The 144,179-nt window shown below is 38.1% G+C and overlaps 1 long non-coding RNA gene and 1 pseudogene across 1 annotated transcript, besides 11 other annotated features; both read left to right on the top strand.

Moving 5' to 3' along the window:
* Positions 29,161-29,752: an enhancer, noted in NCBI's record as "H3K27ac-H3K4me1 hESC enhancer chr21:16299651-16300242 (GRCh37/hg19 assembly coordinates)". NCBI's record gives its function as "activates a minimal SCP1, AML or CMV promoter by ChIP-STARR-seq in naive H9 embryonic stem cells {active_cell/tissue: H9 hESC(naive)}" and the evidence as "EXISTENCE:reporter gene assay evidence [ECO:0000049][PMID:30033119]".
* Positions 29,753-30,346: an enhancer, noted in NCBI's record as "H3K27ac-H3K4me1 hESC enhancer chr21:16299057-16299650 (GRCh37/hg19 assembly coordinates)". NCBI's record gives its function as "activates a minimal SCP1, AML or CMV promoter by ChIP-STARR-seq in naive H9 embryonic stem cells {active_cell/tissue: H9 hESC(naive)}" and the evidence as "EXISTENCE:reporter gene assay evidence [ECO:0000049][PMID:30033119]".
* On the top strand, positions 38,414-140,244 carry ASMER1 (adipocyte associated metabolic related lncRNA 1). Its single transcript, NR_146322.1, has 4 exons — positions 38,414-38,911; positions 99,374-99,540; positions 131,458-131,559; positions 132,667-140,244. It is a non-coding gene; the product is annotated as an adipocyte associated metabolic related lncRNA 1 (long non-coding RNA).
* Positions 44,559-45,316: an enhancer, noted in NCBI's record as "H3K27ac hESC enhancer chr21:16284087-16284844 (GRCh37/hg19 assembly coordinates)". NCBI's record gives its function as "activates a minimal SCP1, AML or CMV promoter by ChIP-STARR-seq in naive H9 embryonic stem cells {active_cell/tissue: H9 hESC(naive)}" and the evidence as "EXISTENCE:reporter gene assay evidence [ECO:0000049][PMID:30033119]".
* Positions 45,317-46,076: an enhancer, noted in NCBI's record as "H3K27ac hESC enhancer chr21:16283327-16284086 (GRCh37/hg19 assembly coordinates)". NCBI's record gives its function as "activates a minimal SCP1, AML or CMV promoter by ChIP-STARR-seq in naive and primed H9 embryonic stem cells {active_cell/tissue: H9 hESC(naive and primed)}" and the evidence as "EXISTENCE:reporter gene assay evidence [ECO:0000049][PMID:30033119]".
* Positions 55,068-55,247: an enhancer, noted in NCBI's record as "active region_18287". NCBI's record gives its function as "activates an Ori minimal core promoter by ATAC-STARR-seq in GM12878 lymphoblastoid cells {active_cell/tissue: GM12878}" and the evidence as "EXISTENCE:reporter gene assay evidence [ECO:0000049][PMID:35858748]".
* Positions 60,754-61,953: an enhancer, noted in NCBI's record as "CDK7 strongly-dependent group 2 enhancer chr21:16267450-16268649 (GRCh37/hg19 assembly coordinates)". NCBI's record gives its function as "activates an origin of replication core promoter dependent on BRD2, BRD4, P300/CBP, MED14 and CDK7 cofactors, with strong dependence on CDK7, by STARR-seq in HCT116 cells {active_cell/tissue: HCT116}" and the evidence as "EXISTENCE:reporter gene assay evidence [ECO:0000049][PMID:35650434]".
* Positions 77,260-77,554: an enhancer, noted in NCBI's record as "tiled region #6418; HepG2 Activating non-DNase unmatched - State 5:Enh". NCBI's record gives its function as "activates a minimal TATA promoter and a strong SV40 promoter by Sharpr-MPRA in HepG2 cells {active_cell/tissue: HepG2}" and the evidence as "EXISTENCE:reporter gene assay evidence [ECO:0000049][PMID:27701403]".
* Positions 78,963-79,032: an enhancer, noted in NCBI's record as "active region_18286". NCBI's record gives its function as "activates an Ori minimal core promoter by ATAC-STARR-seq in GM12878 lymphoblastoid cells {active_cell/tissue: GM12878}" and the evidence as "EXISTENCE:reporter gene assay evidence [ECO:0000049][PMID:35858748]".
* Positions 86,220-86,269: an enhancer, noted in NCBI's record as "active region_18285". NCBI's record gives its function as "activates an Ori minimal core promoter by ATAC-STARR-seq in GM12878 lymphoblastoid cells {active_cell/tissue: GM12878}" and the evidence as "EXISTENCE:reporter gene assay evidence [ECO:0000049][PMID:35858748]".
* Positions 92,355-92,404: an enhancer, noted in NCBI's record as "active region_18284". NCBI's record gives its function as "activates an Ori minimal core promoter by ATAC-STARR-seq in GM12878 lymphoblastoid cells {active_cell/tissue: GM12878}" and the evidence as "EXISTENCE:reporter gene assay evidence [ECO:0000049][PMID:35858748]".
* RBMX2P1 (RBMX2 pseudogene 1) lies at positions 127,093-127,933 on the top strand (annotated as a pseudogene).
* Positions 131,435-131,584: an enhancer, noted in NCBI's record as "active region_18283". NCBI's record gives its function as "activates an Ori minimal core promoter by ATAC-STARR-seq in GM12878 lymphoblastoid cells {active_cell/tissue: GM12878}" and the evidence as "EXISTENCE:reporter gene assay evidence [ECO:0000049][PMID:35858748]".
* Positions 140,245-144,179: the final 3,935 nt, after the last annotated feature.

Below are 144,179 nucleotides of genomic sequence, written 5' to 3'. Positions count from 1 at the left end.
CTACCCTCTAACAGCATTCTGTGCATCATCACCAATCATTCCATATTCAAACATTCCCAAATAAGAACTCACTATTTCCTGAGTGCTCCTGCTTTCTTGGCATCAGTGCCTTCAGTCACGTAACATTCTCTGCCTAAAATACCTCCTTCCTTTGCTCATTCTGAACCTAGTAAACTATTCATCTTTAAAACTTTAACACATTTACTTCCTCAAAGAAGCCCTCCCTCCCTAATTCACTATTGTAGGACGGAGTGTGTTTCTCAGCCCTTTGCAATACCAAATGCTTATTGCACTTATTACAATGGTTAACAACATACTTTGTAACTTTGCATTCCTTTTAAAGACAATAAAGTGTATCTTCTTAATCTTACATTCAGTGAGTGCCCAGTATATATCTCTTTTTTTTTTTTTTTCTTTTTGAGAAAGAGACTTGCTCTGTCCCCTAGGCTGGAGTGCAGTGGTGCGATCTTGGCTCACTGCAACTTCCGCCTCCCGGGTTCAAGCCCGTCTCCTGCCTCAGCCCCTCCAGTAGCTGGGATTACAGGCGTGCACCACCATGCCCGTCTCTGACCTCAAGTGATCTGCCCACCTCAGCCTCCCAAAGTGCTAGAATTACAGGCATGAGCCACCTGGTTCATATCTTGATACATAGCAGTTACTCAACAAATGTATGCCAAATGAGAGAATGAATGAAAGGTGATCTCAAACAAAAAAATGAAAGGCTCCCCTCCCTGTCTGGAAGGAAACTAAGTAATGTATAATGTAGGGGCGCAACCACGTCCCTGAGGCAAGTCCCAGCCTCCCTAGTCACCTCTAGCCTAGGGCTCATGATCTATCTGGGCCAGGTCAGACATTCTCCCTTCTGCCTTCTCAAATCTCCTGCAGAAATATGATCTCTACTAGGAAAGTCCTGATAAGAGAAACTGGTTCTTAAAACGAGAATGGGAACTTTGCAGATTTTGCCAATAAAAACCTAATTACCTGCTGAACCATACCTTCCTCCAAACAATAGCAAGAGCATCTCAGAAGCTTTGCTTTTATCAGGGAAGCTGACGATAGTACTGCGGTGAGCCTGGGATCAGAATTCATGGTCTGTCCTGAAAATTAGCCAATGAATATATCATGTTTCATAGGATTGCATTCTTCTGAACTATCCAGAATCAATCATAGCAGAGAATATACTCTCCTGCTGAGTATGGTTCAACTAATTCCTTGCTGATAATACCCTCACCAGCATAGAAGCTGGAATTAGCATTAGGCTATTTCAGATCCCCAAGGAAATCCGGGTCCGTGGCGGTATGGAAATGCAAGAAACCAGTGTCACTTATGAACTTGGCACGTAGCATGAGTGCGCCTTCAGTAGAGGGCTTTGAGGGTGGCAACTTATCTATGAAGACCAAACCACCAGGTTTTTGGTGATTCGGTGGGTGCTTAATAAAAGTGTATTAAATTGATGTGAAAACAAAAGCTTATCTCTTATATCAACTTTGTATCACTATTTCCTGAGTGCTCCTGCTTTCTTGGCATCAGTGACTTCAGTCATGTAACATTCTCTGCCTAAAATACTTCCTTCCTTTGCTCATTGGGAACCTGGTAAACTCCTGTTCATCTTTCAAACCTAACACATTTACTTCCTCAAAGAAGCCCTCCCTCCCTAATTCACTATTGTCGGACAGAGTGTGTTTCTCAGCCCTTTGAAATACCAAATGCTTATTGCACTTATTACAATGGTTAACAACATACTTTGTAACTTTGTATTCCTTCTGAAGGCAAGAAAGTGCATCTTCTTAATCTTACATTCAGTGAGTGCCTAGTACATACATTTTTTGTTTTTGTTTTTGTTTTTGTTTTTTAGACAGAGTCTTGCTTTGTCCCCCAGTCTGGAGTGCAGTGGTGCCATCTCAGCTCCCTGCAACCTCCGCCTCCTGGGTTCAAGCACTTCTCCTACCTCAGCCTCCCGAGTAGCTGGGGAGCTGTGCTGATAGTTATGATTTCCTTTTATTCTGATGCCAGAAATTAATGTAATCAACATTTTATTTTTTAACTATTGCATTTTATTTGCCCTCCTCAAAAACCTCATTTCCTATCCCCACCCCACCCCAAAGAGAGAAAGTAAGGTCTGGGTTGATATCACTCTTGTTATATTCTAGATCATTCCAGATGGCTCTGAACAATGTAAATATAGAGCATATCCAGGATGAGGAGATCTGTTTACAGTGGGGATGGAATAGTCCCTCTTCCCTCACCAAGAAATACTGAGAAAGAGGACTCATTATGATCTCTGTCCAATATGAGGCCATGCTTCAAGACTGTATTTCTCAAATAAAGGGGGCATTTTCAGGTGGGTATCTATGGACTTACAAGGACCATGGAGACAGCTAGATGTATTTAGCAGGAGGACAGAGAAGTTCGAATTACAATGTCCCTAGCTTTGCTAAGGAAAGGGGGATCTTCCCTATGCTGTTCTCTTCCTATAAGCTCCTTTCTAGCTTGAGGAAACCAAGAAGACTTCTAACCTAACTATATAGAGGATAGTCGTACTTTTTTACTCTCATGGAAGACAGGAAGTTTCTTGTGAGTCTGCATATTTAAAATAAAATTTGTTTTTCTCAGCATCTTTCCCCCTTGGGTAAGGTTGTAAACTGGTAGAATTGGGATTTGAAACTGTGGACTACAGAGAGATAAGAGGCCTTATCAACCACGTTCTCCCCCCTCTAAACCAAACCAAATAGCAACCTAAGAAATATACCATCAAACATCATGCCTAGGTACCCAAATTGCCTTAGCAATTAGAAAAAAGAATATGCCCTTTTGTTCTTATGGCCTGCCACATCCCCTAGGCAAAATTTCTCAGCCACTGCTTGAGATCTGGGGACAGAGATAGTGGCCTACTTCTCGCAGAGTGACACCCCTGCTTTGGAAGCAGGGAGCTGGGTAGAGACAGTTGCCTCTGGTCTTTTCAGCTTGTTTTTCCAGTGGGGAACCTCTATCCTATGAGTGAGCAGAGGTGAAGGCAATGACACTCAAGTATTCTTGGCCTGGCACACCTAGAGTGGAGGCAAGAGAAGGCGGGGGTGGGTAGAGGAAGACAGCCCCTGATTTCCAAAGAAATTTGCCTGGAATTTAGCCCCTGTAACATGGAGCTTCACAGGGATGAGAAATTCCTGCCAATCCCAAAGAGATACCGTCATCCTTAACTAGAGGCTGAGGAGGGAGAACCTCATCTTCCTGGCCACACCCAACTTGAGTGGAGCTTCATCACATTAAACTGTGAGGGAGAGTAGGAGCAGGCCATGGCTCTAGTGCCATGGACTCTCATTTTTCTTATCTAGATTTAAGAAATTTTCTTTATTACTGTTTCTTCGTATGCCATATCACGTTAGCAAAACAGACGGTTTGGTTTTGTTTTGTTTCGTTTAATTTTTTTCAGACAGAGTCTAACTCTGTCGCCCAGGCTGGAGTGTAGTAGCAAGATCTTAGCTCACTGCAGCCTCTGCCTCCCAGGTTTAAGTGATTCTCATGCTTCAGCCTCCCAAGTAGCTGGGATTACAGGCGTGCGCCACCACACCTGGCTAATTTTTGAATTTTAATAGAGGTGGGGTTTCCCTATGTTGGCCAGGCTGGTCTTGAACTCCTGGCCTCAAGTGATCTGCCGGTTTTGGCCTCCCAAAGTGCTGGGATTACAGGCATGAGCCACCGTGCCTGGCCTGTTTTTTTGTTTTTGTCTTTTTAAATAATTTTTACCAGTTATATTGTTGCACTTGAGTGGGCGTTAGCAGGGTTCCTCACACACTGCAAACCTCCTTTCCACTGTGAGGCATTTTGGAAAGATCGGCTTTGCCATTACAAAAGTGAATCTCTCCTACTTATCTCTGATTACCAAATAAATGTATACTGGAATTAACATTCCTGCAGGGTAACTTGCTTAAGCAGTGTTTTGATGCAGTATTATTTCTGTCCATAGGATGGCATATTTCTGGTCATGAGGACAAAATCACTTACAATTACTTCTCAAGACTATTCTTTCTTACCACAGTTTACCTTAGTCTTTTATGCTCTTCTCTCCAAGAAGCTCATTCATTTTTTTTATGTCCTCTTCTGGATAATATCCAAATGTATGACCCTTTGTGTGCGTCGAAGTATTCCACAATTAAGCCCACCAGACCAACCCTCAATTCAACAACCTGCCACCACTTACCTCTTCACTTTGTAATCACGTAAATGGATCTTTGGTATTTTGTTAAGTTAAAATATCCTTTATTTGCTTTTCTAGCTGAATTTTTGAGCAGTTTTAGGTTTACAGAAAAGCTAAACAGAAAGTGCAAAGATTTTTCCAGATACCCCCTCTTCCAACTCCCCTGGTTTCCCTTAAATTAACATCTTGATTAATATGATATACCTATTACAACTGATGAACCAGTATTGATACCTTGTTATTAACTAATGTCCATAGTTTACATTGGGCTTCACTCTTTGTGTTATACGTTCTATGGGTTTTGGCAATAGAATAGTTTCACTGCCCTAAAACTCCCCTGTGATTCACCCATCCCTACCTTCATCTCTACGATAAGCCCTTGACAATGGCTGATTACTGCCACCAGTTTTGCCCTTTACAATACTGTCACGTAGTTGAAATCATACAGTGTGTCGCCTTTTCAGAGTGACGCATCCACTTAGTAATGTGCATTTAAGGTTTCTTCCTGTCTTTTTGTGGCTTAATATCTCACTTCTTTTTATTACCGAATAATATTCCATTGTATGGGATGTAACACAGTTTGATTATCCATTAGCTTATTAAAAGATGCCTCGGTTGCTTCCAAAATTTTACAATTATTTATGAAGCTGCTACTAGTGTTCAGGGTTTTGTGTGGAGATAAGTTTTCCTTCACTTGTTTTTGATACATGTTCAGAGGCTGGAAGCTTACCTTCTAGTAATTTAAATTTCCTGCCCCTCTGATGCTCAAGAAATGTTTAACCATCATTTCTAAGCCCACCAGTTTCACCGAATGTATGAATCCAGTGAAAGACTGTGTGGCAGTATCACACAAGTCTAAACTCTCCGTGACGGAGAACCAAAAAAGTTTATTTAATTTTTTTGATACCTGCCCATCCTGGGTTGGCAGGGGACACTGTTCCACCTCATCCTCTCTCTGGTGCCGAGGGTGATGAAGCCTCCACTATCTGTAAATGTCACTGGTTATCATGGCAGAGGGGAAAGAATGTGGTGAATGGAGCCCTAACTGTTAAAGGACCAAACACTTCTCCTTGCATTGCACTAATCAAAGTACTGGTCTCCTCAACCTAAAGGGGATGGAAATGTAATTACATAATAGGCCTAGGAGAAGAAGAATCAGAAACGTTGGTGAGCATTCATTAAATGTCTTCCTTTTATACTTGATTTTCTGGAGCATAGAACACTGATCTTTTGATCACAAAATTAAATTTGATTATATCTTAATGTTTGCTTTCCCTCTTCAGACTATGGACAATAGGCTAGATGCGAAAATTAAGGGCTTAAGGGCTCAAACAATATTTACCAATCTCAAGAAAAAGGCTTAGTTTGTAAAATAAGCTCTATCTGCATACTGGAAGGAAGATGATGAGGTCTAATAAGGGATTGATGGAGTTTGGTACTGCTGACTCCGTAGGACTCAAAATGAATGAGGATGAGTTCTTTCATCTAGGATCTGTATAGCAACAGAAGGATGCTTGCTTATAGTATCAGATAACTGTATACCCATACACATTTACTGATTTTATTATTTCAGTTTGTTTATATGACTAAGTTCTTCCTTTTAAAAAAATGAGATATTCCACTTAAACCTAAATATATTCTAAAGCAAAGTTCAACTCAAAAAAAAATTTGGGGTTGTTTCAATTCATTTAATTTCCATTGAATTCTTAAGCTAAATAGCCTTTTTTCCCCCCAGATTTAGTGGCAATTTCTGATTTACCAGCACTCACATTATGAAAATCCTTCATTTCTTTATGAACAGCTCCTAGAACTGGAAAATCACTCCTTTACTGCTCTATCCTATGAAACTTCTCCTCTTCCTTATAGAAACGACCATCCTTCTGAAAGTTGTCCCTGCTCTCTTTTTTCTCATCTATCTTATCTCAGCATCAGTGTAGTCAAGGATCAAGGCATGCTTCAATCCCTCCCTGTGCTATTTCAGCCCTCTTTCAACAGAAGCCAAAATTGCCCCTATACTCCTGCTTATGTTTCTCACTGCAAGAGAATTCTCCCAAGCCCTCATCTCAAACTTCTGCCTTTCCCCATTCTCTTTTTCCTGAACCTTTTCAGAAGCTTCTCCAAGGTTTTCATTCTCCCTTTCCCAAGACCTACCTCTAGGACAAAAAAGATGCTATGGAGAGGGAAGAGGGATCATTTATGACTATGGCAATGAAGAGCATGAAGATGGCAGAGAGATTCTCGCCTGGAGGATGACACACATTAGCTGCAATTTCCAATCCATTTAAAGGAGAAACCATGGAACGAGAATACACTAGGAAACAAGACTTTGGAGTCAAAAGCCTGGTATTCGAGGTCCAGATCCACCACAAACTAGCAGTAAGCTTGTCTGAGTCTCAGATTCTTGGCCTGAAAATGAGTTTTGTCTCCTTTGCCCACCAGATTATTGCCAGGATTACATAATATATTACATATAAGGGTGATGTATTAAGTGCTGTTCACATGCTCTCTGTTCTAATAAGTCAGTTTGTATTTTCACTCACAGCAAATATATTTGATGCTAAAATTTATAATGAATTCCAAAAAGCACATGGAGAATAAAAATGACCCATAGTTCTACCACCAAGATAGAAAGAAAATTAGTTATTTATATTTATATAAAATATTACTACTTCCTTCTAATGTGTTTATGTGTTTAGTTATGTGTTTAGTAATTACGATTTTGTGTTTAACATTATCAGAATTATGCTTTGTATATAGCTTGTGTCGTTGTGTGAGAGGCTCTATTTTCCAAAAATGACCAGACAATATTTCTAGTGTCAGAACCTTGCCTCTGTATAAGGGGTGGGGTCATATTTTACCTCCATCTAGAACTGGCCAGGCCTTGGGACTGCCTTGGTGAATGCAAGGTGACAAAAGTGGCATTACCTGGCTTTAATGGTCAGGTCATGAAAGGTGATACGGTTCTGTCTGGCTTTCATTCTTGGGACACGATTCTTGGAACCCAGCCACTGTGTTGTGAGGAAGGCAAGGTCACATTGAAAGCCTAGGTGTAGGTGTTCTGACAGCGGTATCCATTGCTGGACATATGAGTGAGTGAGCCTTCAGATGATTCCAGCCTCTGAGCTGCTGTAGTTGATGCCAAGTGGAGAAGAGAAAAGCTGTCCCTACTGAGCTCTGTCCAAATCACAGATTCACGAGCAAAAAATATTGTCAATATTTCACTTCAGTGTTGTATGCACATTTTCTCATGTCTTTAACAATTTTACCTCAACTTAATATGGTTGCATAACATTCCATCATGTGGATATTCTATAATTTGCATAAACCTTTCCATGTTGTTGCATATTTAAGTTCTCCCTTCTATCTTTTTTTATGCTATGGTACATAATGTGGCTAAAAACATCTTCACAACACATTTTGAGTTTTTGCATTCTGATTATTTCCATAGAATAGATTCTTAGAAGACAAAAGTAAACTATTTCTATACCTCAGTTATGTCTAATTAGCTTTAGTGGCTCACTAGAATCAAAATTGTCTTAAGTATTATTATTTCTATAGAAAAGTGATGTAAGATCCCAACTTTAAACAACCGACTCACAAAATTTTGAAACACAATCCTCTTCCAGAGTCAGGAGCTTATTTTTGCATTGATTTCTGAATTACAGGGTCAGCATGAAATTTTTATTGAGGGCAGTTCTTTCTATCACAGCTTGTACTTCTTATCTTCTGTTTCCCTTGGCTTGCTTGCACCCCAGAGGAAATTTGTTTTTATTAAGACAATGCCTTCACCACCTGTGGTAGGCTGAATATAGTCCTTAAATGGATGTCCATCTCTTAATACCTGGAACCTGTGACTGTTACCTTAGATGGTAAAATATTGTTTGTAGATATGATTAAGGTTAAGAGTTTCAGATGGGAAGATTACCATGGATTATTCAGACAGGTACCAAATGCAATTACAAGTCTTTATGAGAGAGAGGCAGCAGGGAGACTTGACACAGACAGCAGAGAAAAAAGCAATGTGACCACAGAGGCAGACATTGGAGTGATGGGGCCACAAGCCAAGACACGTTGGCAGCCACCAGAAGCTGGGAGAAGCTGGGAACAGGTTCTCTCTGAGAGCATCTGGAAGGAATGTGTCCCTGCAGACATCTTGATTTTGGCCCCGTGTAACTGATTTTGGACTTCTGGTCTCCAGAACAGTGAGAGAATAAATTTCTATTGTTTTAAGCCACCAAGTTTATGGTGATTTTTTACAGAAGCCCTAAGAATGTAATACATTACTTGCTACTACATGGGAAATAATGAAATACGAAAAAGTCCATTTTAATTCTCTAAATTCTGTTCCTCTAAATGTCTTCCTAGGGTAAGTGCAGGCTTCACTAAACATGCACAAAATATGTTACAGATCTTTGTCTTTTTTATGTGCATGTGAAAATTTTAGTATCAAGTATTTCCTGTGGAGAATAATAAAGCAAAGAGAAGATTCTTGTGCTTGAGGTGTGCATATTCTAAGTTGAGACACACACACACACACACACACACACACACACACACACACAACTGGAGCAGAATACAGTGGCCTGTGTTTTTTCAAAGTTTACCTTAAGGTATACACTTTGAAATACATAGGAATTCAGAGCACATAAACATGAAAGTGTGGTGTGAATCTTCCTCCTTTGAAGATGTAATTGCTGTCTTGGAAAGGAAAATAATGAGGAGTCAGAGAAAATAGGACCCCAAAGATCTCAAAGAAATAGGTTAATCTCACTGTGGATCCTAGCATGTCATAAAATATCAGTGTGCACGAGCTTCTCTTTCCCTTCCTTGGTTAAAACTGTCCCTTTATTGTCAAGGTCTAAAAAAAGGCAAGACATAACGAATGAATCTGCAGTGATGTTTGAAAAATATGCCCTGACACATTTGGAACATACCCACTGTTCAAAATCTGCCGGCTAAGAGAAGCTGATGAGAACCCCTGATGGCCCATGGGGAGCCCCGTCCAGGTGCCTGTTACCTGCTGTGGTCAGCTCTGCCTTGGGCCAGCATGGAGCCAGGGTATCCAGTTGACTCTCAGCTTTATGTAAACATCAGACCGGGAGGCACCACTGCTGTTGATGTAAACATGAAGGGAAGGTTGTGCTGGCTGAAGAATATGACAAGCCCTCTTTCTTTCTCATCCTCTGCATTAGACTTTAGTTGGGTCTCTTCAGCAATGAAAGCATCATACTTTTCTCTATGAAGTGCCTTGACTTTGGTAGTTTTCATGTATCTCTTCATTTTGAATCAGAAAAAATCCACTCTACACACTCTCCCCTGAAGCTCTCAACAAAGAGAGACTTAAAATTATCCCCTCTGTTGGTGTGTGGATTTAAAATTGAAAGGACAGTTTTAAGGTTGCCCAAAAGTCGTGCATTCCATCACCCCATGGTGAATTTTAAATGTATTTACACCTCCATTTCCTTCCTAATGGTGGGGAAAAAAAAAAACCTGCCAGATTTTATTTAGCATGCATCATTTTTTATATTACAGTATATTCTGAAATAAATCATTAATGTGATTATAAATAACAAAGCATAGGACAAATTTTCTAGGAATGAAATAAGTCAAAATGGAACAATTGATATTATAAGCCATAGACAAAGCATCCACGATCCATGGTATAGACAAATTCCAGTTAGAGCCAAAGCAATTCATACATACATTCATTCACTTAACAAAAATATTTATTAGCACCCACTCTACAGCAAGGTCCTAGGAATACAATGAGGACCAAGACAGATCTGATAGCTGCTTTTAGAATTTAAAGTCTAATTCGCTTAAAGACTAATAAGGGGGACAGACAAACTGCGATTACCATTTTGTGCTCTGACAGGGTGCAGTAGGAAAGCACCTAACAAATCTGAGAGGCAGTCGGGCTTTCTAGAGGAAATAATATTTTCCTTGGAACATCAGACATGGAAATAGCATTAGCAATGGTTTGGAGACAAGAGAGAACCTGAAACATTTTATTTATTTATTTATTTATTTATTTATTTATTTTTGAGACGGAGTCTTGCTCTGTTGCCCAGGCTGGAGTGCATGCAGTGGCGCGATCTCGGCTCACTGAAACTTCCGCCTCCCGGGTTCAAGCAATTCTTCTGTGTCAGCCTCCTGAGTAGCTTGGACTACAGGTGAGCACCACCACATCTGGCTAATTTTTGCATTTTTAGTAGAGACGGGGTTTTGCCATGTTGACCAGGCTGGTCTTGAACTCCTGACCTCAGGTAATCTGCCCGTCTCCATCTTCCAAAGTGCTGGGATTACAAGCGTGAGCCACTGCGCCTGGCCACCTGAAACATATTAAAAGAACTGAAGTAAGATTACAGTGGCTCAGAGATAAGGCTGTAAAGGTAAAAGGAGACCTCTTTACCTCTGTCTTGTAAATAAAGACTATGGAAGTTATTAAACAGTGCTAAGCAGGTTGGTGATGTGATCCAATTTACTCTTCAGAAAGAGCTCTGTCTACAATGTAGAAAATGACTATTGGAGCTATGCAGGAGAGTGGTGGTGTAGCCAGCGTAATGGTTGTGACAACAAAGAAGCAGATAAGGGATATTTAGGAGAGATATTTGTCAGCCTGGGTGATTGAGAGGCCAAGGGGTGAGGAAGGAAAAGGGTGAATCAAGGATGGTTCCTAGTTTACCAGACCGATCAAGGAGGAGGTGAAGTTAATGAACTCAGTTTCAGACAATTGGATTGGAGATGTCTAAGTTATGTTCAAAAGAAGATGCTCAGTAGAGAGTTAGGTAAACAGCTTATTTCGGGAGAGAGATTTGAGCTAAGGAATAGATTTGAGAGTCGTCAGCATACAGTTGGTTATTGAAGCCAGATCGTTCAGAAGCCTTGTAGGTTAAGAACAGATGACGACCTAGCTAGCACAGAACACTGAGAAATATGATGTTTTCAGGGATGAGGAGGTGTGAACACTGCTGGAGAGACCACTAGCTAGGAAAAAGTTGGGAGAGCATGTTTCATGAAAACCAAAGGAAAAGAGTGTTCAGAGAAGGATGGAGTGAGCACAAGGCTTGTATGCAGCCTTAATCTGTGGTGCACCTGGTGTGGTTGACACCCAGAGCAACTCTCTCCACCTTATGGTGAAACTGTTTTCAATTATCATCATGCAACCATCTTTGTTTTCTTGATTTGTTATTTAATTTTAAAATGAGTACAATTTAAAAAGAATGAATTTCAATTTTAAGGATATTATTCAGATTCAGTACATTATTTCACGTATGAATTAAAATCTGTGCTTAACAACCAACTCAATAATGAACATCTCACAGTTTGCACTCTTTCACTGTTTTCAATTTTAAATACAAATAAAAACTCCTAGTGGTAACACAATGACAGAATTAAAATAACTCAATTTTTGTTTCTTTGTCTTTACAGTCTCTGTGCTGTCATTGTTTATTTTGAATCTCCTGATTAAACATAGCATGTTTACAACAGGGTGTGTAGTACAGAGATGGAAACGTTAACTGCTCAAAGCAAGCTTGACTGACTCTGAATCATTATGAATTTACTTTTGAAATGAACACGCGTGCTAAGTCCATGTGTGTCTGGAGTAGACTATGTAACTGCAAACTCCTGAGAATAGCTTTCAGGTATATATGATGTTTATTAAAGGATAAGTAATACAAGTGTTCTTATTTGAAGTTGGCATACATACCCATACAACATGACATAATATATGCATATAATTATATTACTAAAATGTAACAGTAAGCATAGCAATTGATTAGAACTAAGATCAACCAAAGGGTTTCGAGAGGAGTTTTTTATACTAACATTGTTTGGAATTGCTGGTGCATTGTGATAATAGAAAGCCGATCAATTTTTGTCAGTTTTTATTACTGTCTTTAAATCGTTTGGGGACAATGTACTCCCTGTTGCCTGCACCTGACATGAACTCTCATCTCCCACCCTTTGGTACAATACTAGCCTAGATGATAAGTAAAATGAGGCCTGAAAATTACCCATGTATTCCGTTGTAATAAGGTTTATTGGTAATTTTGGCAAAAGCAGTTTCAGAGGAGTGATGGAGGTGAAAACATATCACCCTTAGACGGTGACTTATTTCACCAGTCTTAATTCTTTCAACCCCCTGGCCACTCCTTGTGCCTTTCCTTTCATCTCTGCCTACTCTCCAGGCATATGGAACTTTCCACCCTTCCCCAAGCATAGCAAGACCTTCAGTGCTTATTTGCCTTCATAGCTACCATTCCCTCTATGTGGAATGCCCCTTCCTCCTGATTAATTCCTGTCTTGTTCCTCTACCACTTCTCAAGGCCAGTGATCCAGTGGAGGCTTCCAGCTCTCCTAACCAAAGTTACAGATAGTCCAGTCTGCCCCCAGTCTCCTTCTCCATCTCTGGCAAGGCAAGTACCACCTAGCTGTGCAAAGCGTTTTATCTTTCTCATCTCCATTATAGCATCATGCCTGCCTTTTCTACTCATTAAGGCTTGTTGGCTGAATAAATGGGGATGCAAGAGTAAGAGATTCAGTGATTTAATAAATGAGTAAGTGAATACAGTTAAAGAAAACCTAGGACCTTCCATTCCATTTGTGTAACCACATGAAGGCCAAGTGGGTTGGTGGCAGTGTGGTGAAGAGCCACAGTCACAGGTAAAGTTGGTCATGGGCAGATGAAGAGCTAAACTAAACCTGAAAATTATCATACCATCAATAAAGCCAATCAATATGTGGTCCTAACTCAGACCTTTCAGCTCTAGGTATGTCACCTCTAGTAGGATTTCTCTAGCCCTTCCACTGGGTTTCTTTTGCTCCATAACCTACAGAGGCATTTCAGTTCTGTAAGTGAAAGGAGGCAAGACTAGATTTCTACAAGAATAGTTTTGTCAGCTCAATCTAGGAAATCAGTTGAGCAAAGCATCTGGTATTGTTGCTTTAATCTCTCCTGCTTGCGCAGGAAAAGGTCTGTTGGGTTTTCAAAATGAATGATTCAGATGCAGCTAAGTATTTACATTTGTTTGGAAAAGGCTGAGATTTCAGGATGCAATTTGATACAAACTTTATCCCCCAGTACCCAAGCCTCTCCTTTCCTGCGCTTTGTTACCTGTTCAACGACATGAAACTAGGTGGCCCTTGACACTCTAAATAGCTCTAAGCAGGTCATTGTGGGCTCTAAAGTCAATCATTTGCTTGAGGTCAGAAAGGAAAACTGGTTTGTTACTTTATTTCCTAATGCTTCAGATTTAGGAAGAATTAGGAGTTTATTATTTTCCTCTACACTCCTCTCACCACTTTCTTAGTACTTTTATTTGTTAAGTTTAAAATGGGACATCCGTATGTCTCAAGCACAGACAACGTGAACTTGGAAGGTGTTCTTGATAATAGAGCTGCTTGAGGCTGGCATCCTGGATGCAAAGTTGGGCTCTTTATTCGGAATATTTGTTCTCAGATTGAGCCAGTGCTGCTCCCAGCCTACTTAGGCTTATTCACTTTGTCTCCAACAAGAGCCATTTAAATATTTACAGTGCAGTGAGGTTCTCTTCACTGAGTTCAACTGAATGAATAGTTGAATAAATAGTGACAGATCAATTTCTGTGAAGCAATAGTAACATTCAATAACATCTTTTGAAGTGTGGTAACCTTTATGACTTTTAAATATTAGAAAGTCTTAGCAATGTACAGCTGGTGAATCAATGTGCCCTTTTGATAATTGAGTAATTTTCTGGGTTAAGAAGCTCTAGACGGAACAGCTGTCCAGTCAACAGTAAAAGCTATGCTCAATTGTGTAAACACTGACTTCTTCTTGTCCAATCCCTACCCCTACCCCCTGTGAGTTTGCTGATACATCTCTAAGCACTATTCTCTACTAGGGCCTATTCAAATCTGGAAACAACTTTTGTTATTTATTAGCAACTCAGGCAGACATGGACACAGTAAGGTCAGGATGAGAATAATGGGATCTTGTTATTTTATGATAAGTATGTGGCAAGGGAGAATATTCATGCTAAAATGAAACTCAGGAAATGCAGTGATGTAATAGAATGATCTAGATTCCAGTCCTGTCTTGGCCATTAAAGCTACCACGTGACCTTAGAGGAATCAGTTAACATCTTTGGGACTCAGTTTTCTCATGATTAAAATGAAAACATTGGATTAGATCAATGGTCTTCAACTGTGCCCCTAAAAGCTGTAAAGTGTTTTAGGACATATTAGGTGAAATATGATTTGTCTTCTCTGTATCTTTTCTGCAGCTTAGCTTCCTTAAGGGCTGGTATAAAACTTTGCCATAATTTTTCTTTACTATGTAACTGATGGACTTACATTTTATCACCATTTATGGTGGAATTGAGGTTCTGCCTTTCACCTACCCCAATACCACTCCCACTGTCAACCTTATGTCTTTCTTATTTGGCTTCTCCTATCCAAGGAAAAACTCAAGAACCACTTCTTTATACCTTTTTTTTTTAAACCTACCCAGCTCATTTAAATTATTTATTTTCCCTGTGCTTCAATGAAATGAGCACTGCATAACCACGTTTATCCTGTTCTACCTCTCTCTGTATTATTTCTGGCTCAAAGAGTAGATTGCAAGTTTCATGAGAGCATGACTATAGCAGCCTCTTAATTTTGCCTCTTCACTATCTTTTCCCCTTAGGTACAACTTAATGGAGCCCCTGGCCATTATCACCAAGTTATTAATAAACTCAAGTTAATAATTTCAGTTTCAAAATATCTGCCAAGGATGGCCACCCTGCAGGCTGCAACCCTTTATAGGAAATAAAGCTCTCCTTTCCAAACTAAAAAATAAAATGAAATAGAAAATTAAAAATTTGCTGGCCGGGCATGGTGGCTCACACCTGTAATCCCAGCACTTTGGGAGGCCGAGGCGGGTGGATCACGAGGTCAGGAGATCGAGACCACGGTGAAACCCCGTCTCTACTAAAAATACAAAAAAAAATTAGCTGGGCGCAGTGGCGGGCGCCTGTAGTCCCAGCTACTCGGGAGGCTGAGGCAGGAGAATGGCGTGAACCCTGGAGGCGGAGCTTGCAGTGAGCCGAGATCATGCCACTGCACTCCAGCCTGGGCGACAGAGCAAGACTCCGTTTTTAAAAAAAAAAAAAAAAAAAAAAAAAAAAAAAAAAAATTGCCAAAAAGTAGGTTGTAGTTGTTTAGATTTGATCTAGAAATTTTGCAGAACAACTTTCAAGATTCCATAGCATTCCATAATTGGTTATTTTGAATTCCCAAGATAAAGATACTATTAAATGTGAATATGTATGTGTGCCCAAGTTTAATGTTGGCATATCAAATTGGGTGACGTGCTACGAAGTACAGGTACCAGTGAGACAAAGGTGCTTCCTGACAAGATAATGCATAAGTCTAGATAGCATTTTAGTTTTCCATTATATTAGGTGAGGCTGGGCTATAGGAGTAAGGACAATGATGCTGTAATAGCACTTTTCTTATGTGCATTAGATACATTTATTGACAACTTTCAGCTTATAATGAATTACATTTAAAACTGCAGGAGGAGAAAATGTTTTTGCAAGCTTTGAAAAGTTAAATCTCTGAAAGAAGGGGCTCATTAGCAGGTCTTTCTCCAAAAATGTCTAAATTATACATTAAATATGTCTGGCTATTCCCCCATTTACTGATCCAAATGTAGGGCTTCTTTCTGAGACATTTAGTTTTTGTTTTTGTGTGTTTACATTTGTGGAATATTTTTACATTTCTGAATTTCAACAAATATTTAAAGGTCACATATTAAATGCTAAGTTTTGCATGTGCAATGGTGTTTAAGATGATTATGGTCCCTATTCTCATGAAGTTTTTCTTATTCTGTTAGAATATTCATGGAATTTATAGAAATGTCCACACAGAATGCAGTGAGCTAGAATATCAGAGTTTTCGATCTGGAAGAAGTCTATAATGTACAGATGATGAAGCTGAGGCACGGGATGGTTAAATGATTTGACCTAGGTCATGCAGTAGCAGACCTAGGGAAAGAATCCAGGATTTTTAACCTTCTGTGCTTCATACTTAACCACAGAGTTAGAGTTGGTTGAGAAGAGAAGAGGGGATGGGAGGAGTCTCTTAAGTTGATTAGCTAATTTTCCAGCAGGACAGATACAGTTTTAAGGATTAAATCAGATGAATATATAGAAATTTAAACGGATCTTGGCACTGATCTTCCTTGTTTTCAGAACCTGTTTCAATGGTGCAACCTAGCAAAAATAATACGCATCTCATGCAGACATGTCCCATTATTGCAGAAGTGTCCTCACCCTCTCTAAGAAGGAAGGTAGAAATCCACATCCTGGCTGTTACTGTGGCACTGAAATGGTGCCCATTACAGGAAAAGCCCAGTCTTAATTCTGGTCCACTACCAAGAGGAAAAAAGTATGAAGTATGTTTCTGTCACTTCACAATCTTGGTTAGAAGAAGTTTCTCATACTGAGAGATTTTTAGATTATAGTGGGCATGAGTATAGACCCTGGAGGCTGCCTTCTGAGTAGAAAGCTTGACTTTCTACTTATTGGTTGTATGAACTTGAATAAGTGACTTAACCACTTTGAGCCTTAGTTTTGTTGCCTAAAAAATGGGAATCATGGGCCAGGAGTGGTGGCTCAAGCCTGTAATTCTAGTACTTTGGTGCTAGAGGCAGGTGGATTACCTGAGCTCAGGAGTTCAAGATCAGCCTGGGCAACATGGTGAAACCCTGTCTTTACTAAAATACAAAAAAAATTAGCTGGGTGTGGCAGCGTGCACCTGTAGTTCCAGCTACTTGGGAGGCTGAAGCAGGAGAATTGCTTCAATCTGGGAGACAGAGGTTGCAGTGAGCCAACACCCCGCCACTGCACTCCACCCTGGGCAACAGAGTGACACTCCGTCTCCAAAAAAAAAAAAAAAAAAAAAATTGAGGGGGCAGTTCCAAGATGGCGGAATAGGAACAGATCCAGTCTACAGCTCCCAGTGTGAGCGCACAGAAGATGTGTGATTTCTGCATTTCCAACTGAGGTACCGGGTTCATCTCACTGGGGCTTGTCAGACACTGGAGGCAGGACAGTGGGTGCAGCCCACCGAGCAGCGCAAGGGGTCAGGGAATTCTCTTTCCTAGCCAAGGGAAGCTGTGACAGATGGCACCTGGAAAATCGGGTCACTCCCACCCTAATACTGTGCTTTTCCAACGGTCTTAGCAAACGGCACACCAGGAGATTATATCCCGCACGTGGTTCGGAGTGTCCCACGCCCACGGAGACTGCTTCATTGCTTGCATAGTAGTCTGAGATCAAACTGCAAGGCAGCAGCGAGGCTGGGGGAGTGGTGCCCGCCATTGCTGAGGCTTGAGTAGATAAACAAAGTGTCTGGGAAGTTCGAACTGGGTGGAGCCCATCGCAGCTCAAGGAGGCCTGCCTGCCTCTGTAGACTCCACCTTTGGGGGCAGGGCATAACCAAACAAAAGGCAGCAGAAACTTCTGCAGACTTAAATATCCCTGTCTGACAGCTTTGAAGAGAGTAGTGGTTCTCCCAGCATGGAGTCTGAGATCTGAGAACAGACAGACTGCCTCCTCAAATGGGTCTCTGACCCCCGAGTAGTCTAACTGGGAGGCACCCCCCAGTAGGGGCAGACTGACACCTCACATGACCGGGTACCCCTTTGAGACAAAACTTCCAGAGGAACGATCAGACAGCAACATTTGCTGTTCAAAAATATTCGCTGTTCTGCAGCCTCTGCTACTGATACCCAGGCAAACAGGGTCTGGAGTGGACCTCCAAGCAAACTCCAACAGACCTGCAGCTGAGGGTCCTGACTGTTAGAAGGAAAACTGACAAACAGAAAGGACATCCACACCAAAACTTCATCTGTATGTCATCATCATCAAAGAGCAAAGGTAGATAAAACCACAAAGATGGGGAAAAAACAGAGCAGAAAAGCTGAAAATTCCAAGAATCAGAGCACCTCTCCCCCTCCAAACGAACACACCTCCTTGCCAGCAGCAGAACAAAGCTGGATGGGGAATGACTGACGAGTTGAGAGAAGAAGGCTTCAGATGATTAAACTTCTCCGAGCTAAAGGAGGAAGTTCGAACCCATCGCAAAGAAGCTTAAAACCTTGAAAAAAGATTAGATGAATGACTAACTGGAATAACCAGTGTAGAGAAGTCCTTAAAGGACCTGATGGAGCTGAAAACCATGGCACGAGAACTACATGAAACATGCACAAGCTTCAGTAGCCGATTTGATCAACTGGAAGAAAGGGTATCAGTGATGGAAGATCAAATGAATGAAATGAAGTGAGAAGAGAAGTTTAGAGAAAACAGAGTAAAAAGAAACGAATAAAGCCTCCAAGAAATATGGGACTATGTGAAAAGACCAAATCTATGTCTGATTGGTGTACCTGAAAGTGACGGGGAGAATGGAACCAAGTTGGAAAACACTCTGCAGGACATTATCCAGGAGAACATCCCCAACCTAGCAAGGCAGGCCAACATTCAAATTCAGGAAATACAGAGAACACCACAAAGATACTCCTCGAGAAGAGCAACTCCAAAACACATAATTGTCAGATTCACCAAAGTTGAAATGAAGGAAAAAATTTTAAGGCAGCCAGAGAGAAAGGTCGGGTTACCCACAAAGGGAAGCCCATCAGACGAACCGTGGATCTCGGCAGAAACTCTATAAGCCAGAAGAGAGTGGGGGCCAATATTCAACATTCTTAAAGAAAAGAATTTTCAACCCAGAATTTCATATCCAGCCAAACTAAGCTTCATAAGTGAAGGAGAAATAAAATCCTTTACAGACAAGCAAATGCTGACAGATTTTGTCACCACCAGGCCTGCCCTACAAGAGCTCCTGAAGGAAGCACTAAACATGGAAAGGAACAACCGGTACCATCCACTGCAAAAACATGCCAAATTGTAAAGACCATCGATGCTAGGAAGAAACTGCATCAACTAACGAGCAAAATAACCAGCTAACATCATAATGACATGATCAAATTCACATGTAACAATATTAACCTTAAATGTAAATGGGCTAAATGCTCCAATTAAAAGACACAGACTGGCAAATTGGATAAAGAGTCAAGACCCATCAGTGTGCTGTATTCAGGAGACCCATCTCACGTGCAGAGACACACATAGGCTCAAAATAAAGGGATGGAGGAAGATCTACCAAGCAAATGGAAAACAAAAAAGGCAGGGGTTGCAATCCTAGTCTCTGATAAAACAGACTATAAACCAACAAAGATCAAAGGAGACAAAGAAGGCCATTACATAATGGTAAAGGGATCAATTCAACAAGAAGAGCTAACTATCCTAAATATGTATGCACCCAATACAGGAGCACCCAGATTCATAAAGCAAGTCCTTAGAGACCTACAAAGAGACTTAGACTCCCACACAATAATAATTGGAGACTTTAACACCCCACTGTCAACATTATACAGATCAATGAGACAGAAAGTTAACAAGGATGTCCAGGAATTGAAATCAGCTCTGCACAACGCGGACCTAATAGACATCTACGGAACTCTCCACCCCAAATCAACAGAATATACATTCTTGTCAGCACCACATCACACTTATTCCAAAACTGACCATATAGTTGGAAGTAAAACACTCTTCAGCGAATGTAAAAGAAGAGGAATTATAACAAACTGTCTCTCAGACCACAGTGCAATCAAACTAGAACTCAGGATTGAGAAACTCACTCAAAACCAATCAACTACATGGAAACTGAACAAACTGCTCCTGAATGAATACTGGGTACATAACGGAATGAAGGCAGAAATAAATATGTCCTTGGAAACCAATGAGAACAAAGACACAACATACCAGAATCTCTGGGACACATTTAAAGCAGTGTGTAGAGGGAAATTTATAGCACTAAATGCCCACAAGAGAAAGCAGGAAAGATCTAAAATTGACACCCTAACATCACAATTAAAAGAACTAGAGAAGCAAGAGCAAACACATTCAAAAGCTAGCAGAAGGCAAGAAATAAGTAAGATCAGAGCAGAACTGAAGGAAATAGAGACACAAAAAACCCTTCAAAAAATCAATGAACCCAGGAGCTGGTTTTTTGAAAAGATCAACAAAATTGTTAGACTGCTAGCAAGACTAATAAAGAAGAAAAGAGAGAAGAATCAAATAGACACAATAAAAAATGATAAAGGGGATATCACCACTGATCCCACAGAAATACAAACTACCATCAGAGAATACTATAAACACCTCTACGCAAATAAACTAGAAAATCTAGAAGAAATGGATAAGTTCCTGGACACATACACCCTCCAAATACTAAACCAGGAAGAAGTTGAATCCCCGAATAGACCAATAACAGGCTCTGAAATTGAGGCAATAATTAATAGCCTACCAACCAAAAAAAGTCCAGGACCGGATGGATTCATAGCCGAATTCTACCAGAGGTACAAGGAGGAACTGGTACCATTCCTTCTGAAACTATTCCAATCAATAGAGAAAGAGGGAACCCTCCCTAACTCATTTTATGAGGCTAGCATCATCGTGATACCAAAGCCTGGAAGAGACACAACAAAAAAAGAGAATTTTAGACCAATATCCCTGATGAACATTGATGCAAAAGTCCTCAATAAAATACTGGCAAACCGAATCCAGCAGCACATCAAAAAGCTTATCTGCCATGATCTAGTGGGCTTCATCCCTGGGATGCAAGGCTGGTTCAACATACGCAAATCATTAATGTAATCCAGCATATAAACAGAACCAAAGACAAAAACCACATGATTATCTCAATAGATGCAGAAAAGGCCTTTGACAAAATTCAACAACCCTTCATGCTAAAAACTCTCAATAAATTAGGTACTGATGGGACATGTCTCAAAATAATAATAGCTATTTATGACAAACTACAGCCAATATCATACTGAATGGGCAAAAACTGGAAGCATTCCCTTTGAAAACTGGCACAAGACAGGGATGCCCTCTCTCACCACTCCTATTCAACATAGTGTTGAAAGTTCTGGCCAGGGCAATCAGGGAACAGAAAGAAGTAAAGGGTATTCAATTAGGAAAAGAGGAAGTCAAATTGTCCCTGTTTCCAGATGACATTATTGTATAATTAGAAAGCCCCATCGTCTCAGCCCAAAATCTCCTTAAGCTGATAAGCAACTTCAGCAAAATCTCAGATAGAAAATCAGTGTGAAAAAATCACAAGCATTCCTATACACCAATAGCAGACAAACAGCCAAATCATGAGTGAACTCCTATTCACAATTGCTTCAAAGAGAGTAAAATACTTAGGAATCCAACTTACAAGGGATGTGAAGGACTTCTTCAAGGAGAACTACAAACCATTGCTCAAGAAAATAAAAGAGGACACAAAGAAATGGAAGAACATTCCATGCTCATGGGTAGGAAGAATCAATATCGTGAAAATGGCCATACTGCCCAAGGTAATTTATAGATTCAATGCCATCCCCATCAAGCTACCAATGACTTTCTTCACAGAATTGGAAAAAAACCACTTTAAAGTTCATATGGAACCAAAAAAGAGCCCACATTGCCAAGTCAATCCTAAGCCAAAAGAACAAAGCTGGAGGCATCACACTACCTGACTTCAAACTATACTACAAGGCCACAGTAACCAAAACAGCATGTAAAGACCACGGAAAAGAACAGAGTCCTCAGAAATAATACGACACATCTATAACCATCTGATCTTTGACAAATCTGACAAAACGAAGAAATGGGGAAAGGATTCCCTATTTAATAAATGGTGCTGGGAAAACTGGCTAGCCATATGTAGACAGCTGAAACTGGATCACTTCCTTACACCTTATACAAAAATTAATTCAAGATGGATTAAACACTTAAATATTAGACCTAAAACCATAAAAACCCTAGAAGAAAACCTAGGCAATACCACTCAGGACATAGGCATGGGCAAGGACTTCATGTCTAAAACACCAAAAGCAATGGCAACAAAAGCCAAAATTGACAAATGGGATCTAATTAAACTAAAGAGCTTCTGCACAGCAAAAGAAACTACAATCAGAGTGAACAGGCAACCTACAGAATGGGAGAAAATTTTTGCAATCTACTCATCTGACAAAGGGCTAGTATCTAGAATCTACAAAGAACTCAAACAAATTTACGAGGAAAAAGCAACCCCATCAAAAAGTGGGCGAAGGATATGAATAAACACTTCTCAAAAGAAGACGTTTATGCAGCCAACAGACACATGAAAAAATGCTCACCATCACTGGCCATCAGAGAAATGCAAATCAAAACCTCAACAAGATACCATCTCACACCAGTTAGAAGGGTGATCATTAAAAAGTCAGGAAACAACAGGTGCTGGAGAGGATGTGGAGAAATAGGAACACTTTTACACTGTTGGTGGGACTGTAAACTAGTTCAACCATTGTGGAAGACAGTGTGGTGATTCCTCAAGGATCTAGAACTGGAAATACCATTTGACCCAGCCATCCCATTACTGGGTATATACCCAAAGGATTATAAATCATGCTAGTATAAAGACACATGTACATGTATGTTTATTGCAGCACTATTCACAATAGCAAAGACTTGGAACCAGCCCAAATGTCCATCAATGATAGACTGGATTAAGAAAATATGGCACATATACACCATGGAATACTATGCAGCCATAAAAAAGGATGAGTTCATGTCCTTTGTAGGAACATGGATGAAGCTGGAAACCATCATTCTGAGCAAACTATCGCAAGGGCAAAAAACCAAACACCACATGTTCTCACTCATAGGTGGGAACTGAACAATGAGAACACTTGGATACAGGAAGGCGAACATCACACACCGGGGCCTGTCGTGGGGTGGGGGAAGTGGGGAGGGATAGCATTAGGAGATATACCTAATGTAAATGACGAGTGAATGGGTGCAGCACACCAACATGGCACATGTATACATATGTAACAAATCTGCATGTTGTGCACAGGTACCCTAGAACTTAAAGTATAATAAAAATAAAATAAAATAAATAAAAAATAATTGAGGATCATGATAAGGTTGTTGTAAAGATTGAGTTAATATACCTAAATCACTTAGAATGGTATCTGGCACATAGTGAAATCTGAGTAATTGCTATTTTTAAGTAATCACCAGGATTTGTACAATATAGATTTGCATGCAGGTAGATATTAATGAGGCATTCTTGTGTTTGTATGTGTGTGAGTATGCATGCGTGTGTCCCTGTGCACATGATAGATCCAGTGTCTGAGACAAAAGAAAATATAAATTCCCAAATGTATTCATTTATTTTTTCTCAAACATTCTCATCTTTCCATCATAGAGCTCTGATAAAGGATACATTTATTATGTACTATTGGCTTACACCACAAATTATTAGGCCTTACTATAGAGTTTCTGCTTTCCTTCTCTGTACAGCAAGGGATCTCAAAGTTTGCTGTTGTCTGAGATATAATGCTGAAACTCCTATTCCCTGGGCTTCTCTGACAGAAAGCACACACCCAAGTCCTCATGTCACCCCATTATATTAGGCAGCACTACTACCTATACGCTCTTGTTCTCTCGTTTGCTATTGTTAGTAGAGTAAATATTCGGGCACATTAAAAGGGTCTTGCTAGAAGTATCAGCAACTCAGTTTCCAACCTTACCTCCTTTTTCTCAAGGCCTGGATTCCACATATAAAGAACCTTCTATTACAGGAGGTTTCTCTTACTGTTGAATCAAACTGAGTATTTGCTTGTTCATGCAAGTTGTGTTTCTCTGTCTTTTTTTTTTTTATTATTATACTTTAAGTTTTAGGGTACATGTGCACATTGTGCAGGTTAGTTACATATGTATACATGTGCCATGCTGGTGCGCTGCACCCACTAACTCGTCATCTAGCATTAGGTATATCTCCCAATGCTACCCCTCCCCCCTCCCCCCACCCCACCACAGTCCCCAGAGTGTGATATTCCCCTTCCTGTGACCATGTGATCTCATTGTTCAATTCCCACCTATGAGTGAGAATATGCGGTGTTTGGTTTTTTGTTCTTGCGATAGTTTACTGAGAATGATGGTTTCCAATTTCATCCATGTCCCTACAAAGGACATGAACTCATCCTTTTTTATGGCTGCATAGTATTCCATGGTGTATATGTGCCACATTTTCTTAATCCAGTCTATCGTTGTTGGACATTTGGGTTGGTTCCAAGTGTTTGCTATTGTGAATAATGCCGCAATAAACATACGTGTGCATGTGTCTTTATAGCAGCATGATTTATAGTCATTTGGGTATATACCCAGTAATGGGATGGCTGGGTCAAATGGTATTTCTAGTTCTAGATCCCTGAGGAATTGCCACACTGACTTCCACAATGGTTGAACTAGTTTACAGTCCCACCAACAGTGTAAAAGTGTTCCTATTTCTCCACATCCTCTCCAGCACCTGTTGTTTCCTGACTTTTTAATGATTGCCATTCTAACTGGTGTGAGATGGTATCTCATTGTGGTTTTGATTTGCATTTCTCTGATGGCCAGTGATGATGAGCATTTTTTCATGTATTTTTTGGCTGCATAAATGTCTTCTTTTGAGAAGTGTCTGTTCATGTCCTTCGCCCACTTTTTGATGGGGTTGTTTGTTTTTTTCTTGTAAATTTGTTTGAGTTCATTGTAGATTCTGGATATTAGCCCTTTGTCAGATGAGTAGGTTGCGAAAATTTTCTCCCATGTTGTAGGTTGCCTGTTCACTCTGATGGTAGTTTCTTTTGCTGTGCAGAAGCTCTTTAGTTTAATTAGATCCCATTTGTCAATTTTGGCTTTTGTTGCCATTGCTTTTGGTGTTTTGGACATGAAGTCCTTGCCCACGCCTATGTCCTGAATGGTAATGCCTAGGTTTTCTTCTAGGATTTTTATGGTTTTAGGTCTAACGTTTAAATCTTTAATCCATCTTGAATTGATTTTTGTATAAGGTGTAAGGAAGGGATCCAGTTTCAGCTTTCTACATATGGCTAGCCAGTTTTCCCAGCACCATTTATTAAATAGGGAATCCTTTCCCCGTTGCTTGTTTTTCTCAGGTTTGTCAAAGATCAGATAATTGTAGGTATGCGGCGTTATTTCTGAGGGCTCTGTTCTGTTCCATTGATCTATATCTCTGTTTTGGTACCAGTACCATGCTGTTTTAGTTACTGTAGCCTTGTAGTATAGTTTGAAGTCAGGTAGTGTGATGCCTCCAGCTTTGTTCTTTTGGCTTAGGATTGACTTGGCGATGCGGGCTCTTTTTTGGTTCCATATGAAATTTAAAGTAGTTTTTTCCAATTCTGTGAAGAAAGTCATTGGTAGCTTGATGGGGATGGCATTGAATCTGTAAATTACCTTGGGCAGTATGGCCATTTTCACGATATTGATTCTTCCTACCCATGAGCATGGAATGTTCTTCCATTTGTTTGTATCCTCTTTTATTTCCTTGAGCAGTGGTTTGTAGTTCTCCTTGAAGAGGTCCTTCACATCCCTTGTAAATTGGATTCCTAGGTATTTTATTCTCTTTGAAGCAATTGTGAATGGGAGTTCACTCATGATTTGGCTCTCTGTTTGTCTGTTGTTGGTGTATAAGAATGCTTGTGATTTTTGTACATTGATTTTGTATCCTGAGACTTTGCTGAAGTTGCTTATCAGCTTAAGGAGATTTTGGGCTGAGACGATGGGGTTTTCTAGATAAACAATCATGTCGTCTGCAAAAAGGGACAATTTGACTTCCTCTTTTCCTAATTGAATACCCTTTATTTCCTTCTCCTGCCTGATTGCCCTGGCCAGAACTTCCAACACTGTGTTGAATAGGAGTGGTGAGAGAGGGCATCCCTGTCTTGTGCCAGTTTTCAAAGGAATGCTTCCAGTTTTTGCCCATTCAGTATGATATTGGCTGTGGGTTTGTCATAGATAGCTCTTATTATTTTGAAATACGTCCCATCAATACCTAATTTACTGAGAGTTTTTAGCATGAAGGGTTGTTGAATTTTGTCAAAGGCCTATTCTGCATCTATTGAGATAATCATGTGGTTTTTGTCTTTGGTTCTGTTTCTATGCTGGATTACATTTATTGATTTGCGTATATTGAACCAGCCTTGCATCCCAGGGATGAAGCCCACTTGATCATGGTGGATAAGCTTTTTGATGTGCTGCTGGATTCGGTTTGCCAGTATTTTATTGAGGATTTTTGCATCAATGTTCATCAAGGATATTGGTCTAAAATTCTCTTTTTTGGTTGTGTCTCTGCCCGGCTTTGGTATCAGAATGATGCTGGCCTCATAAAATGAGTTAGGGAGGATTCCCTCTTTTTCTATTGATTGGAATAGTTTCAGAAGGAATGGTACCAGTTCCTCCTTGTACCTCTGGTAGAATTCGGCTGTGAATCCATCTGGTCCTGGACTCTTTTTGGTTGGTAAACTATTGATTATTGCCACAATTTCAGCTCCTGTTATTGGTCTATTCAGAGATTCAACTTCTTCCTGCTTTAGTCTTGGGAGAGTGTATGTGTCGAGGAATTTATCCATTTCTTCTAGATTTTCTGGTTTATTTGCGTAGAGGTGTTTATAGTATTCTCTGATGGTAGTTTGTATTTCTGTGGGATCGGTGGTGATATCCCCTTTATCATTTTTTATTGTGTCTATTTGATTCTCCTCTCTTTTTTTCTTTATTAGTCTTGCTAGCGGTCTATCAATTTTGTTGATCCTTTCAAAAAACCAGCTCCTGGATTCATTGATTTTTTGAAGGGTTTTTTGTGTCTCTATTTCCTTCAGTTCTGCTCTGATTTTAGTTATTTCTTGCCTTCTGCTAGCTTTTGAATGTGTTTGCTCTTGCTTTTCTAGTTCTTTTAATTGTGATGTTAGGGTGTCAATTTTGGATCTTTCCTGCTTTCTCTTGTGGGCATTTAGTGCTATAAATTTCCCTCTACACACTGCTTTGAATGCGTCCCAGAGATTCTGGTATGTTGTGTCTTTGTTCTCGTTGGTTTCAAAGAACATCTTTATTTCTGCCTTCATTTCGTTATGTACCCAGTAGTCATTCAGGAGCAGGTTGTTCAGTTTCCATGTAGTTGAGCGGCTTTGAGTGAGATTCTTAATCCTGAGTTCTAGTTTGATTGCACTGTGGTCTGAGAGATAGTTTGTTATAATTTCTGTTCTTTTACATTTGCTGAGGAGAGCTTTACTTCCAACTATGTGGTCAATTTTGGAATAGGTGTGGTGTGGTGCTGAAAAAAATGTATATTCTATTGATTTGGGGTGGAGAGTTCTGTAGATGTCTATTAGGTCCGCTTGGTGCAGAGATGAGTTCAATTCCTGGGTATCCTTGTTGACTTTCTGTCTCATTGATCTGTCTAATGTTAACAGTGAGGTGTTAAAGTCTCCCATTATTAATGTGTGGGAGTCTAAGTCTCTTTGTAGGTCACTCAGAACTTGCTTTATGAATCTGGGTGCTCCTGTATTGGGTGCATATATATTTAGGATAGTTAGCTCTTCTTGTTGAATTGATCCCTTTACCATTATGTAATGGCCTTCTTTGTCTCTTTTGATCTTTGTTGGTTTAAAGTCTGTTTTATCAGAGACTAGGATTGCAACCCCTGCCTTTTTTTGTTTTCCATTTGCTTGGTAGATCTTCCTCCATCCTTTTATTTTCAGCCTATGTGTGTCTCTGCACGTGAGATGGGTTTCCTGAATACAGCACACTGATGGGTCTTGACTCTTTATCCAACTTGCCAGTCTGTGTCTTTTAATTGGAGAATTTAGTCCATTTACATTTAAAGTTAATATTGTTATGTGTGAATTTGATCCTGTCATTATGATGTTAGCTGGTGATTTTGCTCGTTAGTTGATGCAGTTTCTTCCTAGTCTCAATGGTCTTTACATTTTGGCATGATTTTGCAGTGGCTGGTACCGGTTGTTCCTTTCCATGTTTAGCGCTTCCTTCAGGAGCTCTTTTAGGGCAGGCCTGGTGGTGACAAAATCTCTCAGCATTTGCTTGTCTGTAAAGTATTTTATTTCTCCTTCACTTATGAAGCTTAGTTTGGCTGGAAATGAAATTCTGGGTTGAAAATTCTTTTCTTTAAGAATGTTGAATATTGGCCCCCACTCTCTTCTGGCTTGTAGGGTTTCTGCCGAGAGATCCGCTGTTAGTCTGATGGGCTTCCCTTTGAGGGTAAACCGACCTTTCTCTCTGGCTGCCCTTAACATTTTTTCCTTCATTTCAACTTTGGTGAATCTGACAATTATGTGTCTTGGAGTTGCTCTTCTCGAGGAGTATCTTTGTGGCGTTCTCTGTATTTCCTGAATCTGAACGTTGGCCTGCCTTGCTAGATTGGGGAAGTTCTCCTGGATAATATCCTGTAGAGTGTTTTCCAACTTGGTTCCATTCTCTGCATCATTTTCAGGTACACCAATCAGACGTAGATTTGGTCTTTTCACATAGTCCCATATTTCTTAGAGGCTTTGCTCATTTCTTTGTATTCTTTTTTCTCTAACCTTCCCTTCTTGCTTCATTTCATTCATTTCATCTTCCATTGCTGATACCCTTTCTTCCAGTTGATCGCATCGGCTCCTGAGGCTTCTGCATTCTTCACGTAGTTCTCGAGCCTTGGTTTTCAGCTCCATCAGCTCCTTTAAGCACTTCTCTGTATTGGTTATTCTAGTTATACATTCTTCTAAATTTTTTTCAAAGTTTTCAACTTCTTTGCCTTTGGTTTGAATGTCCTCCCGTAGCTCAGAGTAATTTGATCGTCTGAAACCTTCTTCTCTCAGCTCGTCAAAGTCATTCTCCATCCAGCTTTGATCCGTTGCTGGTGAGGAACTGCGTTCCTTTGGAGGAGGAGAGGCGCTCTGCATTTTAGAGTTTCCAGTTTTTCTGTTCTGTTTTTTCCCCATCTTTGTGGTTTTATCTACTTTTGGTCTTTGATGATGGTGATGTACAGATGGGTTTTTGGTGTGGATGTCCTTTCTGTTTGTTAGTTTTCCTTCTAACAGACAGGACCCTCAGCTGCAGGTCTGTTGGAATACCCTGCCGTGTGAGGTGTCAGTGTGCCCCTGCTGGGGGGTGCCTCCCAGTTAGGCTGCTCGGGGGTCAGGGGTCAGGGACCCACTTGAGGAGGTAGTCTGCCCATTCTCAGATCTCCAGCTGCGTGCTGGGAGAACCACTGCTCTCTTCAAAGCTGTCAGACAGGGACATTTAAGTCTGCAGAGGTTACTGCTGTCTTTTTGTTTGTCTGTGCCCTGCCCCCAGAGGTGGAGCCTACAGAGGCAGGCAGGCCTCCTTGAGCTGTGGTGGGCTCCACCCAGTTCGAGCTTCCCGGCTGCTTTGTTTACCTAAGCAAGCCTGGGCAATGGCGGGCTCCCCTCCCCCAGCCTAGCTGCTGCCTTGCAGTTTGATCTCAGACTGCTGTGCTAGCAATCAGCGAGATTCCGTGGGCGTAGGACCCTCCGAGCCAGGTGTGGGATATAGTCTCATGGTGCCCCGTTTTTTAAGCCGGTCTGAAAAGCGCAGTATTCGGGTGGGAGTGACCCGATTTTCCAGGTGCGTCCATCACCCCTTTCTTTGACTCGGAAAGGGAACTCCCTGACCCCTTGCGCTTCCCAGGTGAGGCAATGCCTCGCCCTGCTTCGGCTCGCGCACGGTGCGCACACCCACTGGCCTGCGCCCACTGTCTGGCACTCCCTAGTGAGATGAACCCGGTACCTCAGATGGAAATGCAGAAATCACCCGTCTTCTGCGTCGCTCACTCTGGGAGCTGTAGACCGGAGCTGTTCCTATTCGGCCATCTTGGCTCCTCCCCCTCTCTGTCTTATTAAGTAAAGTTAAGCTCTTCTCGGAGAGGAAATGCTAGAACTGAGTGTTGGGTCAATTTCATCAACACAGTCCCGGGAAGACACCACCTATTTCTTAGCTTTATTAAATTAAATCGATTGGGGAGCTTTTATTTTTCACTCCACATGGATTTGATGACAAATGAGGCAAGTTATAAAGAGACTGGAAAAACAAGTTTTGCCACCCATGTTGTATGTATTAATAATATCTGTGAATATTCAGTTAGCTAACAGTTAAATGTATTAAAATATCAATAATGGTGTGACGATAGCTTCAATAGCGTATGTGTGAAGTAGCCGAGAACTTTTAAAAATTAATTTGAATTATGTCAATGAGTTTAAAAAAAAAACTCCAGATACAATGTACTTAAATGAATAATATCTCTGGGTATCCCGAAGGGTTAGGTTTTTTTTTCAAGACCACTCTTGTCCCAGGATACTTCTTTGGACCAATGGAAGAGAGAGAAGCTAGTTTTGTAAATGGCTGTGTTTTATGATTTGATGCTAATGAAACTGCTTGTGATTTTCCTCTTCCGAGCTTGTTTTTGTGTCTAAATGGACTAGAAACTAGTTTCTGCACATTATGATACATTCCTCATCCAGTGGAATGTTTTTCATTCTGGAATTTATACCAGAATGCACAAGCTGGACATTTGGAAAATCTGGACAACTGTGCTGGAGCCCAAACCTCCAATTATGGCTTGAATTGGAGCTTTTTAGAGCTTTTTGTGCACTGCAGTGGAGCCAGCGATTGAACTTAGCTTGAAGAAGTTGAAGACATGTGACAGCCTGTAATGGATAGATCTAATAATCTTCTTTAACTTCAGAGAATTGTAGATTGTCGGAGAATTCTTGGCATTGTGGCAAGATATAGCATATATTGCAAAATAATATACTAATAGACAAATAGCTAGAAAACACTTTAGCAGAGGTAGTGCATTCTTGGCAGAAAATAAATGTATTTGGCAACCACCACAAAGGCACAAGAGAAAGCCTGGAAGCATGATCCTTTCAAATTTGGATGTTTTTCTAAGATCCATTTTTTAATACTATGATTTAGAAGATATAGATCTTACACTTCTAATACTTACTCTTACATTTTTAACACATTTTTAAAAATTTGTATTGTTCTATTGATATTTAAGATTAATGATTATCTGCTTCCATTTCCCAAAAAGTAAAAATCTTCTCTCACCTTTGATTTTTTCCTCTTCATTAATTCTACCATATTTCATACTGAGTTTATGTGGAATTTTTGTTCCAAGTGTTTATTATGTTTTGGTTTAGTGTTGCACATCAACAATTATTTAGGTTTTAGTATGAATTTGCTTATTACACTTTTGTATATTTAGGACCACGTGATGTCCTTTTCTGGATTCGTTACTTATTTTTTGCTGTGTATCCTCAAGTAATTCTTTCAGAGATTGCTTAGCTGGAGGCTTTTCTTGTCTGAATATGTATTTAGAATCTCTTTCACTCAAATGCTAGTTTGGCTAGGTATGGGATTGTAGGTTGAAAATCATCACCCCCTTTAATTTGGAAGATGTTAATGACTTCTAGTACTGAGTTGTCTTTATGAGGAGTTATGCTGATGGCAGGCTGACTTTTCAGAGTTTGATTTTTTTTTCAAGTTGTTTTTCTCTGAGTTTATCCTTGAAATTCTGAAATTTCACAATGATGCATGTAGCTTTGGCTCTTATAAAATCTGGCTTAGCACTTTTAATTTGAAGATTTATGCTTTCTCCAGACCTGAGGATTTTTTTGGGTTGATATTTATTTGATTATATACATCCTTGCATTTTCTCATTTCTTTCAGTCTGGAATTCCTATAATCTAGATTTGGGAATATCAAGATAATACTCTTCATGTCATTTAACTCTGCACTTATAATTTCCTTTCTTTTGTCCATCTGTTCTATTCCATGTGAAAATGTTTCAGCTCAATCTTTCAACTCACTAATTCACCATAAAGTATGTATTGCTGCTATTATTGCCTACCTATTGAAATTTTCTTATTTTTTTAATTCTGAGAAGATAGAATTTTTAAAATTAAATTTTGTAGCAGATACTTCTACATAAAGGAAATGTTCTTTCAAGTCTTTCAACTATTCATATTTATTCTAAGTCTTTTTGTTAACTTTATTAACTCTTTCTAAGAAGGGGGTGGTCATTCTTCTTTTTGTTAATGCCTAGTTTCTCTATTACTGACTTTTGTAAAATGTTTAGCACATCTTGGCTGCCTATAGCTTTGTATTTGAGAGTCACCGCTTACTTGTTCTTTGCATTACCAGAATCTATCCCCAACAAATGGGGGAAACATTTGGAATGGAAGCTTATCTTTCAAATGTGGAAGTTCTCATCACTCCTGGAAGTGAGTAGCTACCTAGCACTGTAAGTCTTCTCCAACTTCAATATTCTTCTCTAGCCAGTTGTTAAAGCCCACATAGTGCAAAAGACAGGAAAGAAAGAAATCAACTCGTCTGCTATTCCAAAAGGAGCCTTCCAACTAATTACTCTTTAAATGTTTGAGGGTTCTGTCTTAATTTTTAAAACTTCTAATACTGGACTTGGGGACTTTCAAACCTCCCCCTTCAACAACAGGCTTCTTCTAGGTGTATTCTAGCCTATAGTTTCATTCAGTTTTATTTTGCTAAAGGCATGATTGTATATGCTGTCTGTCTCTCTGAAATTCACAAAATTTGTGGTTCATTGCTTGTACTTTTAATAGGCATAAAATATTTTACTCTGTGTGATTTGGAGTGAGAGGGAAGATATAAATGTATGTTTAGTCTATGAAATTTCAAAAATCATCCTTATGAGAAGAACTTACAAACGTGAAATATATTTGTTCCAAGCTCAGGAGGAACATTTCAATTCATGAATTTATTTAGCCTTCAGTACAAGAATTTACAAATATGGTCAGAGTAAGGTATATATCACAAGCAATCTTGGACCACACATATTTTCTTAGGTCTTATTGTGAGACAATAAGGTAAAGGGAAAGTGCTTTCAATTCTTTTTTTGACCTTATACTCTTCTTAGTTGAGATATTTTTTCCTAGCAATGTTCTCATTATAAAAAGTTTCACCACAATAAAAGTAGAATCTCCTTCCAGCTTACTGTAATTGGTGGAGATATTAATTTTTAATGGAGTTCTCATGAGGACAAGGATACACCCTTTGGGATCAGGTGGTGGTTTTATCCTTAGAGAAGATGAAGTCGTTTTGAATATAGAGCATCACTTCACATGCTTAATGGGATCATTGACCAATAACTTTCTATCAGTGACCTGACTTGACTTCAGTGCTGAGTTGTCTGAAATATATGCAAGACTGTGACATTTAATTACAACACATTTTTTAGAAATAGCATCATTACATGTTAGCCACTGGATCATGTACTTTTGGCAGTGGATATGGGTTAATTTCAACAATGCAAACTTCTTTTTTTAAACCACAGTTACAGAGAGAGTACAGAAACTCTCTGTGCTACTCTGTTCAGCTACAATACTGGATTAATGAATGTTAATCCATTGCATGGCTGATAAAGTGATGCTGAATATTAACTCCCTGGTATTCTCTCTTCTTTTTCTTTCTTTTCTCATCTACCTTTCATGCAGTCTATAACACAGAGGTTGTGAATTTACATGCTGTCTGTCTTTCAGTATGTTTCTGCATTAAAATATCACATGTCATGAAGTTCTGGAGGTCACTAGAAAATTGCAAATAATAAAATTATTTCAGGAATCTATGTAATTTTTAATTTGATCATGTGCTCCCACTATCCTTTCTAATAACTCAGGCTGATTTAATACTGTCTTATTTTTAAAAAGATAGACCTATAGAAGAAAAATATAATTAGTTGCTGACTTGGCATTTGGTTCAACAGTACTGAATTCAAAATGTTAATGATAGAGACAGATTGAGCTGGAAAGAGTATTTTATTTTCTTAACAAATTTGACTTTCACGTGCAGTTCAACTAGAACACATATGCTTCTCCTATATGCATGTTAGCTGTTTGATGTTAGGTCACTCCTTAACACACATGGAAGTAGTGATTCTTATTCTATTTTAGTAATGAGATGAAAAAGTTCAGTGAGTTCATTCAAGTTAGACAATCGGTCATTAATAGGTCCAAGGTTAAAATTCAGAAAATCTGGCATGAAGGCAAAGAAAACTCCCCAGTGACCAAAAATCTAGTAGCGAGACTATAAATAAAAAATAAAGAGATGCCCCATGGTTCAGAAAACTGGAGGCTGGATGAAAAGAACAAATAAATCTCCAGAGTACCACTGGTGCTAGGATTCCAACACACTACTGAAGAGAAATTCCTGATCTCATTCTCACATAATGTAAAGCCAGTAGTAAACTGAATGTAACTAAACCTGTGAAAATGTCCAAACACAGCTTTACTCTAGGTTAGATTGATTCGGTTCAACAAACTTACAACCAGACAGAAGAAAGGACATAACTTTTCTGTGGGAAAATACTGTTTTTCTTTGGTCATTACTATTCCTTTATGCACTATACAATAAATAAATAATATAAAATACATAAATAAAATAAATAATATAAAATAAATAAATACATAAAATAAATAATATAAAATAAATAAAATATTTTATATTTATAAATAATATAAAATAAATAAAATATTTTATATTTATAAATAATATAAAATATTTTATATTTTATAAATAATATAAAATAATATAAATAAAAAGTTTGACAAGTAATGAAAGAAGAAAATATAATCCATGTTAAAGAGAGCACATAGTCAATAGAAACAAATGCAGAGATGTTCCAGGTGTTGGAATTAGCAGACAGGAATTTTAAAATAATTATGATCAGCTTGTGGAAAGGGTAGATAATGTATGTAAGTAGATTGGCAACTTTATCAATGAAATGCACATGTTTTAAAAGTTAGTTGGAAATGCTAGAAATGAAATACATAACATGGGAAAAGAAGAATTTGTTCAATGGGCTTATTGACAACTGAACTGAGTGAGAAAGAAACTGGTAAACTTAAAGACTGATCAGTGGAAAATATCCAAAATGAAACACAGAGAGAGATGTTTTAAAACAATGAAAATAATGGAAGAGCATTTCCAAGACCTGTGGGCCCAAATCAAATGATCTACCATATGTGTTGTTGGAGTCCTGTGAGAGGAGAGAAAGAATGAGGTAGAAGAAATATTTGAAGAGATAATAGAAGAGAATTTTCAAAATAAGTGAAAGACAGCAAAGAAGTGTAATCAACCCTAAGTGGAGTATATAAAAAATATCTTCACCTATGTACATCGTGGTCAAATTACTGTAAACCCAAAATAAAAAGCAGTATCTTATAATAGACAAATAAAAGCGATAACTATATGTAAGGGAACAATGACAAGAATAATGGCTGTCTCAGTATCAGAAACAGTGAAGGCTAGAAAATAATAGAACAATATCTTTAAAATGCTAAAAGAAAATATTGTCAGCCCACAATTCTATTTCCTATAAAGACATCCTACAAATATGAAGATAAAATTATTTCTAAAAGAAAAATGATTAAATTTGTCTGTGGCAGATTTATACTACAGCAAATACTAAAAGAAGCTCTTTGGACTAAGAAGGAGTTATACCATGTGGAAGCCAGGATCTACAGGAAAGGGAATAAAGCACCAGAAAGGGAAATATATGGATAAGGATAAATATTTGAATAGCTGTCATTGCTTGTATTCAACATTGTACTGTGACTTCTAGTTAGTGCAGTGAGGCCAGAAAAAGAAATGACACACTAAAATTAAAAAGAAGTGAAACTATCATTATTCACAAATGACGTGCTTGTGTGTAGAAAACTCCATGTGGGCCCTGCATGGTGGCTCACGCCTGTAATCCCAGCACTTTGGGAGGCCGAGGTGCGCAGATCATGAGGTCAGGAGATCGAGACCATCCTGGTTAACACGGTGAAACCCCGTCTCTACTAAAAATACAAAAAAAATTAGCCGGGTGTGGTGGCAGGCACCTGTAGTCCCAGCTACTCGGGAGGCTGAGGCAGGAGAATGGCATGAACCCGGGAGGCGGAGCTTGCAGTGAGCTGAGATCGCACCACTGCACTCCAGCCTGGGCAACAGAGCCAGACTCCGTCTCAAAAAAAGAAAAAAAAAGAAAACTTCATGTAATCCACACACAAACAAATAACTACTAGAACTAATAAGTGAATTTAGCAGTCTCTGGACACAGGGCTAATATTCAAATATCAATTGCATTTCTAATTACTAACAATAAACAACTATAAAATGCTATTTAAAATATTGTCCACAATAGCATCAAAAACCCAAAATACCTAGAAACAGGCTCTTTTGAAGTGAGTTAGAAAGTGCAAAGAATCTAGACTAACCAAAATAATATTGATAAAGAAGAACAAAGTTGATGGATTTACACTATTTGATTTCAGGACTTAATACAATGTCACTGTAATCAAGTGAATATGATGTTGGCGAAATAATAGATTGATGAAGCAGAATACAAAATCCAGAAATTGGCACATACAGATATATGTGATATATACACACGTATATGATACATACATACAAACATACATTGATATCTGACCAGAGTGGCAAATTAGATTAATAAAGAAAATATTTTCTTAAAACAAATGATGTGGCCGGGCACGGTGGCTCATGCCTATAATCCCAGCACTTTGGGAGCCTGAGGCAGGCAGATCACCTGAGGTCAGGAATTCAAGGCCAGCCTGGCCAACATGGTGAAACCCCATCTCTACTAAAAATACAAAAGTTAGCCGGACACTGTGGCGGACTCCTGTAGTCCCAGCTACCTCGGAGGCTGAGGCAGGAGAATCGCTGGAACCTGGGAGGCAGGGATTTTGCAGTGAGCAGAGATCTCGCCACTGCACTCCAGCCTGGGCGACAGAGTGAGCTTCCGTCTCAAAAAAACCAAAATAAACAATCAAACAAAAAAAAAACAAATGATGCAAGAAAGATTGGCTATCCATTAGAAAACAAAAAATGATCTCTGATCTTACCTCACCCAAAACACAAAAATTACGTAGAAATAGATCATAAACTTAAATATAAACATTATAATCAAAAAGCTTTTTGAAGAAAATAAATAATATCTTTGTAACCCTGGGGTATGCAAAAATGTATTAGAATTAAAAACATTTCACCTGTCAAAGAATATTTGATTTTCAATAAAATTTAATTTCTGCTCATTAAAAGAAAGTGAACAGGCAATCGACAGACTTTGAAAATTCTCATCACTTATTTTTCATGAATAGGTCATATCCAGAATATATAAATAACTTTTACGAGTCAACAATAAAAAGATAAACAGCTCAGTAAAAAATGGGCCAAAGTCTGGAAAGACACTTAGCAAAAGAAAATTTGGGAATAAGATGTCCTACATAGGATGAGGCTAATGAACACCTGAAAAGCTATTCAACATCATAAGTCGTCAGAGAGATGCAATTTAGAATCATAATGAGTTAGCATTTCACACTCACTGGAATGGCTAAGACTGACAGCACCAAATATTGATGAGGATATGGAGAAAGATAAATACTAACAAGTCAGTAGAGTAAAATATTACAACGATTGTGGGGAAAGGTTTGCCACATTCTTAAAAGTTAAACATATTGTGTCTCAGGAATTCCACTCCTAGGTATTTATCCAGGTGATATGATCACATACGTCTACACAAAGTCTTATATGAGACTGTTCCAAGAACATCTGGAAACACTTAAATATCCATTTCCTAGAAAATGAGTAAGCAAATTGTGGTATATTTATACAGTTAAATATTACTCTGTAATGAAAAGGAATGAGCTAGTGATAACATGCAACAGTAAGAATGAGTCTTAAAAATATATATTGGCAAAAAAAAGCCAGATGTAAAGAATATATACAGTATATTATGTTCAAAGACAGGCAAAATTGTCTATGGCAATGGAAATCAGTACAGTGTGGTTTGACTGAAAAGGAGAAGGAGGAAAACTTCTGGAGTGATTGAAACGTTTTGTATCTTGTTTTGGGTGGTGCTACATCGGTGTATACAACCATCAACACTCACGCAGGGAACACTTAAAATGTGTGCATTTTATTGTAATTTTAAAATTACCCGATTCTAAAAACTGAAAAAAAAAAAGAGAAAGAAAAAACCAATCACAGCAATTTTCAGCATTTTGACTCCATATAAACTGTTATTTTGGAACACTTGGTTTTCATCTGATAAGTGTGTTTGAAAGCAATGCTATGGTAACGAGTGTAGGATTTACCAAGAGAATCTGTGGTAGGAGGAAAGGGTTAGGTCAGCAACACCTGTTTCTGGCACTCTTCTGACGAGACACCAGATTGCCTACTGGCTTCTTCCAGCTTTCCCGAGCACAGGGAGAGTGGCAGCAATACCAGGGAGCCTTATGCTTACAAGATGGACACCATATGTTTTCACTATCGCTTCGTAGCTGTTCTCATCTGTCCCTTTTCTTTGTCCTTTTAGTATCTGAGGTCCAGTAACCCTGAGAAATTTAATTTGAGAAGACACCATGAATGAAATATTAATATTTTAAAATCAAGTACAAAGAGAAGATTGCCTGTGAGTGGTTATTCTCTTCAGTTGTCCAATAGCTGTTATTTATCAAATTAACACCAAAACGTTCAAACTCTCTAAAAATGAATAGCTTTGCTTTATAAGGAGAGTTGTGAAAACTTATTAAGAACTCCTGCACATATTATTTAAAGATACCATTTACACGTGAGAGTAATTATAAATGAAATATATTAAATGTCCGAAAGTAGCACCATGTGGCAGAATTTTCAGGAAAAGAAATCGAATTAGTACTGGAAGAAGACATTCAAATAAGAGAACCACATTTTCAAGGTAAGATTGTGGTGGATTATTGAGCTGGGTTTTTGGTTCTTTAAATTGATGAGATTAGGATTTAATCACAAAATAATTTACTTATAACCTGAGATTTCAGACTTTAGCTGCTGAATATAAAATGTACACTTCTGACTTCCGTTTTTTCCATTTGTGTGATTTCAGGAAAATTTATCAGCAAAACTTGGTGCTTTTGGCCGGAGGCATCTGTTTTGCAATTTCTAATCCTGCAGCTATTTAAAATGCCTGGAGAGGAGGGTGGAAAGATTTGTGTGTGAAGGGTGACTTTAGGAAGGATGAGCAAAAGGGGTACCAAATTTGAGTACTGGTTCTGCAGTTTTGAGTGAGTTCTGGAATTTAATTCTAAATAAAGCCCAGAGCAACATTGTCTTTTTGAGTACATTTGTTTTTTCAAAGTGCCCCTTGTTTGTGAAACTAGTTTCTTCTCAGCCACTAAAAATTATTGCTTGCCTTTTGGGCCACACAGCATAGTAATAAAACAATGTAATTTACTTATGAGGAATAAGATGCACATGTATCTTTAATGCAGCATTCAATGCCTACAGTTTCAGAACCTCAGTGAAGGAGTGAAGAGCAATCTATCGGTTTTTCAATCTACTCCACCTTTGGTGTGGGAAATTCATTTCCCCCAAAGCCCTAGGAAATAGCTTCTCTCTCCTACCTGATACATAGAAATTATTTCTTTTTCTCATTATTTTATCATTTTACCCAATCTCCTACTCTCTCTTTCTGACTCCTACTTATTTTTTAGCCCACTCTCACTTTGAACTTTTTGATGAATGTGATTATAACTATTTATAATATTCAGCTTTGGATCAGTGTGTGCTTAGGTGGTTACAAAATATGCTGCACCCAAGAATAATTAGTAAAAAAAGATTAATGCCACATGAAAATAAATATTATTTGGAAAAGAAGTATTAGGCCAGAAAGGTTTCCATGTTTCAGTTGAAAATAAGATGTGATGTGATTCAGAGGGAACAGAGTAAACAACTTAAGCAACTGGAGATGTGGATATCAAACCATCTTAATTTTTGCTGTGCTTATCCAGCTGATGGGACCAGCCTCTCCTACTGACTTTGGAAGCAGCTTTGGTATGTAAAAGCCTACATAAGTCACATAGCTTGCATTCACGCACTCTATATTCCTGTATTTCTAACCTTTGGTAAAGCAACCTTTTCCTTCTGCTGTCTTCTCAGGAGCATGGTTTGCCAGGGGTCACACACTGAGATGACTCTGGTGTTACTAAGCCAGTTTCCCACTCCCCAGGCCCAACAAACTTTCACCCAGTTCACTGTGGCTTTTAGTATATGTGTAAAGCTCTACTTGTTAAACGTCAGGAGTAGAATAACTGGTTTTAACTGGTTTTGTACTTGCAAAGCTGGAGTGTGTTTATCTGTACTTTGTCACTCTGCATGATAATCGTCTTTATTATTCAGGTATTTGTGAGCACCAAATATGTATATGGGAGTTTTAAAACTCATTGATTGCTTCTCTGGTTGCCAAGGATATTGGAAGGCAATTCCTTGAGTTCCTTTATTTATTTTCTATCAGAGTTTGTTTATTATTCATGGTTTTCTATGCTTCTGAATTACTTTTATATTCCATAAAGCCTAATACTTCTTGAAGTGAAATTTCAAGTTCATCTTCTTTTGCTGCTAGCCGACTAAAATCCTAGGCCTGAGCAAGGATAGATGTGAAACTTCTGTGAGCAAAAATACAGTGAAGCTTGTTCTCAGAGCATTTGAAGTCTTATTAGAGCACTAACTTGGTTATCTCAGACCTGTGTTTCTTGTGAATGCTGTTTGACTGGTGATACTTTAGCAGCCTGGAAGGAATGCCTCCCAAATCTAATTGAGCTGTTTTTTGCTTTGGCCTGGCCTATAATAGTCGGAAGATATTTTGGGTACTACTTCCCTGATGGTAATTCTGACCCACTTATTCTATAGCAGCTTTTGTTGCCATGAAATGCTGCAAATATTTGAGATATGCTTTACAATGTTAAATATATGCTATATTTGGCCACATTAAATTTTTTATTGTCTATACTCAGTACATTTTTCCTCTTGTGAATCTTTCAGGCAACAGTAGGAACATAGGTTCATAGATTAAAAGAAACATAAGAACTTAGGAACATAGTTGATTAAGAATACTATTAAATGAACTGGATATATTTCCTTGACCCTAGGCTACTTGTAGTAAACCACTAAACTAACATGAAATAATAAATGACAATGATGAAAATGGCCTTCTGTAACACCACTGTCAGAAACTTAAGCTAAATCTTGAAATGGTAATCTAGAGAAGTCATTCTCAACCACAGAGGAGGGAAAATGGTGAGGAACGAGGGTTTTGTTCCCCCAGTGGACATTTGGGTATGTCTAGAAACACTTTTGGTGGCCACAATTGGGAAGAAGGATGTCAACAGCATCTAATGGACAAAGACCACGGATGCAATGCTGCTAAACATCTCATAACGCACAGCACAGCAACCCTCCCACCCCCATCCACACACACAGCAAAGAATTATCCAGTCTCAAATAATAATGCTGAAGTAGAAAAACCCTCCTCTAAAGACCACTTCACAGAGAAATGACTTCCTTTTATGTGTTTTGGGAAACTAGCTACACTACATGCAAGTATGAAAGCAAGGAAACTTAGCCCATAAGTCCACTACCTTATTGCAGCCGTGTCTATTTCCATGCCAAACTTTGACTGCTTACTGAGTGTTTCCACCTTTTTACAGTTGTAGCACTCCCACCAGGTTTGACTTTGGTATGGTTTGACTTTCAAAACATATGTTCTACATTTTATAAAATAAGTTAAATAGGAAAGACATAAGAGTCAAGCATAAGCATAATAAAGTTGAGAGTCAGTGGAATAGACCTGCTAGACTTCTGGAATGGACTTCTCTAGACTTGAGAAATTTGTGACCACATTCTACAACCTAATATCATATTGAACAATTATTTTAAAAGCTACAAAACACCTGGGTCAGCAGTCCTTCTCAATGAGCACAGTGGTAGGGAGAAAACATTTGCATAAATAAGTCTGGCTGGCGTGATATAATTTAAATCCTAATAGAATGGTTTTATAACAACTTCAGTTTCTAAAACTTAAGGCAAAACATTATTTTACTGTGTTTGCTATCAAAGATTTCTCATACAGATAATCATAGAAAAAATTTATAAATATTAATTGTAATTAAAGAGCATGAGAACTTATAAAACAATATTTTGAAAAGGAGAAAAATATTTAACAAAAATAATATGGTTATTATATAAAGATTATTATAAAGATTAAAGAAAAAAATTTATAGATTATTAAAATTCTTGCCAAAGCATCTTTCAGAACAGATCTTTGCATAAAATATTGAAGACATAGCTTAAAGAAATCTCATATTTTGATGTGATATCTTTTAAGAAGTTTATGTGCAAGTTAATTGCAAGTATTTTGCTTAATTATTCAATGCTGAATTAAACAATATATGGAATATTTGTTTTTGCTAAATATAAAAGATTGAATTCTATAGAATTTTTGCTTCCATTTTGTTATGAAAATACACACATTCATGCATTCTCATATACACAGATAATATAAAACCTATGCTTTTTGTCAAGAGTAAAATTCAGGATATTATTAATAACATTACCTTTAATGGCAAAAACCACAATTACTTTTGCACCAACCTAATATAACTTCTGAAGGTAAAGACAACAAAACTGTCTCAAAGAAGACTTGACTGTATGAGGTATAGCAAAATTAATAACTCACAAAAGGTAAATACATCCAGATAAATCTTCTTCAGTACCCACCTTACCTGTTTATGGGATTTCCCAATTTAATTGTCTTTCTTGTTCTTAAAATTTACTTCTGACTTACTTTTGGTTATTTTGAAATCAAGTTTACACACAAAAGATAAAGATACTTTACCATATGGACAGTCAAAAATATGTGCCACAGACAATTAAGATCATTGTTGAAAAGAAACTCCAGATCATGTTTTGAACAATGCCAATCTCATTAGAATAAATGCACAACTTCCCAAATGGATACTGTAAAGGCAGCAACACACACTTGGATGTGTGAATTATATTTAAAAATATCATGCTTAGTTTATGCATTATAATATTGCTAGCAGTGGTTTTCTTTCTTGGGGTATTTACAGACCAAGGACTTCCTGGTTCTCTACCAGTAAGGGTGCTTGCATTCACACACACGTGTGAGATTTAGAGATGACACTTCTGTTCTAACTAGGCCAATATAATATTGTGATGCCTTGGAAACATCCTTAGATATTTGTTCTGAAAAAGAGGATGACACCAATTCAGATGCCATGGAAGCAACGGAACCAGATTATCTAGTTTGTGTTTAAGATACCAATCTAAACAATCTGCTGTATTTAACTGAGCAGAATTTGGCCTGTGTAAAAAATATGTAAGCCTCATATTTTTAGCATGACAAAAAACAGAATGGACTCAGAAGACTTTGGATTTCAGAGTAGAGATTTTCCTCTATTTAAAAATTATTCATCTAAATATTTTCAAATTGCTTAGCATAAAAATACTTTTCAGTGGGAGGTGGAGCAAGATGGCCAAATAGAAGCTTCCACTGTTTGTTCCCCCTGCAGGAGCTCCAAGTTGAACAACTATCCACACAGAAAACCACCCTCATAAGAACCAAAAATCAGGTGAGCAATTATAGTACCTGGTTTTCACATCCTACTAAGGAAGAGGCCCTGAAAAGGGTAGAAAAGGCAGTATTTTTTAAAATTATTATTATTATTTTACTTTAAGTTCTGGGGTACATGTGCAGAACGTGCAGGTTTGTTACATAGGTATACACGTGCCATGGTGGTTTGCTGCACCCATCAACCGGTCATCTACATTGGGTATTTCTCCTAATGCTATCCCTCCCCTAGCACCCCAACCCCCGACAGGCCCCAGTGTGTGGTATTCCCCTCCCTGTGTACATGTGTTCTCATTGTTCATCTCCCATGTATGAGTGAGAATATGCGGTGTTTGGTTTTCTGTTCTTGTGTTAGTTTGCTGAGAATGATGGTTTACAGCTTCATTCATGTCCGTGCAACGGATGTGACATTTATAGATTCAATGCTATCCCCATCAAGCTACCATTGACTTTCTTCAAAAAATTAGAAAAAAAAACTACTTTAAATTTCATATAGAACCAAAAAAGAGCCCATATAGCCAAGACAATCCTAAGCAAAAAGAACAAAGCTGGAGGCAAGCTTTGGAGGCAAGTCGGTATGAAGCCGACTTGATCGTAATGGATAAGCTTTTTGATGTGCCGCTGGATTCAGTTTGCCAGTATTTTATTGAGAATTTTCACATTAATGTTCATCAGGGATATTGGCCTGAAATTTTCTTTTTTTGTTGTGTCTTGAAAAGGCAGTCTTGAATTGCCAATGCCGCTCCTACCACATTGCCTGGTAGCAGCCATGTGGCTTGGAGAGAGAATCTGTGCACGTTGGGGAGGGAGAATGCATTGATTGTGGGACTTTGCACTGGAACTCAGTGCTACCCTGTTATAGCAGAAAGCAAAAGGGGGCAGAAATCAGCCAGTACCCACGAAACGGAGCATTTAGACCAGCCCTAGCCAGAGGCAAATCATCCATTCCAGTGGTCAGAACCTGAGTTCCTGCAAACCCCACCACTTTGTGTGCTATGGGGTCCTAAATAAACTTGAAAGGTAGCCTAGGCCACAAGGACTGCAATTCCTGGGCAAGTCCTGATGTTGTGCTGGGTTCAGAGCAGTGGACTTGGGATGCATACAATCTAGTGAGACACCAGCTGGGGAGGCCGAGGGAGTGCTTGAGCCACCCCTCCCCCAGACCCTGGTAATGCAGCTCACAGCTCCAGGAGAGACTCCACTTGAAGAGAGGAGAGGGGAGAGAAAATAGCACTATGTCTTGCAACTTGGGTACTAGCTGAACCACAGTAGAACAGGGGACCAGGCAGAGTCCTGAGGCCCCTCGTTCCAGGCCCTATCCCTGTTGACATTTGTAGACACACCTTTTGCCAGAAGGGAACCCATTGCCTTGACAGGAAGGACTCAGAATGGGCAGGATTTATCACCAGCTGACTAAAGAGCACTTGGGCCCTGAATAATCAACAGTGGAAGCCAGGCAGTACTCACTGCAGGCCTTGGGTTCGGCTCACAGCTATGCTGGCTTCAGGTGTGACCTAGCACATTTACAGCTGTATTGGCCACAAGGAGACTTTTTTTCTGTTTAAGAAAAGGAGAGGAATGAGTAAAGGGGACTATGTCTTGCAGCTTGGTTACCAGCTCAGCCACAGTGGGATAGAGCACCAAGCAGGCACCTGGGGTCCTTGATTCCAGGCCTTGGATTCTGGATGGCATTTCTGGACAAGTCCTGGGCCAGAGGGGAGTCAACTGCCCTGAAGAGAAAGACCCAGGCCTGGCAGCATTTACCACAAGCTGACTTCAGAGTCCTTGGGCCTTGAGTCAACATAGGAGGTAACCAGGAATTACTTACCACCAGCCTGGGGCAGTGGTGGCCACTGGGAGACACTCCTCTGCATGAGGAAAGGGGAGAAGAGTGGTAAGAGCTTTGTCTTGTGGCTTGGGTGCCAGCTCAGCTGCAGTAGAATACAGTACCAGGTAGATTCCTAAGATTCCTGACTCCAGGCCCTGGCTCCCAGACAGCATTTCAGGACCTGCCCAGGGCCCCAGGGAACTCCTTGCCCTGAAGGGAAGGACACAAACCTGGCTGAATTTGCCACCTGCTGATTGTAGAGTCCTTGGGCCTTGAGTGAACATAGGCGGTAGCCAGGCAGTGGTCACTGTGGGCCTTGAGTGAGACCGAGTGCTGTGTTGGCTTCAAGTCTGACCCAGTTCTGTATCAGTGGTGGTGGCCACAGGGGTGCTTGTGTCACCCCTCCTCCAGCTCTAGGCAGGTCAGCACAGAGAAAGAGAGAGAGACCCAGTTTGTCTGGGGGAAAGTAAGGGAAGAGAGAGAGACTCCATTTGTTTGGGGTAAAGTAAGGAAGAGAACAAGAGTCTCTCCCTGGTAATTCAAGGAATTCCTCCAGATCTTACCCAAGAGCACCAAAGTGGTACATCTATGAGACTGCAAGAGCCACAGTGCTACTGGCCTTGGGATGTCCTCTAAATGGAGACATGGCTACAGTGACCAAAGACTTAGATCATAACATTCAGGTCCCTTTGAATTATCGGAAAGCTTTCCAAGAAGGATGGGTAAAAACAAGCACAGACTGTAAAGACTTCAATAAATACCTAAATATTCAATGCCCAGATACCAATGAACATCCACAAGCATCAAGACCACCCAGAAAAACATGACCTAACCAAACTAAATGAGACACCAGTGCCCAGTCCAGAGAGACCGAAGTATGTGAACTCTCAGACAGATGATCCAAAATAGCTGTTTGTTTGGGTGCAGTGGCTCATGTCTGTAATTCCAGCACTTTGCGAGGGTGAGACGAGGACTACTTGAGCCCAGGAGTTTCAAACCAGTCTGGGCAACATAGTGGGACCCCATCTCTACAAAAAAAATTTTATTAATTAGCTGGGTATGGTGATATCATATGTCTGTGATCTCAATTACTTCGGAGGATCAGGCAGGAGGATTGCTTGAGCCTGGGAGGTAGAGGCTGCATTGAGCCATGATCACACCATTGCACTTCAGCCTGGAGGACTGAGTGAGCCCCTGTCTCAAAAAAAGAAAATAGACAAAAACAACAAAATAGCTGTTTTGAGGAAGCACAACAAAATTCAGGATGACACAGAGAAGGAATTTGGAATCCTATCAGATAAATTAAACAAATTAATTAAAATAATTAAAAAGAATCAAGCAGAAATTCTAGAACTGAAAATGCAATCGACATACTGAAGAGTACGACATACTGAAGAGTACATCAGACTTTTAACAGCAGAATTAATCAAGCCAAAGAAAGTATTAGTGAGCTTGAAGATAGGTTATTTAAAATACATAGTCAGAAGAGACAAAAGAAAAAAGAATAAAAAAGAATGAAGTATGCCTACAAGATCTAGAAGATTGCCTCAAAAGGGCAAATTTAAGAGTTATTGGCCTTAAAGAGAAGATAGAAAGAGAGATAGGGATAGAAAGTTTATTCAAAGGTATAAGAACAGAGAACCTCTGAAATCTAGAAAAAGATACTAATAATCAAGTACAAGAAGGCTATAGAACACCTTAATCAAAATAAGACTACCTCAAAACATTTAATAATCAAACTCCTAAAGGTCTAGGATAAAGAATGGATCTTAAAAACAGCAAGGGAAAAAAATAACATAAAAAGGAGCTTCAATATGCCTGGCAGAGAAGTTTCTCATTGGAAACTTCACAGGCTAGGAGACAGTGGCATGACATATTCACAGTGATGAAGAAAAAACTTTTATCCTAGAATAGTACATCCAGTGAAAATATCCTTCAAACATGAAGGAGAAATACTTTCCTAGACCAACAAAAGCTGAGGGATTTCAACACTGGACCTGTCTTAAAAGGAATGCTAAAAGGAGTTCTTCAATCTCAAATAAAAAGGATGTTAATGAGCAGTAAGAAATCATCTGAAGGTACAAAACTCACTGTTAATAGTAAGTACAGGCCAGGCATGGTGTAATCTCAGCATTGTGGGAGGCCAAGAAAGGAGGATCACTTGAGCTCAGGAGTTTGAGACAAGCCTGGGAGACATGAGGAAACCCATTTCTACAAAAAATATCTCTACATAAAACACAAAATCCATCTTACTAAAAATACAAAACCCATCTCTAAAAAAAAACACAAAAATTAGCCAGGTGTGGTGGTTCACGCTACTTGGGATGCTGAGGTGGGAGGATTGCTTGTGCCTGGGAGGCGGAGGTTGTAGTGAGCCAAAATTGAGCCACTCCACTCCAGCCTGGAAGAGTGAGACCCTATCTCAAAAAAAAAAAAAAAAAAAAAAAAGAAGGACAAGGACACAGTAAGACAAAATATCATCAATATCATCACACTGTAATTGTGGAGTGCAAACTACACATACGTTGAGTAGAAAGACCAAAAGATGAACCTGTCAAAAATAAGATGTACAACTTTTCAAGACATAGACATTATGATAAGAACTAAATAGAAACAACAAAAAGTTAAAAAGGAGGGATAAAGTTAAAATGTAGACTTTTTATTAAGGTTTTTTTTTTTTTTGCTTGTTAGTTTGTTTATATAATCAGTGGTAAGTTATCATCAGTTTAAAATAACAGGTTATAAGATATTCCTTGCAAGCCTCATGATAATGTCAAATAAAAAAACCTACAACAAACACACAAAAAATAAAAAGCAAGACATTAAAACATACCACCAGAGAAATGCACCTTCACTAAAGAAAGATAGGAAGGAAGGAATAAAGGAATAAAAGACCACAAAACAATCAGAAAACAACAAAACAGCAAGAGTAAATCCTTACTTATCAAGAGTAACATTGAATGCAAATGTACTAAACTCTCCATTCAAAAGACATAGAGTGACTAACTGGATTAAAAAGCAAGACCCAATAATCTGTTGCCTACAAAAAAGATACTTTAACTACAAAGATACATATAGACTGAAAATAAAGGGTTGGAAAAAGATATTCTATGCCAATGAAAACAAAACAAGAGCAGGACTAGCTACACTTATATAAAATAAAATAGATTTCAAGAAAAAAATCTATGAAGAGAGACAAAAAAGCTCATTAAGTAATGATAAAGAGGTCAATTCAGCAAGAAGATATAATAATTGTAAATATATATGCACCCAACACTGGAGCAATTAGATATTTAAAGCAAATATTATTAGAGCTAAAAAGAGAGATAGACCCCAATACAATAATAGCTGGAGACTTCAACAGCCCACTTTCAGCATTAGATGAGCATGTGGACAGAAAATAAAGTAAGAAACATTGGACTTAGTCTGCAGTTAGACCAAATGGACCTAATATTAACAGACACTTACGGAACAATTTTTTTTCCAGCTGCAGAATACACATTTGGTTTCTTAGCACATGGATCATTCTTAAGAATGGACTGTGTGTTAGGCCACAAAACAAGTCTTAAAAGATTTTTTTAAAAATGGAAATAATGTCAAGCACCTTCTCTGACCATAATAGAATAAAACTAGATATCAATAACAAGAGGAGTTTTGGAAACTATACAAACACATGGGAATTCAAAAATATGCTCCTGAATGACCAATGGGTCAATGAAGAAATAAAGAAGGAAATTAAAAACTTTTTTGAAATAAATCACAATGGAAACACAACATATCAAAAAGCATACCAGAAGCAGTACTGAGAAGGAAATATATGGTTATAAGTGTCTACATCAAAGAAGTAGAAAAACTTCAAACAGCCTAATAATACATCTTTAATAACTAGAAAAATAAGAGAAAAAACAAACCCAAAATTGCTAGAAAAAAGAAATAATAAAGCTCAGATATAAATAAAATTGAAACAAAAAATACAAAAGTTCAATGAAATTAAAAGTTGCTTTTTGAAAAGATAAACAAAATCAACAAACCATTAGCTAGACTAAGTAAAAAGAGAAAAGAGTCAAATAAATAAAATCAAAGATGAAAAAGGAGACATTAAAACTAATACTGCAGAAATTAAAAGGATCATTAGAGGCTACTATGAGCAACTATATGCCAATAAATTGGAAAGTCTAGAAGAAATGGATAAATTCCTAGACACATAAAGCCTACCAAGATTGAATCATGAGGAAATCCAAAATCTGAACAGATCAGCAACAAGTAATAAGATCAAAGCTGTAATAAAAAGTCTCCCAGCAAAGAAATGCCCAAGACCCAATGGCTTCACTGCTGAATTTTAGCAATCATTTAAAGGAAAACTAATACCAATCTGATTCAAGCTATTTCAAAAAGTAGAGGAGGAGGGAATACTTCCAAACTAAATCTACAAGGACAGTGTTATGCTAAAATCAATACAAGACAAAGATACATCAACAACAAAAAAAATGTATAGGCCAATATCCCTGATGAACATTGACGCAAAAATCCTCAACAAAATACTAGCAAATTGAATTCAACAACATATTAATAAAAATCATTTATCATGACCAGGTGGGATTTATCCCAGGGATACAAGGATGTTGATACACAAATCAACCTATGTGATACATCATATCAGCAGAATAAAGAACAAAAACCATCTGATCATTTTAATTGTTACTGAAAAGTCATCTGATCAAATTCAATATCTCTTCATGATATAAATTCTCAAAAAGCTGGATATAGGAGGAACATACCTCAACACAATAAAAGCCATATACAACTGACCCAAGCTAGTCTTCTCCCGAATGAGGAACAACCAAAAGGCTTTCCTCTAAGATCTGGAACAAAACAAGGATGCCCACTTTCACCACTGTTATTCAGCATTGTATTGGAAGCACTAGCTAGAGAAATTTGACAAATGAAATAAAGGGCATCTGGATTGAAAAGGAAGAAGTAAAGTTATCCTTATTTGCAGATAACATGATCTTATTTTGGGAAAAACCTAAAGACTCCATAAAAACTATTAGAATTGATAAGCAAATTTAGTAAAGTTGCAGGATACAAAACCGACATAAAAAATCAGTAGTATTTCTATTTGACAGCAGTGAATAATCTGAAAAAGAAATCAAGAAAGTAATCCCTTTAACAATAGCTACAAATAAGATAAAAAGAAAACTAGGAATGGCCGGGTGCGGTGGCTGACGCCTATAATCCCAGCACTTTGGGAGGCCCAGGCAGGCAGATCACGAGGTCAGGAGATGGAGACCATCCTGGCTAACATGGTGAAACCCCATCTGTACTAAAAATACAAAAAAGTAGCCAGATGTGGTGGCGGGCACCTGTAGTCCCAGCTACTCAGGAGGCTGAGGCAGGAGAATGGCCTGAACCCCAGAGGCGGAGCTTGCAGTGAGCCGAGATGGCACCACTGCACTCCAGCCTGGGCGACAGAGCGTGACTGCATCTCAAAAACAAAACAAAACAAAACAACAACAAAAACCTAGGAATAAACTTAAGCAAAGAAGTGAAACATCTCCACAATGTAAACTATAAAACATTGATGCAAAACATTGAAGAGGACACACTAAAATGGAAAGATTGTCTATGTTCATGGAATAGAAGAAACAATACTATTAAAATGTCCATACTACCCAGAGCACTCTATAGATTCAATGTAATCTCTATCAAGATACCAATGATATTTTTTTACAGAAATAGAAAAAATAATTCTAAAATTTATATGGAACCACAAAAGACCCAGAATAGCCAAAGCTATCCTAAGCAAAAAGAACAAAAATAAAAGACTCACATTACCTGACTTCAAATTATACTGCAGAACTGTAGTAACCAAACCAGCAAGGTACTGGCATAAAAATAGACATATAGACCAATGGAACAGAAGATAAAACCCAGAAATAAATCCATATATCTACAGTGAATTCATTTTTGACAAAGATGCCAAAAGCATACATTGGGGAAAGGACAGCCTCTTCAATAAATGGCATTGGGAAAACAAAATATTCATATGCAGAAGAATGAAGCTAGATCCCTACCTATCACTATGGAAAAATCAAATCAAAATGGATCAAAGGCTTAATTCTAAGGTCTCAAACTCTAAAACTACTAAAAGAAAACATTTGGTAAACTATCTGGTACATTGGTATGGGCAAAGATTTCTTGAGTAATACCCCACAACCACAGGCAACAAAAGCAAAAATGGACAAATGGGATCACATCAAGTTGAAAAGCTTCTGCACAATAAAAGAAACAACCAACAAAGTGAAGAGATAACCCACAGAAGGGAAGAAAATATTTGCAAACTACCCATCTGACAAGGGCTTAATGACCAGAACATACAAAGAGTTCAAACAACTCAATAGGATTAAATGTAATAATCTGATTTTAAAATATGCAAAGGATCTGAATAGACATTTTCTAAAGAAGAAACACAAATGACAAACAGGAATATGAAAAGATGCTTAATTAACATCATTGATCATCAGAGAAATAAAAGTCAAAACTACAATGAGATACCATCTCACTCCAGTTGTGATGACTTTTATCCAGAAGACAGGCAATAATGAATGCTGATGAGAATGGCTAGAAAAGGGATCTCTTGTACTCCTTTGGTTGGAATGTAAATTGGAACAACCACTGTGGAGAATGGTTTGGAGTTTCCTCAGAAAAACTAATAATAGAGCTACCATAGGATCCAGCAATCCCTCTGCTCTATACATACCTGAAGAAAGGAAATGAGTGTATCAAAGAGCTATCTGCACTCCTATGTTTTTGCAGCACTATTCACAATAGCCAAGATTTGGAAATATTCTAAGTGTCCATCAACAGACAAATGGACAAAGAAAATGTAGTGCATATACACAGTGGAGTAATATTCAGCCATAAAATATGAGATCCTGCCATTTGCAATGCCATAGATAGAACTGGGAGACATTATGTATAGTGAAATAAGCCAGGCACACAAAGATAAAATGTGCATGTTCTCACTTATTTGTGGGAGATAAAAATGAAAACAATTGAAATCATGGAAACAGAGTATAATGATGGCTATCAGAGGCTGGGAAGGGTGGTAGGGTAGAGAGGTCAGGGTGGGGGTGAGGGAAGGAAACGGGGATGGTTAATGGGTACAAAAATATAGTTATATAGAATGAATAAGATCTAGTGTTTGATCGCACAACAAAGTGTCTGTAGTCACCAATAATTCATTGTACATTTGAAAATAACGAAAAGAGTATAATTGGATTGTCTGTAACACAAAGAAAGGATAAATGCTTAGGTGATGGATACTCTATTTACCCTGATGTGATTATTATGCATTGTATGCCTATATCAAAATATCTCACGTACCCCATAAATATATACACCTACTATGTACCCACAAAAAAAATAAGAAAAAAAAGAACAGAGAAAACTTTCCTCTTTGCTGTGACAACTGAAGATTTACAGAGCACACAAATTGTCTTCTAAATTAATTTTCTCTTTCTGTCAATGGAGTCGTCATTTTTCAATAGATATTCTGCCTTTTCTTTTCTTTATGGCTGTTGTGACCTTCATTCAAGCATCCACTTTCCTGTCTTCTGTCTCAGCTCCCACTTTGCCAGTCTTCAAGTGGGTCACTCCTCGGCCTGAGTTGCTCCCGAGTCATCTCACTATTTTGTAGTGCATCCAGGCTCATGAGCCAACTCAATATTTCTATTGAAAACCTCAGTTTTCCCACTTGCAAATTTCTTGCACTCTATATGCCATGTATAATACCAGATGACGTAAAATTACACTAGTAAAATACATTACATTTTCTTATAAACCACTTTAGCCCATCTCTTTAATATATAAAACCTACCAGTTCTCTTAGCAGAGTTCACAACTGGTGTTTATTCTATCATTTTCCTCTCTTCTTTCTATCCAAGCCCATTCCATCTGCTTGACAAGATGGAAAATCTTTCTGTTTTCCATTATTTCCTGTGAACAATATCACATGTCATTTTACCTAGCCAGCACAAAGTTTTACTCCTAGTTCAGTACATTTTTATTCAATTTCTTTGGCAAGCTAGGAAGAACTGTGACATTCTTCTTACTGAAAAATACAAAAGCCTAAGGTGTAAAGGTTACTCTGTATCTCATCTTTATTAACTATTGTAATCTCATGTTCCAACAGAGCAAATGTAGATATAGACTGTGATCTCTGCTTAGCCTAAACTGAGAACAGCTTTATGGATTCGGCAATTCTCCCAGGCATATATTTGCATGCCTGATTTACATTTGGAGAAGGAAGAAGAGAGGAGAAAGGGAACATTTTATATCTGAAGGCCCGATAGGGCTCTGAGAGATGAGAATGTAGGAAATGCAGAGGATAATATGGTATTGACTTCCTGGAAGGGGTGAATGAATAGTTCTGAGTCCTGTGAATTCAGGAGCTAGACATATTTTTTCTGATTTCTGGATGGAATCCAGCATGTGCACAGCAAGGAAGATTGAAGGAAAGACAGTGCCATGATGGTGCCACATTGCTGTGTAGCACTGGGGACACCAGGAGCTGTCCTGGATAAGGTAATATTATTATTATTTTTTTTTTTTGAAACAGCGTCTTGCTCTGTCCCCAGGCTGGCGTGCAGTGGCACGATCTCGGCTCACTGCAAGCTCCGCCTCCCAAGCTCAAGTGATTCTCCAGCCTCGGCCTCCTGAGTAGCTGGGATTACAGGTATGCACCACCACGCCCAGCTAACTTTTTAATTTTTAGTAGAGACTGGGTTTCACCACGTTGGCCAGGATGGCCTCGATCTCCTGAACTCGTGATCCGCCCCACCTCGGCCTCTGAAAGTGCTGGGATTACAAGTGTGAGCCACCCCACCCGGCCGGTAATATTCTTCATGATCAGTGGACTTAGACCCCTTATGTCCCATGAACCATGGCAAAAAACCAGACGTATTCATACCAGCACAACCAGCTGTCTCTTCACCAGCAAAGTCATTCTCTGGAACGTGCCAGAATTTCTTGGGTGGTGGGAGAAACTCTTCCAATCCTAAGGTTTTCTAGAAGCAGGGAGCAGAAAGAAGTCTGTAACTTTGTGGGCATATATTAATGTGCCTTCATTCCAGTCACAAACTGAGGCTTGATGACATTGGAGTTTCATGAATAAAGAAGGAAAAAGATAGTGTTTCATCCATTACATGGAAAAAAATAACTAGAAAGAGAAATCATGTCAATCTGCAAATATTTACAACCGGGAACATAATTTTAAAAACCTCCTTTCTTTGTTTTCAGTGACACATGATTTGAAGCCAGAAACACGTGATACATCGAGTATTCTCAGTGTGGAATTACATTCGGTTTTCTGGATCCAATAATTTTAGTAGTTCTAAAACTTTACAAATTTCTTTTGTAACTTTCATAAGTTGACTTCTTTATTTATGGGCCAAATTTGATTTGTTGTATGGAAAATTATAGATGTAATTTGCGATCTCTCTATGCGTATATTAAGCAAGGCATAAGCAACCCTTTTGACTGTAGCATAAATACCTCAACATGTCTGACCTTAGGAGAGTTTGTTTGCAGTCTTATGGCTTAAGAACCAGCAAGAAACCTTAAAAATCTATTGGTCAAACTGTTTTGCTAAATCTTAACAGAACAAGTATTCCAAGAACAGAACTACTAGACTTTTCTTTCTTATAGGTGATGAGGTCACCGGAAGTCCCCTTCAAATTTCACTTCTTCTTACCCTGTGGCTCTCTTATGCATGACTTTTGATAGGTTCCACTCAGAGGTCTTTGGTTCTTACCCAGATACTCTGGTTGTAAGGAAGGACTCAAGAATCAATCTCCTCATCAAGCATGTAACTTGGCACCTTTGCTTAATGAGGCCTTCCAGAAGCAAAGTACAGTAAGACCCTGGCAGCATGGTTAGTGTGGCTTCACCACAAGTGACTCATCTTGTTTCATCTTGTTCCAAGTATTCCTGGGATGAAGGTTTGGGTGTCCTATAGCAAACCATTATGTGAGATTACCTAGATCATTCACATTACTGTGGTGTGGAAATTAAACACGGTACTCAAGGGCCGGTGAGTAAAACAAAAAACACTCAGCAGCCAATGCATACTGGGGGTTAACTTTCAGTCAGTGGAGCCCTTAAACCATTTCAACAAAGCACTATAAAAAAAAGAAAGAAAGAAAATCACTGGGCAGTTTGAGCAACTATATGGAGAAAAGTTCTGTTCAACCTTGCCCTTGCACTGTGGATATGAAATAACTACATAACTAATTCTTTTTAGAACTTTTCCGATGGTACTTGTGCCTTATATACATGCTAACTTTGCTAAATTCACACAAAAGCCCTATAAGACCGATAAAAATTTCTTTTCAATAAATGTTTCAGTTGTTAGTGCAAAACATTCTCTTTAAAATTATAGATAGCATTCTTATAATTCTTACTGTGGTTGATAACAACTTAAAATTTTTGAATTATAAAATTTGAATTGAATAGAAACTCACAGAAACAATACATTAATCCTTTGTCTTGGAATTTCTGTGAAACCCTATAAAAGTATGTGTACTCTCTTAGGGTCACCAAATGGCTGAAATGATTTTAAAAAATGACTTTTAAGCCAATGTTTATGTTATCCAAAGCTTTGGAAAGACAATACTAACAAATTCCAGTGGAAAAAAAGAATGTATTACTGAAAGAGAAGTGTTTGAATTGGGCTTTTTAAGTCATAAGGAAGAAGGCCAGCTCAAGGAGTTTAATTTAAGTGAGAGAACGAGGTCTCACAGGAATCCAGATCAAACTGAACACCAAACCTACAGAACTGAATCAGCCCTTCTCTCAAAACTGACTCATCTCTCAAGATGTCTCTTTCAAGGGCTATGTTTTTCTAATTTTTGCTTTGTTTTGTTTTGTTTTAAGACATGCTCTTGATCTTTTGCTCAGGCTGGAATACAGTTGTGGGATCACAGCTCACTGCAGCCTCAACTTCCCAGGCTCAGGTGATCCTTCTACTTTAGCCTCCTGAGTAGCTGGGACTACAGGCACTGGCTACCATGCCCAGCTAATTTTTTGGTATTTTTAGTGGAGATTGGGTTTTGCCATGTTGCCCAGGCTGGTCTCCAACTCCTGGGCTCAAATGGTCTGCCTGCTTTGGCCTCCCAAAGGTTTGGGATTACAGGTGTGAGCCACTGTGTCTGGTCTTGGATGTTTCCTCTTAATCTGCTTTTTTTCTAGTACTCTCTCTATCCTAACTGACTGCTTCTGCTGATTCATTCATTATTCACAGAGCCCAGATGGCTGCACCTATCCTGATTTTTTCATGGCTTCAGCCTCAAACTTTCCTTTCATGAAAGGAAAACAGTTCATTGGACATAGCCCTTTGAATCTCTTAGAACTGATTCCTAAGAGGGAGAATCTGATTGGCTAGGCCACAGGAGTCACAGATTGCTGTCTTATCTGTGGATGAGCCATTTGGTGGGTCATTGTTTTCCCCACATCCAGTCAGCTGTGGCCAGGAAATGGGATGGATCACCTTTCACACAACATGCTTCTTTAGACAGAAGTGGCTACAAGCACAGACACCTTAAATTTCTTACTATTACCAAGAAGGTTGTAGAAATGATTTCCTTAACAAAGGCTTTTCTGCATTTTGAGAAAGAAGGTAATCACATCTCACCCTTTAAATGCTTGATGCATGCTGGATAACACTCAATACTGAGAAACAATTTGAAATATAGGATCCAGGGTTTTTACATCCTGGAATTTAATAAGTTCCATCTTATTAAATTAGCCCTGTGTCTCCCTCATAAAACTATCTGTGTTGCTCTGGGATGCTCAATTTTTTATTAATTTTTATTATCATGATTGAAGCCCTAGAACTTTGGCAGCATGTGTTACTGGTACAGGGACACTGGTTACCAGAGGGCCCCAGTTGTTGGTTAGATAGTGCTGTCTGCTTGGTGACTTGGGTATTAGTGAAGCATGGCCAGAAGTGGGCAAGCATTTCGGAAAATGTACATAGCCCCATTAAAATGCTGACTTGAATGGATTACCAAAACCAGGTTTTGTAGATCAAATTCTTCTTTTGCTTGCTTCTGATGTTACATGTTAAGGCTATTTTCAAGATATAGATGTTGCTGAGACCTAATTCTTTTTCTCCCCTACTTTCAAAAGTATGAAGAACAATTTAAATTTTCTGCCAACGCTTCAGACAGGTTTCTTTTTGTTTTGGTTTTTGAGACAGAGTCTCACTCTGTCGCCCAGGGTGGAGTGCAGTGGCATGATTTCGGCTCACTGCAACCTCCACCTCCCAGGTTCAAGCAAATCTTGTGCCTCAGCCTCCCGAGTAGTTAGGATTACAGGTGTGCATCAACATGCCTAGATAATTTTTTTTTTTTTTTGTATTTTTAGTGGAGATGGGGTTTCACCATGTTGGCCAGGCTGGTCTCGAACTCCTGACCTCAGGTGATCTGCCCACTTCGGCCTCCCAAAGTGCTGAGATTACAGGCATAAGCCACCGCACTCAGCCCAAACAGGTTTTAATTTTTAGCCCATTATGGGTTTTGGAACTAAAATGTTGGGGATTTATAACCATAAAGGGATACAGACTTTGAAACCTGGGATCCCTTCAAAAGAATTAAAGGCAAAAAAGAGTTTGCACCAGGGATTTATAATGAGAATTCTAGCAAGTATTTAACTCTGATGGGCTTGTTACTGGTTGCATTATGATGTGGTATTCCCATTGTAAGTAGACTTAATTATAAACTATAGACCTATGGACAATCAGCCCTATTGAATAATCCTATACAAGGATACTTTGATTATTGGTGTTGCAGGCCTGCCAGCTGTAAACAAATTTAATAACTGGCTGAAGGATTTCTTGACATCCAATGATAAGACTTCATTCTCCCAGTCCTTTCTGAAAACTGAAAAAAGTTATAGATACATAATACTGCCAACTAACATTGAGTACTGATAGGTGCCATATTCTACGATGAGTGCTTCATGTGCTATATTTCATTTAATCATGATGAACTCTCATGGGATATGTATTGTTATCACTCCCTTTTTATAGATGAGGAAAACATTATGTAGAGAAATAAAGTATGTGCCTGGGACAAGACCTAGAAGAGAACTCAGATATGAGCAGAGGCATTTTAGTTCTAATTATAATTGCTTCTAATACCTAACTATGCTGTATTGACAACTGGCTCCCATCCTTAATTAAGGCTAGGAAAACCTATGGATTATCCATTCCAACACCCTAATTCAATAAATAAGGAAGGGGCCCAGAAAAGTGAAAGGGTCCTGTTGAAGTTTAACCAGTTAATTAGGAGTAGAAGTAAACCCAAGTTTCTTAATTCCAAGCCCAATATATTCCCTGGTATGCCAAGGACCCTTACTGGATACAGTTTCCTAGACACAGTGAATTGCTCTTATATGAGTTTATTTCATGGGGTTTTACAGATTCTGAAATAATTCAAAAGAACTGTAGAGACATGAGTTCTAGGGGGAAAACCTTGATATAGAGATTGAGATTTGCAAAGTTTCTTTCTTTTTTTTTTTTTTAGACGGATTCTCGCTCTGTCACCCAGGCTGGAGTGCAGTGGCGCGATCTCGGCTCACTGCAAGCTCCGCCTCCGGGGTTCACGCCATTCTCCTGCCTCAGCCTCCCGAGTAGCTGGGACTACAGGCACCAACCACTATGGCTAGCTTATTTTTTGTATTTTTAGTAGAGACGGGGTTTCATCGTGTTAGCCAGGATCGTCTCAATCTCCTGACCTCGTGATCCGCCCGCCTCGGCCTCCCACAGTGCTGGGGTTACAGGAGTGAGCCACCGCGCCTGGCCGAGATTTGCAAAGTTTCTTTGGATTGATTTTAAGAATTTTTAAAATTTGTTTTAGTCATTTTTCTTGAAAATTGTTCTCATTGTTTTCTTTGAAAATTCCTAAGAGCAGCACACATTATAGTTAGAAAATTTCTAGGATATATATATATCCCAAATGAGAACTTTATGATTATATTTAAAGAAAAAATAAAACTTCTACAACCTAATTGTGAATAATCGAAACCAGGGATTTATAATGATAATTCTAGCAAGTGTTTAACTCTGATGGGCTTGTTACTGGTTGCATTATGATGTAGTATTCCCATTGTAAACAGATTTAATTATAAACTACAGACCTATGGACAATCAGCCCTATTGAATAATTTTTTCGGGTCAAGTCTCCAAGACTACCAATATTATTAAGAAAACAGTTGGGTTTTCTCGGAGCTTGCAGTGAGCTGAGATCGCGCCACTGCACTCCAGGCTGGGCTACAGAGCGAGACTCCGTCTCAAAAAGAAAAAAAAAAAAAAAAGAAAACAATTGGATTTTCTTGCTTCTCTTTTGTTTTCTGCACAAGGTTGATACAGTTTCTATCATGTGGGAGAAGACAGAGAGGTAGGAAACATTGAAATGTCATTTGTGGAAGATACAAATCGAGTGCTTAGCATCATTCTCCAGGATTCTAAACAAGATTCACCTCTTCTAAAAGCACTTATTTATTCATTCTCTCATTCAAGCTTTCATTTACTTATCAAGTATTTATTGCATGTCTAATATGTGCTGGACACTGTGCTAGATGCTAGAATTACCTCTCATCTCTAGGCTGTGTAACATTTAGGAATTGTTCCACACAATTTAGTACATGAGTGAATATAAGGCAGTATATAGTTATGTGTCTTGTTTGCTAGCCTTGTACCTCTAACTGGATTATTTGTTTTCATGAGCAGAGGCTATGGTAATTTGTATTCCAGCACAAGCTGGGTGTAGATCTAAGAAATAAGAAATGTTCTAGTCCTGGTTGTGTTCCAATATTTTCCTTTGCTATCCTGCTGTCAAGATTAAAACTTTGGGAGTGATGAGGTTTAAACATTGCTGAAAACAAAGTCTGATTATAGCTACTTAGAGTGGTAGAACTCTACTTTCCCTTCTTTCTCATTACGCTGCTTTCTTCTTTCTAGAAAAAAATTCTCTTTTCCTTGTCTTGAAGTTTGAAATGAGTATGTTATTTAAGTAAAAATAATATAGTCATATCTAGAATCTGACTCTATAAATTATGTTAAATTTTGTCTTCAGAAGAATTTATTCTAGTATTGGAAAGATGATGGTAATTTTTTGTGCCATACTTTAGATAATGGAATTTGGGAAATTCTTTGCACATAATATTCATCCCAACCATTTATAATCTTTCATGGAGATTTTCTTTCTCTTCATTATAAGCAGACATCTGTGTGGAAGTCATGCTGAGTACAGGGGCTGAGTACAGGGAAGGTGTGAGGGGGCATGGATAAGGGGCCAACTGCAAGAAAAAGTCCTGAGGCCAATTGTTAAAACTAGAATCACAACAGATATATCCAGGTTAGAATTTCAGCCACTGTTGAAATTACTTATTCATTAAATACATATGGAGTATCTATTATGTCCTAAGCACTGTTCTGAGGATATAGTAGTGGTCAAGATGGGAAAAAGTTCCTTTCCTCATGAAGCTTACCTTCTAGAAGATGAAATTATAAAGCCTTTCAGAATATGACACATATTTTGACGACTATTCCAAAACCAGATTTAATCTTTAAAAACTGCAGAGTCATCCTCCTATGGGCATTTAATGTCTGATCGGTTTTTAAAAATTATGTGTGTGATTTTTATGCACATCTCACATTTATTATTATATTTACTAGGTACTATATATACTCCTTTAAGAAATGTAGCTTTAGTGTGATCCAAAGAATATCCAATCTAGTATCATCTAATAATTATACTAGAATTTTCTTCAAAGCTATTTTCGTTGGTTTTTAACTTCTAGTCACATTCTTAACTAACACTTGGGAAGTGGGAGTCGGGGGAGGACAGTAAGTTTCTTTAAAATTAGATGCCTATTTCTTTTAGATATATCTTTATTTTTTATTTTTTAGATCTTGGGTTTAGACTTATTTGCATGCCTGAAATAAATGAAATGAACTCAGAATCTATAGATGGAAATAGTGTCAGTGCTACTGGTACCCAATGTTCTCTGTAATCTAGATTTTTAAAAATTTACCTTTGCGTCATTGGGTGATGCTGGGTTTTCTCTTCAGTTCACTGTCTCCAGTGACCTTCTGTGGAATCTGTTCCTCCAAAGCTTTTGTGATGGGAACACACAGCATGCTGTGTTCCACGTCATGTCAGTCATTACTCTCTTTGACTTTACTTGTGTTCTCAAGTCAATATGTTCCAGATTAATGAGGCATTTGTTCTTAATCAAGAAACTATTTAAGAATACACTTTTAATTTGAATGACTTGTTTATGATTAATTGTTTCAACATGCCCTTCTTATTCTTGAGGATACTTCAAAGTTGCTGCCTTTTCCCTGAACAATTCCCCAATGTCTGAGTACTGGTAGTTGCTATGACCCAGTATCCTCAAGACTGATCAAACTGGTATCGATTTTTTTTGAGAAAATCATTCATAAGTCCCCTTATCTAAAAATCACTTTGAATAATAATAATATAAAGGCAGCTGTTAAGTGAAAATTGAAAGGTTACACATTATATATTTTTAATGTTTCCCTTAACTATATATCTAATGTGGTCATATTGTTTTATGAGGAACACTCTTAGAAATAATTTCTGAAGTAAACTCATTTCCCAACTGATCCATGTGCCATTAACTGATTTAATTAAAATTTACCTTTGATTTATGTTTCCTTATTTAAATCACCAGCAAGTTTGTGTCTGTGTGAGTGCTTTATTTGAAGCTGCAAAATTAAGGGATTCATGGCCTCTAAATAATAAGAGCTAACATTGTCGAGTGCTCATTATCTGCCAGGTTTTCTTCCAATTCCTTTACATCTATTAACTCATTTACTATTCTCAGCTACCACTTGTGGGGGCCCTGTTTTCATATTATTTTACAGACCAAGAAACTGAGGCACAGAGATGCTAAGTAATTCACTCAAGGTCCCACAGATAGTAAGTGGCAGACTGGAGATTGGAAACCCAGCAGTCTGCCTCCACAACCCAAAGTCAAAGTCTACAAAGAGAGAGTAGAAAGTTCAGGTGAGAAATGGAAACTAGGATTGATAGAAATCACTTTGGAATATCTTCTATGTCCCTATGATGGCTATGAGCATCTGAAATGATACTACCGGCCTAATGTTGGGCTTGCTTAAGTAACTCACCTCTTTTTGGGTTTCAGAACATATTTGCTCCATTTTAAAAGAATAAATATGGCTCACGTAGCTTTTAAAATGAAGATTCAATATAATTCTGTTCTTGACTCCACTTAGATTCCATGTTTAAGAATCATTTAAGGTTCATTATTGCTCCTAGTGTAAACTCTAATGGGAACGATGGGTTTAAACCTTCCTGCCACTGAAGACAACATCCTAGAAATGGAAAATTAGCCAGTCAGATTCATTGACAAGAAATTAATGTGTGATTTTTTTCTTTTCATAAGTTCATTTTTCTTTCATAAGTTACTTTCTACATGTTTCTGACAAGTGCACCGACCTTTTTGAGGCTTAACCTTGCATTTGATAAGTTTAGATGGTAGGAATTTTATTCATAAGAACCCACTGGCTTATATATAACAGAATCCAATTCAAACTAATTTGAGCAAGGTGGAAGATTTAGAAGACTCAAAGGTAGAAATGTAGCTGGACTTGAGGTACCATTAGAAACACAGACTCCAGCACCATTAAGAATCTACATGGCTCCCACTTCTGTTACTTGCACACACACACACACACACATACATACACACACACACTCACTTTTTTTTCTTTCTCTTACTTTTTCCCCTTTTCTGTTCTACATGACTGGAAATTCAGTTACTGATAGTTGACCTTTTAGTTTCATACATCACAGTTCAGAGACCCAATGTATACTTCTCACTTCTAGATGCAATATTCCCAAAGGTGAATTCCAGTTTTTTCCGTTTGAATCAGGTGCCCAGCCTGGACTTATATGCTTTAGCTAGGAAATGAAGTCTGGGGAAGGGACTGTGATGAGGTCATCTTAGGTCTAATGTCTACTGTTGAGCCAATTAACTGTGGCCATAGGACACCTTCTGTGATAACCGCACAAATGGAGTGAGGAACACAGGCACTTCCCAGATGAGGGTCCTGGACAGATAACTCCATATATGACTGCTATGGTTAACTCCTTTCTAAGCAGAATAATATGCCCTTTTCTCTCTTTGACCATAATATATAGGACAGTGATAGATAAGTCTACTGTTTTGTGTCTTAAAAAGATGAAAATTTACAAGAAAAAGAAGCTATTGAACGTATTTTATGTACATAGAATTACAATGAATGCAATCTGATAGGTATAAAAGAGAATAATATTTAGCCCCAAACCTATTGAACATATATAGATTCTTTTATAAAAATCGTTGTCTATATTTTGTATGTAAATGGATGTATGTGTCATTATTAATTGATTAAAATTGAGTTTGGGGTACATGATTGATAAAAGTGATACAGAATAAAGGAAGCGCAACTAAATTCTGGGTGATTGCCAGTGTAACTAAATAATACGTAAGAAAGACTTGGGGCCAGGGAAAATAATAATATTAGATAAGACATAATTTGGTATTAATTGGATATGGTGTATTAGTAGATAAGAAGTGAAATCACACGGAATCTTTTATGAAAGTTGAAAACCAGTATGAATATGTAGCTTGAGTCTTAGGAGAACCACGCTATGCTCTCTATATATATATATATATTTTTTTTTTTTTTTTTTTTTTTTTTTTTCTGAGACAGGGTCTCTCTCTGTCACTCAGGCTGGAGTGCAGTGACGCAGTCACAGCTCACTGCACCTCGACCTCCCACAGGCTCAAGCGATCCTTCCACCTTAGCCTCCCAAGTAGCTGGGACTACAGGTGCGTGCCACCATGCCCAGCTAATTTCATAAAATATTTTTGTAGAAATGGGGTTTTGCCATGTTGCCCAGGCTGGTCTCCAACTTCTTAGCTTAAGCGATCCTCCCATCTCAGCTTCCCGAAGTGGCTCCCCTCCCCACACCCCGCTCCCTGGAAGACCCATTCTCTCCTCTTCTCTGCCTTGCCATGCTCTATTCCTAGCCAACTCTGTTTGGGTTCTACCAATTGAATCCTGACTCACTGGACAAGAAATTGGAGAGTAGGAGGAGAGGGAGATCAGAGTCTTTCTTGCCCCCTCACTGCTTCAGTGCCGCCTGTCTGGAGATAGCTGTGTCCCTCTCTGACCACAGGTCCTGTGAGGAGGCTCCACCCAAGGTCCAGCTTTCAGCAAATTCTTTCTTCCTCTTACCCTTTCAGCTCTAGAGGGGTAATGCCTTCCCTCTGTTGCTAGTCTCTGGTGCCTAACCTGCCCTTTTTTGTTTCCTTAATCCTGCCAACTCTTCTATCCATTGTTCCTTCATTAAAGTCTATTCATTTGAAATCTGGAGGGTAAATTATTTTTGTTGCTGGAACCCTGACAATTTACAAGTGAGAAAATTGAAATATATATATAAATATATATAACATATATTTATTTTATTTATAAAAACATAAATATATAACACATATTTATTTTATTTATAAAAACATAAATATATAACACGTATTTATTTTATTTATAAAAACATAAATATATAACACGTATTTATTTATAAAAACATAAATATATAACACGTATTTATTTTATTTATAAAAACATAAATATATAACACGTATTTATTTTATTTATAAAAACATAAATATATAACACATATTAATTTTACTTATAAAAACATAAATATATAACACATATTTATTTTATAAAAACATAAATATATAACACATATTTATTTTATTTATAAAAACAAATATATAACACATTTATTTTATTTATAAAAACATGTATAACACATATTTATTTTATTTATAAAAACATGAATATATAACACATATTTATTTTATTTATAAAAACATGAATATATAACACATATTTATTTTATTTATAAAAACAAATATATAACACATATTTATTTTATAAAAACATAAATATATAACACATATTTATTTTATTTATAAAAACATAAATGTATATAACATTTATTTTATTTATAAAAACAAATGTATATAGCATATATTTATTTTATTTATAAAAACATAAATGTATATAACATATTTATTTTATTTATAAAAAAAGTATGTAACATATATTTATTTTATTTATAAAAACACAATGTATATAACATATATTTAATTTATAAAAACATAAATGTATATAACATATTTATTTTATAGAAACAAATGTATATAACATATATTTATTTTATTTATAAAAACATAAATGTATATAACATATATTTATTTTATGTATAAAAACATAAATGTATATAACATTTATCTATTTTAGGATAAATATATATAATATAATAATAAAAGTATAATTATTATATATTTTATGTGTAAAACATATAAAAATATATTTGTATTTCTCCACGTTCCCTCACTTGAAAATTGTCAGGGTTCCAGCAGCAACACTAATTTACCCCCAAGATAGTAAATGAATAGACTTTAATGTGCTGTATAAACATGTTTTTGGTCAGTGATGGCCCGCTTATATGACAGTAGTTGCATAAGTAAAAATGGAGCTAAAAAATTCCTATCGTCTAGTGACATCTTGATAATCCTGATCCTGTGTAGACCTAGGCTAATGTGTATGTTTTTGTCTTGGTTTTTAACAAAAAAGTTCAAAAATTTAAAAAAAAATTAAAAATAGAAAATGGCTCGTAGAATAAGGATATAAAGAAAGAATTTTTGTACAATTGCACAATGAGTTTATGTTTTAAGCTAAGTGTTCCTACAAAATAGCCAAAAAGTTAAAAACAAAGCTTATAAATAAAAAGGTTACAGTAAGTGAAGATTAATTTATTGTTGAAGAATTAAAAAAATAAATATAGTGTAGCTTGGTGTACAGTGTTGATAAAGTCTACAGTAGTATACAGTAACATCCTCGGCCTTCACATTCAGTCACTACTCACTCACTGAATCACCCAAAGTAACTTCTCATTCTGTAAGCTCCATTCATGGTAAATGCCCTTTACAGGAGTACAATTTTTTTTTGTCTTTTAATACCACATTTTTACTGTAGCTTTTCTAGGCTTAGATACACAGATTCTTACCATCATGTTACAATTGCCTACAGTATTCCATACAGTAACATGCTGTACCGGTCTGTAGCCTGAAAGCAATAAGCTATACCATATAGCCCAGGGGTGTAGCAGGCTATACCATTTATGTTTGTGTAAGTATACTGTATGATGTTCACAAAATGATGAAATTGCCTTAGGATGCATTTCTCAGAATGTGCCTCTGTTAAGCAAGGCATGCCTATGTATGGAGAGAGACTTCTTTCAGTATGCAATTGTGGAGGCTGGTAAGTCCAAAATCTATAGGATCGGGGCAGGCCAGCAGGCTGAAAATTCTTAGGCAGGAGCTGATATTGCAATCTTGAAGCAGAATTTCTTCCTCAGGGAAACTTATTTTTGCCCTTAAACCTTTCAACTGATTGAATGAGGCTCATCTACATTGTTGAGGATAATGTCCTTTACCTAAAGTCAACTGATTATAGATTTTTTAAAAGGTTAGTCCATGATTATAGATATTAAACTCACCTACAAAATATCTCTATGGCCATACCTAGATTCATATTTGAATAACTAGTTACTACAGGCTAGCCAATCTGACACATAAAATTAACCATCACACCACATAGTAAGGAGAGCTATTGCTTAAAGAAACCGAGAGGAAAAGTAAGCTCTTTGAGGAGCAAGAGGCAGATGTAGACTAGGAAGGAACCAGACTTGGGTGATGAGAGAGAGAGATCCTGTATAGCCAATGTTATAATACATAAAATGCAGAATGATTCTTTTCTAAATAACTATCTGTCCAGATATAATGTGGGTAGGACAAAACTTCATATTTTTCCCAATGTGGCTTTGTGGCATTCAAGGCTGTGGTCAGTGCTTTACCAGGGAGGAAAGCTAACAGGAAAGCTCCCTTCCTGCAAGTTCCCTGGTGGCAGGAGGAGTGATGGGGACTGTAGGCACCCTGCCGTTGAAGCTGTATTGTACCCTACTCTCAAAAGGCTTATAATTTTGCAAAGGTGACCCGTCATAGTTCACAAAAGATGAGAGAACAAGGTTACGGTGTGTGCACTCCATTTCTGTTCAGTACCTTTTGTTTCCTCTCTGGAGTTTTTCATGGGTCCAGCATCATCTGGCATCCCTCCAAGGCTGTGGTTTTATTTTTTTACTCGTTCTTGTCATAGAGGTTATATGTTGTAATTTGGACTTTGGTATGCAGTTCATAGTACAGCATGTGTTGTAAATACAGTCAACAAGCCTTTATTGAACAGAAAGTACTTTGAGCATTGTGCGAAGAGCCCTGAACTAAGTATTTTAGTTGGGAAAGATCATTGATTAATAGCATAGCTCTAATCTTCATGGGCTACAGATTGTCCTCCCTGTCAGCACCATGTTGGGTGGCAGGAGGTTGTGGACCAAAGCCTAGGAGAGTTTCAGACTAAACTTAAGCCAAAGCTTTAGACCCCCCACATGAGTCTAAAATCCCAGGTGGGTACCACAGATGAAGGCCCTAGGAACACAGATTGAGCCACAGGAATCAGGAAACAAACAAACAAAAAGCAGTTATAATTAGCAAGGCACAGAAGCAAGGTAAGGAAGCGGGTTTAAGGACCAGGAGATAGGAAAGAGTGAGAAGATCTCTGTAGTCTCAGAGCTGGTGATTCTGAGAGTCTGAAACCAATGTTAGCGTGACTATTTTTAGGTTTAGGAGAAAATAAGTATCCCTGGCTGGCTCAGGGATTGAGGGGCAGAGAATAGATTGCATCCTCGAGTTTCCTTTACAATTCTCTTGGCCCCCATTCGGTTTTAAATGGAAGCCACATTTTCATCAGAATATTTTAGATAAGCTTTCTTTGGAACTCATCTGAACTGTGACCCTGGCTGATAATCTGCCCTACACCTTAGAGCATTTTCTTTCTGAAACAGCAGATGTTTCTGAAGTAGTTTATACCATCACTCACAGACTGAGAATAATTGAGATAATGGATGTCAAACACTAAGCAGTGTGCCTGCCACGTAGTAACCATTCAATAAATGCTAGTGATGATTATCATAGGATCAGGTGCTCACCATTTCTTTTTCACTGCTTGCTCCCACAGAGTGTCAATCATGTGAGAGTCAATTGCTTGTGACTCACACATACTCCCTAATTATTTAAAAAATGCAGGTGAAATTACATTTCATTCCAACATCAGATTCCAGGAGTGCTATAGCTAATCTCTTCTCTTTGGCCTAAGCATACACTATACATGATTCTAATTTCTCTAGCTAGTTTCAGATCCAAGAAAGCATTTGTTTCTTCATTTTCAAACTTTTTAAAAGGGCAAGTGCATGGTGTATCTCTGTATTACTTATTATCAATTTTAAGCTTGGAGAGGTAAAAATCTCTATTCCTGCAGAGTTGATGGGGGCCTGTCAAGTTTCAATTCTCAGATTCTACTTGGCACAATCATCGGACTTTTTCCCCCAACCAGTATCCGAGCACCAAGACAAAGTTCATTTGTCTGAATTCTTGGGATTTCTCTTGGTTTCCTTTAAACAAAACAAAACAAAACAAAAACAAAAAAAACCATAGATACTGTGTTAAAAATTGGACAGTCTTCAGGAACAGCTGTTATTTTAATGGTCATAGTATATGTCCTCATCAGTCTCTGCTGTTTCACACCTTATTTTCTCCAGAATACTTAGATAAATTCCGTCTGGCCTGAGGGCTTTATTGCACTTTGCTTTCTTTGATTGCAGCAATATTTTCTTCACTGGAAGCTCTAATCTCTGTCATCCTTTTGAAAAACATTCTCAGAAATTAGAATTTCCCCATCACTTCCTAGAGTTAAGTGCTGCCAAAGAACCAAACAAAAACCCTCTCTGGGCTTTGGTTCCTCTAACCTTATCATTCCTTCCTGACCTCCTACATTAGCTTCCAGCAGTTTATATGCTAGTGAGTCTATTATCTGGCCAAGCTGGACTTCTACTTTAGAAGTCTGCATTTTGTGGCCAGGCGCGTGCTCACGCCTGTAATCCTAGCACTTTGGGAGGCTGAGGCGGGCGGATCACGAGGTCAGGAGTTTGAGACCAGCCTGACCAACATGGTGAAACCCCGTCTCTACTAAAAATACAAAAACTAGCCGGGCGTGGTGGGGGGCGCCTGTAATCCCAGCAGGAGAATCACTTGAACCCGGGAGGCGGAGTTGTAGTGAGCCAATATGGCGACTCCTTCTAAAGAAGTCTGCCTTTTATTCATAAATGCCTTAACGTTCTCTCTCCTCCTTCTAAAAGTGGCTCTGTTCAGAGCTTGTTTGTCCATTTGGACTATTTGTTTTGAAATATTCAGTTCTCCTTTTTCCTGGCTGTCTACTTTTAATAAGTAACCAGTTAATTTCTTGGATTGATATTTTGGGCAAGAAAAACTAGAGGATATTGAAGTTCGTTTTGGCCTTAGGAGTCTGTGATTCTGTAACTGTGTTCAGTTCATATCCTTTTATTACTTCTTTCCAAATGGTCTCTGTTAAGTGAGAATAGCGCCATTGGTATATTTTGCATCATAATGCTGGATCATCTCTGGATTTGGATGTTGGACCTGCTAGTGGCATGCTACTGGCGGAGTTGTTTAATTTCAGTTTCCTTGTTCATAGAATGGAAATAAAGAAATTATCTATTCCTTGATGTTATGAAAATTAACATATATTATACACTGAATTATAAAACAAAATAAGCTTAGAAGGTGCCTGGCACATTATAAGTGTATAATAACTGTTAGTATTGTATTATTACCCTTCGTACAGTAGATGTTAGGTTAGTCACAATATCAAATGCCACCTATCACAAAGCTGATGTCTTCAAAGAGGGTAGAACAATGTCATGCAGAGATAGGAAATGCACTTTATACAAATGTTAACAGGAGATTAGATGTATCTCACAATATTATCAAACATAAGCCATGATCTAAAGAAATGTGGGAGAAGCTTTTAGACTTAGAAGACATGAAAGCAAAAATAATGCATGGGAAAGCCATTAATAGGCAGCAAATTTTTCTAAGACAGCTCACCTCATACAACGTCTTAATAATTTCATCATTAAAACCCTCAGTGAAAATGTATAGACTTAAATAATTATTTGGATAATGTGAGAACAGTTCTCTCCTCCTGGGGTATATCACCTTACTGAGTAATTTTTTCTAATAAGACAAATAGAACATTTTGGCACCAAATCAAGAATTTTGTCCCTTGGAGGCCTGGAAGCTCATGGAAAGAAGTCATACATATCCACCTGTGTCTATTTTTGCCTACTGTCCCTTGGCATGGGATCTCTGGTTACATGGAGCCATGTGTCCTGAATCTTGAAGTTGGTCTTATTCCAGCATGGGTAGAGTGAAAGAATAGGGTGTTGAGCGTTTTTAGATGCCCCAAATGGATTAATCTGAATCTTAAAACTTATTCCCTGGAGGGACAATCATTATGGGGACAATCCATGGATTCTGATTTCATAAAATGTACATAGTCAAGTATACATAATTACGTTATATAATATAATAAAAAAATAATTATGTATATTTGACCGTCTATATCATCAAAAATATAAAATCGAGGCTATCAGTCTGGACTACAGGTCTAGGCTAATCCCAAAATTGGCTTGGATGTGTGACTAGGTTCTTAGCATACTGTGAGCTTTCTTAGGAAATCAGATTGGAGGTGACCTGAACTGAGGTGGGGCTGTCTAATCTTGCCCCAAAGCTGAGCTAATAATTTCTCTTGCCTGTGGTTGGGACTACGAGGCCAATAAGTTTTGGGGCACTTTCTCTACCTCTTTCCATATAGAGCTTCTTTATCTGATGTGAAGACCCATAATTTGCTCAGAGAATGAATTAGAATACATCCATTTGCAATTAAAATGTAACTTAAACAATTGCTCTTTAAAGTTGCCGTCTATATAAAGCATAAAGTTTCCCTGCCTTGAGTTGGTTTTTCTTTCTTCAGTTAATAGAAGGTTTAGATGCTAAGGATGACTATATTAGTCAGCTCACGCTGCTATAATAAAATACATAGACTGTTTGGCTTAAACAACAGACATTCATTTCTCATAGTTCTGGAGGCTATGAAGTGCTAGGTCAAGGTGCCAACAGATTTGGTTCTTGATGAGGGCCCTCTTCCTGGTTTGCAGAAGGCTGTCTTCTTGTTGCATTTTTACGTGGCAGAGAGAGCAAACTCTGATGTCTCCTCTTCTTATAAGGTCATTACTCCCATCATAGTAGCTCTGCCCTCACCTCCTAATGCCATAAAATTGGGAGTTAGGGTTTCAACATATGAATTTTGGAGGGATACAAGCATTCAGTTCATAACAGTGACCATGAATGTTTAATATTTGTCTGTGTTAGAAACTTTGAAATCTTTTCCAATACCAACTTTGAGGCTTCTTTTTTTTTTTTTTTTTTTTTTTTTTTTTTTTTTTTTTGAGACGGAGTCTCGCTCTGTCGCCCAGGTCGGACTGCGGACTGCAGTGGCGCAATCTCGGCTCACTGCAAGCTCCGCTTCCCGGGTTCACGCCATTCTCCTGCCTCAGCCTCCCGAGTAGCTGGGACTACAGGCGCCCGCCACCGCGCCCGGCTAATTTTTTGTATTTTTAGTAGAGACGGGGTTTCACCTTGTTAGCCAGGATGGTCTCGATCTCCTGACCTCATGATCCACCCGCCTCGGCCTCCCAAAGTGCTGGGATTACAGGCGTGAGCCACCGCGCCCGGCCTGAGGCTTCTATATTGGGAATGAAAGGGTGCTTGCTTTCCCAGCTACTTTGTGGGCATATGACCAGTATTAATATTTTAATTAAATATTGTCTTTGGGGGTTGCATTGATGTCTAAACAAAACTTTCTCTTTGCAGTGTTTAGAAACGACACCACCTGGTATTTAGGCTATAGGGTGAACACAGAGGTCTAAATATAGTTGTTGAAACAGTCCAGACCTATCAGAGTTACTGGATGGATAATTACAAAGTTATTTTGGCTTGGGGTTCTTTTCATCATCTTGCTCTGCTCAGTTTTGGGGTATTGCTCTCATCTGCATGGTTGAAGGTGGGAAGGATTGTCTTCGGCCAACCGTGTGTCTAGCTAGAACTCTATTACTGGAAAGGCAAGAGCTCCTTTGGGGGAAATCAAGCTACCAAAATGTGTATTTGTTGTTTTCCTGTAATGAAAAGTGGCAATTACATCTGCCATTATTTCAGAAGGACAGATGGACTTTACTAGTAAAGCAGCTGGGATGTCCTAGCTGACCCGCTAATGGAGTTAAAAATGGCTTTGTAAGGAACTCTTTGTACCAATTGGTTCCCAAACTGTCTTGTGAAGAAACGGAGAAAAAAAGAAGTTTTATATACAGGTATCTGGAAATGGGGGTAGGAAACAAAGAGGTTGGGGAGGCATTGATTTCTTCCAGCTGGCCTGAGTTACTCCCATTGAAAACAATTGAGAGCAGGGTTAGGAGCAGAAGCTGAAGGAGCTATGTCAATGAACAATTAAACTAGTAGTGATGAGAACAATGGAGACGAAAATAATAATATCCATATCATTTGTTGAGTGCTTACTAACTTCTGGCACTCTGCTCAGTCACTGGTATAACAATACAGTATTCCATTTAATGCTAACAATAATTTTATGAGGACAGAATTATCATTTCCATTATATTAAAGAAGGGAAAAAGTAAAAATTCAAGTTCAGAAAGGTTTTCTATGTTGCTAAAAATCAAAAAGATGCTAAGTAGCAGGGACAAATTTGAAATCTGGACCTAATTTTAGAGCCAAATTCGAAAACACCAAGTTATGTCTGACCCACCAGTAACAAAGTGCTGCTTGAAAGCTGGAGGAAGATTGCTTTCTTCCTATGCTTTTCAATACCTTTCTTTCTCCACCTCCCTTCCCTTCCTCCCACTCCCTTATCTCTTCCACCCCTGTAGGAGGACTAGTGTCCTCAGCCTTGGAGCTCTAGAGCTGACCACAGAGGATAGTGGTACTCAGGGTGGACTATTCTCAGAGAGGGACCCAGACCAGGGACTTGGTGAGGGGGTCTTTGAGGAAGAGGCCAGGGACAAAGAGGCCAGGGCTTATTTCTGAGTACACATGAGCTTTCCTCTTGAGACTTCCTGGAAGTACAGAAGACCTTAAGAAGGGCCCAATTCCTGGAAGATCTGGGTGCTAAGGTTGATGTGATTTCATTGGCCTTCCCATGCTGATGTGGCCCAGAACCATCTAGCTACACTGGTAACTGCCATAGACTATGCATTTGCCAAACTTTTCCCAAGTGCTTCTAGATCTGTAAGATGTAGGGACACGATGAGATGGTGCCTAAAATTCCTTTTAGCACGAACAAACCTATGAACCCATAATTTTTTTTTCAAATTCCAGCTGGAACTCAAATCGAGAGAGGAGGAGCAAATTGCAAATTCTTCTTCTTCTTTTTTCTTTTCTTTCTTTTTTTTTTTTTTTTTTTTTGAGATGGAGTTTTGATCTTGTTGCCGGTCTGGAGTACAATGGTCCGGTCTTGGCTTACTGGAACCTCCGCCTCCCAGGTTCACATGATTCTCCTGCCTCAGCCTCCCTAGTAGCTGGGATTACAGGCACCCACCACCATGCCCAGCTAATTTTTGTACTTTTTTTTAGTAGAGATGGGGTTTCACTATGTCAGTCAGGCTGGTCTTGAACTCCTGACCTCAGGCAATCCATCTGCCTCAGACTCCCAAAATGCTGGGATTACAAGCGTGAGCCACCGCGCCCAGCCGGAGCACATTCTTTTATGCTGATTATGATTCTCTGAAGAAGACCTCAAGGCCAATGTGACAAACGGGAGGGAAGAGCAAAAGGAGACTTGGCTCAGGGCTAAGCAATCATCTAGAAAGTTAGCATTTTGAGACACAACTTGACTAGAATGTTTTGCTTCTATTTATTTATCTAGAAAATCTTAACATGACCAAGGAAATCATGATTGTCACTGTTTTTCCTGGGCACCCTCCCTCCCCTGGCCTGGAGTCCCTAATTATGTGTAATTGGCTCAGGCTCCTGGGCCTCATAACTTCTTAAAGATGCATAAGAGGAAGTCATTCTCTTTCCTCAATGATGAGTATAGTGAGAATCCCCGTAAGTGATAAATAGATGAAGGAATTAATTTACATAATCCTCTTTCTATCTGTCCCTCTATCCATCCTTCCATCCATTTATTCAATAGTCGTTCATTTAGCACCTCCCATGAATCAAATACAGTATGCATACTGGAATTAGCATGTCCAGAAAAAGACATTTTCTGCCCTTGGGAATTTCAAAAAAATTCAAGAGAAGTGCTATGGCTTGAATATTTGTGTTTTCTCAAAATTTACTCATATGTTGAAATCCTAATACCCAAGGTGATGGTATTAGGAGGTAGGGCCTTTGGGATGTGATTAAGTCATGAGGGTGGAGTCTTCATGAATGGAACTAGTGCCCTTATAAAAGAGCCCTGAGAGAGATCCCTTGGCCCTTCCACCATGTGAGTATACAGAGAGAAGGTATGATCCATGGATCAGGAAACCAGCCTTCCCTAGACATGGAATCTGCTGGCACCTTGATTTTGAACTTCCCAGACTCCAGAACTGTGAGAAATAAATTTCTGTTGTTTATAAGCTACACAGTTTATGGTATTTTGTTACAGCAGCCTAAACAGAACAAGACAGTAAGTGGCAAAGAGATAGCAATGTGTTAACTGTTTTGATTGAAATTGAATGGTAAACCAAGTTGTATGCATCACAGAACAGGAGTAAAAAGACAAGCCTAAGAAGGGTCTTTGCTTTCTTCCTTTTTTTTTAGAGTCAGAGTCTTGCTCTGTTGCCCAGGTTGGAGTGCAGTAATACCGTCATGGCTGACTTGCACCTCAAACTTCTGAGCTCAAGCAATCTTCCTGCCTCAGCTTCCCAAGTAGCTGGAACTACAACTGCAAGCCACTATGCTCAGTTGTTTTTTATTTTTTATTTTTATATTTGTTTATTTATTTATTTATTTTTGAGACGGAGTTTTGCTCTGTTACGCAGGCTGGAGTGCAGTGGCACAATCTCGGCTCACTGCAAGCTCTGCCTCCCGGGTTCATGCCATTCTCCTGCCTCAGCCTCCCGAGTAGCTGGGACGACAGGCACCCACCACTATGCCCAGCTAATGTTTTTGTATTTTTAGTAGAGACGGGGTTGTTTTTGTTTTTTTAGAGACAGGATCTTGCTATGTTTATCAGGCTGGTCTCAAACTCCAAGCCTCAAGTGATCTTCCTGAGTCAGTGCCATTATAGGCATGAGCTACTATGTCTGGCTCCAGGTCTTAAAGTGTGAGTATGAATTCCTGGGGGATTAAGAGGAAAGGCATTCCTGGAAGCAGATATATAGGATGGTATGGGGAAAGGTTTGCATGACACACTTAGGCAATAGGAAGCAGTTTTACATGATTCAGCACACAAGATATTAATGAAGATAAAGAAAAAGATTGGTTGATTTTACAGAGACGTTGGTGTAATATGCTAAGAAAGCTCATATTATCATGAGGATAATAGAACTGCTGAAACAGTTCAGGTGGAAGAAAACTTATTCCTTAAGAGAATTATGAAAAATAAGGTATTCTTAAATTGGCAATCCATTTGTGACCCCTAGTGCCAATGGTGGCTTCTAACATCTATTCCCATTTCACAGTGTCTTGCTGTGCATTGATTCTCATCCTTAAGTTCTCATCATCCCCAGTATCACCTGGGAACAGTTAAAAACCTTAATGACCCAAATCTACTCCATTCCAGTGAATTCAAAATTTCTAGAACTGAGACCTAGACATCAAAAATATCTTAAAGCTTCCAGGTTATACCAACTACAGCCAAAGTTGAGAACTGCTAACCTAGTGGTGTGCTGGCAAGAAGAGCATGAGACCACTCTAGTGTATACCCTGCTAAGTCTCAGCTCTCCTATGCCATCCTTTAGGATATACACTGAATCCCTTTTCTGTCAGGTTTCAGTCTATATTTCTAAAAAAGGACTTCCTTGAGAATGGTATTGGAGTTCACTTCCTCAAATAGATCAGAATTTATTGTTGGAGGCAGAAAAATTAGCTAAGTGTTACAATACTGTAAGATAGTTACTCTGGTGTTAGTCTTTGCACAGATTGCTGTGGAAGAGACACTTACATTCAGAGAGGCAAGGGGAGGTGAAGTGTGTAGGAAGAGAAGCACTGAGGCAGAGTACAGGGTCCCAGGGATGAAGGACAAGAGGATTATTTTAGGTGGCGGGATCAGAATGTGTAAGGCACAAAGGCATCAAAGAACATGGCAAAGACTCAGGGTTCTCCCGGCACTTTGTTCATAGTATTTGTAGTATAGTCCCCACATTGTTGTGTCCAGTTCATTGTATACAGATTTAGTACTATTTCTATCCTATGAGGACTTTGAGGGTACATATGCCCAGAACACAGACAGCATGGCAGCATGGTCCTTGCTATATAATAGCCTCTCATGAATTAACCTGTTTTGCAGGGGGGAAACAAAGAAAGATTTAATACAGAATTCAGTCAGACAGAAGGTTGGAAATAACTAGCTTGAATATCATGAACTGACTTAAAGATTAAAAAAAAGGAACATAAATATTCATGGGAAAAAGATGAATTGAAACCAGAAGTTTCTCATGAATGTCATACCAGCTTAAATGTCTGAGTAGTGTCCAAATGAAATGCAGTGACTTCCTTTTGGTCAACATCCTAATCAATATGATCAGGTCTCTCAAATTGTATCCCATACTTCGAAGTCACACTTTGATTCATAGGGAATTTCCATTCTTCCTTACAGCTGTTGAGAGGGGAGTTCTAACAAGAGGAAGTAGCTCTGTGCACCTTCCTCACTTCCTTCCTGGCTGTGTCATTCCTGGGTCTGGGTCACCAGCTGCATCCAGGAGTCCCAGAGGGTGTCGTGAATGTTACTCACAGTGTAAATGGATCTAGAACACAACTTACTTAGAGCCATATCTTCTAGTTTTGATTTGTGTTAGAAGTGATCACAAAGTCGTTTAAACTTAAATGACACTGTCGAAACTGACATCAGTGAAAAGTATTTATTATAAACGTGTTCATTGTATATCTTAATTTCAAGGCTCTTACCGTTTTCTGTGCTTAAGTATTCTCTAATGAGAATCTTTACAAAAATTATTAAGGTGGGAAGCAAGTGGTATTATTCGCATTTAGATAGATAAACGGTGACAAAGATGCTTTCTTAAAAAGTTTTTAAACAAATATTGAGTCACAGGTAGGACTTGTTTAAACAAGTGAAAGCATTTCCAATAAGTACACATTGAAAAAAACGGACACATGGGTTGCATGAAATAACAGCTTCATGTGATCATCTCAGGGAGTTTTCCTAAGCATGCTGATTGGATTGGGTTAGTATTCGGTCAATGGCTTTTCCATACTTTTAAAGTTTGCCATCATTACTTCAAGAAAGTGAGTCTTGTCACTATCATTAAATACTTATTTGGAGCTCTGTAGCTATTTATTTCACTTCTTGTTTGAGCTTTAACACTGTGAAGATCTCAGATATTTTCCATTCATTATTCATATGAGGTTCATTGGATATATTCATCCATTTCTTTATTTTCTCTGCATCTGATATGGTTTGGTTTTGTCCCCACCCAAATCTCATATTAAATTCCCACGTGTTGTGGTGGGTCGGGGGGACCTGGTGGGAGGTCTTTCCCATGCTGTTCTCATGATAGTAAATAAGTCTCACGAGATCCGATGGTTTTATAAGAGGAAGTTTCCCTGCCCAAGCATTTTTTTTTTTTTGCCTGTGCCATCCATATGAGACATGCCTATCACCTTCCACCATGATTGTGAGGCTTCCCCAGCCAAGTGGAACTGTAAGTCCACTAAACCTCTTTCTTTTGTAAATTGCCCAGTCTCAGATATGTCTTTATCAGCAGCAAAACGGACTAATACAGCATCCTCTACCATTTTCAGCAAACTCCTTTTTATTCTGTAGTACTTTATATCTCTGATTTAAATCACATTTGCTGTTCTTGAATTCCTGTTTGAGCAAAACAAATAAACAAACATAAATGGCGTAGAATTAGTTGAAGAAATTGCCTTAAGGTAAGGCTCCAAATCTGACTATTTTAAAATATCTTAGGTTTATCTCTTTTAGATATGCCAATCTCAGGGCAGAGGTAGGTGAGGAAAGAGCTTATATGACTGCCCCTTCTCTGAGATTCAAAAAACGAGAAAATAAATTCTGTTGTTCAATTCTAAGACAAGTGGAAAAGATCAAAGACTTTATTACAGTTTTTTTATTTTTATTGAGCAGATTCACTTGGAACTTTGGCTTGCATGTGGAATGTTTACCTTTTAATAAGTGATCTGTTTAAATGTGGATCAGAGAACAAGGGTTTCTGTTTTACAGTTCAACTTTTGACCTTGGGGGATGAATGGGTGGAGGCTAAGAGGAAAAGTCCACTGTGTTTCTGCTGAACTTTTTACCCTTAAGAAAAAAATGAGCAAGTTTAAAGTTCACACAGTGCACAAGAGGTCTCCGCTGGGGATTTCTCGTATTATTAACTTCCTGACCTCAGATAATTAAAAAGGAAGAGCAGAGCCACCTCAGACTGTGACTCAACTTTGAACTTTTAACCTCCCAAGTAAAGTATTTAAATTGTAAATGGTAGACCCTGGAAGCTTTCTTATTGCTATTAAATTCCTTCATCCTTGGTCACAAAGTTATAATCTAGGCCAAAAGCATAGCCTGATCTTTCCTTTTTATTTACTTAACCTCTTTTAACAGAAAGGACTGAGAACACTATTTACCTAGAAATGACAGGTATTCTGGTGAAAGAAGTTAAGCTTAAAGGGTCACTGAATTTTGGAGCTGGAAGCAACCATAGATTATCTGTCCACTTCCCTCAGTGTGGAAAGAGAATACTGAGAACCAATTGGTTGAGTGACTTCCTTAAGGTCAGATAGTTAACAGGAGAACAAAAGAGCATCTCTAATTCATTAGCTGTATTTGTTTCAGTAGAAGAAGGATTAAAGCACGATTGGGGTTAAGGAATATTTCCCTATATTGCATAAGGGTCTAGAGGATCTGTGGCTTCTTTTTCTTTTTTTACATTAAAATTCATGAAGTAAAAAAAATCACTAGATAGGGATCAGGAGATCTGGGTCCTAAGTAGTGGCCCCTTCGCCCTTATTTATTGTGGAACCTTAGGAACTCATTTAACTTTTCCAAGCTGTGATTTGCTTTGTTGTAAAATGAAATACAGTTGGGAGGAGGTAATAAGCATCTGAGACCCCTTTCTGTTATAACGTATTTTGGTTCAATGGTATTCTTGCCTTAAGAATTCTCACTGCAATTTATGTTTAAACCTGAGCAGATATACAATTATAGGCAACATCTGTTTTTTTTTCTTTTTTTTTTTTTTAATACAAGATAAGGCTAGATGGCTGTGGTTTTAGGGTAATTGGTTATATCATGCTGAGCTTGACATCGATGGTAAGGTTCTCCTTATGTTAAAACAAAAATCCCAAAGGAAGCTGGGAATATAATGTAAGGAGGAGTGAGGGACAGAAAAAGGAAGAACAAAAGAAGCCAGACAAAGAAGAAGGAAGAAGAAGGGATGATCAGGAGAAAAGGCATCAGAAAGGAGGGTGACGGGGATGGTGGCCCCTCAGTTGGATAGGGACTCAGTCAAAGCTTGTCATACTGACAAAGCCAATGAGGACATTGTGAATCTGCCAGAGTCACATGCTGTTAATACCAAGGCTTGGATAGGCAGCTCCCACTGGCACTGGTACAACACACAGCATGCGGGACAGCCAGTGATCGGTGGGGCCCACTCTTCCCTCCTGCTGTTTGCTAACACCTTTATTGCCTCCAGTTAGTTACTCACACCACTCTCATTCCCATCTGTCGAGGAGCGTTCCCTTCCAACATTCTGTCCTCCTTCTCATATACGAGAAAAAGACCCTCCCAGTGTGACTGCAAACTGCAGAATGATACTGAGCTCTGAAATCAGGCAAGTTTGGAGTGGGGTTAGCAGTGATTTTCTTGTTTCCTAGTCCTAAGGAGTAAGCAGGTTGGAACTACAGGATGCTACTCGGGACCCTTCTGCAGACACAGCTGGAGGAAAAGGAGAGCGAGATGGCTGTCTGGCTGGAGGCCTGTTTGCACTGCCCTGGAGGCAGGACATCCCATTCATGGTCACTGCCTGTTGAAAGTGCCAAACAGCTGTATTCAGCTTCCAACACATTACAGATGTGAACCCACCCATGTCCTCAACCACTCTCAGTGGCTTTCAACTACTTTGCTTCTGCTTTACAATCTCCTCTGCCTGCTCTTCCTTGTCTGAGAGTCAGTCAAGACAAGGGATTACTGTTTGAGCAAGGGACTGCACTTATATGAATGTCTGATTAGGCAACCGAAGTTGCAGACCAGTGGGCTGTAAATAACTGGTAATTGGGGTTTTTGGTGGACAAAATTACCTAGTTATTTTCTCTGCCCGCTAAGTTCTATTCATTCACTAAATTCCTCCCACATTTTCTACTCTTGAGTACATTCTTTCCGGTGTGGATGTACAAAAATGTTAACCTCCAGAGCCCCTGAAGAGGGAGGTCAGAGGTCACCAAGCAGAGCGTGACTGTCATCATGAAACACGTCATACTGTCCCAATGCCACTTACCTGCATCAACATCTACAAAGGAAATAAAGCGCTGAGTTTTGTCTGCCAGTGAGCCCTGCAATGAAAAACATCACAATGCAAATATGTTGCACTTATGAAATTAAAAAAAGTCATAAGGTTTATGTTGCTCTTCTCAGTGATGAACTAAAACAAATTCCAGGTGGCTCAATTCAGGGCAATAATGATGAATCTATTTTTTTTATTTACTTATTTTTCTTTTTAAAAATAATTTGTACCTCAAGGCAATGAAAGAACAGAAAGTTAAGTACAACTCAGAGAGCCAGTGCCAAATAATTCAGTATGTGAATTGTCTGCAGTGAGGACTTTCATTAAGTCAGGGCCAATAATCCCCCATGAAGGTGGGAGGATCAGAGTGCTGGGAAGGGACAGCCTAGTACCTTGCCCTGTTTCTGAACTGGCCCAGCCCCACCCAAGATAAGTGGAGGAGCAGTGTGCAGTAAGTAGCCTTTGCTGACTCTAACTAACTATACCCCCAAACTGGGATAAGGCCATAACCCCAACTCCACTGTGAAGCCAAGACCTCGCCTCCAGAAGCAGCCAACACTGATGAATTCTCTGCAGTTGCCTGTTTTCCCTGGCAATATTACCTCTTTTGGCATGAACATTTGAATTGATGGTAAAACTGAAAAAAAAAATTAGCAAAAATTACACCAGCAAAAAGCCCGTTTTCTCTGTTTCCATCTTCTATATATTTATGAAGTAGATCTCTATATATTTGTCTGGTATTGTTCCTTTGGTTTGATGCACCCAGCTGGCAAGAATAAGTCATCTTTGGGGCTTAAATTTAGTGGAGTATCCCTGCAAATGCCAGGAGCTCCAGAGCTCTTAATGGAGCTTTGGCAGCCAAAATAGCAACAATTGTATAGCAGGTACAATGGGAGTGGGAGGCTGGTTGTGCAAGGAGCTGTAGTCTTCTCCCTTCCTTGTCCCCAGCAGTCCTGAAAGTGAACTAGTGTCTCAATGAGGTGTTATTTTAGGTTACAACTTGTCACACCTAATGGAAATGACACTAACAAGCAGGCAGATGCCAGTTGGAAATTTGTTGGTATCTAGGGATGGCAATTGTTGGCTCATTTATTCATTCAATCAGTCATTCAAATAACATGTATCATGCCCATCAAAAAGATGTGCCAGTCTCTGGAAACAGGAAACTCTTGGTGATCCCTGAGATATAAAAAGATGAGTTAGGATTTATTGCTGCTAAATACCTGTTTATCCAGTACTGCTAGGCAGAGGGCATGCCCTTAAAAAGCTCTAATAATTTGTGAAATATTGCTTCATACTCTGAAGCTTTCATTTGAAAACCAGACTTGATTCTTCTTTGGGAGGTCCAAAGAGACTGGCCCACCTTATTCCTAAGGGGAAAATTTGTATACCCTATAAATTTACAGTAGCTGTATGTATGGGCCTCCCTTTTGTTTCCCCTTGACCACATCAAGTTGAAGGGAGTACAGCTGGGCCCAAATTTTACTAACTTGTGTATGAATGTCTACTGAATGCAAGATATCATATAGAATAAACGATAAACACAGCCTTCCTTGACCTAAACAGAGAAAAACCTTTTCATCTATAATTGTAATATCAGGGTAATTCTGGTAAGGACTATAGGAGAAAACAGACAGTTTATGGTAAGTTATAAGACTCTGAGAAGGAAAGATTATTCATGTACAAAAAAGATAGATATAAACCTACACTGAAAATTACATAGATAAAAAAACACACATGTGCATTATAAATGCTGAAATCCAGCTGAAACAAGAATATTAAAAATTGAGCAAGGGAAATGGATTAAGCTAATGTGATGAATAATAATTCATTAGGCTCTTGGAAATGGTAGTGTTTGTATTTTTTTTTCATTAAAGATTCCAGGAAGCCAAAGACTTCTGGGTAATGTTCAAATCATTGGGAATTGATCTGACATTTAATGGCAAAAAGTTGAATGTCTAATGCCAAAACAAGGTCAATGGGTCAGGAGACCTCCATTACCTAACCTGGCTGACCTCTTTACATGACATATCAGAGTATTGATCAGGGTTGTGAGACAGGATTGGGCAGAGAGTTCCCTACCCCTCTTTCACTATTCTTAAAAAATTGGGTCTAGACAGCTTATTGTAGCCTGCTATGATCTGTATTTCTGTCTGATCTCAGTGAAAGGGTCTTGCTCTGTCTCTTGTCTTCCTACTTTTATTTGGCTGTACTCCTTAGACAAAAGTCTTCTTAGCATTCTGTATCAAGAGTTTAGTCATTGAAGGTCTAAACATACTCCAGGCTTTCCTCCTAGGTTTTGCCTTCAAACTTCATTGATCTTCAAACTTCAGTGATGCTACCAGAATGGTAGTCAGTTTTGATGTTTTTGAGCCATGGCTCTGAATGGTCAAATGAAATTTTCTGTCTATATTGCTAACTCTGCCTTTATTTTAGAGACCCATTATTAAAAAAGGGGTGCCAGCTTAACTAGGACATATGTTCTATTCTTACTTATGAATATTGTCTGTTTGCACTCTATCTGAGGGCTGATTGCCTTCTCAGTTTCCCTGTTAGTCATTATCTTTTATTTGATTATGGAAATGTTGGGCACTGGCTTCATAGGCCTAAACTAAATCCTTCTTATATTTAGCAGTGAAAGACTCCTTCAATTTGGTTTCTAACACTATGCAACTACATAATGATTTTAGCCTTTCCAAATGGTGTGTGTGTGTATAATATATATTTAATACATTTCTATATATAATATATATTTATATATAAAAACAAAAATTATATTTAATATATATTTCTTTTTTCTTGTTTTTTTTTTTTGAGATGGAGTCTAGCTCTGTCACCAGGCTGGAGTGCAGTGGCACAACCTTGGCTCACTGCAACCTCTGCCTCCCGGGTTCAAGCGATTCTCCTGCCTCAGCCTCCAAAGTAGCTGGGATTACAGGCGCCCATGATCACATCCAGCTAATTTTTGTATTTTTAGTAGAGACAGGGTTTCACCATTTTGGCCAAGAAGGTCTTGATCTCCTGACCTTGTGATCCTCCCACCTCAGCATCTCAAAGTGCTGGGATTACAGGCGTGAGCCACCGTGCTCGGCCTATTTAATGTATATTTCTATATCTATTATATATATCTACATCACAGATATATAATGTATGAAATTTCTATATCATAAACATAAAACATATATTAAATTATAGAAATATTAAATGTATTCTGATATATTATAGATATATTATGTAGAAACATATTGTTTATATATAAGAAATATATATTTAATATATTTTAAAATATTACATATAGAAATATAATTTATATAATATATAAATATATCTAAATATATAATAATTAGATATATTTAATATATATTTCTAGATACATTATAGATATATTATATCAAGAAATATATATTAAATATATATAATACATTTCTGATATATTTATATAATATATATCGTATATATTTCTTATCCTACCTCTGTGAAACAGAAATATATAATAGGTCATAGGAGTACCCTAATACTTCATTAGGCTTTTATAATGCGTTCCCATTGGAAATGGCTAATGTAAGCTCTTGGAATAGTTTGTTCTGCAAAGAACCCAGGACAACTGATTATTGGACCTATATTTTATCTTTATGTTCTTACTAAGACTATAACAGTGCTTAAAGGGTGTGGTAGTGATCTGTGCCCTACTTATTCCACAGTAAGGTAGAATCACAACTGGGACACAGCTGCCTAGCCACAGACTGTTTTCCTGCTCCCTCTGCAGTTAGGTGTGGCCATGAGACTAAATAAGCTCCAGTGAAATGTGAGCAAAAGTGATGTCCGTCATTCACACCTTTCTTTGAAAGTTCACATGCTCTCTCCTATAGCTCTTTTTTCCTTCCCATGGACTGAAATAGTGATGACGAGAGAGACCTTAGAAGCCACGTATTGAAGATGGCAGCACTAACCTCATTCTAGGTTGGGTTCCCAAGTAGAGCACAGCCTCCCCCAAATCCCAACTCCCCAGCATCCCAAAACACACACACACACACACACACACACACACACACACTGACCTGAACCTCCAGCTTAGACTGTTACTTTAGAGACAAATCTGCTTCTATTTTATCTGAGCCATTACATTTTGGGGAATATTTACTTTAGTAGTTTAGCCTACCTAATTAATATAAATGGCTACTTGATTTTACTAGAAAAAACTGCAAGAGCATTCAAGCCAGGGTTGGTGATGAGACTGAAAATTAGCCTTGTTCATGAGATATTTGAAGGGGAGAGGAATTGTTAGAATGGGAAAATAATGAAAGAGAAGTAGGTCAAGGGTGGAGAAAACAGTATGGAGATAGGAGTTGTACCACAGAGAGATGTTCACACTTCTCATACATAAAAGTGAAATGAAAGCATTAAAAAATAGAACCAGACATTTGCACCCACCTTTTTTCAAATGTAGAGACTTTATGGAGTATTCTGAACTGATAGGATATCGCCAGGTAATGAATTCTACATTCTTTGTGTTTGATTCAAGGTAAAGAACAGTTTTGTTCACTATAGTGAATCAAACACTAAATTAATAAGAGTTCAAAGATAAGCACTGGAGAACAGTTACCCTCTACACGTATTGCAGAAAGTAACCTCCGTATTTTCTTAAGCCTTTTCCAATCAAATTGTGTCTTTTCTCTTTAATGCTTGTCACTTAGATCTTTATCTCAGTAGGTCATCTCAAAAGTCTTGCATGCTAGAATCCAGAGAAATATAGAGATAAGCATCACCAACATTTATTGATGAAACAACTACTTAATAACCTCCAGAGGTGCTCACGCATACACAGCACATGAAAATAGTCCAGATAGAAAGTTTAAAGGGATTTCACAGTAGAAACCATGGAGATAGTGTGTGCAGTAACCCGTAGTCATTGCTGCCCTCATAGTATCTGATCTGAACCTGGCATAGCTTCAGAAAAAGCCAGGTGTTCAGGCTAAAATGAGAATGAGAAAAAAGGAGAAAGTTGCTTTCTTCTTATGTGAAAAATAGGGAATGAACATTTTATAGTTTGGTAGTAGAACCAGTTGTACGAGTTCTGCACTCGCCCATAGGGCTTAGCCTGAAGGGAGAAAAATATTTGTATTCAAAAATCACTTTAAGACTTATGGGAAGATATCTAAAGTTGGTGTATAGAATAAAGAACTGAGATTACAGTTGTATATCTGATTTGTTGGGACCACGTTTGAAACTTGAACTACTATATTTTAAAAGTTTTTTTTTTGAGTGACAATTTCCAGTTCTGTTTTTGGCATGAGGAAGTGATACAAGAAAGCTTCCTACTCTTGCACTTCTTTGTGTGTTCCCTTATTATTAAGTTTTGCTATTAAGTATTCATTTACAGTGTTCTGCCAGATAATTTATTTTAGATGTCGAGACAAGATCATTTGTTTATTGGATCCAGGTATTCTGCTATTCTTGGTTTGAAGAGGAAGTAGCTTTAAGTAAGAAATTCCCACACATTATTAATATGTATGCCCCTCTAGGTGAGTATGTATGTGTAGGAGAGAGACAGACCCACAGCTAGAGGCAGAGAATGGGACACAGAAAAAGGAGACAAAGAAACCATGGTGTCTCAGGTAATAAAATTACTTGCAAAGTTATTGAATAATGATATTGCATTTGCACATTGTACATTCCCTTTTCTTTCAAGTTTCAGTATCTCTCAACAGTCTAGGTGCTGTATGGCTGCTATTGCAGATGGAACTGGGGGAAACAGAGCAAGAGACAGATGAGGAAAAAAGAAATTATATGTATGTTTGCACGTAGAGTTCATCTCCTTTATTCCTCTCTCCTAGTTCAGTTAGTTGGAAGGATTCTGGTACTGTTTCTTTCATTTAACAACTTATCTGCTTTGACAAAGACAAATCAACTTCGACTTTTTGTGGCCCTTAGGGAAAATATTCTATATCTAGTGGTGAAATGGATTGATTTGATTAAAGCCACTGTGCAATCTCTGCTGAAGAAAGAAAATTATATTTTCCTTCACTGAAGATTGAAGAAGAGAAAACATCTGAATAAATATTTTGTTATATTTGATTTTAAAGAATGCATATGGAGAGGGTATAGAGATTGCCTTTAAACTTCAAGTTTGGAAATAAATACATATACATACATGTTACATATTTATGGTGGGAAATATGAGTAAAGTTAAAAGGACTTAATAACTGAGTGCTTTTATCAACAAATTAAAGTTTTCATTACACTTAATCAAATTTTTGTGAACTGCAGCAAAGTGTTTTTTTTCACCCCTACCCTCCCTCCCTCTCTGTCCCTCCCTCCCTTCCTTCATTTCTTCCTTTCTTTTCCTTCCTTCTTTTGAGGAGCTAAAATAAGTTTTTTTTTTCCTTAGCATTTTATCTTAAAAGTCTGGCTATGTAGTGACAGCTGGCTTAAAAAGATACCCTCACATCCTCTTCCACAAGAACCTCTCTGATATTTCAAGTCAATCCTGTGCAGAAGTTTTGAAGTTCTAAAACAATCACAAAGTTTTATTGTTTCTCAAGATTCTCCAGGACTATGAGAACTTAGGTATTCAAGAAAGGCATTTGAAAGGAACAAGAAGTACAAGTATTAGCTTTGTTCCATTCAAGTTAGGGTAGCTGCATTGCTACTATTTTCTTCCCGGTAAAACATGCTTCTCTACGTTTTTTCCTATCCCCTAGTCCCCAGCATTGTGGACTGCGAAATTATGTGACCATCCTATCCACAAGCAGTGCAGATTTTTGTTAAGAAAACAGAGGAACATGTCATTGACTTCTTATTAACGAAAGGAGGCCGTTGTCAAAATAAGAGACAATCTGAGAAAGAAGGGGAAATTCAGCCTGTTGCCACATCACTCAAGGCACGGCTGTACTTGGCATAAAAATTAAAGGGAAATGAGTTGAAAATGAAGACTTGTTACATTCTCTTTTGTAGTCAATTCTTCTTTCAGCCTCTCCCAGGAAGGAGAATGTGTTTTTTCCAAACAAGGAGCAGCAGGGGTTATCTTTTTTTGGACAAGCTAAAATCTGTCTCCTTGTCAAAGGAGACAGATCAGGTCAAAGAGGACTCTGCCTCCCAGAAACAGAGTGCAGAAGCTTAAATTCTGGTTCATGACAAGAACAAAGGGTTCTTGAGGAGGAAGCAAAATGCCGTCTCACTTGCTGGGCCACAAATTGCAGCACTGATTTAAAAATTATACACATGGCTTTTTTGAGCCATGCCAAAACCCTTTTCTCATTTTAGTGTCACTACTGGTTAGTTTGTTTGTTATGTGTGACATCTTTTTTTTTCCTCTAAGAACCATGAAACTATGCAAAGAATAGAAAGATCACAATATGGTCTTGTGGATGTCACTGCTTGAAAAGCAAAAATGCTAGTGAATTAACCATGGTTAGCAGGGATTAAGAAGAGTAAACAGTCTGAAGCAGAATGAATGTGATTGCAAGTGTTTTCAAAGGCCTTTCCTCCCCCAACTTTTTTTTTTTGAGAAGGAGTCTGGGTTTTGTCACCCAGGCTGGAGTGCAATGGCGTGATCTCAGCTCACTGCAACCTCTGCCTCCCGGATTCAAGTGATTCTCCTGCCTCAGCCTCCCGAGTAGCTGGGATTACAGGCACTTGCCACCACGCCTGGCTAATTTTTTTGGATTTTTAGTAGAGACGGGGTTTCACCATGTTGGCCAGGTTGGTCTCGAACTCCTGATCTCAGGTAATCAGCTCACCTCAGCCTCCAAAAGTGCTCGGATTACAGGCATAACCACCGTGCCTGGCCAACATTTTATTTAAAAAAAATCAAAGCTACAGAAATTGCAAGCATAGTAAAATAAGCAGTCATATGCCCTTCGTGTAGCTCTATGCTGATAGGATAGCCACTATCCACATGTGGTTAGCAGCCGCTTGAAAAGTGCTAGTCCAAATTGAAATGTGATATTCTACGTTTCTTTCTAAAATATAACCAATTCCTAATGTTTTCTGAAAAGTGAACATTTTATATGCTTCTAAACCAAGCATATAAAAATTGAATAAATATAAACCACATAAAATGATTCAAAAAATATACATATATAAAACATATATATTTGCATATAAAGACTAGACTCAGAGATATGTATCTGTGTTTAAAAGTTTAAAAGTTTAAAAGCCAACAGTCAGTAACTTTGAGACTTTACGGTTATGGATCTGTGGGTGTAGTCCTTATATGCAAATATGTGCTTTGTATATGTATCCATATATAAATCTTTGGTGCAGGTCTGATTATTTTCTTGGGATAATTCCTAAGGAGTAAAATTACTAGGTCAAAAGGAATTAACAATTCTTAAATACTTGATTCACATTGCTAAATAACTCTCCAGTAAAATTGTATCAAACCAAAGTCTCACATGATATTTGAGAGGGACAAGTTCATTTGCCAACACTAGTCATTATGCTTAAAAAACATCTTTCTCAATTTGTAAAGAAAGCTGCATCTGGTTTTATTTTGCAAGTGAGTATCAACTGTTTTGTATTCTTTTTCATTTGCTTTTTTGAGCACACTTTGGTGTGCTGCAGGAAAACACAGGAGGTTGACCCATGGAGACTTAGAGAGGTTCAAGATGTAGATATGAACTGGAGCAGCCCTCACATATTTGTGGTAGTTGATACTACAGGATGGCTTGAGGTATTTCAAGGAATATCAGGCTGGGCATGCTGGTGCATGCCTGTATCTCCAACACTTTGGTAGGCTGAGGCAGGATGATCCCTTGAGGCCAGGAGTTAGAGACAAGCCTGGGCAACAAAGCGAGACCTTATCTGTATGAAAAAATAAAAATTAGCTGGGTGTGGTGATGCACGCCTGTAGTTCTAGCTTCTTGGGCACCTGAGGGAAAATGATCACTTGAGCCCAGGAGATGGAGAGGCTGCAGTGAACCTATAACTGTGCCACTGCACTCCAGCCTGGGCAACACAGAGTTAAATCCTGTTGGAAAAAAAAAAGGAAATAGGAGATGAGAGGCAGTAAAGAATCCTGTGATCCTATGAAATCTGTAGCCAGGCTTCTGGAAAAATATGGTGTATGGAACCCTGTGGACAAGAGCATTTAAAAAATTGTGGTAAGTGCAGAATAAAGCCTTGGTCAGTAGTAACTATCAGTTTCCTAGGGCTGCCATAATGAAGCACCATAAACTGCCTAAAATCAAAGAAATTGATCACATCACAGTTCTGGAGGCTAGAAGTCTGAAATCAAGGCATCACCAGGGCCACAGTCTCTCTTACGTTTCTGAGAGATTCTTCCTTGCCCCCTTCTTAACCTCTGGTGGTTTCCTGGCAATCTGCGATGCTCCTTGGCTTGCAACTTCCTAATTCCAATCTCTGCCTTCATTGTCACAGTGTGTCCTCTCTGTGTATATGTTTTCAGATGGCCATCTTCTTAGAAGGATGCCAGTAATATTGGATCAGGGGCTAACTCTGCTCCAGTATGACCTCATTTCATCACTAATTACATCTGCCACAACTCTGTGTCCAAATAAGGTCACATTCTGAGATACTGAAGGTTAGGATTTCAACTTGTCTTTTTTGAGAGGGACTCAATTCAACTCATTACAATATCAAATGTTATACAAAGTATGATGGACACAGGGAAAAGGTCATTATATTTTGCATTTAGGAAATGATTGGTGACTTTTGGAAGAGCTGAGATCAAGGTAAAAGCCAAGTTCACAGCAGTTGATTAGTGGTGTGAAGTGGACAGTTAGCTGTGAAAGGCAGAGGGAAATAACTGAGGGTGGCACAAGAGTGAGAATATAAGACTTTCTGAGAATCAATAGGTGGTCATCAGTACATAAGGAAAGGGTCTTGAGTCAGCAAGGATGCCAATCTAATAAAGCAATATTGGAGTAAATGCCCTTATCACGCAAAATGACATTTTAGTGAATAGACTGCATATATGATGATGGTTCCATAAGATTATAATACCATATTTTTACCGTATCTTTTCTATGTTGAGATGCATAAATACTTTCCATTGTGTTACAGTCATCTACATACAGTAACATGCTGTACAGGTATGTAGTTTAGAAGCAGTAGGCTATACCATCTAGGTTTGTGTAAGTACACCATGATATTGATGTTCACATGATGAAATTGCCTACTGATGCATTTATCAGAACATATTCCCATCGTTAAGCAATACATGATTGTAGTTATTAAAATCCTACTAAATCAGGATGTATTTCCTATTAATATAAACTTATAAGCAATTTTAATCAATATTAAACACTAATACAGATATAGGTTTATTAGAGTCAATATATATGTTAATATAAGATTTTTGATGCTTTGCACTGTTTCCCAAGGTTCATAATATTATACAATTACTAAAGCTAGCAAGGTTATCATAAGACAAAGGGCATTTACAGTTTATAATCTATTTGTTTTTCTTTCAGAATCTAGAAAATAATTTTATTTGATTTTTCTGTAATTAAGTAAAATGCTGTTTTATTAAAATTTAATTTCCCCCCAAAACTTTCTAAAATCTGCAGATCTCTGAAAAGTTAATAATTTATCTGCCAAGCATACCTCCTGTATTTAAGTATTTATGAGCATGTGATAAATGTGTACTCTAAAACACAAACAGAATGTGTTTTCTTACGTATTAATGAATATTTTGATTAATTAAGCAGATATTAGAATTGCACATCACTTCAGGGTTGTTTGATTCAGAATAGCATCTGGTTTCAGTGATAACATGAATCATGAAAACTACTTATAAATGTGCTCTTGTGTTCTTCTCATAATCTCCTATGGAAAGTAAACAGGAACTGTTAAAAATGTACCTAGCACTTCTCAGGGGCTCCTGTTCTGGCTTGGTCCAACTCTGGTCATGCAGGCATTTTTCCTTTTAAGGACAATTAAGTCCTATCTTTGCAGGCCATAGTGTTACTCATGTTCGGGGAGGCCACAGAGCCGGGAAGAGGAGCCCTGAGCCCTGAGCAGGTTCAATGTCGCCCCCGTCAGGAGCACCGCTGCAATGGAAAGCTTCAGTTACCATCAAAGGGATGCAGTCAGGCCAGAGAGAGAACTGCTATTTTCAAATACAAATGAACAAAACTACAAAAATGACAGAGAAGTCTTTGTTCTCTGTCTAAATGTGAGCCCCAAACAAATCCTCCCTGATTTAATGTGAAGTTTCTGGCCTGACCCCGACACTCTCCCTGATGTGCCTTCTACACGTCTATGAGGCAGCACTGTCTGTAACAGTGTGTGTCAGGTGCAGGGACTTTTCCAGCTGTCTCATGACTGTTAGGCAACATTGCCTTTTCCTGGGACTTTCAGCTGGGCTGGCTATGGTCTTTTTAGATTTAGCTTTGGGAAGCTGCCCCCTGCTGGGCTTCGGTTGGTGTGAATGGCCTGGACTTAGGAAGGGGCACTGCTGTAGTTGGCCCTGAATGGACCCTGGACTTTGGAGCCTCCTGGATGACACAGTTGCTTACCCTCGTGTTATCAATCTGAAAAACCTCATCAAGTGATACATTTCCAATCTCCTGACTGTCCTGTGACTTATTTGATGGTATTAAGCAAAGCTCAGGTCAGAAGGATTGTCATAAAATTGTTGACTGGACTCTTTCTCAGGAAAAGTTTAGCATGTCCTGGCAACTTTTAGGCTCATACCACTAACTCTGAGAGGTCAAGGGTTTTATGTAGAATGGTAACCTTCTTAAAATTGAGGTTTTAATAAACAGAGCTACGCATAGCAGACTCATCCCTGGTCTTACAGAGAGGATGTCAAATGGCTGAACCATGTGCTTTCTCAAAGTCAGTGACAGCAGAGATGAGGAAGGGGTTGATGATGTAAGAGAGAGCTGGGACAAAGGCCAAGTCAATACCAAATGAGTTGTCATTCTCCCTATGCTTTTCATACACACCCAAGCGTTTCACTCGGGAGATACCAGAGCAAAAGGAAGATAAATGCTACATGTAGTTCGTTCTGATATAACTGTCACTAGCACATGGTGCACACGCTCCATGAGAACACTTCTGTTTCATTAATCATGCTCTTTTGAAAATGTGACTAAATGTAAGTGATGTCAATTTCCAGTGCTGCTTTTGCTTTATAAGTAGGCTTTGAGGATTTAACCATATTTGGTAGATGCTAATATTTCTGTGTTGGCCATGAGAAAGATTATTATAGTACACAATGTAGTAAAATATTTGTCTTATGTAAAGAGAGAAATAATCATTTTTATTTACATTCCTGTGCAACTCGGGTCAGTCTGCCCTAAGGAGTTTTATTTTCTAAAGAATAAGCCTAGGAAATGATTTCATCATAGATTCAAGTAACAGCGTGAAACAAACACAGCCTCGGGATTTTTGCTATGTGTAGTCCCCTTAATTTTCTAGAATAAGACAAAAGACTGTTGTAAATAATTTTGAATAAAACTCGGATTTGTTATTTAATTTTAAAGACCTCCCAGAGTTTGAGATAATCAAAACAAACTTATTTTGTGCTCAGATTAAGAGCAAAATAACAAAACTAATCTACTAGTGATAGACTTTTAAATGCAAATTTAAAACAAGATACATATCTTTCAAAGGATGATTTTCTTCTTGTCATAAAAGACAAATTACTGAAATGCCTTTAGAGATTTATATTTGTATATTGCATTTATAACAATGATAAATCTCAGTTAACAATAAAAGGTTAAATTATGTCTTAAATGTAGGAAAATATAGGAAAGGTAAGGATATTTTTATTTTTATTTTTTTTAAGGAGCAAATAGGGCAGAAATTAGAGTGGCCAGCAGGGGGCTTCTTTTAGGTTTCTTTCCCTTTCCCATAAATTAAAACCTAACCTAAAAATATAGTTTACTCTTTAGTTTTATAAATAAGGAATAAAGAGACAAACAATGGCTGCTAAATTTTCATTGCTTCCACTAGTTTAAACAAGACACGTTTTACTTCTCTTTAGTTAATTCCTCTCTCCTGCTTACTTCCCTTCCTACCACTATTTTTTCTCAAGACCTGTAAAGTGATCCCTGCAGTCTGGATTGGCCAGTGCTGCCTCTGCCTCCATCCTCAACCAAAGTTCTATCTTTGCAAACCTTCCAGGGAGGATTTTAATGATGAACTCCCCACCAAATAGAAATGAAAAGTAAATTAAGAGCAAAGAAGCATATTCTATATTGATGATTTAAATGGTAGTTATAAAAATCTAGTTGCACTCTGAACCTCCTTTTGAGAGGGACTTTCTGAAATCATGGGCTTGAGTGTAGTAGTATAATAGGCAGTGAATGGCCATGTAACATGACATTTTAAAAGAGTGCTGTGTTTTCCCAAGAATTTGAGAGTTTGTGAAAGACCTCCAGAACTAGTAGGCAGATTCTGACTCATTTTGTAATATAGCTCCAAATTATCTTTCTATCCTTTCTTACATGCATAAGAAGTGAATGTAAGAACCATAATTTTTACTTCCTTTTTGTGCCCATTTTATAAAGGTAGGCTCAAAACCTTAATGATAGAGCAGAGCAATTCACCAGAGAGTGAATTAGAGGCAAAATTGTGATAGTCTGTGTTATCCAAGTGAAATCTCAAGAGAAATTGAAACTGACATCATGTAACTTTTTAAAATAAGAATTAGGTCCTGACAGAAAAAAAAAAGTGGTATATCTATAACAATTTTTGAAGTTCCAAGTAAATAAAAAGCCAGGAATTCCAAGTTCAATATGTAAGACAAAAAATTATGTTAGGATTTTGTTTTAACATTGATATGGTTTGGCTGTGTCCCCATTCAAATCTCAACTTGAATTGTATCTCCCAGAATTCCCACATGTTGTGGGAGGGACCCAGGGGACGGTAATTGAATCATGGGAGCTGGTCTTTCCCGTGCTATCCATGATAGTGAATAAGCCTCACGAGATCTGATGGGTTTATCAGGGGTTTCCACTTTTGCTTCTTCCTCATTTTCTCTTGCTGCTGCCATGTAAGAAGTGCATTTCACCTCCTGCCATGATTCTGAGGCCTCCCCGGCCACATGGAGTTGTAAATTCAATTAAACCTCCTTTTCTTACCAGTCTTGGGTATGTCTTTATCAGCAGTGTGAAAATGGACTAATACAGTAAATTGGTACTGAGAGTGGGGTACTGCTGAGAAGATACCCAAAAATGTGGAAGCAACTTTGGAACTGGGTAACAGGCAGAGGTTGAAACAGTTTGGAGGGCTCAGAAGAAGACAGGAAAATGTGGGAAAGTTTGGAACTTCCTAGAGACTTGTTGAATGGCTTTGAACAAAAGCTTGATAGAGATATTGACAATAAGGTCCAGGCTGAGGCTGTCTCAGAGGAGGAGATGAGGAAGTTGTTGGGAACTGAAGCAAAGGTGACTCTTGTTATGTTTTAGCAAACAGACTGGTGGCATTTTGCCCCTCCCCTAGGGATTTGTGGAACTTTAAACTCAAGAACGATGATTTAGGGTATCTGATGGAAGAAATTTCTAAGCAGCAAAGCATTCAAGAGGTGACTTGGGTACTGTTAAAGGTATTCAGTTTTATAAGGGAAGTAGAGCATAAATGTTCAGAAAATTTGCAGCCTGACAATGTGATAGAAAAGAAAAACCCATTTTCTGGGGAGAAATTCAATCCAGCTGCAGAAATGTGCATAAGGAGCCAGGAGCCTAATGTTAATCCCCAAGATAATGAGGAAAATGTCTCCAGGTCATGTCGGAGACCTTCATGGCAGTCCCTCTCATCACAGGCCCAGAGGCCTAGGAGGAAAAAGTGATTCTGTAGGCCAGGCCAGGCCTAGGGTGCCCATGAGGTGTGCAACCTGGGGACTTGGTGTCCTGTTTTCCTACTGCTCCAGCCATGGTTGAAAAGGGGCCAATGTAGAGCTCGGGCTGTGGCTTCAGTGGTTGGAAGCCCCAAGCCTTGGCAGCTTCCATGTGGTGTTGAGCCTGCACGTGCACAGAAGTTAAAAATTGAGGTTTAGGAACCCTCACCTAGATTTCAGAAGATGTATGGAAATGCCTGGATGCCCAGGCAAAAGTTTGCTGCAGGAGTGGGGCCCTCATGGAGAACCTCTGCTAGAGCAGTGTGGAAGGAAAATGTGGGGTAGGAGCCCCCACACCGAGTCCTTACTAGGGCACAGCCCAGTGGAACTCTGGGAAAAGGACCACCATCCTTCAGACCCCAGAATGGTAGATTTACTGATGGCTTGCACCATGTGCCTAGAAAAGCAACAAACTCTAAACACCAGCCCATGAAAACAGCTGGGAGGAGGGGCTGTACCCTGCAAAGACACAGGAGCAGAGCTGCCCAACACCATGGGAATCCACCCCTTGCATCAGCATGACCTGGATGTGAGATCAGGAGTCAAAAAAAGTAACTTTTAAGCTTTAAAATCTGACTACCCTGCTGGATTTTGGACTAGCAGGGGCCCTGTAACCCGTTTGTTCTGGCCAATTTCTCTCACTTGGAATTGCTGTATTTACCCAATACCTGTACCCCCATTGTATCTAGGAAGTAACTAGCTTGCTTTTGATTTTACAGGCTCATAGATGGAAGGGATTTGCTTGTCTCAGATGAGACTTTGGACTGTGGACTTCTGGGTTAATGCTGAAATGAGTTAAGACTTTGGGGGACTGCTGGGAAGGCATGATTCGTTTTGAGATGTGAGGACGTGAGATTTGGAGGGGCCAGGGGCAGAATGATACAGAATGATATGGTCTGCCTGTGTCCCCACCCAAATCTCAACTTGAATTATATCTCCCAGAATTCCCACGTGTTGTGGGAGGGACCCACAGGGAGGTAATTGAATCATGGGGGCTGGTCTTTCCTGTGCTATTCTTGTGATAGTGAGTGAGTTTCACGAGATCTGACGGGTTTATCGGGGGTTTCCACTTTTGCTTCCTTCACATTTTCTCTTGCCACCACCGTGTAAGAGGTTCCTTTCACCTTCCACCATGATTCTGAGGCCTTCCCAGCCATGTGGAACTGTAAGTCCAATTAATCCTCTTTTTCTTCCCAGTCTCTGGTATGTCCTTATCAGCAGTGTGAAAATGGACTGATACAAATATAGAAAAAATGAAACTTTGATTGTTGGAATAATACAAACAGTGCAGCACAGACTGGCTTAGGGTCATGTTTCCCAAGCTGGAACAAATGGCAGTGGGATATGGGTTATTGAAACCACAGGATGAGCCTACAGCTTATTCCTCTTGTGCCAGTTTACATGTGGACTGGGAATAAAAGATTAGAAATTCCAAATGCCTTTATGCTATCTTAACAGGGTCACGTTATGACATAGAATATAAAATGATTTTTGTTATGGTCTGACATTTATGTCCAAATATGTTGAAATCCTCACCCCCAAGGTGATTGTATTAGAAGGTGGGGCCTTTGGGAAATGATTAGGTCTTGGGGGAGGAACCCTCACAAATGGGATTAGAGTTCTTCCAGAAGATGCCAGAGAGAGATTTCTTACCCCATCCACCGTGTGACTGCATAGCAAGATGTCATTGATGAGCCAGAAAGTGGGCCTACACTAGACAACAAATCTGTCAGTGCCTTGATCTTGGATTTCCCAGCCTTCAGAACTATGAGAAATAAATTTCTGTTGCTCATAAGCTACCCCATTTATGACATTTTGTTATAGCAGCCCATACAGACTAAGACAACTTTTAAAAGATGAGCCTTCAAGACATTTTGAATATGTAAAGGTCTGCTATAGCTTGACTCCTCTAGGGATATTAGTTAAATAAATGCTTCAACAGCCAAACTATGAGATTTCTTGTCTTGGCAGAGTGGTTGATTGATGTGACCTCTGATAAGTCAGTTAATTTTTCATGCATTAGTCAAATTGGTCATAGCTTTTAACTCAATTGAGGAATTATTAGAAAATTAGAATTATAGAGTTGAATACTGTATTACTTTAAATGATTTGTAAAGTATAAATGTATAAACATCACTGTAAGTGTGTTCGTTCAAAGTTTTAGAATCTACCTCAGAGGAAAAGAAGAGAGGGGTTGGAGGCAGAAATATCATGACCTACTGCAAAAACATAACTGTGATTTATATGTGCTTACATAGCTTTGTCCTTTACCATACCTTAGTTCTCAGGGTTATCCTTCAAAACAGGGAAGAAATGCATTTTTATTACTGGGTGATTTAACCAGTGGTCAAGAATATGACTTATAACCTTGAATTTTAAGACTGTCTATGGGCAGAATTTGAAGATGAAATTTAATAGGGTTCCTCTAGAGTCCTAAAAGAAGAAGTCAATAAGGGAAGAGGTCTTTTATCTAGTAGTGGTTTATAAAACAGTTCCTGGGCATGACATCACAGTGCAATGTACTTGGTTCAGATTACTCCTCATTATCTATCAGTACAACTACACCGAACAAAAGATGCCCTTCGATATTATAATGGGTCTCTGATGGGCATTAAAGGAAATGTGTAAAAATAAAACCCCTAATATTCTTTCTTTTTAAAAATACTATATTACTCCCCTTTTCTCCCCATTCATGTTTCTTTTGCTCTTACTCGAATGAGAATGAGAAGTGAAAATGAATGTATGTAATCAGGCATTCATCAAACATAGTTATCTGTTGTATTTTCCTTGTTTGGTTATTATATTTTGAAAAACTTTGACAGAAAAATGTTAAGAGAAAAATGCATGAAAAGTAGATCAGTCAGTTGTAAGGTACTCACTTTTAATTAAAATATATCTGATCTTTTTTCAAGTGTGGGCCTTTCATATCTAATTACACAAAGACTTATTGGCAGAGAAGAGGTAGTTGATTTTCTTTCTCTTATATTCCCTCCTCACTCACAGTATATTTTCCAGTATTTTGTGTTGGATGCCTCTTTTAAAAAACCTATACTCAAACAATTATCTGCAGAAAAGCAACTTTAAGATTATTGTAAGGTGATTATACTAATGGATCTAATTTTCCATGCCTCATGCCTTTCTATTTCATGCCCTTTGGTAGTGACCTCCCCATTCTTATTCTAAGTTGGCTACATGACGAGAACAATGGGATTTTAGTGGAACTGATGCAAGCAGAAGCCTGAAATGTGTTTCTGCATTTCTGCTTTCTTTTGTAGACTCCTGCCCCTGCCACGAGAACACACCCTTTCCAGTTTGCTGGAGAAATATAAGAGAAGTCCAGTGAAAGAGAGCTGAGTTTCCCCAATGATGCCATCAAGATGAACTAACTACAGTTAACCAGCCAGCTGATAGCAGATGCATGAGTGAGCCCAGCTGAGAGCAGGTGAGCATGGCCCAGAGCAGCAGAGCTGCTGAGCCAGTCCCTGAGTTGAAACAAAATAATAAGTGGTTATCTTCATCCATTAAGCTTAATTTGTTGTACAGCAATAGTGTATCGATACAGGATCATTTGTTCCAGAATTCCCATATTAGAGATGAGAATACTGAGGCTGGGGATCTACATTTTCCCCAACTTAACAGAGCTACCAAACTCCCCAGATTTTAGAGTTGACAACTCTACTTATAAGTTATATAAAAGTCAGAGCACCTAATTATTGACAAACTTCTCAATCCTTACCAGCTAGTTCCAGATGATAATGTGTAAACAATATTTCCTGGAATTATTTTGATTAGTATTACACTTAAGGTTAAAGATTTTGTCAAGCCTAAGCATTACAGAAATTGTCATTCATGTGAAGTTATTCTCTTGTGCAATAGAAAAGCTTCATTTAGTGTGCTGAGTTTGTAGCTGCATTTGATGCTTAATGGGGTTAGCCCCGTGAAGCATATTGCAAGTGTCCTCTAGAGACTGGACTGGTTTCCAATTGATTTCAAGTTGCAGTTCAAATTGTTGTCTTTCACAAATAGCAACTACATTGTGTCAATTGACGACCTCGCAAAAACTACTGTAAATAAAATCTTAAACTTTGAAACTACAGTAAAGGTTACTCTGTAATGTACGTGAGACAAGCAATCATGAATTAGGAGGGTTTCCTTTCAATTATGAGTCAAGCTTCAGGATCCAAAATATAGAGCTTTTTACTGAATTATAGCTCATGGCATTGTATTTGGATTGAGAAGTGTAGAGATTCAGAATGATTTTCTCTTCTAATAGTTTGCTGTTTAATGGGAATTTTTTTATTAAGCATAAATCTCATTTTCTTTAAAATACTTTAATATCCTAGTATAGTAGATTTTTAACAGTCTAAAAGTTTTAAGCTTTTTTTATTTTGGTCTTGGAGATAGACAATAATTAACGCTCCTTAAATGCATTTTTCTTTCTTCTGATGATGACTTGCCTTTGAGGACCCGGTTCAAAACATACAGCACTGAACTGATCCACTCTGATTTTCATTTATTTATTAAGTATTTGCCTTTGTGCCAGTTTTGCAGTGTCATCAATTGGCTACAATAAATCTATATGTGCTCTGAAGAAAGTTGATTTCTTTAGTCTTCCTCTCCCAGACTGTTATTTTTTCTGTGTGATAAGCTTTAAAGGACTTAAAGGGATAAAATGTAAAGAAATTGTTTTGAGCAGAAAAGATATGCCTAATAGTTTAAAGATCTATGTTCTTCTGTTACCCAAATTCAAAACAACAATATGGCTATCGTTGTGATTATTATATTATTCTTAGGCATAAGTTATTGAGTCTTTCCATGAGAGAGCAATTCATCTTAACATAGTCTAAATCTAATAACAATATTCAAGTCTTTATTTCAGATCACTTTTCCCTCCTGATTATATATCTTTCTCCTCAAATGTTGATATTCATTAGGAAGAAGAGACCAAAGACATAGAGTTCTTTAATAAGAAAGTGATAAACTTCTGTTAGGTATAACTCACCTTACACAAAGGGTGGATTTCTGTAAACTAAGGTAGAAATTAGATTTTGTGTGTGTGAATGGAGAAATCTGTAAACACATTTTGGGGACATATTAATGTCTAGATTCTAGAGCAGCTCCCTTTAAAAATAAATATCTCTTACAAAATTTCATTCTTAAATATCAAAAAAATTGAATCTACATTTTATTATTGCCAAAACCATTTACTCCAACACTTTAATTTTCCTTTTTCTCACTATTCTTGAACCTATTAAAAGAGGAAAAAGCAAACATGTTGGAACAACATAAAAAATAAAGAAAAACAAAAACAAAAATCCCGAAGAAACAAAATGTCTAGTGTCTTAATTATATGCTGCTATGTAATAAATTACCCCAAACTAAATGACTTAAAACAGCATACTGAGTATCTCACAGTTTCTGTGGGCTGGGAATGTAGGTAAAACTTAATTGGATTTTCTGCTTAGGATCTTCCACAGGCTACAATCATTGTGACATCTGGGGCTGAGGTCTAATTTTAAGGATCAACTGTGGAAAGATCCACTTGCAAGCTCACTCACTTGGTTGTTGGCATAATTCAATTCCTTGCAGGCTCTTGGTCAGAGGGCCTCAGTTTCCTGCTGACTGTTGGCCAGAGGCTAACCTCAGTTTCTTGCCACCTGGCCACTTCTACATAGCAGTCTGCTTCATCAAAAACAGCAAGAGAGAGAGAATCTGCAAGGAAGAGGAAAGTCAGTCTTTTGCAACTTAAGGACTGAAATGACATCCCATCACTTTTGTTACATTCAATTCATTAGAAACAAGTCATTAAGTCCAGGGCATACTCAAGGGAAAGATATCACACAAGGGTATGAGATTATATAGGAGGCAGGGATCAATGGGGCCTGTCTTAGGAGTCCATGTATCATAGAGTGGTCAGTTGTTAATAGTTTAATATTGTCTCTCTTTTATGGAAATATTTAAAAAGATTTTGCTTATCTATCACATTTCATTACATATACTATGCCATTACAGCCAAATGTGAATATTGTAAGGTACATATGCAAAAAAATTACAAAAAATTTGCATGACATGGTTAAGCATCCTCTCTAGAGTACTCTAGCAGGGTTGGTGTCCAACTGTGTTGGGAGCTGTTTTCAGATTTTGCCCTACCTGTACTTTGCTGTCATCTATGAAAAGAAAAAGTGGGTTATATCTTTCCGCTGTTCTGAAGTATGCATCAAATATGATAAAGAAAGCAATAAAACTGAGAAATAAAGAGATGCAAGGCTCAGCATGATTTGTATTTGCAACTTTGGAGAAACAAATTTTTCAAATTCATTGATTGTGTATTGCATTGCAATAACTAGAGCTGTAGAAAGAGTTAATATTCTTTGCATGACATCTAAATGTGAAGAATTTCAGATACTGAGAATTCTCTGTAGTTAACAACATAGGCTCTGGTAACATAAGGAGCAGGTCATTTCAACACACACTGGCACACAAGAGCAGATCTGGAACTATGAAAGAGAGGAATCTAGACCCATCAGGTAAGAAACATTTCTTTCCACCTTTTCTCAAGATTTTCATGGACTCCCTAGTATGAGGCTAAGGTAGATATTAAAATGTCGAATTCAGTGCTGATTAAAATCCAGTTCTTCTTTCCCTTCAGGCTCATAGGAGGTTACACTTGTCAACTCTCTGTAGTTTGCAAGATTATATGACTTTCTGGCCAACTGATAATGAACAGAAGTGACATGTGTTACCATCTAGACTGAAGTATAGAAGAATGGGTCTGAGTTCTCCATATACTTTCTTCTTCCTGCTCTGGTGACCAGTGACTTTTCAAATAGTAGAATCTATGTCTACCTGAGTTCTTAAGTGACTATATAAGGAAAAGCCCTGCCACTGACCAGTGATGGACATGTGGCATGTCTAAAGTGGTAACTCTTTTTTATGTTAAGGACCTTTATCTTAGTTTCCTATTGTTACTATAACAAATTACCGTGAACTAAGTGGCTTAAAACAAAGCAAATTTATTATCTTATAGTTGTGGGATTGAGAAGTTCTAAAATCAAGATGTTGTCAAAGCTGTATAGTGCTACTAGATGCTCTTGGGGAGAATCTATTTCCTTGCTTTTTGCAACTTCTACAGGATACCAGTATTCCTTGGCTTGTGGCCCCTTCCTTCATCTTCAAAGCTAACAGCATAACATCTTCAAAGCTAACAGCATAACATCTTCAAATCTGTGTTTTCCTCTCCTTGTCTCCCTGTTTGCTACTTCTAATTTCACATTTTCTTCTCTCGCTCTGACCTTCTTGCCTCCATCTTATGAGGACCTGTGTGATTACTCGGACCCACCCAAATAATCCAGCATAGTTCCCCATTCCAACATTCTTAACTTAATCTGCAAAGTCCCTCTTGCTAAATAAGGTAACATAGTTACAGGTTCTTGAGATTAGGATATGGACACCATTGGAGACTATATTAAGCCATTCTGCATTGCTATAAAGGAATACTTGAGACTGGGTAATTTATAAAGAAAAGGGTTTTATTTGGTTCATGTTTCTGTAGGTTGTGCAAGCATGGCACGTGCATCTGTTTGGCTTGTGGTGAGGCCTCAGGAAGCTTACAGTCATGGTGGAAGGCAAAGAGGGAGCCAGTACATCACGTGAACTCGTAGAGTGAGAACTCATTCACTACCATGAAGACAACACCAAGCCATTCCTGAGGTATCAGCTCCCATGACCTGAACATCTCCCACTAGGCCCACCTCCAACACTGGGGGTCAAACTTCAACATGAAATTTGGAGGGGACAAACATCCACGTCATATCAGATATCATTATTTAACCTACCATATCCTTGGAATTAGGGGTTGATGTGTTACTGCAGCATAGTTTAATGTATGCTGAGGAATATGGAAGCCATAGTAAGTTAATACTAAAATCTCACTGGACATTAACTATAGAAGTATGCCCAAGGTAACTATTTAGTAGACATAATCAGCCTCAACTTTTTGTTGTCTTCATGAGGTTGCAAATTATAGAACTTGCTTATGAAAGTTAATACAAAATGCACAAAACTGAGAATTGTCTGTCACCCTCTGGTTTCTGGTTTCTAGGATTTCCAGGCAAGATAAACACCAAATGACACCAAAATATGATCTATTCCTATTTGGGTATTTATATATCACACATTACATGTGATGAAGTTACAACATAACTTAGGATATTAGGTATAAGATCTGAAACAAGTGAAAATATCTTTCTAAAGTATATCTAATGACAGCAATAATCACATTTTATTTATCAGATTGTTTTCTATCTGGACAAAAACACTTAATCTATTGATAATACCTTATGTGGCATTACATAGCATAATTACATAATGTAATTACATATGTTCAGCTGTATTATTTTATGTTCTACTAGGTGGAATCTTATGGAAGTTTTCATTTAAAAAAGCAATTATTTTTGTGTATATGTCTATATAAGACATAAGCAGATCAAGACAGACGATTAGGATATACGCAGCAAGACTACAATAAAATTTTGTGGGTTTCAGTATTATCTCACATATGAGAAGAAGCTAATGGGTATGGAGCTTGTGCTAATATTTTATTATTTCAACTCTAGAAGATCATGTACTCAACCACTGATTTATTCATGAATCTATCTATTTATCCTTTCAACATTCCTTCACTATCGACTAGGATGATACTGTAGTTCATCAATAAGAATATATAGGTTTTGGAGAGAGATTGACACCTAAATTTCAAACTCAGCTTCACCACTTACTAACTGTGTTGAGCTAGGTAAACACAGCCTCTCTGCCCCTTAGTCAGATGTAAGCATGATAATAATGTTTACAGTTAAGGATTATTGTGAAAATTAGTGATAATGTACATCAAACACTTGGTGTGCTGTAACCATTCAACAGATGATAATGGAGACTCTGGTTGTTATTTGCCAGAAATCAGGATGCGAAGATGGAAAACACATAACTCCTCCCTCTAAATAACTGAAGTGGAAGCAAATGACTACAGTGTAGATTAGAGTTACCAATAAGCTATGGATCAGAGAGAAGAGAATGATTTAGTTTTTGGGAGAGTCATAAAAGGTCTGCATGATAGATGACTTTTGAGATGGCTTAGAAGGAGTGAATTGGGTGTCTGAAAGAGGAGACATTTTAATTAGGAGCAATATGTGTAGTTATACGACATATTAAAGGAGAGAGAGAATAAAAGAAATCTTAAGTAATTTGGTTTATCTAGAGCACAAGGCTTTTCAAAACTCACTTTTCGGGTTTCTCAAAGAACTTAACACAGATCTACCATTGACCTGGCAATCCGATTTCCGGTATATACCCAAAGGAATATAACTCGCTCTAACAGAAAGACACATGCACCCATATGTTCATGCCAGCACTATTCACATTCGCAAAGACATGGGATTAACCTAGATGCCCATCAATAGTGGATTATGAAGAAAATGTGGTACATATACACAATGGAATACTATGCAACCACAAAAGAATATGAAATAATGTCCTTGCTGCAACGTGGATGAAGCTGGAGGCCATTATCCTAAGCAAATTAATGCAGAACAGCAGACCACATACCCCATGTTCTCACTTATAAGTGGGAACTAAACATTGAGCACACATGGATACAAAGATGAGAACAATAGACACTAGGGCCTACTTGAGGGTGGGAGGATGGTGAGGGTAAAAAAACTACCTATCAGGTACTATGCTCACTACCTGGGTGATGAAATCATTTGTATACCAAACTCCAATGACACACATTATACCCATGTAACAAACCTGCACATGTATCCCCTGAGCCTAAAATAAAAGATGAGAAAAAAAACTCTTCCCTTCCTCATCATTCTGTTCTTTCAAGAGTCCAGTGTGGCATCAGTGGGCCTAAGAATCAGAAAAGTCGTCCACTCATTCTCTAATGCCTCTGCTGTACTGAATATATATATCCTAAATACATAGCATCTACCACTTTTGTAACCTTTTTTGTTTGCTTTTCCTCTCTACTAGGTTGTAAATTTCACAAGTTTAGTGACCACCATTTATTCATCATTATATCTCTGCCATTTACAAGAACACATATTAAGTAATTATAATAAAGATTTCTTGAATGAATGAATAAATCGTGTGGCCATGGTAGAAGATTAGAAGAAGTCTGAGTGAATTAGCTAAGCAAAAGATTTTATTTTGTTCTTATGTTAGTAACAGAGAGACATATTCAAGGAGAAGATTGAGGAACCAAGAGAATAAAATTTACAGTATCATAACTGTCCAAGACATGAGCTCAGGGAGAGTGGTGGGGATTGAGGGGAAAAGACAGATTCCAGACATATTTATGACTTAGAATGAACAAATCTTGGGAATTGTTTGGTAATGAGCATAATTGAAATTACTGCTGGATGACAATATTTAAAGAAACATTCCATTTTGAACATGTGGAGCTTGAAGTTCCTGTGGAGTACCTATCAAGGAACAGCTGCAAATATTTTATAGGAAGACTGAAGAGTAGCTAGTGTTAGAGAGAAATTTAGGGACATAGGTGAGATTAAAACTGTGAGGATGGTTGAGATCACTCAAGGAAAGTATATGCAGACTGAGAAAAGGAAGGAATCAAGGAAAGAATTATGAAGAAAAGGAGAAAAATGAACTAGAAGAACAGATTAAGAAAGAAAAATCAGAAAGAGGAAAACTTGGAGGATTTTGTGTAATTGAAGCTAAGTGAGTTCCAGGAAGACAAGTATCACTAAACAAAAATAAAAATAAAGTTATATGAATTTTGAACCACATTTATTGAAAGGAGCAGCTAAGAAGCTTGTAGTAGCCTTAGTTGCCACATTTTTTGTAGTTGTAAAGGAGAAGCCAGTTTAAAATGAGTTCAGTGGCTGGGTGCGGTGGCTCATGCCTGTAATGTCAGCACTTTAGGAGGCCAAGGTAGTTGGATCATCTGAAGTTGGGAGTTCGAGACCAGCCCGACCAACATGGAGAAACCCTGTCTCTACTAAAAACACAAAATTATCCAGGCATGGTGGTGCATGCCTGTAATTCCAGCTACTCTGGAGGCTGAGGCAGGAGAATCGCTTGAAATGGGGAGGCAGAGGTTGCAGTGAGCCAAGATTGCGCCACTGGACTCCAGCCTGGGCAACAAGAGTGAAACTCCGTCCCAATAAAAGGAAAAAAAAGAGTTCATAGACAGTTGTTCAGAAAGGAGTGAATACAGAATCTTCTTTCTAGAATATTCTGACCTGAAAGATGAAGATAGGACAGTTATCAAAAGGTCAGGCAGGGTAAATGGGGATCATTTAAGTATGTGAGAGCCCCAACCATATTTTGGCCTGAGAGAGAAAGACACTGGAGAATAAGTGATTGAAAATACCAGACTAATATAGGATTATTCATGGAGCAAAGTTTATGAGGCAATTAGGCAGGATAAGTGGAGAAAATGGTGACAAAGCTCTGTGCTGCTCCATATGCTTGAAGGAGTAGAAAAGATAATTGTACAATCAACAGTGGTTATCAAGTGGTCGTAATATGCTAGCTCTGTCTGTAATTGTCTAGGGCGTTTATTTGGAGGCATGGCTCACTTTTTCAGCAAATATTTATTGAAGTTGTTCTATGTAGCTAGCACTGAGACAGGTTCTTTCACATTTACAGCATAATTCAATCTGAGGATAGGTATTTTTTTTAATTGTACTTTAAGTTCTGGGGTACATGTGCAGAACATGCAGGTTTGTTACATAGGTATACATGAGCTATGGTGTTTGCTGCATCCCAACCCATCATCTACATTAGGTATTTCTCCTAATGCTACCCCTCCCCTAGGCCCCCACCCCCTGACAGGCCCCGGTGTGTGATATTCCCCTCCCTGTGTCCATGTGTTCTCATTGTTCAACTCCCACTTGTGAGTGAGAACATGCAGTGTTTGGCTTTCTGTTCCTGTGTTAGTTTGCTGGGGATGATGGTTTCCAGTTTCATCCATGTCTCTGCAAAGGACATGAACTCATCCTTTTTTATGGCTGCATGGTATTCCATGGTATATATGTGCCACATTTTCTTTATCCAGTGTATCATTGATTGGCATTTTGGTTGGTTCCAAGTCTTTGCTATTGTGAATAGTGCTGCAGTAAACATACATGTGCATGTGTCTTTATAGTAGAATGTTTTATAATCCTTTGGGTATATACCCAGTAATGGGATTGCTGGGTCAAATTGTATTTCTGGCTCTAGATCCTTGAGGAATTGCCATACTGTCTTCCACAATGGTTGAACTAATTTACGCTTCCACCAACAGTGTAAAAGCATTCCTATTTCTCCACATCCTCTCCAGCATCTGTTGTTTCCTGACTTTTTTAATGATCGCCATTCTAACTGGTGTGAGATGGTATCTCATTGTGGTTTTGATTTGCATTTCTTTAATGACCAGTGAAAATGAGCTTTTTTTATATGTTTGTTGGCTGCATAAATATCTTCTTTTGAGAAGTGTCTGTTCATATCCTTCACCCACCTTTTGATGGGTTTTTTTTCCTTGTAAATTTGTATAAGCTCTTTGTAGATTCTGGATATTAGCCCTTTTTCAGATGGATAGATTGCAAAAAAATTCTCTCATTCTGTAGGTTGCCTGTTCACTCTGATGATAGTTTTTTTTGCTGTGCAGAAGCTCTTTATTTAATTAGATTCCATTTGTCAATTTTGGCTTTTGTTGCCATTGCTTTTGGTGTTTTAGTTATGAAGGCTTTGCCCATGCCTTATTTTATCCCAAAGAGAGGTTTAACTGTGAGTCAGGAAGGCCAATGTGGGCATAAACTTTGGGAGGAAAACACCTCAGAATTTATGCAAATTAATTAATCTTAGGGTGCTTCTTCTTGTCCTGTGGGTAGGCTGGCCCATAATTCAACCTTAGGAAATGACATATCCATGGTAATTTGTGCATTTGTAGGTGTCGTGGTGGTGGAGGGTTATGTGGAATGTTTATGTTTGTAGCCATAGGTCACAATAATTGCCTCTGCATTCCATATTTAGATATCACTTTGGAAGGCTGAGGTGTCAGTTTTATCAGCCTAGTGCTAGAAATACAATTCATACTGGCAAGGTCTATTATGAAACATAGATATCTATAATGAATGATGTATGTACCACAAAGATGAAGGCCAAGGCTTCTCATTGTTGGATCATAATTCTTCCCAAGGGGCCACAGTCATCTTCATATCAGATTTAGTTCGAGCATGAAATTTGAAAGTTCCAGTTTATACAGAAAATTTTGTAATGATCGTGTTGGAACAGTAGGAAACAATAAATTTTATCATTCTATCCTTTTGAAAGGAATTAAATACAGCCATTAGATAAGTATTCTATTTCCTAAATAGTTTTGGGTCACACAAGTTCTTCTGATTCCAACTCTTACTTTTTCAGTGGTCTATGTAGATAAGGAGTTGACTTTAGTTTACTGAGTTTTATTATGCCATATTTATTTATGTAATGTCTAGTCTATAGGCTTGTTTTAATACCAACTAAAGAATGCCATGTTTCTCTTGACCTTCTGCTCTTTCTACATTTTTCCTTTGTTCCACTTCTTTTTTGTCTTCAGCAGGCATCATTATCTATTTGCTCTCTTTAATTCTGCTGGTCCCCTGCCTTTTTTTTGAGAACTAAATGCTCAACCATTGTCTGGGAAGTAAAAGTTTCCTCTCCCTATTTAAGTTCAGTGGTTGGGACCCCCAGATTAACCTGACAAAAGACAGACTAGCAAGAGAAAACAAAATCAGAAAGTTGATTCATATGCATGTGGGAGCGCACAAAAGAAGTGGCTCACTAAATGGCTAAAGGTAGAGGTTTATGTACCTCGTTTAAAAAGAGAAGGAAGATAAAAAGACTTCTATGAGAAGAAAACATGAATTTCTTTAGGAAAGACAAATGGATTTTGGAGGAACATATGGGAAATACAGTTTATGATAATGTGTATGCAGGTGTGTAACAGTAGTTCATTTTCACACTGCTATAAAGAAATGTCCTAGACTAGGTAATTTATACAGGAAACAGTTTTAATTGACTCACAGTTCCACATGTCTGGGGAGGCCTTAGAGAACTTAAAATCATGGTGGGAGGCAAAGGGGAAGCAAGAACCTTCTTCAATTCTTCACATGGTGGCAGGAGAGAGAATGAAGAAGGAACTTCAAACACTTATGAAATCATCAGATCTTGTGAGAACTCACTCATTATTATGAGAATAGCATATCTCATGCCCCCATGATCCAATCAGCTCCCTTCTTGTTTAAAAGAGGAGCAGAGCATAAAAGATTAAAACATTTGCAGTCTGATGATGTGACAAAAAAGAAAAACTCATTTTCTAGGGAGAAAGTCAAGCCAGCTGCAGAAATTTGCATAAGTAACAAGGGGCCAAATGTGAATTGCCAAGGCAATGGGGAAAATGTCTCTGGGGCATGTCAGAAGACTTCATGGCAGCCCCTCCCATCACAGGCCCAGAGGCCTAAGAAGAATAAATGGTTTCCTGGGCCAGGCCCAGGGCCTTGCTTCTTTGTGCAGTCTTAGAACTTGGTGCTCTGTGTACTAGCCCTGGCTAAAAGGGACCAACATAGAGCTCAGGTCATTGCTTCAGAGGGTGCAAGCCCCAAGCCTTGGTGGCTTCCATGCAGAGTTGGGCCTGGGGGTGCACAGAAGTCAACTCTGCATGGAAGCCACCATTTGGAGGTTTGGGAACCCCCACCTATATTTTTCAGAGGATGCATGGAAACGTCTGGATGTCAAGGCAGAGGTGTGCCACAGGGGTGGAGCCCTTGTGGAGTACCTCTGCTAGCGCAGTGCAGAAGGGAAATGTGGGATGGGAGCTCCCACACAGAGTCCCCATGGGGGCACTGCCTAGTGGAACTGTGAGAAGACAGCCACCATCCTCCAGACCCCAGAATGGCAGATCCACTGACAGCTTGCATCATGCACCTGGAGAAGCTGCAGACACTCAATGTCAGCCTGTACTAGCAGCTGGGAGGGGGGCTGTAACCTGTAAAGCCACAGGGACAGAGCTGCCCAAGATCATGGGAGCCCACCTCTTGCATCAGCATGACTTGGATGTGAGACATGGAGTCAAAGGAGATCATTTTAGAGCTTTAAGCTTTAATTACTGTGTTGCTGGATTTTGGACTTCCATGGGGCCTGTAGCCCTTTCATTCTGGCCAATTTCTCCCATTTGGAATGGGTGTATTTACCCAATGCCTTTACTCCCATTGTATCTAGGAAGCAACTAACTTGCTTTGATTTTACAGTCTCATAGGTGGAAGAGACTTGCCTTTTCTCAGATGAGACTTTAAACTTGGACTTTTGGGTTAATGCTGGAATGAATTCAGACTTTGGGGGACTGTTGGGAAGGCATAATTGGTTTTGAAATGTGAATGAAACATGAGATTTGGGAAGGGTCAGGAGTGGAATGATATGGTTAGGCTTTGTGTCCCCACTCAAATCTCATCTTGAATTATATTTCCCATAATCTCTAAGTGTCAAGGGAGAGACCAGGTGTAGGTAATTGAATCATGAGTGTGGTTTCTTTCATGCTGTTCTTGTGATACTGAGTGAGTTCTCTCCTTATCTGATGGTTTTATAAGGGACTTTTCCTCCTTTGCTCAGCACTTCTTCCTGCTGCCTTATGAAGAAGGTGCCTTCCTTCCCCTTTGCCTTCCACCATGATTGTAAGTTTCCTGAGGCCTCACCAGCCATGATAAACTGTGATTCAATTAAACCTCTTTCCTTTACAAATTACCCAATCTTGGGTATTTCCTTATAGTAATGTGAGACCAAACAAATACATAGAACCTTGATCTTGGACTTCACAGCCTCCTGAAATGTGAGGAAATAAATTTTTGCTTTTACTCAGTCTCAGATATTCTATTACAGCAGCACAAAACAAAGACATTCTATTACAAGGAGAACAGATTATTATTAAATTTATGCAAATAACTATATTTACAGAAAAATAAAAATACTCAAAAGTATCCTCCAATTTCTGACAGGATTAGGTAGAGAGAAAAAGATAAATGCTTTATTTTTGTTGACAAAGTTTAATCTACTAAATTAAAAAAATAAATTTAAATTCAGGAGGTACATGTGAAGGTTTGTTACGTAGATATATTGTGTAGTGGTGGGGTTTGGGCTTCTAGTGTACCCAGAACCTGAATAATGAATATTGTACCCAACAGGTAATTTTCCATTTCTCATGCCTTCTCCCAACATCCTCACTTTTGGAGTTCCTAGTGTCTATTATTTCCTTCTGTGCATTCATGTGTACCCATTGTTTAGTTTCCACTGATACGTGAGAATGTACAATATTTGATTTTCTGTTTCTGAGTTATTTCACTTAGGATAATGGCCTACATCTCCATCCATGTTGCTGCAATAGACATGATTTCATTCTTTTATATGGCTGCATACTATTTCATAGTGTATATATAACATATTTTCTTTATTCAATCATCCACTTAGGGTAGACACTTAGGTTGATTCTGTGACTTTGCTATTGTGAATATAATCTACTAAATTGTTTTGATTTCTAGATAGCTGGAGAGAAAAGGAAAGGGATTCCTTATATCCAGAAAACAGAATACTAAACAGCTAGCAATATTTTGAGCAAGAGTCACAAGCAAAATGATAATCATTTTTCATCAGTTCATTCAATTTCATGTAATTCTTGTTTTGCTTGATCTTGGGTTAGTGGTTTTATGACCTATCAGCATCTCCATAAGTTCTGAATTTTCTTTTACTTAGGTCAGTGGTATAATCTTAAAGTTATTTAAGTGATGTCATCAGAAGCCTGTACCACACAGTATCTGTCACAGTCCTTTCTAAGGTTCTCTGAGGCAGTCTCTTTTGTTAAAGACACAACACTTTATGGCTTATACCTGATTTTTTTTTTAATTGTTTCTTTACATCTAAGGAAGAAGACTTCTAACTAAGGTAGAAATCAAAAGATTTCTATGTTCTAGGGCTTCTGGATTTAGAGCTATGTGCCAATTGTTTGACACAGGTTTTGGGATGAGACCCTCCTTCGGAATACATAGTTCCATGTTAGTCCAAGCAGACTTCAGAGGGAAGGCTTCTAAAATAACTCCCATCAGGCCCTGTATCAGACCTTTTTTATGCTGCTGATAAAGACATACCCAAGACTGGGAAGAAAAAGAGGATTAAATGGACTTACAGTTCCACATGGTTGGGGAGGCCTCAGAATCATGGCGGGAGGTGAAAGGTACTTCTTACATGGTGGTGGCAAGAGAAAATGAGGAAGAAGCAAAAGCAGAAACCCCTGATAAACTATCAGATCTTGTGAGACTTATTCACTATCACAAGAATGGCATGGGAAAAACTGGCCCCCATGATTCAATTACCTCCCTCTGGGTCCCTCCCAAAACACGTGGGAATTCTGGGATATTCAATTCAACTTGAGATTTGAGTGGGGACCAAACCATATCAGGCCCTGAATATCAGCCTCCAAATCAGCCAACTTCTGATTATTTACAGGAAGGCCTAGAAAAGGGTCTGGCCATTTGTTATGTTGGTGAGGAGAATTTTTTTCAGGGGGCCATCTGGCTTGTGGCACAACTACAGAATAACTGTCAGTGGAAGGGTTTATGGTCTGTGTGGATTTCAATTTTTGTTGTAAATGTGATTTCTGCTATTTAATTTTGCCAAGGGATCCTTTTAGGCTAGCCATGATACTCTTCTTCTTCTTTTAATTTGATTTTTCCATAGGTACAAACAGGTCATTTGTATAGGGGGGAAGCTCTCTAAAAATCCTTTTAAATATAAAAGCTTTTTCAGATCAAAGGATCTGTCATCTGGCCATTCATGATTTAGGATCTCCAAAGGTATACCTGTTCCAAAATGCGACTCAGAAGTAGTAAGACTTTCTGTGGCTTAACAGTGGGGACACAAGAGGCATTCCCAGAAAGGGTGCAGAACATACAGCCCCTGGAATCTAAGGTCGTTTCTCAAGCCACTTCTATAAACACCACTTCTAAGTCTCTGTCTTTCTGTGATGAAACTGCTGAAAATTAGCAATGGTGGATAGAATGCCAGCAACAAATGGAATGCCCGGGCTACCCAGATTTTTATCCAGCTAACTACAAATTCTTGGGATCCCAATCTGATGTTTGGCCATCTCTTAGCACAGACTTGGCAACCTGTACTCCTGGCAGGCAGAAAACCAGAGAGAGAGAACTCTCTTACTAAATCCAAGCCAAGCTTTCAAGACACAAAACAAGACAAACAGGGCACAATGACTATCCCTGTGAGCAAAAGGATCTATAACAAGAGTACGCAAACTAAAAGTCACAATACCCAAATAACTATTTCCCATAAGTGTTTTCTCCAGCTAATCTAAATATTGTAAAGAAAAGACAATGATATGGTAGTACTGGGAAGGGAAGACCATGGTCCCTTTAAATGATACTGAAGGGGAGAGGGAAGTGCGGTGTGGTCCCTGGCAAGGGCTCTACTCCCACGGACCTGGGTGAGGACAGGCACCCCTGCTTTTGTACCCAAATGTTGCATTTTCCGAGACCACCCCGGCCTGCCATGCCCCCATCCTGAGCCTATAAAAACCTGAGACCCTAGCGGGCAGACACACAGGCGGCCGGGTGTGGAGAGGAGCACATCAGCGGAAGAAGACACAAGCAGCTGGACGGGGACAAGACGTCGAGGGGAGCACCTAGCAGGGGAGCACCTAGCAGAGGAGCACCTAGCGGAGGAGCACCTGGCGGAGGAGCACGCTGGCAGAGGAGCAGTGGAGGAGCACGCTGGCAAAGGAGCACCTGGCGGATGAGCATGCTGGCGGAGGAGCAGTGGAGGAGCACGCTGGTGGAGGAGCACCTGGCGGAGGAGCACGCTGGTGGGGGAGCACGCTGGTGGGGGAGCACCTGGAGGAGGAGCACCTGGCGGAGGAGCACGCTGGCGAAGGAGCACCTGGCGCATGAGCACGCTGGCGGAGGAGCAGTGGAGGAGCACGCTGGTGGAGGAGCACCTGGTGGAGGAGCACGCTGGAGGAGGAGCACGCTGGTGGAGGAGCACGCTGGCGGGGGAGCACCTGCTGGAGGAGCATCTGAAGGAGGAGCACCTGGTGGGGGAGCACCTGGCAGAGGAGCATGCTGGCGGGGGAGCATGCTGGCAGAGGAGCACCTGGCGGGGGAGCACCTGACAGAGGAGCACGCTGGCGGGGGAGCACGGTGGTGGAGGAGCACCTGGCCGAGGATCACGCTGGCAGAGGAGCACCTGGCGGGGGAGCACGCTGGCAGAGGAGCACCTGACTGAGGACCCCGCTGGCAGAGGAGCATCTGGCGGGGGAGCACGCTGGCAGAGGAGCACCTAGCCGAGGACCACGCTGGCGGAGGAGCACCTGTCGGGGACCATGCTGGCGGGGAAGCACGCTGGCGGAGGAGCACACCAACAGATGCCGGCAGGCCATGGGCCAACCAGATGAGGCGGAGTTTGGCCAGGGCAGTCGGAGGAGAGCCCAGGCTGCTGAGTGGCCCAACTCCAGCGGAAGACTATCTCATTTCTGGCTGCCCCATCAGCTGAACGCTACTTCCACTCAATAAAACTTTACACTCATTCTCCAAGCCCACGTGTGGTCCAATTCTTCCACTACACCAAGGCAAGAACTCAGGAAACAGCCCTCTGTCCTTGTGACAAGGTAGAGGGTCTAATTGAGCTGGTTAACATAAGCCACCCGTAGACGGATAGACGGCAAACCTCTAAGCACCCTCTGACACACGCCCACTGAGGCTTCAGGAGCTGTAAACATCCACCCCTAGACACTGCCGAGGAGTCAGAGCCCCACAGCCTGCCCGTCTGTAAGTTTCCCTAGAGGTTTGAGCAGTGGGGCACGAAGAAGCAAGCCACACCCCCATCACATGCCCTGTGAGAGGATCAGGGAACTTTTCCTGTTTGAACAAAGACAAGTTCTTACTGCACGCACTCAGCTGGATGCTGAGCAGAGATCAGCAAGGAAATTTACCTTTGCTGGCTTGGTCAAGAGATCCTGAGATCTCAGCTGCAGCCTTCAGAGTGACTGGGGAGTCCCAACCATCCCATCTTCATTGCCAAAGTGTTGCGGAGGGAAAACTCTTCTTGTACTCACTTTGGTTCCTGGCTTGGAGGCCTGCAGATTAAACTGACAAAAGACAGATTAGCAGGAGAAATAAAAACTAAAGTTTATTTATATATGCATACGGGAGCACACAAAAGAAGTGGCCTCACTAAATAGCTAAAGTTAGGGTCTTATAGGCCTAATTTAAAAGAAAAAGTGAAGGAGAGAGAAAAGGCTTTGATGAGAAGAACATACATGTTTAGGAAAGACATATAGATTCTTAGGGGAACAAGTGGGAGAAATTGTGGTGTTATTTATGCAGGTGCAAGCGGTCTTTTCGTAGCGTCAGACTCCTTCAGAGGGGTATTCATGATAGTTGAATTCTTTTGAAAGTTTCTACTTCTAGGTAGATAAGGAGAATTCAGAAAAAGACTTCACAGTTGTATATCCTGGATCTCTCCACCACAATCCTATTACAGCTGTTACCCATTTTCACTTCCAGGTTTGCTATATACATAATACATTTGTATACATAAGACATAATTCCTGAAAGTCTCATAACTAATGACAGTGATGCTCTATGTATTAAATATAGCATATATTATGTATATATTTAAGCCATGGGGGTAGTTGAACTAATTAGGTGTTTTAGTTATATTTATTTCTTTTTAACGCATTACATGACGTAGGGAATGTGTGAAAGAAATCAGAAACCATGGCTTACATTTCAGTTTCTCATGAAGCTGTGTAATCTCGAGTCTGCTCTTTGAAAGTTGTTTTTGTATTTGTTGGTGAAGTGAGAATAATAATAATCTTCTCGCAGGACTGATGAGATATAAGGAGATAAAAAAGATGAAAGAACTTGGCAGACTGCTTGGCGCATAGTAGGCATCCAATACATTTCAGTTGAAGCTAAATCTACTTGGATCCAACTTCCCACGATGGCAACAAACTAACCTGCCTATATTTTCTCTGGTTTCCATTCGATCCTTGTCTTACTTGTAACATAGTTTAATCATAGCAGGGATGCACTAATGTATGCTACTTTTTTTTCACCAAACATTCGATATATCATTATTGTACATTATCACCATGTTATCCCTTTTAAGGTCACTATGCCATGCTGTCACTAAAAATCAGTCAAATGGAAACACACAGTCATTTACAAGCACTAGATAGTAGTTTGGCAAGGTGGAAGCTTATACTTTTAGGTCATAAATTAATAGCTAAGTTAATCTTCCTTTTTTAATTAAGAAAAGTCAACCAAGCATAAATGTTGATTAAACAGATCATGGTACCAAAAGCAGCATATAGGTAATATATGTTACACAAATTACTCAGCCTGTATCTCTCCATGAAGAACAAAGAAGAAATCAAGGTGATTATCTAAAATATATAGGCATAAAACCTAATAAACAATTTTTTATCTCAGCCACATCTGTGAATTTTTTGCATGAATTATCTGTTTAATTCCTTCAACAATCCACTTAGCTCTTGGAAGTTTTATCTAAACCCTGTTACTGTCAATCATTAAAAATGATACTTTTTCTCTTCACTATTTTATACATGTGAATATTGAGACAATAAATGTCAAAGTGACAACTAAGCTCCTTATAGGAGATACTGAGAATAAAGGCAAAATATGAAAACAAAATTTCAAACTGCTCACATTATTTTGCTGGGGAGTTTTCCTGTTGCTCTTGATCAATATTTCTTAGTCTTGGGAAAAACCTTAGGGAACCAGCATCCTAAATTATTTCTATAGGGTGTAAATTCATCTGCTGTTCCTCAAAATAAGTTATTTATTTTTAGAGAAAAATCAATGTTGAATTTGCAACTTTATCAGGTTTAAAGGCAGGTTAAATTCAGTGACAAAAGTGTTGTTTCTCATTTATATTCTCTGTATTTGAATTCAGGTATCTGTGAACCTCGGGAAATCTTTGCTTTTTTTCTCCCACCTTCCTTCTGGTCTTACAGTCAGAGAGGAAAGGGATATAATGTTTATTGTCTAAGTGATAAACATAAATTGAATCATTTAATGGGCTCAGACCTAAAGAAAAGAAACAGACTTCCCAAAAGAAAGGAGTCATATTGTTTCTCTCCAAGAACAAAATGGCTTGTACTCTATTCATTGGGTATTCTACTCCATTTGGTAAGTGCTCTTTTCCTCTTGCTTTCAGTTTATGTTCAAACATCTACATGCATTTATCAGATTGCCTTTAGAGACTGCCTGTGAGGACAGGCATTTGCATTCACTTTGAACGATCACAGCATCTTGGTATAGCAAACATTCACACCGCTATGAAAAGCAGCAGTCTCTACTTAAAGTATACAAGTGTCACTTGAAATCTAAGCTCTTAAACAAGAGGGAGGACATCTGGCCTTACTCGTTGTGCTCCTTATATTCCCACAGTCTGCAAACTTGCAGAAAATTTCCTTAGCAAGTAACCAAACAACTAGGAAGTATAATAAAATGTACTCACTGATGGTGGATGCTCACTAATGTACCCACCATTGATTAAAAAAATGTAAAGTAAACTTAGAGTACTGTAGGTTAGTTTAAAGTTATCAATTGTGTAATGCAAAGTTGGAAGAGTTTAGCAAAGTATGAGTAAGGGTTAAGTGAAGAATATTTTCAGAGGACTTTTGCAGAGTTTCTAAAAGTATACAGTGGTTTAAAGGATATATAATTCTGACTTATTCTTTACTTGAAAATGGAATGAACTTGGCTCCCCTCAAGCCAGTCCCAATCAGATCGTATAAATGAAGGCTTTTATTGTAAATTCAGTTTTCCGTCAAGGATACTACTTTCCCAGATACTTACGTGACTTTCTTCTTTATTTTCCTTTCAAGTTCCCACTCAAATAACACCTAGATGTAATAGAATCCTCACTGTCCAGGAGCACAGTTTCGTTCTCACCCTCCCTTGTTATTATTTTCTCCTTAGATCTTACTACCTGTATGACATATTGTGTATTTATTTGTTTGTCTCTGGTCTTCCTCTAGAATGCAAATGTTATGAAAACAGGAGATCTACTGATTTTGTTCATTCTTTTTTCCAGTGCCTACAATAGTTCCTGGTATGTAGAAGGTATACAATAAATATTGGCGGAGTGAAGGAACAAATGGGATTTGCTTGATTCTGCTGCAGAAGACTAAGAAAAAGACATAAATGAATAAATAACTAGTAGAATGTTAACACAATCAGAAAAAGGACCATTTCTTTTCATTTGGATGTCTCAAATCTATTTGTTGTTTTTGTTGTTGTTGTTTTTCTGGCTGGGCTTGAAATGTAGGCATGCAGCCAGGAGGCTCCATGCTGACTAATGAGATAGAGGTACCCATTTAGCCCAGCAATATTCATACATTGTATATGCATTCATTTTTCTCTAGTGACTTTTTAATATATTTTGGTGAAGATATTCCCAAGATAATGAAGATATGTTGAGTGGGCATTAAAAGTGATGAGTCTTTTTTTCCATTATCAAAGACAAATACAGGTGTGTGATGTATGCAGAGAATTAGAAGTAGGGAAAAAAATGAGGGAATCCAAAATAATGAAAAGAAATTAAAGCTCTCCAATAATCGAAAGAAAGGCCAAACTGAAAACATAAATCTCCAGACTCTGCAAGGATTTATACTGATGTGGGGCATGTGGACCAATGGCTTTCAGGATGTGATTCATTTTGAAAAAAGTGTCATTTCCATTGCCAAGTAGAGTTCATGGTTTAGTGAAAATTTCATCTTCAGTCTGATCACATGAGCCAAATTCTGGCCCTATATATTCTGATGTGAGGAATGAAGTATTTCTAGTTTATTTGTGAGATTCCAAGCATAATATCCAGGAGGGTTAGTCACATTACAGCTAAGGTAAGATTTTGTTATATTTGTGTTAGTCCTTATTCTAGGCACTGAAATTTCCTTGTAACATTACTTGAAAAAGCATAAGAACTATTTAATGAAAGAATGCTTTGGCTCTGCCCAAATGACCAAGAAAGACATCAACTCACTTATAACACAGTCTTGATGGTCAGACCAAAAGGTACGTGATTGTCAATTATTTTCAGCAGAGACTCATAGAACAACAAAGCAGGGAAGAATCTGAACAGGGATTGGACTTTAAAGAACAAGTATCATTGATCAATTAAAAAAAATGGTCATGGGCTGGGCACAGTGGCTCACACCTATAATCCCAGCACTTTGGGAGGCCGAGGTGAGAGGATTGCTTGAGTCCAGGAGAGACCAGCCTGGGCAATATAGTGAGACCCCATCTCTACAAAATTTTTTAAAATTAGCTGAGCATGGTGGCAGATGCTTATAGTTCCAGCTAATTGGGAGAATGAGGTAGGAGAATCACTTGAGGTTGGGTGGTGGAGGTTGCACTGAGCTGAGATCACTCCACTGCATGCCAGCCTGGGAGATAGAGCAAGACCTTGTCTCAAAAAAAAAAAAAAATCATGATTCAGTAAATTGAAATAGAACATGTCTTCTAATGCTAGCTATATAGTAACAATCAGAGCAAGTAGTTTACAGTTTCTACTCAAGGGTATTGATGATTAAAATGAGTCCAGCTATTTTATTGGAGGACGGGGAATCTAGATAGTAAGTTAAGCAGTAGTAGCTAATGCAACAAATACGCAGTGTAGGTCATTCTACATTTGTTGTCTGCCATATGTTGGGTTCTATGTATTATACAGTAAAATTTTACTTCAGTCTTTTTCCAAAATTCAGGGATTGGTCTGTTTAATTCAGTAACTAATGAGTTGATGTCCAATTCTTCTGGGTAAGTGAATATTCATAGAAGTAGAGGTGAAAAAATGGAGGCCACGGAATAGGTGTAAAGTAGATACACAGATCTGCATTGTGGCGGTTCTCGTTGAGCTGATATTTAGATCAGCAGTGAGACTGCTTGGTACCATTCCAGAAGACAACAGCCCTTTAGCTGGTCTTCTGTTGAAAAACTATCTAATTGATCATCTGGAGGAAGAGACTAAAAGCTGTGAAGTTGAGTCAGCACGCCTTTCAAAACTCAGCAGGTGAAGTTGTCATACTCAAGAGGAATGTATTTTTTAAGTTTAACAAGATGGATATAAATCATACTATCACTCTCTTGAGAGATCATCTACATGTGTGTCTGCCTACAAGTGTCTCAATTATTGTTTTAGATTTAACCAGGCTTTGTTTGTTTGTTTATTTACAGGAAGTGATACATATACAAATTGACACAGGAAAATGCCACTTGTATAATATTCTAGCTAGTATTTTCATCTGCTGTTGTCTGAATTCCCCCATAGTGGTTAACTTCAAAATGCAAACTTAAAGCATGAAAAAAATAAATGGTAATCTGAAATAAAATACACATTTGAAGAGCTTATTCTTTTACCCTATCAGATGGTAAAATGTTTGGCCAGATATGTAGAATAAGTTTTCTAATATGATATTTAATCAGTGTACTATCTTATTTTGGGTTAAATTAATATAATTATACTATTTATTTGGAATGAGATAGACGGAATTCAGAATTCAGAATAGAAGACCAAATATAATTAGGTCCCAGTGAACTCCCAACATAATTTTCTCTAACAGTCGCACATGAAAAGAAAAACCAAGGCAATATAATGCTTGTTTTCCTGAAACACCATCTGTTATTTTGTTTGAGTTAAGCTCAGTGCTCTAAAGGTTATGGATACTGTGCAGTAATTAGTACCATTATGGGGAATGTTCTTACTTCTATGTATTGGATTTCCCCAGTTTTACAATGATATAATTCCAAATTGTTCCTTCATCAGAGGTGTAACTAAATTTCTTTCTTGTTCTAAAATATAGGCAACACATATTGTGGTATCAATTTGCTTGTTCTGGAATGCAAATAAAATAGAAGCTTGTTTTGTATATTTTCTAGATAATTGTTGTTTTCTATATACCACATATATAGAGACTTTGAAGAAAGTGGTTATCAAATTATTAAATATCTATAAATTCTATTAATTTCTCTAGCTGAGAGAAATGTTTTCTTTTTAATTATAAGAGAATTAGATTCCCTTCCTCAAAGAGAGGCCAACAAATTTCAAGTATTTTTATATACTGTATAAATATAAATGAATCTTTGTACATCATTTCCCTCCCTGTAGAGCAAGGCTAAAATACTCTTTTGGAACAGTTGTGCAGAAATATTTAATTGCATGGCATGTGGTTATGGATATTTTATATACAGGCTATCTCTGTCTCTTAACTTACAATTAAAATGACAAATTTAAGATTCATATGTCTCAAGTATTGTTCTTATAATATTAAAAACATTACACTTGAAATAGTAAAAAAAGAAACTAAATGGTGTTTATATTAGACCAAAGCAAGTCAAAATTAGGGCTTTTATCCTGACTATGAACTCCAATAAAGTAGAGAGTATTTGCAAATTCACAAGACTCTGTAGGGTAGAGCAGTGATCTGGCCATGAACTTCATCAGAGTCAGTGCTATGTCATTGGGCTCTCTGGTCAGTGTCAGAGATTGCCACCTGGTCAAAACATTAAGGGTATACACAGTATGTACTGAGTACTTTACATAAATTAACTCATTTAATTACGACAACAAACTCCTTATGGTAGTTACCATTATTGTCTCCATTTCACAGGTGAGGAAATTGAAGAAAGATACTCAGTGGTCCTGAGGAACTCAGTGGCATATGCAAATGCAGGCAAGATAAGGCCTTAAGATGAGTCTGTGCTACTAGGCCCTACCCAGAAAAGGCAGTCAGCAGTTGAGATTTGCCTTGTGATTGTCTTAAAGGGCAAACTTCATAAAGAAAGACCAATGCACAAGTAAAGGCTTGAGCTCTATAATAATAATAGCAAGCCCTCAGATGGAACTTGCTGTCTGTCAGGCACTTTACATATAGCAATTTATTTAATCTTCATAACACCCCTAAGAGATAAATATTCTTTCTATTTCATTTTACTGTTATGGAAATTGACACATAAAGAGATTGAGTAACTTGCCTATGAATGCTGTAATGACAAAGGCAGGCTTTGAACTCAGGCAGTCTCATGCTAGAGTCCATATTCTTTGCCATTATGGGATATTGTGTCATATTTGGGGAACTTAAGATCTTAAGTAATTTATTAAGGTTTAGGAGAAAGAAGAGGAAATATAGAAAATGCCTTTTAAAATTAAAATTCAAAAAATGAGAAAAATATATCAAAAAAGTATTAATGACAGTAATAAATGAACATGCTATAATTGAGTCTATGTTTGTGCTCCTGTTTTAGTTAGTACTTTTTTTGGGTTAGATCGTCTCCACACTTCTGCACTAATTTATATTTGAAGTCCTGTCCTCTGTTGCTTTAGATTATGACCTCATTTGGAGAAAAGGGCTTTACAGAGGTAATTATGCTAAAGTGAGGTCATGTGGGTGGGCCCTAATCCACTGACTGGTGTGCTTACAAAACCAGGAAATTTGGTCACGGGCAAGTATAGAAGGAAGGCAACGTGAAGAGACATAGGTAGAGGAAGGCCGTCTATAAGCCAAAGACAGTGGCCTGGAGCAGATCTTTCCCTCACAGCCCTCAGAAGGAATCAACCTTACTGATGTTATTTCAGACTTCCAGCCTCCAGAACTGGAAGACAACACATTTCTGTTCTTTAAGCCACCATGTTTATGATACTTTATTGTGGCAACTCTAGCAAACGAATACAGTATTCTTGGATGAAAATTAGCAGAAAATAATTTCAAACAGCTTAGCCAAAAATTCTGATTGAATGGAAGGATACTGGGACACCTCATAGATTTTTAAAAGTTTGAATAACCAACCTTTAGTATACAGAGACTGGAGAACATCAGGATCTCAGGCCACAGCCTCAAGTCTCTCTCATTCTCTCTCTGTCTCACAGGTTCTCTCATTCTTCTCTTTCTCTTGCAGATGGTCTGATATGGTTTGGCTGTCTGCCCCCACCCAAACCTCATGTTGAATTGTAATCCCCAGTGGTGGGGGAGGGACCTGGTGAGAGGTGATTGGAGCATAGGGGCAGATTTTCCCCTTTCTTTTCTTGTGATAGTGAGTGCTCATGAGATCTTGTTGTTTAATGGTGTGCAGCACTTCTGCCTTAGCTCTCTCTGTCTCGTTGCCATGTGAAGATGTGTTTGCTTCCCCTTCACCTTCTGCCATGATTGCAAATTTCCTGAGGCCTCCCCATCCATGCTTCCTATACAGCATGTGGAACTGTAAGTCAATTAAACCTCTTTTCTTTAGAAACTATCCAGTCTCAGGTAGTTCTTTATAGCAATGTAAGAATGGACTAATACACGATCTTTTGTCACTTTTTTACTCATGACTACTTCAAAGGATATAGGTCCTCACACACTATCTAGCACTACCAAGCAAGTTTAAATCTCAATTCTAAACTCATAGGAGGCAGAATTTGATAGGCTTGACTTAGGTCAAGGTCTATCCCTATTCTAGCCAGCTATGGCCAGAGAAATAGGGCCATATAAGACAAACATGAATCTAGGAACAGGACCATATTATGACTTTTATGGGCCCCAGGCACTTTTGTCTTCATAGGTCCTAACCTCATACCCACACACAAAAGGAACCTAAAAATTATGTTTTATCATTACGTTAATATAACAATAGGTTACTATATAGTAAAATATTTTCTTTAACATGAAAGTTTTTTTTATGTAAAAGAAATTAAGACATTTTCATGAGCATCTTAAGTATTGTGGGCCCTAGGCACTGGGCCATCGGTGCCTAATGTGGCTTTTTTGGTGAAGTGGACTTTTTAAAGAAAGAGGGGATTTATATGGATAGCGGTGTGTTCCTATTTACTTATACTTTTGTAAAGCCTTTTCCTCCCGCTGTCTTTCTATGAAACGTTTGTAACTTGTCTTGTTGATGATGATACAAGTAATACCAATGCCAGAGAGGATTTTTTCCTTTTCTGTTCCTCCATCTCAATGCCTTTCATATTTATAAGTTAAAGTTGTTGACTTCCACTTCCTGATTACCATACGGTGTCAAGGGTATAGAATTCCTTAAATATTTACTAGGGAAAAGGCCTGGGGTAACCTATTTAAGCTCCTGGACTAAGTATTTTTACTATACTGGAGTATTTTTTCAAATCTTTCTCCAATACTCAGTGTTATATTTTACCACCTATATCCATGATAAATTGTCACCGAAGCATATGTTACATTAGTCTATTTTCATAAGTAAAATAAATCAAGAAGCCTGCTATCTTCACTGGGAAATACATATATCTTGCTTTTAAGATGATATTTAATTGTGGGTCAAATTGAACAATGGTAAGGTTTATTTTCTGTCCTACGGATGTGTAAGGGACTTCTAAGACATATTCAGCTTCCCTATTATGTGCCATTTTTGAGTCCTTTTATCTGTGCTAACAATAATGATATAAAGGAAATAAAGGCAGGATGACAAGTCTGCAATTATTTACTGAGTTTCAAGTCGAATAGGTTGGACTAGTGAGTAGACTGAGTATGAGCAATACACCTAAGTGACTGTTTTATGGAACTTTCAATGGGATTGCCATCATATGACTTGAAATACCAAGTGAAGCACATCTTTGGGGGAACAATCACAGTTTTTACAGAGTTGTGGGTTACAGAAGTAGCAATAGTTTTATAAGAAATTGGTTGGCTTATTTTGAGATATCAAATCAAAATAAGGCTCTCCAAAATGCCACTGCAGCTACACACTGGAGCCTTTGCCACTGATAGTGGCTACTGGTTTCTTAGTGCCATTTGAAGCTGTGCACACAAATGTGTACTATATTCACCCTGAGAACTGCCATTTTTAAGAGCAAAGAATCACCTTCTATATCACTCAAATAGGTATAATATGGAGCAGAATTATTACTGCTTAGGGCTCATTCAATCTGGAAACATGGTAGCTATGATGATTCATTTTATGTGTCAACTTGACTAGGCCACAGAGTGTGTAGATTTTAGGTCAGACATTATTTTGGGTGTGTCTGTGAGGGTGTTTTTGGATGAGACTGACATTTGAATTGGTGGACTGAGTAAAGCAGATTGTTTTCCACAATGTTGGTGGTCCCACCCCAATCAATTGAAGGCATACATAGAACAAGGCCTGACCTTCCCAGGAGCAAGAGGGAACTCCTTATGTCTGACTGTTTTGATCTGGGATATTGCTCTTTCCATTCTTCAGACTTGAATTGTAACATTGGCTCTTCTTGGGTTTAGAACCTGTAGCATATAATATTGGCTTTCCCGGTTCTCAGGCCTTTGGACTCAGACTGGAACTTAACCTTGGATCTCCTGGGTGTTTACTTATCCGACTGCAGATCTTGGGACTCACTAGCTTCCATAATCCCTGGGCCAATTCCTTATAATGAATGTACCTATCTATACAAACATCTTGTTGGTTCTGTTTTTCTGTAGATCCCTGACTAATATAATAGGTACACTCAAAGCAAAGCTTAGTCTAAGTTTTTTCTTTGTAACACATCAAATATTTACCTTTCATAATTTGGCCCAAGTGAACATAACATGTTATAGGCTCTCGAAAGGATTTATTACCTGGACAAAAGGTGAAATAGTAGAGTTAAAACTTCCATGATCAGGAACCATTTCAGAACAGAAGTCTTTGTTGCAGCTTGGCCATCCTATTTTGAAACTCGACTAGTTTAGATCTTTCCAACTAGTGAGCAGTAGCATACTTCTGTGTGGTGACTGGACTACCATGAAAAGTTGAACATTAAATGGCAGAGGAAGGCATGTGGGGAGGGTGGAGAAGAGACTGTGGAGGTGCCCTGAGGGCCTCCACCAGAAGTGGTATCCTCCCTTGTCTGTTCTCTAGAAGTGGGCATGGTTCAGCCACCCAGGCACCATTGTGTGGCACTCCACCCCACAAAGATGAACTCATTAATCAATGTGAAGCTAGCCCTGAAGCTGAATAAAAGGCAGGCTGATATTGCAGTGGCTCCTAAAGCATCCCGTCCTCTGTGTACAAGGACAGCTCCTGGATGTTCCCGGGAGGGCTTTGTTATGAACTGACTGAAGGTGATGTCATCTGTGTAGCCTCTCAATAAGGGGAGATATATTAACATTAATCTTGTACAGGACAGGAAGTCAGGAATGCGTCCAAAGGATTCTGTTTTACCTGCTATGAGGGCCAGAGGAGTACCATTTTGGCCATTGACAATTTTAATGGAATCAAGATCAAGGGAAGAACTATTCGAGTTGATCAATAATGAAATTACCAACTTCCTGCCTCTCTCCCTTGCCTGACCCAGAGGACTTGAATGATGCCACAAGACAGCTCTGGGAGAAGGGTTGTGGGGCCCAGAGTCCCTCACCTAGTTCATCTGAAGGCTCCAGTGATGAAGCACTCTCACAACAGCACAGCTGAGAAAAACGGGGGAAAAAAAAAACACCAAAGAGAAGATCATCATTTGAGTTAAAGACAAGGAGGGACAGAGAAGTCATCATACACTCTGCCTGCCAGAGACCAGATGAAAAATGATAAGGATGCACGAAACTGCAATAAACACACCAAGGTGGAATTAGAGTCCAGATAGGGGCTGAAGCCCTAACCAAGTTGTCCTGTGTCCAGGACAGCAGCTGCAGACCACAGCTTCCTGTGAACACAGCAGGACCTAGAGAAGGGAGTGAAAGGAAGGAGAGTCAGGATTCTGAGCCCAGTACTTTGGCAGTGGCAGGGTAAGAGGAGAAGAGCAAGGATAGGGACACATTTCAGTTGATTTGAAAGCATAGCCACACAAATTCTCCAACCCCAGGGACCATAGGCCAGACCAGGCTTCAGCCTGCTCAGATCCTCAGATTTTAAAACAAAGTGTGGTATTTAAAATGCAATGGGATGGAACTTGTGATTTTGTAATTTCTGTAAATAAAATATCTGGGGCAGAATTTCCTTAAATTGAAATCTGTTTTTTTTTACGACTACTTAAGAATTTACAATAGTTGAAATTCCATTAAAGAGTTTATATGGCATCTTTTATAAACTCTCTGAAATTCTGATGCCTAAGATTTTCTTGGCTCACTACAACCTCCGCCTCCTGGGTTCAAGCGATTCTCGTGCCTCAGCCTTCCTCAGTGGCTGGGATTACAGGCATCTGCCATCACGCCCAGCTAATTTTTGTATTTTTAGTAGAGATGGGGTTCCACCATGTTGGCCAGGCTGGGCTCGAACTCCTGGCCTCAGATGACCCATCTGCCTTGGCCTCCCAAAGTGCTGGGATTACAGGTCTGAGTCATCGTGCCTGGCCTAAGATTTTAAGAGCAGTGACCTATAGTAGTTCACATGTAATCACTCCTCTCCCATAGTATTCTGCTTAAATATTACTATTTTCAATGTAACAGGGCATGCAAAAGGTGGGAAGTACTGGACTAGATAATCTCTACAGTTTTTAATTTAGTTCTAAGCTTCTTAGGCCATGAGGGGAGGATGTCAGCCAGCATAGTGGGAAAATACTGCTATCATATGATTTAAGTAAGGACTAAAAAATATTTAGGCTCCTGCTCTTGTATTATTTTATAGATCGATAATAATACAAGATTTATTGTTTTTGCTTTTTCCACTGTAACTTTAGCTAATGATAAAATCAAAGGCAAAGTATATTTCTGTGGAAAGTAGTATCAGTTGAGATACATGACAAATCATGGCAGATTAAAGAGATAATATCTCTGGCTGGGTGCAGTGGCTCACTCCTGTAATCCCAGCACTTTGGGTGGATCACTTGAGGCCAGGAGTTCGAGACCAGCTTGGCCAACATGGTGAAACCCTGTCTCTACTAAAAATACAAAAATTAGCTGGGTGTGGTGGCAGGCACCTATAATCCCAGCTACTCAGGAGGTTGAGGCAGGAGAGTTGCTTGAATCTGGGAGGTTGAGGTTGCAGTGAGGCGAGATCATACCATTGCACTCCAGCCTGGGCAACAGAGTGAGACTCCATCTCAAAAATAAAAAATAAAAAGAGAGTATCTCTGATAACACATTCCTTCTATTCTTCTCTTTATATATCTTTAACTATATATAGAGATATATATACAGATATATATAAAATATATATAAAATCTAAGAAAGCGCAATATTTTATTCTCTCTCACAGGGTGTTTTATGTGCCAGTGATCTTGGGATATGTAAAGTGATATAGAATAATTGGAAATGCAAAGTGTTTCCTGGATTCTGTTGGTATTTGATGTTTGATTGATGAGCATTTCATTCCCATTTGCAATTTCACATTCTGCATACAGACAGAACTGCATATATGAGCTTGCAAAGGTTGCTACTTAGGATAGAAACCTTAAACTAACCTTTTGGAAATTGCCTGTTCATTTTAAATAAGAAGAAAACGACCAAATTATAATATCTTAAATGATTTGAATATATCGTGACTTTGGGCCAATCATTCTTTACACAGGAAATCTACTTGGCCTAAAAATTGTTTTAAAAAATCTAATTTTGCTCTAGTCTATACAAAAGTTACTGGTGATATAAGCAGTGAGAGTATTGCTAATCAGCATTTACTGATCAATGAAAGTAAAGTAGGCATTTACTATAGATTTTTAAGATATTTTATTTTGAATAGTAGTTTGCTCAAAAATTAACTAAAAACAGAAAAAAGTTTTTATTTACTTATTAGAACTTAGCTGTTTTTACTTTCCCACATTTACTTTTAATCTATGCATATTTTGCATAGTTGCAGGTCCTTTATTTATTTGCTTGTTCATTCATTCAAGAAATATTAAGTTTCTACTCAGTACCAGGTGCTATAATATAGTTGGTATTACAAAATAAATATGCCTGACCACAGGTTATAGGCAGTGAAAAAGATCCATACATAAACCATTAACTTAGAATAATGTAAAGAGTGCTTTCAAATTTATAAAGGGGAACACAGGAGAGTCCATGGGGCAAATGAGGTGAAAAACAGACCAGACAGGGCTTCTGATAGGTCGTGGAATCTAGGGAAGATGCGAGTAGTTCCATGTGAGAAAGAGTACGGGGTATGGTACATAACAATGAGAAATGAGGCGATTGAGAAAAGGAGGGGTGCGAGAAAGTTCTCGCATGCTATACAAACTATTTGAGCATCTCTTACTTTGAAGGAGTCAATGATTTTAAAGAGAAAGTGACATGATCAGAAATAGATTTTTGAAAAGCACATGGTAGGAAGGTGGAGGATGAATTAGGCTGGGGAGGAACTGGAAGCAGATGAGGAGGGTGGCAGTTGCAGTAGTTTAAGGAAGAGATTATGAGGGCCTGAACTAAGACAACCTGGTGCAGGAGATAGAGACGAACTCAGGATTTAAACAGATATTTAGGAGATAATTTTAGAGGGTAGGAGAACATCTCCAAATTTCTGACTCAAGAACACAAATAAAGGAGCAAAGTATATGTGATTTTGGGGTGGGTGGGGGAGAGGGAGAGGAGTGGTAGGAAATGAGGGAAGGGAGGGTGGTGGCAGAAATGGTGGAGTTTATTTTGTCTTTTGTTGAAGTCACCCAAAATAACAACTTGACAGTGGCACAGAATTGAACAATTAAGAGATTATTGGTGATCAGAGTATTAGCAATTCACAAGAGGAATGAGAGAGAACAGATAGCACTGAGAAGTGAGCAAACTAAAACAGCAACTTCAAATATTGTCTTTTCCTTATTTCATATAACAATATACACCTTTCCATAGTTTTAACAGTTATGTAATATGGCACATAATGAATATAACATAATTTAGCAAACATGTAGAATTATTTTTCTCTTAAAATTATTAGTAATGTATGGAGCATGTTTATACATATGTTTATTTTGATGCTGTTGTTTATTAGTTTCTTCAGACATTTTCTCAGGAACTGTACATCATTGGGTGAAAGAATATGAGTGTTTCCACTTTCTGTTTTTTTCTAAGCCATTTACCATCATTTATGCATATGATACTATGGCATATATTCAGTCTTAAGGAATTTGGTGAGTGAAATAAAATGACAGAATTCTGAACTGAAATTCATAGCCGTGGTGAATATGACTAAATATACAATTTATTTGGTCTGAGGCTAATCATTTTTCTCTAATGTCATACATTTGAAACAAAGATGGTTCTAGAGTTAAGCTCCCAGCAAAAGTCATTTCTTGATTTCATAACGCTATTGCTTGGGTGGCACACTTATATTACCAGTTATGTAGAATTCTAATAGAATGAATCAAAATACTCATTTAATCAAACGCTGGGAAAGTTAAATTTTATTCTTGCTTCTGTTAGGTGAAACTGAAATTGGCTGTATCATCTGAAACTTCATCTGTGAAGTCCCTGGTGGTTTCCTAGATGACTACACAGTTGAGTTGCCTCTGATTGGAAAAGCAGGCAAGTTTTATTTCTGATGCTTTTTTTTTTTTCTTGTTTATTTTTCTTTTATTTTTATTTTTTTTTTAATTATACTTTAAGTTTTAGGGTACATGTGCACATTGTGCAGGTTAGTTACATATGTATACATGTGCCATGCTGGTGCGCTGCACCCACTAACTCGTCATCTAGCATTAGGTATATCTCCCAATGCTATCCCTCCCCCCTCCCCCCACCCCACCACAGTTCCCAGAGTGTGATATTCCCCTTCCTGTGTCCATGTGATCTCATTGTTCAATTCCCACCTATGAGTGAGAATATGCGGTGTTTGGTTTTTTGTTCTTGCGATAGGTTACTGAGAATGATGGTTTCCAATTTCATCCATGTCCCTACAAAGGACATGAACTCATCATTTTTTATGGCTGCATAGTATTCCATGGTGTATATGTGCCACATTTTCTTAATCCAGTCTATCATTGTTGGACACTTGGGTTGGTTCCAAGTCTTTGCTATTGTGAATAATGCCGCAATAAACATACGTGTGCATGTGTCTTTATAGCAGCATGATTTATAATCCTTTGGGTATATGCAGCCAAAAAATACATGAAAAAATGCTCATCATCACTGGCCATCAGAGAAATGCAAATCAAAACCACTATGAGATATCATCTCACACCAGTTAGAATGGCAATCATTAAAAAGTCAGGAAACAACAGGTGCTGGAGAGGATGTGGAGAAATAGTAACACTTTTACACTGTTGGTGGGACTGTAAACTAGTTCAACCATTGTGGAAGTCAGTGTGGCGATTCCTCAGGGATCTAGAACTAGAAATACCATTTGACCCAGCCATCCCATTACTGGGTATATACCCAAAGGACTATAAATCATGCTGCTATACATGGGGGACTCCATTTATTATCTAAAATGTGGGACATTAAAACACTGCAGTTTCTAAATTGAAGATAAGGCATAAGTTAAATAGCAATATCTATTATCAAAGATGCTTACTTTATAAGAATACATAATTTTGGGTGAGTCCATGACATAAAATTCAATAATTTGTGGCGAAATAATTAAGTTGCCTTGACAAGCCTAATGTTGATTTTACTGTCTTCTCTTTCCCCTAGTGTTTTGGTTTTTCAGTTTGTACAAGAGGAAGAAGACGCATGATATGTGTTTGGCTCATGTGCCTGAATATGGCTCCACAGGGAAGACTTGATACAGCTGAAGCTATTGCTTTTTAGAGACTTTTTATTTTGAGCAGCTGCCTTAACAGCCTTCGTCTTGTTACATCACATGAGATATATCTCTGGAATAGGAAGAGAAAAAAGACATGACTGAGCAATAATTTTTGACTAAAACTTAAAATTACAAAACCAAAACCAGAGATAGATGTCCCTGAAGTTGTATTTTTATAGTATGTGAGAACACAATTTTCTTATCCTAGTTTTAAGGCATTCCTCTGGACCCAGGATTTTTGTTTAGTTTCATTCACATAATCAAACTCTTTTTTTTTTTTTTGCCATAGACTAATGCATTTTGGTGTAATGATCTGAGCCCTTATCCAGAAGGCATCTAAGACTCATGTACAAAAATAGATTTCAGGGCTAAACATTCTAAAAGACAATTGAGTGCTTCTTTTTTCTCCGGCCCCTAGATGTAAATGAATAACCTCTGTTCACTAACTCTTAATGTAATATAAGGGATAAATTATGCTTGTTTATTTAATTGTGCTTAACCAGAGTACTAGGTTGGAGTCAAACCACAGATATATTTGTGAGATGTGACAAAATGTAGCTTTTAGCCCGTAATACCCAAGTCATCTGGGAACATAACTGATGACAGTGTCAACACCTTTCAGGAATTCTGGAGGTGCCTTTGAGTTTAGAAATTCGTAGGTTCTCTAGAAGCAACAGTAGCATACTAAATTAACACATAACATTTCAAGCTACATTTACATAATTGCAGTGGTTATGATTAATACAAATTATATTAACTGCCTGTTTTACTCCTTATAGCTGATTGGCTGAATTTACCAGTGGGTTTGGTATGTTCAACAAATGATCCAAATTACCTTTTCATTTCAGTTAAGAAACTAATCAAAGCAAATACACTTTGATTTGTTGAGAGGCAGAGATTCTCCCTAAGTGGCAATGTCCTTGGCCTTCTAAGCTAAAACCTAAATGGAACTATAATATATATTTTGATGCTTTATCTCACTTGAGTTTTTTATTCTTTAACTGAAGGGCAGCCATGGACCATAAATACATAGAAGATAAAAATATATTGAGCTTAGGAGTTTGGTCTGTTCAATGGATGAGAACTTTATATTTTCCCTTATAAACACAATTTTCAAAGAATAGCCTGTAATAGTCGTGAAAATGGAAACCAATACTGGGGAAATGTGGACTGCAACTCTGAAAAGGTATCAAAATGCCCGATAGTTCAACACAAGGGCTAAGCAATATTTCAGGGATGTGGCCTGTCTTTGGTGGCTCGGTCACTCTAGTGAGATGAATTTGGAAAAGGATAGGCATACAGAATCCCCCCTCTGGCAGGGTTTGCCTTTGGGGTCTGCTTAAAGCCATGTTTGCTAGTAGAAATCTTGAGTAACCAGATATGTTTTATAATGCTGTGTCATATTTAAATTCTGATGAGATTGACATCTTTAAATAAGCTTGGACACAGATTGGATTTGTACAGGGAACTGGACTGAAGAATAATCGTAGGTCAGTAATAGATTTAGATATACTATTTTTATATTGTAAGCAGTTACTTCTCAGGATTAGTATTCTAATTCATTTGATTTAATATGTAATAGGTAATATTAAAAATAAAGATTTTATGCTTTGAAACTCCTTAACTGAATATTTTCATAGGAATAAGCATAGTTTTTGTGTTTAGTAATTTTAGTTAGTGAGTAATGATTAGCAGACAACATGGTAATTATATTGAAATATTACGTGAGTGCCAATAACAAAGCTTTCTGATCAAATGCTAAGAAATATGTTGTGTAAAGGGATCTCACATTTTTTATTGCGGCTTTCTTTCTACAATGTGACAAATTTCTGGGATATTTCATTATCTTCTTTTTGAATTTTTTTCAAGCAAGACTGTTCAGTATTATGTTAGCATTGATATAAAAAGAAGCAGACCATTGTTAACATTAAAATGTTACTGAGATTTCAAAGGTAGAGGACATTATCCTTTCTTATTTTTCTTTATGATACAGTATTTGTAACATAGTGCTTCTGAAATAGAAAGCACTTTTTGGAAAATAAGTTTAGTGAATAGCCAAATAATTTCTTACATATAACTTACAAAAGTAATACCATCTAGGCTAAGCTATTAAAAATATCAGTACATCAGTAACTACTCATTATATTGACCAACCAGAGCTTATCCATTTTTGGTCATTCTCATCTAGATATACACTTTCAGGCTAAAGAGAGATTTCCTTCCTTTTTCAATTGGTTATGAATAGAAGTCATCAATTTTTTTCTTACTTCCATCTTAATGGTTTGAAATAAAGAGTCAGATGCACGGCTTTTCAATTTCTTTTACTACTTTATTTTATTACTTGATTATTTTAAGGTCAAAAGATTTCCATTTCCAAAATACGTAATAGAAATGATAAAGCAGTAAAATTTGGACTTAAAATAATATGGACATTTTTCTTACAAGTGTCAACATGATTTACACATTATTAAAAAGGCAGTAAAATTTGAACTTATACAGCATAAACTTTACTTAAACTGTCAAATACATGGTTTTAAAGTTATTTTATTAATCTATCACTAATAATTATTTTTCTTATCAACAGAGAAAGTGAAGTTTCCTAAGCCATCACTAGAATTGGAAACACTAGATTTTATAAATTAATTTCTTTTCATTGACCTAAACTCCACATTTCTGCTGTGTTCATCTGAGGTCATGTCCATATAGTCAAATAGCTGAAGGAAAGGTGATATTTTTAGTCAAATCAAACTCCAAACATCATTTTTATCTAAATTATCTGGAGAATTGAATAAATATTTTTTTAAGGCTGTCTGTAGAAGAAAATTATGTCAATTTTTCATTTAGCTAGAGAGGTCCTGACCACAGTGTCTTCTGTTGAATTTCTCCTCAAGGTAGGATTCCAAAATACCTGGAAAATGTGAAACAGTGTTCCTCGTATGGGTAATGTAGCATCTTCACAAAAATTCTGTCATGATTCATTTGAAAAATAATACCTTCTCATGTCTAAAATAGTTTTTCATGAGAAATACATTCTATAAGAAAAAAACAATTGGCCTATCTTAGAGGAAAATGCTATTAAAAATTGTGTTATGGAAACAGGTAACATTTTCTTTATCTTTGTGAGTTTTTTCAACATAAATTTTGGTCAGAGAAATCATTTCAAAATAGAAGAGAGTCAGAAATAATCAGTACAGAAATGGTTTTGTTGAGAACTGTTAATTGAAAAGGCACCAAGTGAAGCCCTCATCTATGTTTGCATAAAAAACTGTTTTCATCCCTAAGAAGCTTGTAGCGTTTGGTGTTTCTAGAAAGCTACCGCAGAAGTGGTGCTGTAGGGGATAGTGATTTTTTTTTTTTTTTTTTTTGCCAACTGATGTTCCTTAATGGCAGCAGGCTTCTCAGAAAAAATGGAAAATTAATAATTCTATATAGCAAGTTCTACATATCATCACTCTATTCTCTAATACTTAGTGTTTAATGTACATAAAGAGTAGCCAATTGTGATATTAACAAACTTATTAACACCTGTTGACAAAGATCTTTGAAGACAAATCTACACGCAAGCTTTTGCCTTAGCGAACAACAGGAATAGTTTCCTTAAAAGGATACAGCTATTTTGAAATTTCCTCAACCATTGCATCCCAGTGGGGGGGATACTTACATGGTAGGACTGTTTGGCCAAAGTGCTTGAAGCATTAGGACACAACAAAGATAGTTTTGAAATGTTTTCTTGCTCAAAATACATTTGTTCTTAGGACACGGCTAGTGCTCATTTTACATTCCATGCCTGAAGTGTTTAAAACACTGTGGTACAGGTTTCTGATTCTGTGTTGGTCAATTTTGAAATCCATGTGTTAGTAGTAAGTGTGCTGATTCGTAGAGTGGGTAACTTCTGGGAACTCCCCTTTCTTTTATTGACAATTTCTTTGTAAAGCAAATGCTAATTCTACAGGCTATTAATAAAGACTGGAACTCCCTTGTTCATTAGACACGCAGTAGGAAAATGGGTAACATAGCTGTAGAAATATATTTGCAATATGTTCTCTTCGCACAATTTGCATATAAATGCCGCTTTCCCTATTTACTCAAATTAGCAATGTGTAATGGAGCACTCATAGCCTTTTTGTAGGTTCCTGTGACCTTTAATTGGCACTCATTTCAGACAATTGCCATTTTAGACATTGCTATCGCCATCTTTTGCAATTAAGTTTCAAAGTTATCATCATGGCATTTTTAATATTTAGAAATTTCTTTTTTTATCTCTGGCTTTCAGTTGAAGACTATTCACCCCGGTGGACTCATCATGTTGGGGACTTTCAATTGCTACTTTAAAAAGAACGCTTCACTGAAATAGGTCTCATCCCATCAGGAACATAGAAAAACAAGCAGCAGGCCGGGCGCGGCGGCACAGGCCTATAATCCCAGCTACTTGGGAGGCTGAGGCAGAAGAATCGCTTGAACCCAGGAGGCGGAGGTTGCAGTGAGCCGAGATCGCGCCACTGCACTCCAGCCTGGGCGACAGAGAGAGACTCTGTCTCAAAAAAAAGTAAAAAAAAAGAAAAAAAGGAAAACAAAAGAAAAAAGAAAAGCAGTTGTTTATCTTTTGGCTTAAGCCAAAAGAACCTCAAATGAAAGAAAACAAACAGATGCCATTAGAAAATGCACTAAAGATATGATGAAAGCTTATCAGAAATAATAATAAAAAATCAAATGTAGCACATCCTATGTACCTGGCACTGTTATAGGAGCTGTGTCTGTATTAACACGTAAGTGTTTGAGGTAGGTACTGTTATTATCCCTATTTGCCAATGAGAGAAAGAAGGCAAGAGAGCTTAAGGAAGTTTTCCTAATTGCCCAGCTAGAAGGCAGGACAGGTACAATTTGGTGCTAGGTGATTAGGCTTCAGAATCATCCCTCAGTCATCATATTTAATCACAGGCTTCATGCCATTAATGTCTTTGCTCCAAAGTCTTCATTTGATTGTTTTTTTCTAACTTGTTATTTTTTTGAGCAAACATTCTTGTGAACTTTCATATTTTTAATCCTTCTTTATTGAGGCTTAAAAATATTTTTAAAAAATAGTAAAATGTATTTGCTACAAAACTGAGCACTAACTTTTGAGAAGTTGTTCTAAGCTTTCATTTGTTTCTGGTCTGAATCATCAGCCACGAATTCTGAATAAGGCTGATCTTATATTATTGCCACGTTCAGGTCTCTAGAAATAACCATTATAGGACATGACCTATCATTCTTATGGATTTTATTGAATGATGAGCTCAGCTGCTTGTACAAATCATTTTATTTGCCTTCTCCTTTAATATATTTATCAGCAAATTAGGAAGCAGTATTTCGTTTTGTGTTGTTACTCAAAATAAGAGGATTTTACATTTGTAAAATATGTTTTTATATCTTAGCCCATTATCTATTAAAAACAAAACCAATAAAATTTTGTCATTTATAACTATTTTCTAAATTGGAATTATTTTCAAAATCAATAAATGTGATATTATCATTGCCTTAAGATGCTTTAAAAAATGAAGTAAAGGAGACAGACTGAAGCTAGAATTTAGCAAATGGCAAAGGGAAAACAATGACCTCTTGATTGTTAGATCAAACGCAGTTGAATTTTGACCTATATGTGATGGCCTTGTCCACAGTCAATGGCTAAATTGATCTATTTTTTGATGATTTTGGGGTTTTTTTTATTAACGTTAAAGATCAATTTTTGCCTTATTGCTCAGGTTGTCATGTAGTTTATTTGATTTTGTCATTGGAAGATAAAGTATTGCTCACTTATCAATCAAGGTTATGTCCCAGGTAAAGATAGACAATAAGGATGCTAGAAAATTTAGTTGAAGAAATGACTAATGTTGAGGAATATAACTTATTAGTATTTAACCATCTTGGCTATTATGTTTACCACATTTTGTAGATAACAATGTGCATGCGACTTATTAAATGCCTCTTGGTATATGATGATGCTGTAGAGTCTATGCCAAGTCAGGCAAAGAGCCTTATAGCTTTTGGTTTATAATCTGGGACAGAAACAGCAAGCCTAATTTTAAAATGTAAGTTTAAATAATGAATATGTTTATATGTGGAAAGGTATAGTGATAACTGCACTTTCTGTTACCAAGGACCGTTTGAGAATATCTAACAAAGGGAATTGGAAGAGGTCACCCTGCCTTCTAGCTAGTCAGAGATAATTCATTGATGGAGTGTATTTTTGAGAGCAGTTAGAAAGAGAGGGAAATAACTGGTAGTTGGCTTTATTTGAGGTAAGAAAAGGCATTCTAGGAGTAGCCTATGACATGGGAAAATACAGATGTGGAATGCAATGCAGCAACAGAGGCAAAGTAAAATGTGGACCTGGAAATAGACATCAATGAAAAGAAGATAGAGCTAAAAATTGAAGACGTCCCTTAATTCTCTGAAAGAAAGCCACCTTTTAATAAAGCCAGAGAGCGGTGGAAATACTGTTTGTACCTGGAAAAAATGTACGGAATATGTTAGCTTTAAATTAAAGTCTTATCCTGTAACACATGAGTCATGAAATATATTCTAGAGCACTTTCTTAACCTGTGTTTGAAGTACTGGAAAACACTCATTAAAATTTTATTTATACTTGGTGATAGGCAGATCATTCCCCAGAACATTGTCTGAATGCTGCTGAGAGATGTAATTTGACTAGTAAATTAATGGTTTCTGGTGATCTTAATGTTAACATAACATTTGGAGGCATTGCTCATCAGGGGTGCAATATTGTGTTTCACAAGATGCATGAGACAAAGGCACTTAATGAGTTTTGGCTGAGCTGCACATATTGTGCACAATTCTGTTCAAACTGTTACAGGTTTTCTGCCAAGATACGTAGGAGAAATGGTCTAAAAGATTAGTAGAAGAAATGGTCCCATCCCCTGCTGTGCACCCTTGTGATTGGTTTGTCAACAGTTTGAGAAAATTTTGGAATAGGCAGTAAACAGTTAGTGTCAGTTCATAGAAGGGTGGTCCCTTCAATAAGATTTATGAACAGGAAAATAATGACTCTGGTATAGTATTTCCTTCTTTGTGTAATTGCAGTTTTAATAGGTAATGGCTACTCCTATTATTCATTATTCATGCTTATTCACATTTTAAATAAATCTTTCCTGTGATAAATTCCATTTGATATACTTCTAGAAAATGAGATGGCTAGATACATTGCAAGTTTAATATTCCACTTTTGTAATATGACAAAAATTTTAAATTATTCATATCTTCATTAAATTTTAAACATAAATAAATAACAATTAAAGTTGTTGCCCATTAATAGTCTGCAAATGAAATGTGGCAAAGGCTGTTATCCTGCATCGTCTACTGCTTAGAGGACATACATATATAAGCATTATTCTTCAGTTGAAGAATCATTGTACAATAGAAAGATAAGTTGTCTATAAACCTTTAAACTTAAACAACTGGAATAGTTTTATTAAAATGTTTTCGCAAATTATTCAGCATATTTTATTTGCTTTCATCACAACTTGTATATTATCTAAAAAATAGCTATCCCTACTTTATCCATGTATACATGTTTTCCATACTAACAAAACTTCACATTTTTGTTATACCATTACAATATACATTAGCTGACATTTATTGAACGTTTGCTGTATGCCAGGAACTATTCAAAGTGCTTTACATATATGAATTCATTTAAATCTTATAAAGATCCTGTAAGGTAATTACCATCACCAGCATCATTTCATAGAAGAGAAAACTAAGAAACTTGTCTAACTCTCACAGCTAGAATCTAGTGAAGTGAGGATTTATTTCCAGTAGTCTAACGACTGAGTCAGGCTGGCACAGCACTATGTATACTAACATTTCCAGATTACTGGAAATAAATGTTTGTGGTAGGTAGAATTGAATTGTCCAATGTTTCAAAATGAGAGAATATTTTTAAGAGCATATATGTTCTACTTGGAAGAACATAGGAGTTGAACTAAGATTTGAAATAATTGTTTGCATTCAGTACTATTTTTTCTCTTTTATCATTTTAACCATTTTTTAGTAGACAGTTCAGTAACATTAAGTACATTCACATTGTTTGGCAAGCATCACCACTATCCATCTCCTGAACTTTTCATCATCTCATTTTGACCCAGTAAGTTCCATTCTACTCTCTGTCTAACACTGTTCTTCTATTCTGCTCTCTATCTCTATGTGTTTGTCAATACTATTATAAAGTGATTAAACAGTTTACATTCATTTCAAATTGGTTAATATTTTATGCTTACATTTTCAATTCTCGTTCAGAGTACAAAAGTAAAATTTAACTCAATTTCTGTCTGGATAGTCACAAATTTCCTATTAGAAAAGTCTGATTAATGAGACTTTACTAAGAATTCCAAAATGTTACCCTACTACCAGTATTGCTGGTGGTGATTTGGATGTTGGTGATACCATTTGGGCATCTGATAACAAGAAAATTCTTCTCCTTTGGCTTGCCTTGACCTTCAGAAATATACTATTGAATCTGGTAACACTTGTAAACCTATTTCGAGATTCTTTTCAGTCCTCTTAGCCATTTAGTTTACAAGCAAACACCATGATTACCAATCAAGAAGCAAACAATAGATGTCAGGGATTCTGGCTGTCTCCCCCTGATATGTCCTAGACCACTTTTGTTTTTATTTTGCATTTTTGTTTTCAGGAATAATGAGTGCTGGCAAATAGAGAAGAATGTTTATTTCGAACAAAATAAAGCAATGAAGTTGGAAATTACTGCCTCAAACAACCTAAGAAGGATGTCTTTATTTTATTTAAGAATATAGTATTAATGGTGGCCACATTCATGTCCAGTGAGGAGAGCATCCTCATATAAATACATAGAGTCTTACTTGGATCCTCCACAAATTTATATGACATTGAAAGGAAAATTGTCTGATAAATTCAGATATCATTACCTCATCTCTCATCTTGGCTAAGCCAATGAACAAACACCAATGATTAAATGAGTCCAGGATGTGAATCAACAGACCAGGTATCTTCCAGGGACCATTTTTTGGGGCTTGGGATTCCCTAAGTAGTCCATTTAGGGGCCCTGGGAAGTTTGCCACATCCCATGTGAAAGCAACACGTTCTCTTGGGCCTGATGTAATAACTGACACATAATCCATTCCAGATTTCTTTTCTGTGTAAGAAGTTACAAGAGAAAAAAGAATGAAGTATGGTAATACTTAACGTAAGTATACTATAGAACATCCCTGACAATAATGTTTCCTAATGGGGAAAGAATAAATAATAAAATTATAGGCTTAACATAGCGTAATCTCTACTAGCTCACTACTACCAAGAATGAAATAGATAATTGGTTCATCAAGATTCCAGTGGAGTGTATAAGTTTGTGTGTGTGTGTTTGTGTGTGTGTGTTGGCAGAGCTTGGAGAGTTGGGATATACATATCAGAATTATTCGTGAGACATATTCAAACTACTCTTTGCTACTTCCCACTCCCGTTCTCTAGGAAACAGTCTAGAATCTTTTGAGGGTGGAAATCTGTGTTATTTGTAAAAGTGCTTTTAGTGGTTGTGGTACTCCCCCAAAACATACTTTCACACATTCTTACATGCTAACACACATAGACACTGACACATCCATTGAGAACCATCTAAAAACGAGAGAAAAAGAAAGGCTAGTCAGCGGCAGGTCTAGCCTAGTTAGTTTGCTACACATTTGGGAAAATAGGGGCAAGTTGAACTGGGGATCTCAAGTATATTTGCACCAACAATCTTAGTAATACTGAGAACTAGAGGAAGTTGTGGTAGTTATGAAGAAAGAGAGAACAAACTGAAAACATGCACAGAGCCAGGCTAGGAAGCATCAGTGGGCCTGTGACTGGGGCCATGAAGACACAACCTGTGGATTTAACAACACAAACGTAGATCCCATGAAAATAAGTAACAAATCAAGTTAACATGTTTTAAGACAAACATTGAATTATTTTGTTTTAAGATACTTGCTATTAACAATTTATTTTTATAATTGTTCAATTAAAATAGATCTGTATGATTCATTAGACATGTATGCCTAGGGTCACCAACTTGTCATACTTTGCTCAGGAATTGCCCAGTTTCAGCATTGAAAATCCCATGTCTCTGGAATCCCTATAGTTTGGGCAATCTGTGATGGTTGGTCACTTTAAGCTCAAGACACATTATTTATAACTGTAGCTTTAGATGTTATGATACACATATTAATTATGCTTTCCTGTGGTGTATTTTGTCTGTTTCCAGCTTTAAGAAAATAAGTAGTAAACAATATGGTAAACTTTCCTTTGAATTACAAAACTATAGTTTTGAAGCAGATATTTTTACTTTCAAAGGAAGAAGACAAAATGTTATTGAAAGTAGTTGCATTTAATGCTTAAAGTGATAGTTCCTAAATTGAATGCCTGACTGGTGACCAGATGTTCTAGGAATGAATCTTAATTGATTATAATGTCTGGCTTCAAAATGCACATGCATGTGTTTGGAAAATCTGTCTTTAGATGTGTATATCTTCCTTACAGATAATTAACTCTGATGGAAAGGAAAAGGGAACAGGTGTTAGGGTCATTGTTCTTAGACAACTGAATGAAAACTGTTTCTTTTTTCTAATGGAAGTGTTTTGCACCATCCATTGCACTTCAAGCATTTCTTTAGAACCTTATACATTTTAATACATTGGGTTTTAATTTTTATTCAACTTAAAACATGTTCTAATTTTATTTTTAACTTGCTCTTTGCATGGGATATTTAGAAGTATATTTTTTAATCTCCGAATATTTGTGGTTTTACAGATATCCGTTATAGATGTATAATTTAATTTTATTATAGTCAGAGAAAACACCTGGTATGATATCATTTCTTTTTAATTGGTTGAGGTTTGTTTCATGGCACAACTGTTGTCTATCTTGCTGAATGTCTACTTGAGAAGAATGTTTAATCGGCTGCTCGTTGGTTAAGTCAGATGATATTGTTATTGAAGTCTTGACACGTAATGATTTTCTGTATATTTGTTCATTCAATTACTGAAAAGGTTGTGTTGAAATTTTAATCAATAGTTGTGGACTTGCGTATTTTTCCTTTTAGTTGTATCAGTTTCTGCTTCTTGTTTTTTGGAACTCTTTTCCTAGGTACACATCTAGGATTTTTATGTCATCTTGGTTATCCTTTACCATTATTAATTTTCTCTTCATTCCAAATAATATTTCTGTTTTTGAAGGCTACTTTGATATTAATATAACCCCTCCAGCTTTCTTTGGAGGTGGGCTTGCATGGTGTATTTTCTACATCAGTTTTCTTTTAACCTTTCCATGTTTTTATATATAGAGTTTGTGGTATACAGCATATATTTGGCTCTTGTTTTATTATTTAATTTGA

The sequence above is a fragment of the Homo sapiens genome, chromosome 21 (assembly GCF_000001405.40).
Source record: "Homo sapiens chromosome 21, GRCh38.p14 Primary Assembly".
Lineage (NCBI taxonomy): Eukaryota > Metazoa > Chordata > Mammalia > Primates > Hominidae > Homo > Homo sapiens.
The sequence above is the reverse complement of the archived record's forward strand: the minus strand, read 5'-3'. Positions and strand labels throughout refer to the sequence as shown.